Genomic DNA, 144,179 nt, shown 5'->3' with positions numbered 1-144,179 from the left:
ATAAAATATTTGATCTTGGTATGTCAGCCAGTATTCTGGTATTCTGTTTAAGAGCTACAGGACAGAGAACTTTAATACTTTTCTCTAACATCTTAAAAAGAATATGTAAATATCATGTACAGATTTAAAAAATTCTGTGAAGAAAGCCCATGTTTTGTTCCTGCCTGAGATAAGCAACTGTGCCATAGAAGCCGTCAAGAGCCTTTAATATCTCAGAAGCTGGATGACTGGAGTAAAAGAGGCTGGGGAAACTTGTATGAATGATAGCTCTCTCCCAAAAATAAATTTAAAAAATTAACCTAGACTCATGCTTCCTGGTGCCTGTGAAGGAACATGCAAAACATGTTACCCGTCTCTCTTCACCTCATGTTGTCTCTGCATCTCTCTGCCCCAGTCCCTAAATAAGCACATAGTTTCTGTTAGAGGGAGGCAGAAGAGAGTCAGTGCTGAGGGGGAAAGCCTGCAGAGGTGTCCCCAGTGAGAGGTTGGTCCTGGCTGCCCCTGAGGCCCAGCTGGACTCTGGCTGGCATGGAGGGAACAACTGTCCACCACTGATGTCACAGCTCTGTCCCCCAGCAAAGGGAATGTGCTGCCGCTGCTGTACATTCTGGAATGCTGCACATAAACCCCGTAAATGCCAGCTGAAGGATTTCTTCTGCATCATGGATGTGTTCTTGCTGAAGTCATGGCAGTACTCAAATGCTACTCTGCTGATGAAAGCAGTTTCATCAGGATGATTAAGTAGTGAGCTTAACATATTAGGAACATAATTTCACGTGGGATAAAAATATCTTGCATTGCTTAGATAGCATACCTGCAGTTATTTCAATGAAAAATCCAGGTGTTAAAAATTACCAGCTTAGAGAATTTGGCACAGTGAAAGAATGACATTCATTCTTAATTGAACTAATCTTTCTACTGAAGAGCTAATATTGGTCTGTCAGACTACAGATTCAATTTTAATTATAAATTGTAAACTACTAGGCATTGTTTTAATGTAGCAAGTATGAAACAATATCAATAAAAGTCCTAGAAAAGAGAAAGCTTGTGAAAAATAAGAAGTAAAAAAAAGTTAGTCTTGATCTAGATAATATTTTTGAACCGAGACACACACCTCACTGATGCAGGTGACTACACAGGAGGCATGGCACTGGGAATAGAAATGATGCAACAGAATCTCTTGGACCTTGACCTCTGAGTGTAAAATATTATAAATATTTACAATCTGGGAAGCCTAATTTTCAGCTGAGCTACCTGGGCCTCTTCACAGTCTTGCCTGTGTTGGTTTAAAAAAGAGTCTCCTAACCTCCAAAGCAAGAACCAGTGATGTGAGTACACAAATAAGCAAAAACTAAGCAAAACATCTGTGCTTTCATTTTAAATAATGAAAATTACTCAGATATTCATGTAAGAAACTTGTGCTGATGGACAAATTAAATTCAAGTGATTTACCGGAGGACGACTGATTTTTACACTTTTTAAAAACATATTTTTCTTTATGGTTCTGTCTCTGTATGAAAACTGTAGTTCAAATCTAAATTTTTTTTCTTTTGGTCTCAAAATGCTAATTAGACTTTTCCCCATAGGAGCTGGCACAGTGGTAGTAATTGTCCTTTTGTGAAATCTGTATATTGCTCTCTGGTACTTCAGAATTTATTGTAAGATGCACTATTGCTACTCATTCAGTTAAAGCACCCCTTTTATACTATAACATGGTTTTTGCACTTACTGGGGCTACACATGAATCTGTCATGTCACTTCACTCACTTTGAGTTTTTGGTAGAAAATCTGGGTGTTTTCAATGCTTTTTGAACAGCTGAAATGAATAGCTTTCAACAAATTCCTGTAATTCAGTCTGTAAATTAGTCTTAGTTACAATTTACTATAAGTAATGACCAAGAGGGGAATTAACTGAATTTGTCAGTTTCAGTGAATTTAGGTAGTTATGAAATACAGTTATCAAAATATAAACTGTACAAATCCAAAAAAAGCTGTCATAAAAGCTTATTATGATAGAACAGCAACTGGTAAGATCATAATAAATTTATTTACAATTGTGAGTGTATTAAAAACCAAATTTCTCCAGGTATTAGTGCCACCTGATTTAAAACAGTATAAACATTCTTATTTGCTTCAAAATCGACAATATAATATGTTTCATGGAAATGTGTAAAGAGGCACTGCTCCATATCATAATCAGTTATTCCAACCCAATTTCCCAGGCAGAGTAGAGGTCTAGAGCCATATAATTAGCAAAGTTTTCCTACTATCTAATATGACTCTTTCCAGCCTAACAGGAACTTTTCTAGACTTCTGCTACTGGAATCAATAGGTATGACAATGAAAAGCTATTTTTTTCCCTTTCTTTTATATAAATAATTTATCAGTTTCTTCTCTGAACTATCCCTAATGTTTAAGTGGTTTTCCTTAGAGTCCAGTTTTCAAAGTTGAGCACAGTATCAGGGCAAAATATTTGCCAGTATGATGCAGAGAGTAAGGAGTGTTTCTTGTGTCTTGCAGGGTATATTCTTATACACATACACAAATTTTTAACAATTAAGATGGTCATAACTGATTTCCAGTTGTGATGTCCCTAGAGTTTCTAGGAAAATATTTCTAATGAATTGTTTCCCTAGACACTTGTAAAATTAAATATCCTGAGATAAATACATAATACTTATTCCTGTTGAAATTTGTCCTTGTTTTACAGAGCCCTCCACAAGAGTTCATTTTGTATTGCGATTCTCTTTCCAAAGCAGTTCTTTTTTCTGAGCATCTTGTTACCTGCAAATTTAATAGCACATACTTTCTGTTCAGTCTTCCAGGTGGTACTTGAGGTAATTGAAGAGTACTGAATCCAGGGCATGCCATAGAGTCTCAGAATGGTTTGGGCTGGAATGGACCTTAAAGGTCATCCAGCTCCAACCCTCCTACCATGGGCAGGGACACCTTCCATGAGATCAGGCTGCTCAAAGCCCCAACTTAACCTGGCCTTGAATACTTTAGGGGATGGAGCACCCACAGCTTCTCTGGGCAACCTGTGCCAGTGCCTCACACCTCTCAAAAGAAAGAATTCCTTCCTGTTACCTAAAGCTAGCCTCTCCTTGTTTATAGACATTACCCCTTGTGCTATCACTACATCCCTACTGAATAGTGCAACCTTCCATTTTGATAATCAACAAAAGATTACTATCTGCATGAGGTTTTCTAACATGCTATATCCAGCCTGTGATAGCTGTATCATGTTTTAGAAAAGTGAAGCCTAATCCATTGTTTTGACTATCAAATTCTATGCAATACTTGACAAGCACACAAATGGCTTGTGCCAAAACAAGGTCTTCCGCCTGTCATGCAGTCAAGGAAAAAGCCATGCTGGATTGAGAGTATTTGTTCATAACAAGTTTGTTTTAGTATGTCTTCATTTGAGACCTTAGTTATTCATTTAGTTATTTATTTTTAGCAGAATTTCTATGGTAAGTGGATTAATTTGTAAATACTTGGCTCTTTTTTAAAAGGAAAGATGTCGTGTTTGCCTTCTTTTTCTATTCTCCACAGCTTCTCAAATAGGACAGGCACTCCTCTGATGCTGCTTTAGCCAGTTCTAAGTATCTTAAGATGACATTTATCAGGCATGCTCCCTTTTTCCTCTGTCCATTTTAAGCTGTAGTTTTAGAATGAAAAATGAATATGTGAAAACATTACTTGCATTTTACCATATCCTGTCTGTCTGTAGCTTCTCTCAGGACACGGAGCACGTGCAGCAATTGTGATGGCTGGCAGTGTTCAGTTACTTTTTCTGCCATGTTCTGTGGATTTAGACATGCATTAGGAAGTACTGCTCTAGCATCTAACTTTCTTCCAAACTCCATTATTCTTAAAAAAAACCAAAACAAAACAAATCCCAACAATTACAAAAAACCCAAACAACTAAACTAAAAAACCCCACCAAAACAAAAGAACAGAAAGAAAAAAAAAACAAAACAAAACAAAAAAACACTAAAGGAAAGCAGGAGAATGTTGCATTTTGGACTGCAAGGGCAATATTCCTTTTCAAGTACCAGCTGGAATCCTTTCTGAATTAGGGAGTCTTTAATGTAATTGCCTGAAACACCCTAATCTAACTGCAAATTCCTTACTGAGATTGTAAGAAGGTAATTAGAAAGTAGTTTGATTTTATTTATTTAATGTGCTAAAGTCATTATTCCCTGTTCCAATAAGATTATGTCCAATTAAAATGCAATTACTTCTATATTTCCTCAAACAAATGACTGCACAAGGGAGACTTTTTCAGGTTTGGGGAATCCTTTCTCCATTCACCCTCTTCTATCAGAGTGTGGTGGAATTTTGTTGGTTTTTTGTGAGCTTTGTTTGTTTCTGTTTTATTTTGGGTGGCTGGTTTGTTATATTTTTTGGGGGGGGGGGTGTTGTTTTGTTTTGTGTTTTTTTTTTAAACTGGAGGTTTGTCTGATTGGTGGTTTGTAGTGAAGATAAATCAGTGAGTGACATCAGCTGGCAGAAATTAATGTGGACATTACCAAACAGATCTTTAAACATTTAGAGGATTTTCTGCAGAAATAAGTAGATGTTCTTTTCCCTCTTGCCATCTCTGTCTTCAGGCTTCCTTCTGTTCACCTTCTCGATTTCAGCATCCTTTTACAGTCCTCTAGAGTTCTTTTTATAAAATTTACACCACAGCAAGCTTTTATTCCTGTTGCTGTAAGATATGATCACAAAGCTGAGGTCACGAATAATAAATTAAAAGCTATGGCAATTCAAATCAGTAAAAGCCATCAGCCAAGTCATGAAGATCTGTCAACTTTGTAGAGAGAATTGTAGAGCTTTTCCTCTCACCAGGCTGTGCATCTCTTCTTCTGGAAATCCTTCAATTAAAGAACTATATGTTTGTGATAGCTCTGTAAAATATGTGGTGACCAAATTTCATTGTTAATTTGGGACATTAGGTTCATCTTGCAAACAATACTTTTACGGACTTTTTTTATTATATACCGTATTTTCCATTTTCAACATTCGCAAAATTATAAAGTGATCCTTAGGAAGAAGAATGTGTTCTCCAGAAACAACAGGAGTCATATGCAGATTTGGACTATCTCTGGAAAAACAAAAGGAAAAAATCTGGAGAGGAATTACTTAAATATTGGAACAAAGGATGTACTAACTGTAGCCAGGTGACCTTTAGCAGGATGATGGGTTTTTAGTAGGTTTGAAAACCAGGAGGGAGTGTAGCAGCTGTTCCAAAGCCAAGGTTCAAATACATGAAACAATATGTTCACTGAATATGGGCACTGACTGTCTTTTTCTTCTACATCACTGGCCTTATGTACAGCAAGCATGAGGTTCTCTGGCAATAAAAAATATTTCTGACCTTGGAAGATGTGTCATCAAAGGCCCATAATAGCCAAAACAGGCTGGCCTTCCTCTAGAAGACACCTAAATAAGAGTGATTTGGAATGCCAAACATCAGAATCTATCTAAGTGTAGAACAGTCTATACTGTGGATTTTTTTAAATTTCCTTCCAATAAGTTATATTCAAAACATAACCATGTAAATTCACCATGTTTCATATTTTTTTTTGTGAAAAGACTTGACAAAGGGAAAAACAGATATCCTGATGAGACCAGTCTTCATGTGGGTGTGCACGTGAACAGTCAGTTTGTGTTGGATGTGTATGAGTGTGTGTGGTGGACACTACCAGCATTTGTAAAATTAATTTGTGGGAAAGCTTAGAAGATTTTGCATTCTCTTTCCCATGCTCTTGCAAAACTCTGTGTGAAGCTTCCAGTGCATCTATAACCAGCTCATGAAACACTAGACATACATCAGTTAATATTGGCATATTTCCATTTATTAAAGGAAACATCAAAGCAGCATTAATGAGTTTTAAATGCTTTCACTTCTAATAGCATGGGGAGTGCCCCTGAAAAGTTGTAGTTTCATTTAAGTACAGCCAAAAATGATCTGTTTCTTTGCTTTTAGAGGAAAGGTTTATTTTGAAGAAAGTACAATTTCTTGTTGCATGGGAATGGAATGGACTTCCTGTGAAGTTGAAGACCTAAAGAAACAGTTTCACAACATCTTAAATGTCAAGTTGGAGAAACATGTTCTTCTCTTGGGCTCTATTCTCTCCCTTTCCATTACTGATCAATGAACCTAAACAGGTAAAAATCCCAGGGAGCACTTCAGAGGCCCAAACATCTGTGACAAATGCAATATGAGAGGATGTTTTATTGAGCTTCCCATTGCCATTTGTAGATAAGGCATGGTTTGTTACCAAATACATCTTGCTCATACTGGTGTCTCAGGTATATTAGTTTATTGCCTGAAGTGTCTCAATTATCTCAGTTATCAGTACTTCTGTTTCTCTAAGAAAACACTTTGACTGCTACAGTCCAGAACTGTATTTTTTCTGTCATGATTATAAAGACCAGTGACTCACCTTCCACCCTTATTTAATTTAGACTATTAGCTCTCTCTCCTAACTGTCAAGTTTCATTTCAGTTCCTCTGGTTCAGTAAAGATCACATTTATTAATTGTTCTATTCATTATTTGGATGCTATAGAGCAATACTTGTTCCAAGACAATAATTAAGAAATTATTATAGATGTTGAAATATTAGTGCTGCATGATTTTAATAATTTACACACATAAAAAGTAGTAAGTGTTTTCAAAGTAAGGAAAGAAGAAATATTGAGAAACATATATAACAGTTCCTGTATTTTTGGTACATTTCAATGGATATCATCTAAACCTACATCCTTTGAAAAGGACACCAATGTAACTTGAATCCTTGCAAGTGCTGTATTTTTCTTTCTCTTGCAATTTTTGTGATGGAGATGATTACTATAACATCTCATAAGAAGTTTAATAACTGAGCTTCCTATAAAACTATAACAACTTTTAGGCTATGTAAGGTTAATCTTCTTGAAGTAAGTTAATAAAAAATACCCTAGTGAAAAGAACTTTAATAGAAAACCAAAGCAGAGAAGTAGTCAGTAGCCTTTACCAATAAATAGAACCAAGAAATGAATTTGCTCAAAATATATAATTCAGATCCATAGACAATGCATAAACTATATGTGAAAGTTTAGAATATGTTTTAATTTATGCATGCTTGAGGTCTGAGACTAAATTATCCAGAAAAGATGTCTCTCAGGTTATCCTGTTAATGCAGGTAGCCCTGTTAATACTCCAAAAGGAGAATTATTTCATCTGATAACATTTAAAAACTTTTAAAAGATAAAGTGGCTGCCTCTCTTGTTATTAGCTTGTAGCCTAAAAGAACATTCATAACCCAAAAGATTATAGTAATAACCACTTTCAAGTACTGTAAGTTAATGAATAACTCAAACATAAATGTGCTATGATGAAAACAATTGAGGTTGCTAAGAGACAAAAATACCATGAAAAGTAAATCACTACTTTTAACATCAGTTTATTCAAGCAATGAAGTCGTATGCTTTCTTGTATCACTATCTCACATTTGCATACCCAAATCTGAGATTACACACTGAGAATTTACAATTCAAGTGCATATATTCATAATAACAGTGTTCTTTCACAAAAGCATTTCACAGTTTGAGAAAAGGCCAGGGTTTCAGTAATAGGAATTCATGTTCTCCATAGATCCCCAGTATATATCTCTGATTATGGATCAAAATGGTGGACACTTTTACTCCAATGAAAAAGTTAATAGGTCCCTGTGCCTTATGCCTGAGAAGTAATTGTCAGTTTCATAACAGTATTTTTTCCCAAACAAGGAAACATTTGCTTTCACTTTGCAACACTTCTATGACACAGAACCATGTTTGGAAGGCTGTAAATGAAACTAAGACCTAGTGAAAAACAACTGATGAACTAAAACAGAAAATCATACATTTTTTTGGGTAACATGTACATATATTGAAAAACATTAAACATATATGAGAAGAAAATTGCCAGGGTATTCTCTGTTCATTTAACTTTAATGTGAATTCCAGGGTGCTAAGCAATGACACAGAAAGTCACTTCTACGGGAACTTCTGGCAGAGGCCAGTTCAGATGCTCCTAAGTCACAGGGTCTTCCACTGAGCATATCTTTGTGCCCTTCCACAGCCCCTAATCATTATGGTTTCTGAGCATCTCAGTGTTTAATGCACTGTCCCTCACAGGTGTTTTCCTTGATGAGATGGAGAAATAGTAGGGCATTTAATTTTTCTGGTGCTGGTACAATCAGATGTTCAGGTACCTCACTGCTGCACTGAAATGCCCCGTCCCTGACTCTATGCTTGATGTCTTCACCAAGTGCCTGGGAAGGAAGAGTGATGTCCCAAAGCAGGGAGTGCCCAAACATAAGAGCAGCTAAAGCAGAGCACTGGCTGGAAAGCCAGCCAAGGTCAGGCTGTGGAGAAACACTGAAACCAGGATAGATGATAAAGGCCATTTCTCTCTAGGGCTGAGATGCTTCCTGCAGGGTGGCAGATAAGTGTTTCTCTCCACTTGAGACTCTCACCTCTGAACCCTACAGTAGGGATAGCACTTCTTTTCTTTATAAAGCAGAAGCAGGAACAATTTCTTCTTTTAAAACTGAATCTTTAGTCTTATGCTGCTGTTTTTGAGCAGTATTTCGCACTTGCTCAGAATGTGGCATCCTCACATTTAATTCCCTCTTGCACCCAAGTGAATTCAGGCCTCTTTTTCCCCTGGAAACATCCTAGCTTGAAGTTACTCTTAGGTTATGATATTTTCCACCTCTCTGGGTTTTGTACTTGCTGAGCAGCAATTCCCAATGGGAGACAGAATAAGTTTCAGTTTCTGCCCTGCTCAGTGGGGTGTGAGGAGTGGAGCTGCAACTGCTCCATGGCTCAGAGCCTACAGACCTAAATGGCAGAAAGAGCAGGCCCTATAATTCTATAAACTGCAATTCACCTACACAATCTTTCAGCTTTGGTTTATCGCTAATTACAATCCTCCACAAACTGAATTATACGTCATTAGAGGTCATTATATTTTACCAAGGCAGCAGAATTTTCCGTGAGTGACAGTTTTGAACACCTTTGTGTGGTGCAGTTCTAATCACAGCGTCCCACACAGCCTGGCCATGTGAAGTGCAGGAAAATTGGCTATAACAAAGCCAGGAGATAATTTTAGACCTCTGACTTGTGTGCATGGGCTGGGACCTCAGAGCCCCTTTGCAGTGAAGGCAGGCTTTGGAGAGTAATTGAGAACAGCCGTGCTGGGAGCCTCCTCCACTCCCATGTGGGCTCCCACCTTAGCACAAAGTTGAATGCCTGAAGTAAGGAGGATGAATGTTGCCATTTTCATTAAACCCATTAGAAATGACAAAAAGGCCAAATCATCGTGTGCTGATGCCCTAGCAACCTTTTAATGTAGTGCCCTTGCTGTAACAACAGAGAATTTAATCCCGTAAGATTCCTCCAACTGTTTGATGAGAGAAAGGTTAGGAATAGATGAGAACAAATACCTGAGATAACAAAATCTTTAGGATTTTGCAATGGATTCTTCCTCAAATAGTGAAAAGCTACCTGGAAAGCCTGAAGTTAAATATTTCAAATCTCCATTCTGATGGTGGAAATTAACCCCTTCATGAAAAGCACAACCCGGGATTCCCTTTGGCTCCTCAATGTGTGTCTCAGCCACAGGACTCATCACTCCAGCAGCAGCTTCGCTGCTTTTTGAGACACAAGGTGTGTTGAGGAAGCGTTGAGTGGCTGCTGATGCCACTCATGGTCACAGGTTTACTAATTCCTCTCAGTAACTCACTCAGGAGTTGGAGTGTTTCAACTACCTTCACTTGAAATGACTGTGGGCAAAGGAGAACACAAACCACTTTTTAATACTACAGTTTTGTTTTAATACAACTGAATGCAAAAATATGTAGATCTTTACTGAGGCTTTAGAATGAGGCTTTTGAAACTTTGTGTAGCAATGTTACAAGGCAGTTTGAGCTAACATTAAGTGGGAAGCTGGAAGCTGTGTGCCCATCCTGGCAGGGTCTCCTCGGACCCTGAACTAATTCAATTTGGCTCAGCTGATGAGTAGCTGATTTTCCTATGGAAAGTCCAAATGGGATTTGAGATCCTCATTCATATTTTTCTCCTAAAAGAGCTTTTAATTTATGGGATATTTATGCTATGCAGTTTCTAGGTGCTATAAATTATATTCTCTCATCAAGATTTCTGGTTGTTCTTCAGTCAACTTTTTGAAATAGAGCTGTGAAAATGCAGAATATCTAATCTGAGATACTGTAACACTTCTTTAGTTTATAGCAGCAATTTTAGTAAATATTCTTGTTTTGAGGAGAGCAAGGCTACAGCAAATATGCAACCAGTATAGGAAAAGTGTGTATAGGTAAGAAATAAAAAATAAACACTTCTCATCTATTGTTAAAATGGATTAAAAAAATGTAACTTTTTTCTCACATGGAATTAAAAGACATTAAATTAAGGAATGCACAAGGAAGAATGATTACCATTGTAATGTATCCAGAATTGCTTTGGCAAAACATTTGCATGACTTGCAGTTTCATTTGACTTTAAAATATTACAGTTGTCTCATGCTCACAATTGGATTTATGCCTTTGGTTGTTCACATTTGAACAAGAAAATCCAGACATGTTTTGAAACTGCTGTAAATGTTCAGTGGTGTCCAGTGACCTGTCAGATCCTGTGAAGCAGACTTGTGGCTCAGCTCTGAACAATTGCAGGCAGAAATGACAATAATTTAATTTGATTTTGCTAACAATCAGGAAAGCATTAATTATTAAATTCTGAATAGTCATCTAGTCTTGTTGGCATATTATCCTGTTTCAGGCCTGAATATTTTTTTGTCTGTGTAACTGCTTCCTTAGGTCTTTGCCAGAATGTTTGAAGGAAGTATCCCTGCCAGAGGCACAAGGTGGGCATTCCCAGCTCTGTCAGCTCTGGTACATGGGGCTTGCCATACTCTGTAGAACAGGGCAACTTCTTCAAATAAATGGAATACAAATCACATGTTCTTGCAAGAGAGAAACATTTGTGTTTAACCTGATATTAAGTTTCCCTGAGTTTTAAAATAGTGTCAAAATATTCCCACTTCATTCCAACTTTATTTCAGCTGTTGGGTTTTTTCAGTTTCTCTCCTCTTCATTTGAACATGAACTAGAGAGGCATTATTCATACAGCTGTATATTTTAAGTGGCTTGTACATTTTACAGTGCACATAGCAACACTGAGGATAAAAACTTCTGTCTCTAATCCTTTCTAAACATTATATCATACTCTGTTTATAAAATCCAGTCAAGGAAAATAATACAGAATTTCCAGAATATTGAATTTTCAGAATAAATGATTACAAATATTTCTGGGTTTGCAGGTGCATTTCCTGAAATCCCTGGAAATTAAGACACTCACTCTGGGCCACAGAAATAGCCCAGATGGGATTCTGCATTATTTTTCTGGGGATTGGCATAGCACAGAGTCATTTGTGTTACTTTGCTGTAGGAACTCTAATTACAGAAATTTATGCAGATAAAACTCCAAGTGCAGTTTATCAAATTTGTTTTTCTAAGGTATGGCTCTGGGAAATCAGCCAAAAACAAACAGAAAACAGCAATTGATTTACACCTAATTTTTAATAATGTCCTCCATATTACATTATAAATCTTCCTTATTTTATGGTACTCTGCAATGTATGATTTAAATTGCAGCAAATGCCTAATTAGTTTGGCTCGTAAAGTGCCCAACACAGCAGCCTTTCGTCTTACTTTACAAAAATATGGTTTATTATCCAGGTTTTCAAGCAAACAGAGGCTGGTAATGCATAGAAGCAACCTCATACATTTCTCTATTCTTGTTAGTTTTATCTTTCGCTGTAGAATTTCCATGATCAACAATTTGATTATATATCTCAGTTTCTGTTCTTTTCCTTTACACGCAAATACTATGTTTAAAGTCTCTGTTCACTTCAGGTGTATTATGGCCTGCACAATTCTATCTGTGGAATATGTTTTAAATTGTCAGATGAAAAAAACATTTTACAAAGTTCTAGAAAATAAAATTCAAGCATAGTTAAACCTTTGTCAGCTTGTGAAACTTCTCATTTGGGTGAGGTTTTTATTAAAAAAATATCACATTCAGACTTTCAAAAAAAGAATATCACATTCAGATTTTCAAAAATACCACATGATTAACTGAAATGTAAGCATAGCCTGTTACTCCTCCAAGGCACCATGAAACCAGAAGGATGAGGTGTAGGTCTTCCAGAGACAATCCTACTTAATCATGGGTAAGTAATAGCACTTTGCTCTTTCTCCATTCTTGGTTATAGACAGTAGATAATCTGGACCTCCTAAATATTTGACATTTAGTAATATTTTCTTGTAATCCTTTATTAGAAGTGTATATTGAGTAGAACACAGATCAGATCAGATGAATTTTTCACACTAAATTTTCTTTTAAAAAATTAATTATTTTTCAAATTTCATTATTTTTTCTTAGGAATAACTGCAATGTTGTAGATACAAGTTTTTCTATGACCTTACCTGAAATGTTTTCTCCCCTAAATGCCAAAGACAAGCCAAAATCAGATTTACATAGATTGCATATTTTACATCTCTGAATTGACATCATGATCTGCAAGTCTCACCTTATATTGAAGGATGGTTTGCTTGTGCAAACATTAAAATTTGTAACCAATTAAGAGAAATCTCTGATTTTTTTTCTCAATAAAAGGTTTTCAGAACATCAAAAGTGCTCACCAACGTCGCAGAACTATAAACATTAGAAATGTAGCAGATCTGCAAAAACTTGCAGAGCATGAAAGAGTTTCAAGAAATCAGCTAAAAAGTGTTCTAAGGCACTGAATGCTTCATCAATTGGACAAATGAGGAACGATAACGAATAGTTAGTTAAATCAGACTTTTGTACAATCTTGTCATCAGAAAGCTGAATTGTTGCATAAAATCAGTTGCAGCAAATGTGTTCTTATCATTCAGTGCTTGAATTGATGGAGTCATGTTGGTGCATCTTTCACAAGTCTGTGTGCTGAAAACCAGGGCAGAGCTGCTGCCTCAGCCAAGTAAGGGAGTTCTCTGATTCTGCTCCTGCAATGACCCTGTGCAGCCCTTCTTGCCAGAGGCTGGTGTGGGGAAGATGGTAAGGAAGCATTAATATTTATACCATTAGAAGACAAATTAATCCTTCTTTAATTCCCCTTTTAAAAGGTAGTTTTAAACCCAACAGTGGATATCCAGGCAGGGAAAGATTGTTATTATCTATCTTTTGTCAGGATTCACTTCATCCAGCTTCAACCATCTGATTTGTGCAAGTTGCCAGGTGTCAACAACAAAATCAAGGCAGGAGAGGAAAAGACCCATGAAAAAGGACTGGAACAGAGCAGTCGTAACCACTGACTGCTGCTCCTAGAACATCCAAAGGAGAAGGCATAAACACTTTAATGACATTTTAATATGCACTATTGGGGGGTTCTTTCTGAGTAAAATGAGCATTTAAAATTCCTTTAATAAAACATAAACAAATGTACAGTGTCTTACTAAGCACCAAGCAATTTGGTAATGGTTAGCTAAGTCTGCAAATGCCCACGTGCTTGTGCGCACGGACACTCAAATAAACACATGGGCAAAGCTCAGAGGCTCCCTTCAGTCTCTTCACACTCAGAACTGAGAAATCTCTGAAGTATCTTGTGTTTGAAGACCTGTTTTCAGTGCTGTTAAGTGTACAGAGCACCCAGAGCACGGCATTCACATTGCCTTCTGTGTGACAGGGAAAGGACATTGCTGTACAGAAGAACTTTCTCAACATGCTTGTTGCTTGAAAAAAGCCAATGATCTAGAAGTATTTTAGAGATGGCAATATTATGTGTGCACATGGAATAGGAGAGTCCTTGTCAAGAAAACCATCTCATCTAGTGAGCAAAGGCAATATGGACTTGAGAAACTGTAATGAGATCAGATTTCTGCTCTTGAGCTTGAATTTATTTTTAATGACATTTACTGCTCTTTTGAAGACTACAAAAGGATAAAAAATGTGTCATTCAGACTAAGGTGGTCACCTCTCCTGAAATGGATATTGCTGTAGATTTTATTGAAGAAGCTCTAACACTAAGATTTTGGAAAGATATTTACTTTGCAACTAAGTCCCACTGCGCACTGTTTTGTGCAAAGTGCTCATTGCTTCATCTGTTCTAGTAGAGACTCCTACAGCCTTCCGAAAAATGCAGGATGAGGGAGAAGGATGTGTGCAGACCATGCATAATTACTTCAAAAATACAGGATATTTGCAATCTGTAGCTTCCTAGTTTACTGACTACAAGTCAGTTGTCCCACTTTACACAAGATAATTGTCATATTTGCTTTTCTTTTGGAAGGTTATGGAATACTTCTTGAGAAAATGCACCAATCTTTGCTCCTATTATGACTGATATAATGAACTATGTGTTATTAGTTTCCATATTGCTCTGGTCTTATTTAATCTTTATGCATGGTTTTATATTTTTCAAACCCTGTTCACATAAACTCACACCTTCTGATTACATAGATAAGATGGGTTGACGTTTTGAAAGATCATTATATTTCTATTATTTCTTTCCTATCTTTTATCTTCAGAAATCAGTTTCTTCTGTCTGCAGCATTGTGAGATTCTGATAATGTACTAGTGTGTGGTGGACTCACTCTGGCCGCAGCTAAGCCCTACCCAGCTGCTCAGAGTCTTCACCTTTAACTGAAGAGGAGAGAGAGTAGGAAGAGCAAAAGCAAAACATCTCATGGGTCAAGAAAATGACAGTTTATTGAGTGATGGAAAGATGAAAAGGCAGAAAAACAAAATCTGAGTGATGAAGGCGTCAAGATGACCAGTAGCAGAGCAATGACCCATGAGTCTCCAAGCAATGGATACCTCCCACAAAACCCCCTTCCCTCAAGTTTATTGCTGAACATGTTACATAGCCTGGAAAATCCCTTTGGGCAGCTGCACTCCATTGTCCCAGCTGTCTCCCTTTCCAGCTTCTCACTCACCTCCAGCCTACTAGCTGTTGCAGCAGAATGGGGAAAAAAAGGAAGTCTTGATGCTGTGCAAGCACTACTCAGCAACAGCCAAAACACTGGTGTGCTATCAACAGTGTTTTAATCACAAATCCAAAACACAGCATAATTCAGGCTGATAGGAAAGAAATTAAGTCCACATTAACAGCCAAAACCAGTAGACACTGTTAGTATTATCCAATTATAGTATAAATACTTGAAATAAAACAACAAGAACATACACTGTGAGGTATTTCAGCACCACCCCCCACCATATGTGAGGGAAACAAAAAAAAGTAGTGCATGCAGTGTTAAACCTCAAATAAGATTATTTTGTATCCAAAACATTGAAGTTAACTGCTGTTTTATTCTTCTTTCACCAGCTAGTTTAGCTAATTTATTTATCTTAAAGATGGATGCCGTGAATCAGAATTGTTCAGTTAATGTGAGAATCTAGTCCACATTGAAATTGCTTACTATCCTGCTTGGGATGGACTGTGGAGAAATTTGAATTTCTAGATTTGAGACTTGAATCAATCTCAAGTCAACCTCTGTACAGGCATCTGAAACAGTACACACAAAATTTTTTGGTGACATCTATGTTCTGAACAGCAAATGTCTTAGGCATGCTCAGCAGCACCCTGCACATATGGACCTTTAAAGTCTATTACTTTCTATTACTTGTAGGAGACTGACCTAGGACTTTTAAAACCATTCCAGCCCCCTCAAAACAGCATCCAATAGTGCTTCTCATTGTGCTGCATTTAAACATAATCCAGTTTCACAAAAGCCAGCTGTACCCTGGTATGCATCCAAAGCAGCGAGGGCAGCAGGGCCAGGGAGGGGATTCTGCCCCTCTGCTCTGCTCAGCCCCACCTGCAGGGCTGCATCAGCCCTGGGGTCCCAGCACAGGGAGGACAGAGACCTGTTGGAGTGAGTACAGAGGAAGGATACAAAAATTATCAGAGGGGTGGAACACCTCTGCTATGAGGAAAGGCTGAGAGAGATGCGGTAGCTCAGTTTGGAGAAAAGAAGGTTCCATAGAGATCCTAAACTATTCTATGATTTTTGTTAACATATTATACTCAGGGTTGAGGGTTAGTAGTAGCAAGACTTCATAATCCCAAGGAAAAATCTGAAAGAGTCCATGTGCCTTTAGAAACAACCTTTAGAAAGATAAGATTTTAGAATTCTAATTACACAGTAATATTGTGAAATGCTATGGGAATTTTATAAACCATTCATTCACCTTGCAATATCAAACAGCCCAACTGAAAACGTTATCTTTTCTCTAAATCAGATGTTTGGTCAGTGCAAATCACACTCAAAATATCAGATGAGCCTTGTTTCTGTTTTAAAAAAGCTGGCTACTGAATACACTGATACCTATCAATGAGAAAATTTTGTAAGTGTACTAATCTAAGTATCATGTGTTTCTGCTATTCATTCCTAGGTAGGAACACAGAAGAGGAACAAATGAAATATACAATTTTGTTGAGATGAATTTCCTACGGGTTTTCCCTCCATCTCTAGGCTAAGATGGAGGGAAAGTAGTAGCTCAACTTTTCTGAGCTTTTTGGCTGTGATTCTGTGAGCAAGAATGAGGAATCGTCTCCAACTTATCTGTAGATTAATAACTTCAAAATACTCAGAGCCCTGGATTCATGGGTGTGCCCACAGGTGTATGTAGATGTCAAAATTAAGCAAAGATAAAAATTTTGGCTTGTTATTCCTTCTTTCTTTCAGACCTTATTCATATAGGGGATTCCTGCTGCACAGTGATCTGATAGTGAAATAAAGAGGAATATGAACCACAGAATCAGATTCAGTATTTCACCATTTTATCTGTATGGGTCTAATATGCTTAGAGTCTCATTTCTCAAAGCCAAATTTGTGCTATTCTTCAACACTAAGAATATGAAAGAGATGCTGATGAGTTGATTGGTAAATGAGTTAATTTTGAATGGCTTTGGCCTGATTATTTAGTTTTGTTTTAAGAGCATTTGATTTTAGTTGGAAAACACACAGAAATTAATTGCTAACAAGACTAGGTCTCCTGAATTTTGCTGTTTTAATTCTAAGCAAGCAGTTTTATTCAGATATTTTAATTGTTTGCTTAAATAAGGACTTAAATGCACACATATGGACTGGACTGCATGGCACCAATAAAGTGCTTGTGTGTCAAAGTCTGAATGGCTTTGAAGGGGTAATTCAATGCAATTTTCAGGCAGAGTCACAACCTCCTTTGAGCATCAACCTGCTCTGGCATGGCCTCCTTCATGGACTGCAGTCTGCAGTTCGGTTCTTCTGCTTCTCACCTGTATTGAAATTCAGCAAATCAAAATCTCCCGTGTCTTCATTTACCCATAATTCATTCTTGTCTCTCAAAGTTGCTTTAAAATTTCATTAATTTGCTGAGGTTCAGGTAAAATTCAAACTCCTTAGCTAAAGTAATGTCTAAGTGTTGACATGATGGAAACAATACATATTGAACTCTATAGAAACTATGGAGGGAGTCCAGTGGTAATGCATTTTATCAGATATCAAAATAACAAGTGTAGGGCCATGACTAGTTTTATTATTTATACTGTCTGAGAATAAGACTGTAAAATATGAAAACATGGATATAAAATCAAGTGAGCAATTGTACATGATAAAACTTAAACATAGCAGCACACTGGATTTTACTTTTTTATATACAAGGGATCTCTGAAATGCTAATTCCTCCAAATTAATTATTTAACACAGGTTGAATTATTCAAGTTTAAAAATACAAAGCCATGCACAATAAAATTTGTGTGTTACACAGGAGGTTCTAAATCCTCTGAGACAAACTCAAAGATCTTTGCTCAGCCTTCGTTCTGCCCAGACTATTACAGGAAACTTCTCGCGGAAACTAGTGGAAACTTTGTTGAGTGAGAGTCACGTTGGAACATTCTGTGAAGACTTTGCAGTAGCTGAAGATGGTTTGGGTGAAAAACAACATCTTTTGTTTGGGGCTTGATGATTAAGAGAGGAGAAAAAGTTTTTAGAACTTCCCAGATCTAAGGATGGGAAATGAAATTTTGGCCAGGCCATTCTTCTAATGGTAATTAAGAATTAAAGGTTTAATATGGCAGCTTTAATTTGTGCATGTAAACTGTGATGCAGCACTCAGTCACTGTGAAAAAAAAAACACTGGAACAGACTCATAAAGAATGAGTGCATAATAACTTCTTAATACTGTGTGATATCTTCAGAAACAGATTGCATAGTAATGACTTACTGCTAATGGATAATTAATCAAGTAATTAGATTGCCTTATTTAAATTCAATATATCATGGACTATTGGATGGGTTCTGTCTCTACTATATACCAGTAGTAATATCCAAAAGCCTAGTAAAAACATATTACATCAAAATCTGCAGCATGAAATATAAGTAAGGAGCAGTAGGAGACTAGGAAAGGAACAGTGACTACAGTGGCAGTAGGATTAAGTTTAAAATATAGAGAAAACAAATGAGGGAAAGGTGAATCCACACAACACCTTGCTGAATTATTTACCTCAGTGGAGTTACAGGATCACAGCAACTCTAGGTTTAGATTACAGAATGGTTAAGTTTGGAAAAAACCTTTGAGATCAAGTCCAACCATCAGTTCAGCACCACCACTACATTTCACCATTAAGTCAGGTCCTTTTCTGCCTTAGGCTGGTAGGTTTGGGTTAGCTGTGCAGCATCACAGCTGTGGCACAAGAGCAGTGATGATACCAGCAAGTGTTAATCTAAGAGATTGCTGCGCCCTCAGTTCCCCAGAAAGCAGTTCTGGATTAAGTTATTACAGTTCTGTTTTAATCAGAATGAAGGTCAATAATTTAGGAAAATAAATATTTACTAGTTTTGTTAAAAGTAGATTTTGGAACCTATGAATTGAGGACTACCCAGTTGTCAGAGACATGTATTACATTGTGTAGTATTCTTATATTTCCCTCTTGCATCCTATGCAATGTAGCAGTATCTCTGTGTTTCAAAATTTATACTTCTGTCCTTGAGCAGCTGCTGCCTGTTCTCACCAGGACAGTATTGGATGTTGCTTAAAATGCGATTTTAAACAAAACTGTTTAATTGTGTTTATTATAGATAAACTAATAGATTTTCCAAATCTATTATGACTGATAAATCTGACAAAAGAGCATCTCAGCTCCTCTCAGTTGCAAGAAATGATTTTGAAGACGTATTCTCCTTTTGAACACAACACTTCATAACTGAGTGCAATTTAGTGCTAATTTTAACCTACCTGAAAAAAAAGAGCTTCTTCCACAGTCCTGTTGAAAGGGTTTGGAAATGCCCTTTCATTGCTGCTTCAGTGGATAATAAGAGGATACAGGCACAGGGAACTTCCCAGAAGTACTATGTCTAAGCTGGGGGTCTACTTCTTCCCCCCCCCACCCCCCCCAGTCCCTTTAATTGGAACAAATTCCTATTCTTCTTGAAGTCAAAATTAATTTTAACATTAACGACTGAGAATTATTTTAAGCATTATTCCCAAGAGTAATGTGAAGTGTATTATAATTTCCATTTCTGTTTTTGCAACTCAAAGTACTAGAAGCTTTTTTCACTGAGAACCCTCATGCAAGTAACATGGTCTCAAGAGCTGATAAGTGAAGAAGGCGAGCAGATTCTTTGACTCAAGATTCCAAAGAGCTATTTAAAATATACAACACTTAGAGATGAATAACAGCACTCGTGGAGTTCTGAAAGAGTTCCATGGGAGTTTCATCCAAAAATGTATTAAATAAAACAGTTAAGTCACAACAACTCATTTTCTCCAATAAAAAAACAAACTTCTGAAGTAAGCTGTTGCCTGAAAAATGATCTTTAGAATGCTACTGTGGCCTTGGAAACCTTAATACTTCTTAGAAATACCAGTGTTTAAGAAAAGACACAAGGAAGAGGACAGAAATTGAGGATTCATTTTTGCAGATATCTAACCTCCCGTCTCACAGCTTACATGTTCCTTTCCAGTGGAACAACATTCAGAAAAGGTCCTTGTAGCCACAGTAACTTATTAATATTTGTCCACTGCAGGTACCTTAGCATACTAAAGTGCATGCTAAAGATTATTATGGGATTTGAAGAGCAATTCCGAAAAACTTCAGTCCTGCAAAGATCATGTATTTATCTCCAAAAATGTACATGGTGCAATCACTGAGGATAAGAGTGCCCAATGTCCTGGTTACAGATGGGATGTGGATAATTTTGGCAGCAGGCAGGAGGGGCATGGCCAAGACCCAGAGGTTATGTGATAACAATGTATTTTCCATTTCCATTTTCCAGGCATGAGATAAGGGCTCCCTTATGGATCAGTGTAGGAGGATGGCAGATGGAGCAGCCAGGTACTCTGGGAGTTTTCATATGAATTTTTTCTCTCCCTCTTGTACCCTCTATCATTAGTACTGTTGCTGCTACTGTTGTTTTTCTTATCTCATTGCTGTTTCCAGAAAATTGTTCTTATCTCAGCCCATGATATTTGCCTTTTCTGCCTCCAATTCTCCTCTCCAGCCCACTACAGGGAAGGTGTGGGGTGGGAGGGAGTGAATGAGCAGTGCATGGTTTGGAGTGGTCTGAGTGGGAGCACTAAATTTGAGTTTACCATTCCTAAACCCCAATACCTACAGAGGCCTAAAAAATCCTGCAGGATTTCACAATTTACTGATTATAAAATACCATGGTACAGCAACCCATTAGTTCTGAATTTGGTGACTGGATCTATAACAGATGATTATAAAAGTATTCATCAAACATTCATGACTATTACATTGCAAGCACAGATAACCTAATTCATGCAATGATAATTTTTGAGGTAATTTTCAACAAATCCCTTTAAGCAAGGCCAAAACAATAAAATGGAATCCCACTGGGCTGGCTCTTGGTTCTGGGAGAGTTTTTTGTATTATTATTAAATTAATTATACATATGATTACTACATATTAATGATAATGCTTATCTAGCTCATCCATAGAGCTGGGATTTACTTAAAGCTTGTACCAATCCTGCTAATATGCAGGATAAACTCTTGGTTTTGTTGTAGGCCATTGATGGCATGACTTCCATGGATTCCAGAGGGATCACAATTTCATCTCAATAGCTAGTTTTCTGGTGGAATATGTACTGAGGAGGCTGACACCAATAATTTTTTTTCTTTGTCAGTAACTCAAACAGTTTGTACTAATTGTCAACTGTCTGGGAAGATGAAATTGTTCCAGTGCTTAATTAATGGGGAAAAACGAATTTATTTGGCTTACCTAATCATTTAACTCTGAGAGTGTTTAAAGTAATTCTGGTTTTAGGTTTTCAAATTACTAAAATCAAAATAAAGTAATCACAAATAAAAATATAATCAAGGGGATACATTCTGAAGTGACAAAGAATGACTGTTTATCATTTGGGGATTTAATTTCTTTCCAAGACAAAAAACCCTGTCAAGTAATAACTGATGATTTTGTGGACACTGCATCTGCTGAATATTGCAGAGAAGAGTTTTGTCTGAGAAATGTATCAAATGAGAATATAATTAACATTATGCAGGTTAGCTTGTGTATCTTGGGTAAGATTCAGCATTTACACATTTTTAAATTCTTCAATATCCTTTCTTTTTGACTTTTCCTTTGAATTGATTCCTAACGACACAAATTGCTTCAATAGAATAAAATGAATCTCTTCTTGTATTAATTTATTTTTTAATTAATCAATATTATGAAGTAAAACTAAGGGTATGACCTATGCGACACAATATGGATAGTTTTGTGGATTCTGTGTATTTCGGGTAAGTTTTTGCTCTGTCCTTGTTATACATTTTTTGTCACATAAATGTGATCTTCCAAGAATGTTGGGTAGAATTTGTCGAATTGTAACAAACTCGCTATGTATCAAACTGAGTTGTACATTTTCTGTATCAGTCCTGTTTTCTTTCTCAATAGATATGTATACTTGTGTTATGTATTATATGTATTATAGATTATATCTGCAATTTAGTTCATAGAATTCAACAATTAATGTATATAAACAACTTCATCCAGAAATCTGTTTATGTGTTTTTCCTAAAGTTAATAATTAACCACATTTTATTGTATTATTTTCTCCTTGGTAGACCTTCAAAAAAAAAAAAAAAAAAACCAGGGAAAATAGTAATAATAAGTAAAAGATAGTGACTATCTTACTATCTTATTTTGAAAAATCTTGGTCACATATAGTTGTTGATGTGTGATTACAGAGAGGACTTTTCTCTTAAACAGTTATTCAATAAACCCATACTAGTCTAAAAATATATGAATATATGAATGACAAATGGTGGTAGGCATGAATGTAGAGGAAGCAGAGAATCACTCAGAGGAGAAGGCTGTCATGCACAACATAATGGAGCTGTTTGAGAGGTCACTTGCAACCCTTCATGCAACACAATATTCTTTTCCCAGTTTCCAAGCAAAACAACTCAGGCCTGCAGCAAGAACACAGAGAAGTCAGGGTGGCAGAGCAGCAGAGTTTACCACAGGCCTGCCTGCAGGAGCAGCAGGGAAATCTCTGTGATAGCTGTCAGAGGTATAGCAGCAACAAACAAATAAAAGGACATGTCTGAGTTCAAAGATCAGTATTGATGCCAATCAATATCACAACATATTTTTTCTGTAAGATTGATGCTTTGATGCTCTCAGACCTTAGAATTACAAGGGGGAAGAAAAAATCAGTGTCTTATGCTTTAAAAGGAGGGAACCCTTCAAGATATTAATGCTGAGAAGCATTAAAGCTCTCTACTACTGAAGTCACTGAATTAGATGGTACAGCATATACACGTAGCAAAATAAATATAATATAAATCCAGACAAGATTATTTTATTACTTAGAGCTTTGTTAAAAAGAAACTTAGGGTAGAAACTGATCTACTATAAAGGAATAGGATGCACATATGTAATTCAGAGCAAACATAAGATATAATTTGTGCATAACTTAGAATAAAAGGTATCTTTGACAGATAAACTGTTGTTATTAATCATTTTAAATACAGAAGGATGAAATCAGTGACATATCAATAATTATAAATTTCACCTTGGAGGCAGAATGGTGGCACTAATATCCATCATGTCAGGATCCCTAAATGACAAAGCTGACATAGCAGTGAGATGTTCAGGATGTATTCACTGCAGTTACTCTGCTTTCAATTTAACAGATCTGTTGGTCTCCTTTCAACATATTTTTCACAATTTTTGTGGTTTTGTATGTTTCTTAAAGGAGGTAGAAAATTCCTAGTGTTATGCTGGGCAGATAACTGATAAATTTATACAAGTATCAATAAGCATAACTAATTTGAGAACTAAAGTAACCACTGATATCATCTTTTAATGTGACACAGTAACAAACCTTATTGACAATGCTAGCTTGAGATTTCCAGTATGCACCAGAAAAAGAAACAAACAAAAAAATTATTATCTTCTCATTAGTAGAAGCTTCACACCCTCAACTTGTAAAGAACTTAAAATAAAAAGCAAATAGAAATTTTTTCAAATTATTTAACTACACCATTGCTGTGCCTGTATATGATCACATAAAGCTAAACAACTTGTTATTCAAATATACTTTGCAGGCAAAAGTTAAATACCAGGAACAGTTGTTTGAATGTTTAACAACTTATTTTTGTTGGAGCTGTGATATATTTGTCACTTTTTATGATACTTGTTTACTCTTTACACATTTGCAGGTCTAAATATTAAATCTCCAAGATAAGAACCACATGATTCTGTAAAGTATGTACACAGAAAGCTTCAATGTATCACATTCTTGCTGTTGTGACAAATTTAGGTGACAAGTAGAGATGCTTTAAACCACTCAGGCTGGACACAAAAGTCAATAGAGTGCCTTGCATGAACATAGAATGGATAATGAAAAGCTCTTAGGTTAGTTATTAAAATGACAAATTGAAAATATTTTATTTCTTTCTGTCATGAAAGAAGGTAGAAAAGGGAAAAAAATGTAATCTTGATCTCACTTATCCTGTAAGTCTATTGATTTCTGTCAAATTAGTCTTTCATTTCAAGACACATGATCTCGGGTCCAATATCTCTTTCCATGTACACCTTGATTCGAAGTTTAAAACTTTTCCATTTAGTTGGAAAATAAAAATACATTTTCTAGTTAATTCTATCTAGTTTTGACTTCAAATATCCTCCTACTCACTTAAAATAGAGAAGGAGTATCATATTATCTGTAATGGGCACGGGGGCTCAATGACTAGTAGAGTATCTCTGAGCAATAGAGAACAAGTAGAGTTCTTTATCTCTGCCTTAGACTACAGAGGCAGAGTACTGAGGAAGCAGTGTTTATTCAAAACCCACAAAATTATATGCAAAAAAACTGTAGTGGGTTTAGTATTTCAATAGTGGGACAGTATTTCAATTGGACTGGCTTTCACAGTGTAGATATAGTACAAGTGGGTGTTTGTTAGTACATTTCAAAATTTTAAAATTATTTGACAACAATTAATTGCACCACATAAACCAAGGCAAATGTAGCCTGACAGATCTTGTGTGAAGGCACATAGAGAAGAACTCTATGTTTCTGAAAAAGATAAAGGCTAAGTGGGATCTTGTAAGGGAGAGGCAGTGTGTGTGTACACATGTTTAAGTGATGGAAGTAGGATCATCCCTAGCAGCCCAGCAATAATGAGGATCCCAGAAATCTCTGTGTCCCCACAAACTTGAGTCCTGCATATAAATGTCCAGGTAGGAACGCATCCTTAAATTAATTCTTTCTCATTGCAGACCCTACTTCTCTCCCCATTCTCTTGCAATTCAAAAATCCTTCAGTATCTCTGGCCCATAAACACCCAAGAGTGTTCTTAGCCAAGAAATTTTGAACAGCTTTTGAATGTGTTTCTGTGATCCAGTCCTACTGGTCTCATCTAGCTCACTAGCAATCTAAGCCTAACTTCTCATCAAACTCTCCTTTGAAGAGAAAAGGTTCCTCTGTAATTTCTGACTGAGTGATTAAAATGTGCACTTCAGTTTCAAACCTACATCCATGCAGCATTCTGTGTGAACAAAAGGGATGAGAGCCAAGCCACAGAATCATAAAACAGTTTGGATTGGAAGGGACCTTAAAGATCATGTTGTTCCAATCCCCCTGCATGGGCAGGGAAACCTTGCACTAGACCAGGTTGCTCAAAGTCAGATCCTATCTGGCCTTGAACACCTCCAGGGTTAAGGGCACCCACAGCTTCTCTGGGCAACCTATTCCAGGGCCTCACCCTCCTTGTAGTGAAGAATTTCTTTCTAACTAATCTGAATTTGAAACAGGAGGTTGGATTGTAGCCAGAAGAGACTATACAAAGGAAGAATTTTAGAAATGGGAAAGTTTCTGGTTGGCACAACATGATTCTGCCCTCATTCACATTTAAACAAAGGCAGAAGGCAGCTGGAATTAGAATAAGTAATGGGCAATGGTTATTCCATTTATGTTATGCAAAGAACTAACAAAATTACTAAGTAGTAATGGTTCCATTTTCAAGCTTTCTAAAAGCAAGTCCTGAGTTCTGCACTATAGAGCAGAAAAGAATTCCATCAGGCAGGTTACACATCCTTCACACCTCCAGGCTGTATAGCATTCCTCTGTTTTTTCCAAGTGATACTCACACCCACAGCAGTGACACTGCTTAGCCATTGCATAGTTAAACTGACTTGCACATTTCCTGGTTTATTCAACTGTGGTTTTGAGAGTATTCCCATGAAAGCCAGGAAACTGATTGTGGCATGTGCTGGAGTAGCCTTGTTAGTGCATTCCAGATAGCTTACACAATAAGATTTTGGTTAAATGTGAGCAATTAAACATCATTGTATGAATCCTTGAAAATTTCCTTGGAAGTACAGGTTGATATTGTCACTTTCTCTTGTTCCTGAAGAGGTCTAGATTAGTCTACAAGTTAGCAACACAATTGCACCGATATACATTCCACTAGATAACCTTTTTGTAAGTTATGCAGTGAGGCTGAATCACGGTACTGTGCTGATCTCCATGGCATCTTTTGCAGCTTTCATTGCCATGGCACCCAAGTGACTTCTAAGTGCATTAAGCAATGTGCCTGTCACTCATTAGGCAAGCTCACTCCAAGTCTCATGCCTTCCCTTGTACAGGGAACAGGAGCTTTCAGCTTTTGTTTTTCATCTTTGTGAGTGAAATATCTCAGTCACTAGACTTGATTGAGTGAATGATGATGGAATAGTTTGTAACTTGCTGTGTGTAATAAAACCAATTAAACCAACTCTAAGCTACACTTACACTTCACATTAATGCATCAGTTCTTTTCATCTGAGAGGACAGATGTATTTTCTGATTATGTATGAAAAAAGGCACAAAGGGAGATATTAACCATGTAAATGCTGCATTTTTTTTTTGTCAAGGTTAGATATTTTTTTACTTCTAAAGAATGAAAGGTTAATATGTGTACAAGTCAGATAAAATCTCAGGGGTGGTTTAACCCTGGCTGGATGCCCACCAAAGTTGTTCTATCACTCCCTTCCTCAACTGGACACAGAAGGGACAATATAGGGAAAGGCTCAAGAGAGTCAAAGGGTCAAGATAGGAACAAGGAAAGATCACTCATCAATTACTGTCACAGGCAAAACAGTCTCAAATTGGGCAAAATCAATTTAATTTTTTTTTACCAATCAAATAAAAATAGGATAATAAGAAATAAAATATGAATCCTAAAACATCTTTCCCTCAATGGCACAGGGGGACAGGTAATGGAAGTAGCAGTCATGTTGTACTGCTCCTTCCTCCTCAAGGGGAGGACTCCTTACACTCCCTTGCTGCAATGTGGGTCACTTCCAGAGGGTGCAGTCCTTCAGGAGCAGGCTGTTCCAGCACAAGTCCCCAGATACTCATAAGTCCTGCCAGCAAAGCTGCTCCAGGATAGGCTCTTCTCTCCAGGGGCCCACAAGTCCTGCCAACCTGCTCCAGCTTCCCACGGGGTCATGCCCTCCTTTGGGCATTCCCCTGCTCCATGGGCTGCAGGTCTATCTCTGTTCCACCATGAACCTCCATGGGCTGCAAGGGCACAGCTGCCTCACCATGGGCTGCACCAGGGGCTGCAGGGGAATCTCTGCTCTGGCACCTGGAGCACCTCCTGCCCTTCCTTCTGCACCGACTCTGGGGTCTGCAGGGCTGTTTCTCTCACATACTCTCACTCCTTTCTCTGGCTGCAAATGTTCTTGTGCAGACATTTTCCCCCATTCTTAAATCCCTTGTCACAGAGCTGCTCCCACCATTGCTGATGGCTCAGCCTTGGCCAGCAGTGGGTTAATCTTGGAGCTGGCTGGCACTGACACCATCTGACATGGGAGAAGTTTCTGGCATCTTCTCACAGAACTCAGCCCTGTAGGCCCCCCACTACCAAAACCATGCCACAAAAACTGTATAAAGACTCAGGAAAAACAGCTTGTTTTCCTAGTTCAGTATTCACTCTGATTTGACGCATAGATAGACACACATATTTACAGGAAATACTAAAGTGAAGATCTGATAACTTTCTCCAGAGCAGCAATTTCATTGTAATTCAATTTGCAATTTAAATGTCTAATAGAGGACTGCATAAATATCAATAATGGCTAAGTCATTAAAAATAGCATATGTTCATCTTTGCAACAGAAATTCCAAGTCAATAGGAAAGCCAGAACAATATATAAATTTCATTTGGTGTTGGAAAGACTTGCACAAAGCGTAATGAAAAGTTAAAGTTATACTCTCTGCTAAGAATTTCTTTTCTTCTCTCTCACAGAAGGAGAGGACCACACCTTGCTTCTTCATTCCAGCATTTTGGCATCCAAAGTAATTATCTTTAACCTAGCTTTCAGATAGTTACAGAATGGATTATCATCCCTGGCCTAAAAAAAAATGCAAGTCCACTCCCATATCCTTAATCGTTCCAACATAAATTCATCAAAAGGACACACCACCTTTAGGCAGCATTGCCATCATATTGTGACTCTTAGAAAACCCAGAGATTTCAGAACTGTGCTTATCTGACCTCTAGTAGACGTATGACCCACTCCCACAGTGCTGTATGTTTTCACCCAGTAACCAGGCAATGGAGACAAGGCAGTTGCTACAGTATGTTGAATGATGTCTTTTTGAAATATAAATCAGGTTGAAAAGATTCAGAATTTCAACTCAGAATCTTTTTTTCCTTTCAAGGGTATTGAATATTTTTTGCTTCTATAATTTATCTGCCCAATGTTTCTGGAAAAATCACACAGCTGCATCATCACTGTATCATCAATAACACCTACTGAGTGTGGTTCAGGATTTGTGAAAGGTTTGGGATTGGTGAGAAAGTAAGAGTGCCAGAACTTATGAGGCTGAAATAAGAATGAAGACCAAAGAAAGTTTGGCATCTAGGAAGGGCATCAACTGAGAAAATGAGAAATGTCACCTGGAAGCTGAGAGAGATGCACAGGTATCATGTGGAAGATGGGAAATAATCTAGGGGCATTCAATCAGTAAGCACAAGACCGAAGGAAGCAGCAGAATGAAATAGAGAAAGTGGCTCTGCAGGCTCTGAAATCAAAGGATCTGATAGCCCATCAACAAAGCAGGATGGTATTAACTTTAAGAAAGAAGAAAATATACCAGAGGGGAGGGAAAAATAAGAATAGAGGGAAGGAAAGGGAAAAAAAGGTACTTGGAAGAAAACATTTGAAACAACAGCCTAATATCAAATAAACTATTTGAAATAAAAAGTAACTGCAAACATTTGGGAAATATACAAAAAGAACTAAGTGGAGAAATACTGTCTCTTCATAACCGAGTAGAACAAATGAAATTAAATGGTTACGCACAAGAGCAGTGGAACACATCAAAATTCCATCACAAAGAATTCTAGAAAACAATTTTCTTTCAATAAGAATGTGAGATATTATCAACATATTTCTCAAATGCAAAGCCTGCACATAATTTTGTATTGTCTGTTTTTATGGTAATATGAAAGAAGAAGCAGCATGAGAATTATAAAATACATATGGTATCATTGGTACTAAGCTTCCTATTTAAAATAAAATATCCTTTAACAGAAAAAAATGGTTTGCAAAGAGAGGAAGATTTCTAAAACTCATTAGAGTGTAATTTTGACAGCCATAACTAAGAGGACAAAAGAAATTTCAGAAATTTGACTGCAGATATTTCTGCACCTCCTCTAAAGACCACGTAAATGAGCTGCAGGTCTCTTTACACAGCTCTTCCTCTGGCAGTTTCAGTAGGGGAGAGGAGTCCCAGTGGCCCAGGCAGGCACTGAGCCCACGGGCTGGCTGGGGCTGCTGGAGAGCCCGGGCAGCGTCATCCTGCTTTGCAAACGACTGTCCTGGGGCTTGCCTACTTATTTTCTAAGCACATCTCTAAATCAACGGAAGGTGTGCATGCCTAGAGAGTACAGGGTTCTGTGATATTCCAATGCAAACAATATTCAATATGTGAACATGACCAGGAATGAAGGAATGATTTTATTTGGATGCATTAATGTTTTAATTATACATTTACAACATTTAATTCTAAATATCCCCTTATGAAATAGTAGGTACTATGTTTAACTATGAAGTGGAAGATACCTAAAGGTTAGCTATTAATTCTTCAGTGCCATACATTTTTCCTAGAAAAGTTTGTAATTACTTATTTGCAAAGTATCATCAAACAAAATGCCACTAGTGAAACAGAACTGAGAAATACAAGGGGACTGAGTTTTGCTTGAGTGTTATTGCTGCAAAAATATTGTGTCGCTGCTGAGTAAGAAAGTGGCACGGACTCCAAGAAGGCTGGTTTGCCCAACTGCAACTTTAATGTGAAAAACTCTCCTCTTTATAGACTGGCTCGACACATTCTACCTGATTGGCTAATTTACAAAAACATTTTTTTCACAAATAAACCTTGAAAAGAACAGAAAAACAAAGAGTAGAAAAACACCTCCTGCGGGTTGTTTACAATAATAAACTATCACAGTTTCTCTACAACTCCCCAAAATCTCACAAGACCACCATGAGAAAACTTATCTTTTTCTCGCTCCCTGACCAGGCTGTCAAATCCACAATATTGTGCTGTTTTGTTTTGGGTATTTTTTACTATGATATTTGATATTTTGCCTCTTCTCTTAACTGAAGTTATTAGAGGTGATTAAAAACTGGCTCTTCTCTGAAACAGGTGAATAGCGTTTGTAAGAGGATGTTTCAGAGACGAAAGAGGCAAAGAGCCTGAAAAGGAAGTAAAATTTCCAAGGAAATTTTCCACTGCATGGGGGAGACTTAAAGTTGCAGATTTTCTGGGTGTACTGGATTAACATTCATTTTCACTGACGCTCTTCCTCGGCCACTTACACGAGGACACAGGTGCAGCGCAGGCCGTCATACCAAGCCAAAGAGTAAATCCAAGCAAGAGCTCTGTTCCCCAGCCGCGGGCAGCCAGCGCCAGCCGGGCCGCCGGTGCGGCCGGATTCCCACGGGAGCGTTCGGCGGCGTTCCTTAGAGATCGCCGCGGCGCGTGTCCCGGGAGAAGCGGCGGGCGGCGGGCACGGTCCCGGCGGGGCGGTCAGCGGGACATGGCCCCTGCCCGGGGCAGCGCCGCCGGGCCGGTGCCGCGGGCAGCAGCTCCGGGGGCTCGGGGCGCTGCGGGCGCAGGCGGGGGAGGCGCGCAGGGGGCCCCGAAGCCCCGGGGGAGGCGAGCGGAGCCCGCCGCCCTCCCACCTCCCGCCCCTTCCCTCCGGCCGGGGACAGCCGCGCCGGCTGACAGCCGCGCCGCAAACTTTGCTGCCCCCGCTCCGAGCTGCGCCTCGCCCGCGGCGCGGCGGGCGGCGGCTCCGGCTGCCGGGAGCCCCGCGCTGCCGGGGCGCGGAGCGAGCGCGGCCGCGGCGCTGCCGGGGAGAGCCCAGCGCGGCCGCAGCGCCTCCGCCGGCGCGCCCCGAGGGAGCCGCTGCGCCGCCCCGCTCCTCGGCCGCGGGACAGCATGAGCCAGGCGCAGCCCTACGCCCCGCGGAAGGGCAGCTCCCCGGCGCCCGGGGCCCGGCGGAACGACAGCCAGGACTACCTGCTGCTGGACGCGGAGCTGTGCGAGGAGAGCGCCCTGCCGCCCTACGCCTTCTACCCCGTGTGAGTCCCGCCGGTCGCGCCGGGGTCGCTCCGGCGGGCGCGGGGAGGCGGTGGCGGGACAGGGGCGGCGGGCGGGGGTCAGGGCGCGGGGCCGGGACCTGCCAGCTCCCCTCGCCCTCTCCGGGGCAGGAGCGGGGTAGCTGTGCTTGGAAAGGTGGAGGGGCAGCGTTGGCACCGCCGTGCCCCGGTTGGCAGGTCTCCTCTGAGCGCGCCGTGGTGCCTTCCCACTGGCAAGGAAGCGAAGGGTGGCTTGGGCTCAGCTGTGTAGAGCAGGGGAAGAGACGTCGGGTGTACATAGAACTGATGGTGTCTAATGGGTTTAATGTAATTACAGACATTTTAAGCCCTGTGATCGGTTGCCACCGAGAGAGTGCACATTGCAGGTGTGTGCATAAAGCCGTGCTCCTTTCATTATTGTAAAATAATTGCAAAAAACCCATCCTCCTATCATTTTTGTCAAAGTCATGTAGTGTCGTGTAATTTCATTATGTGAGTTTTGGCAGGTACTTATCCTTTAAAGCAGAGTGTAAGAACATATGCAACAAAGCTGAATTATGTAAACATAAATTACAAAGGTTCCAGGAACCACAACTTAACATCCACGTGGATTGGCGTTCAGTGTTGGCAGTGTCCCTTTGGTTCTGTGCTGCCAGCATGACTACTGTAATTACCACTTGTTAATGCTTCTGAGGAGAAGCTACCCAACAGAGGGGGAAAATGGGTATTAAGCAATGCAAGATGAATCCTAAAATCTCAGATGATTGCCAAAAGATGTGTACTTTCCTTTTTCCAAATTATATTGTATTGCTTAAATGGTAAATTACAGTTATCAGGCTCTCCTAATATTTGCTGTTTTATCTGTGAGCCACCTACCAGCCACTTGACAGCTACCTGGATATAGGAAAGGAATAACAACAATGAAACTGGGAACACTTACAGCGTTTGAATATTTATCAACCCAGCTAAGAACAGCCAGAGTTTTCAAAATTTACTGCTGTATTGCTATTCTTCAGTGTCTTTGTGGATCACTAATTCAGTATGCTCATGTAGCTGTAACAGCATATATTACTGCACATTGGACTTAAACCCTGTCTCAAGATACATAAATGCATCTATCTAATGAATCCTTTCAGAGCAAAAAGCCTTGTGATGCTTAGTTCAGATTGGTTCTCACTCGTGGACTAAAGCTTTGAACTAATATGGCAATTCTGTAGTTCTTTTGCCATCCACTCAGAGTGGTTGTGCAGATGTGAGAGGATAGAGCTTGCATGTTTCAAATAATCTCTTGAAACAAAGTCTGCAAGTCTGTGGGGTGCTGATAATTTCCCTTCAAGAATGAAGTGAAAAAAGTGCCTGTGCTAACAGCTGTTGGTCCAGCACTCTCTCAGGGTGGAGACTGCCTCTCATCACCTCAGAGTGGCCATAAGGAAAGCCTGCATCCTAATCTAGTTGCTTTGTAGGACAAGGGTAGCACTAAGCACAGGAAATTATCAAGGGCTTGGTTTTGGCATGCACGTGAGGCATGGAGAAGTTGTTCTTTGGGGTTTCTCTGGATATGGAAAAGAATCACTTCATAGAGATCTGTAGGCAATGCCTACCTGTGGCCACTGCCAGGACTTCTCTGGCTGGCAGGAATGAATGCAGTGAGTGAATAGGCTCCTCCAGGGTACAATGATTACCAAGCAAGTTTTTGAATTTTTCTGCCTAACTTCCAGCTATATCACATTTCTGGTACATTTTGTAGATGTGCCTCTTCAGTCAAAAGTCATTAGTTTTGCTAGAGGCCTTCATATCGCCAAGAATTTAATAAATAATAAGCTGGGCCATGTGTAGTATATGATCTTATACTTTTGCTTTTTTTTTTTTTTTTTTTTTTTAATCCTCAAATTACTGGTATTTCCTGATGTTATTATGGTGATGAATAGACATCAGTAACGCAGACTACAGCTGATGTCCAAAAAAAGCTGAGTTTTTCCTCTTTTTAAACAGTACTGAGAGGGTAACCCTGGTATAATATGGCATGTGACTATTGCTTGAAAAGTAGCTTGATGCTAAGGAATGGTTTTTCTCAAGTGGTGATTTAGTGCTGATGCTGATTTAGTGCATTCATTGTTTGTAGAACATGCTTTTCATGTGTTGTTTTGTAACTGCTGTTAAGTGCTGTAGTTCTAGATCTACAGAGATCTATTTCCTGTATTTTAGCTCCTCTTTCTGGAGAACAGCTTTATTGTATCCCAGGTACCTTTACTGCAAAAAAATTTCAAGAAGGTACCTTGAGCTCATCAGCTGTGCCAAGTAGGGTCGCACAGTCTTTTAGCAGTGGATAGAAGGCTTTTACTTTTAAATTCAAATGGAATTTTGTGCTGAAAAAATCCTGCTTTTCTTTTGAATTCTGGGCAATCTGTAAAATTTGTAAATAAATTATTTCCACGGACTTACTTAATCCAAAGTCTTACTTTTTAGTACTTAAGACTTCTAAGATGTGTTAGAAATTATATGCAAGTAAACATTTTCTTTCTAGTAGTGATCTTCCATCTGGTCATTGCATCCTGCTTTTTATGTATCAAGAAATACACTGCAATATACATATCAGAAGATTGACTCCTGGAATGGAAAAATGTGTATATGTTGGGATTTGTCCCTCCTGTGCAAGTATTTAATTGGCAAATAGCCCAGTTTTGAGGTTTAAAACAGGATGGAAAGTGCATTTTAATGTCTGAGCGCTGATGTACAGTACGATTTGGAAGTGATTGCACTTGTATGTAAACTTCCCTGCTGAAAAAATGTTAGTGAAGGACAGATTGTCAGTGTACTAAACTAATGAGAAGACACTAATTCAGTCAGACATCGGGTTATACTGCTTATTTATGCTTTGCAATATTTTGCATTGTGAAAAATAAATGTTTTCTTATGGATGTGAGGAGGGATAATTGTGTATTAAAATGTCAGTTATAAAGTAAATGAGATACACAAATTATCAGACGAAAACAGGGGGTAAAAAGGGTTCTGATGTGCATAACTGCCTTGAGACATAGAGTATTCCTCAACTTTTGTGGTTTTCCAGCTAAGTGGTCCTCGAAACTACCAAACCCAGTCCATACTTAAAAACCTATTCTTTGTTAAACAACATGTTTAACGATTTCTTTCCTGCCTGCAATATAACGGCTTCTACCATTAACATAATGTAATTTTTATCTCTAGTCTCAATTGTCTTGCTTGAAATGACCTGTAAAATTATTTTTCAGACTCTTCATTAGACATTATCTCTTCAGGGAGTACTGTACAATGTGGCAGCTGTGTTTCAGATTGTCAGCCTCTGTGATGAGATGCTTTGTCTTCTGAAAATATGTTGCAATAGTCTTGTTGAGATCAAAAAGGTAGAAGAGTTGGTATGGACGGGAGTTTATTTTTATAGCCTAGTGTATGGAACAAATGCACAAATTATCTGATATAGGTTTTATGGATCTACTTAATACTGGGCACTGGAAAAAAAATAATGTCTGATTCTCTCATATTCTGGGTGACTAAATGTAGCTCCATAAGGTCTTGAGTAAAAGGACAGCAACATTCTTATCAAGCCCCACAGCTTTTAGTTCACTCTGTATCCTGCAAGTAGGTAGAAGAGAATGCCTCATTTTCAACATCATACATATCCGTATTTATTTCATATTAGGTAGGCTTTTCCCCCTACACGTGTTCATTTTTGGTGAAGGCTTGTGGGATTTCTTGAGTTTAGTTGTTAGGCACTCTTGTGTTTGCTGTGTACACTACCTAATTTAACTGTGAACTTATTGGTCAGCTACAATACCCAGTTTCCTATGCTAATACATCATAATAATTTTTCTTGAGCCATTACAATATATCTGCAAGTTTATTTATACCCTAACTCTCATTTAGTCACCAAAAAAATGAAAATCACCTCCCTGGGGGATGTAATTTTATAAAACTGTAAGATTTCCATGAACATATAAATAATTTGTTAAATTTGCGTGAGGAAGGTGGAGTAGTGATTCAGAAATGTGTGGGTTGTGTATGGCATACTTTTCAATGTAAATGTTAATAACCAGCATGCTGTTTGTCAAACATTCTCCCAGCAGCTTTTGCCACCACAGAAGCTGAAGGTTATAATAACTGGCTACTTGAAGAAGTCCTGCCAGTATTGGTACCCCAAATAATGGTGGTTTGGCGTGGTGGGTCTGCATCATCAGGCTGTGTCAGACTTTCCAGCTCTGAAAACAAGAGCAAAAGCACAGTTAAACTGTGTTCATCAAATTCTTTGTAACTTGGTGTCATACCCCAGGCTGTCGTGCAGTGCGAGGCAATGCCTTAGCAGAAGGTCTTAAACTTGAAGTGGGTACAGTTTTGTGCACTTACTTGTGGGTGTAGCCACTTGCACATTCCTGTTGAATCTATTCAACAGGAGGTTTAAAGATTTGTGTTGATAAGCAGCATTTAAATATAAGTTTTGATAATTAAATATGGACAAAAAGCTTAATGGTAACTAAATGACAGGAAGTGTTCTCTGGAATGGATTAACATTTTTGGCTTGAAGTAGAAAGGTTATTATTTGTTTAGCACTGACATACACAATCAAGTATACTATTTTTAGTGAAATGAAATGTATGGAATATAATGTAAAGTTGACTGCCTAAGGTCTGGGCTTATTTTCTATATCCATTTCTGTCCAACTACACTTTTTCCTACCAATGGTGCATTTGTCAGCACAGCTCTATTGTAACCCCTAGTCTGACATGTTTGAATAAATTTTTGTCAATATTGTAAAAAAGCCCAAAAGGCAAGCTTTGGCATTAAGAATAAAATGTGATGTTTACTACAAGAACCCTGAATAAGTGAAATAATGGCATATCAAGTATTGTCATTTTTGGGTGCTTTCTCAAAGGTGTGTGGGAAATTGATAACTTGTTTTCTGAAGAGTTCAATATAGTTCCCTTTTGTTAAAAAAAATAATCATATGAGTAAAATATCAATATTGTGTTTGTAAGCTTAGATGATGCCAGCTCAGAAGAGCATGACTGGAGTTCATTTTGGTCTTAGAACTTGATTAAACACTGGGTTTGATGTCAGTATTTATCTTAGTGAAGAGAACAAAGAAGTCAGGATATTTTAAAAAATATTTAACATCTGAGGCCTTTCATGCAGGTAGAAAGAAATATCATAAAGCAAAGGAATGTGGTTGATCTGTAGAAAACAGAATACGGTCCGCAAGGCCTGGTGCTGCTGCAGCACTAACAATTTTACAGACTATTCAGACTGGAGAATTTAATAAAGCTTTGTGCTGTGTTACAAAATAAAAGAAGGGTTTGGTACGGGGGAGACCTTACAGATTGTCTAATCTCAACACCGCTGCTATGGGCAGGGATGCCACCCATTAGATCAGCTTGCTCAGAGCTCCATCCAACCTGGCCTTGGACACTTCCAGGGATATGGCATCCACAACCTCTCTGGGAAACCTGTTCCAGTTCTCTCAGTACCGTATGAGTAAAGAATTTCTTCCTCACAGCTAATCAAATCTCTCCTGTTTTAGTTTAAAGCCATTGCTTCTTGTCCTATCCCTATATGCATGTGCACATCAGCTTAACTAGCAGCTAGGTGAGTGCCCAGCAGACTGAAGGGGTGGATTCAGAGCTGGTCTGTTGCCTCCTGTCATCTTCTGTCGGCATTGGTGTTAGACAAACACTTGGCTGTGCTGATTTTTCTCCTGGCCCAGCCTGGGTTTCTCCTATTGTGCACATTGGCTGACTTCGGGACTGATGACTGACTGCTTAGAAGCTTTTCAAAGGAGAATATTCCCTTATCTTTGAGGGGTAATTTGTGTTTTATTTTCCTTCTGTAAGATGTTTGCCTGCCATCAACATATTTCATCTTTTCTAGTCATGATTTTCCCCCTTATTTGGAACAGCTAGCCAGGCCAGACTGATGAACTTTGTTAGTCCTACTCTATGTACATGTCCTAGGCCTGCCAAGTAGTAATAGCCCATAGTAAACTTCTATGAGAATTACTCCTAAGCAACTGTTTTTCATGATAGAATATTATAAACTAATTTTCCTTTCTGCTTTTCAATGTAGTAATTGATTTTCTGTACTAGTTTTAATTCCACTATGTTAATCTTTAGTTATATGCTTTTCTTCCATAAGATAACTTAAAATTACTTTCAATTTTCAAGTCTTATAAAAAAATCTTGATGAAAAAAACATGCAGTAGGAATTTCTAGTTTATTATCTTCATTTGCTTAGGTTGTTGTATTGTCTATGAGTTGAAGTTATGTTTATTTGGATTTTTTTCCATCTGGATTTATTAACTTACAGTTAATTCCAGTGAAACAATGATGATCCAAGTATATTATGTAGAAAAAGCTTTTGAAATGGTAATTGAAAAGTTATAGAGCTTTATTGGGGGATATGTGGGAGAGGAGTTTTTGAAAGCTACGTGTGCTATGCTAGTGGTGCTTATTCAAAGAGAAATCCTGTTCTTTGAGAACTCTCAAGCTTCTCTTAGCCCTGAAGGAGAATTCTGAGTGCTCCAGGATCTGCCTGTGCCATGTCCACTGCTTGTCCTTTGCTTTCCTCTGTCCTGTAGGAGCACATAGAGTAGGATGGTTGCTCACAGGGCTCATTCAGGCTCTGCAAAGGATCACCTTGCTCCACTGCTGAGTGGATTACCTAGTTATCTTGACAAAAAAGATGCAAAAGGCAGGCTCTGGGAAGGCAGCAATGACTCTTCCTTTCTGTAGATTGTATATTCCTCTCTCTTTAAGAACAAGTTTCCTATTAATTACTCGGGAGAATTTTTTGAAGACTGCTGCTCTTGTGAGTCTTAGAGTGAATCTTGTGTGTCTCAAGTGAGTCTTAGAATAGTACTTCTCCCCATACAAGACACAAATTTGTTTTTGTTTTCTCCCTTCTAAGTGTAGAAATCTGAGCTAAAAACTGCAACAACCCTTGATAAAAATACAGTCTAAGTGCAGTAGCACTTACAAAACTTAGCTGATATGACTTAATTTTCAAGTAGTAGGCATGAGATGTGACTTTTCAAGGACGCTGGGTATTTTGTATGACCTATCACTGGGAGATGTTCTCACCTCAGGATCTTAAAAACTAAACCACACAATATCAAAAGCTCTAGAAAACCTGGGCTGTTCAAGTCCCTGGGATGTCAGTGAGGCTGGGAGGCAGTAACGACCTCTTGCTGCCCAGGGAAGACTAAGGAGTTGCAACAACATGGCAGATATGTTGGAGAAAAAATAGCAATATCTTGAACTGACATCTATGCAACAAGTTAAACTACTAAAAATTAGGAGAGAGACTTAAGTTTCTGAAGATACAGTTTAGATTACTTGAAGCATTTTGTAGAGCACTTCTAACACAAAAGTCAGCAATAACAGTATCTCCAGTTCTGTAGAATGAATGCTGAATATGCTACGAAGCTGAAGGAGTTAATTTTCCCTACATCTCTTCAGAAAAGAATTTTAGAGGTTTAAGTCAGAAAGCTATTTAATCATTTAGCAACATCTGATGTGAGCACATTTGTAGGTAAACAGCAAGTGATGTGATAGTGAAATTTCAGAACTTCTTTGTATGATAAAATAATAATGATCTTGCCTAACAAGTTGATATATAAAATATACACTGGGATTTCTTACCCCACAGCCACTTCCGTCCTAGAAACAGAAACAGCATTTAATACATAACAGAAAGAGAAACTTAAAAAAATAACCTAGGCAGGGATTTACAGAGACAGCAAGGCTAATGGCTCTCATTTTACAAAGCTGTCTGAGGATCCTTCATGACTTGAGGTTTCTAGTTTACTGATTTTACATCAAATCTAAAAACCAGCAGAAATTTCCCTAGTTATCAGTGAGAGCATTGAAAATGCCTTAGAGGGAAAAAATATCCTTTGTGGCTTAACTATCTTTGTGCAGGACATGGCTCAGTGAGGAAGGTGCTGGTAGCAGCATTGCTGGGGTTCTGTGTGCCTTTTTCAAATTCCGTCTGACAAGACTTCTGACTGCATACAGGCCTTGATATCTCCAGGGGACCAGAAAAGGCATGGAAGTACACATTGAGGAGGAGGGGAAATAGGCTCTCTGCAGGGGTATGTGGTCCAGTTCCTGTATCTACTTAGAGACCTGAGAAGAGTTTTGGGGAATCAGAATTACATGACAGATTCAACCACAAAAGTGTCTTTTGTTAAGTAAGATGTAATTTCTGAATAATTACTATGTCTGGAATAATTCTGAATCTATCAATATTATATTGGCAGAGGGGGAGTGTTGCCTTAAATATGAATTTCCAACCAGACAGCCCCTCAGCAGTGGCACAGCACAGCTGAGTGCTCTTTATTGTAAGAAGTATGGAACAAGAGTTGTAGCTCTGAATGCCATCTGAAAATGGAAGTGTGCCCATCTGTGCAAGCTCTCATCCAGACTGAGCAGGCTGCTGCTGGTAAGGGCCATGAGGTGTCTCTTTTTGTGTGTGGTGCAGGGTTGGGATCCTGCCTCTGTGCTTGCTGGGGTTGTACTGCTCTCCTGTGATAGCAAGCAGTCAAGATCATTCCATCTGTGTGACCATGTTATACTGCCTGTTTGTTCAGGTAAGCACAGCTTTTTGTTATGCTCCTTGGGCTGGTTCTCATGTTTCTGTAATCATAACATTTGTCCTGAGTGCAGGCAATGGGTGATTAGTGGAATATGTCCAGAAATACTAACAGCTGTCACTGTCTTGGCTGAAGAGTCAGTGATTGATAGGATCACCTCACCTCTCGCTCAGCTTGGTAACCCCTGAGCCCATGACTGAGACAAAAGGCAGAAAAAACCAAGAAAACATCTAGTACTCTTCTATACTCTTGAAAGTACTAGATCTGAGAATATAAGAGGCAGTAAATATGAAGTTATGACTGCTAAATACCTTACAAAAAAAAAAAAAAGGCAAGGTGCTAAAAACTATGTAACTGGAGGGGATGTTTAAAAGGAATTGAAAAAGTTATGGATGTACAAAATAAGACTGCCTTTTTTTCCCCACCTGTCTCCAGTCATCAATTAGCATCTTCGTAAAAAATCAAGGTAATTTCCAGAAAGCAGCAAAGACAGATGAAGCTGCTGCATATTCTCATGCACAGGAATGAGACATTGCAGAGTGGCAGAGAAGGATGGTAAAACTTTTTTCATTACACTTTTCATGTGCAGCATCTAGAGAAATGATATGTCAACTAGACTAACTTTATATCTTAGAAATTATTGCTGCATGAGAGCATAACTCTCTGTTCCTCACACTTTTGCACTTGCTGCTGCACTTACTGCTGCTCTAGAGAGTATGTAGCATAACACTTACAGGAGGATCATGATGAAAAAAATCCAATTTCTAAGTAAATAAAAATTGTAAGTAAAACTCTGAAAGTGTGTCTTTTGTCTGTTGCATTTATTTATTCCCCCTTCCCTTTTTCTGGGATGTCACCTTTTATGCCTGGCAAAAAAAGAACAATTTCATTTTTCCAGTAGAGAATATAGATGAAGGCTTTGTTCCCATTTTCCCAAGTCCTACGTAAAAATGAAAGCTGAGTAAATCTGAAACTGCTGTTCATATGGAATGTTATTGGCTTTGTATCTGTTTTCATGTTTTAAAAAAATCACTTTTATTCTTTTTTTTTCCAAATAAGTCTTGACAGCGCTGTTCTCAGAAGTACTCTCCATTGGCTTTTTGATCAAAAGTGTTCATATATGGCTGAAATAAGAATGTTTGCATTTGATTCGAATCACACATGTGTTGATCCAATATTAACTACTTAACATCCTCTGGGATGGCTGTGGAGGGGACAGTTCCAGCTCTGCTGTACCCTTTCCCTCTCTGAATCCGTGACTTGACTCCCTGGGCAGTATTCAGGGGATATCTGCTTGTCCGTGTTGAGCTCATGATGTTCTCTCAAGAGACACCAGCCCAGGAAAAGCTATTGTGACCAAAACTACAGTTCTGTCTCCCTTCTCTAGGAAAATGTAGCTAATTGTGCTGTGGAACTGATGCAAAGCTGTACATTCCAGATCAGTTACAAAGCAGCCATAAAAATGCTTTCTCTTCCTCTCTAATATAAAAATTTGGATTCAGGTAACATAGCCTCCCCTTCTCCCCTTAATATTAATGTATTTGATTAAAATCTGGTAAGTAAAGTTAGGCAGTTAGACAAGAAAGAATTCCTGATGAATTTTTTTTTTTCAGGACCTGTATACAGCACCAAATAAATAAAAAGGCTACTTTGATTCTTCTTTCTCCTGGTGTACTTTATTTCTCCAGGAAGAGAGTTTCCTTCCATCCCAACAAACTACTAATGTATGGGTCTTAACTCTGCTAGTGCCCATGCAATTTCATGCTAAAAAACGCTGTATATTGTTATTCTGCTTTGAGTCACTGGATTCTCCGGATGTTAGAATCATCATTCTTTATCACTTAACACTATTTAACTACGGAAAGTTTTAATTAAATTACAGTTCTTCTCTGGAGCATGTTACAAATCTGGTATAATTTGATAATAAGTAGGACCGTGTGAGAACTGGTTTTGATTGGTATTTACTATTGCACCTGAAGGTCAGTGCTCCAAATTCTTTCAGTTTGAATCAATGTATCAGTTTGAATAAATACCTCTTAGGAAAATTATTTATATCTATATTTCACTATAGTGAATTATTTAGCAGTACGGTGGGTTTGTGGGGTGTCAAAGACCAAGTTGCAAGACCAGTTTCAACTCAGGAAGAACAGAAATCTCAATCCACAGCAGCTACTTGCCAGAAAAATATTAGCAAGGCAGAACTCTCCTTGTGTCTCTTCCTTATTTTTTTTTCTTTAAGATAAAACTATCAAGGTTTTCTCTGTATATTTTGAAACTTTATCTTCCCCCTGTGAAAGCAAACTTCTTGATTTTAGCTATAATAACTGTCTTTGTCAAGTGATTGTAAAATCCTCCCCATGCTATTTTATTTTTATTACCGAACTGGAGAGCAACAACAGCTAATGACATTGTCATGTGACTAACTAATTCATGGATTTTTTCTGTTCTGTGAGATCAAAGGCAACATGGTGTTCAGAGGAGGCCAGGGCCTTTTAATCTCTTCTGAGTGACAACTTTTGCAAATGTCACATATTCTGCAAAATAGTCAGCAATTATGAAAAAATGATAGCTGATAAAGGTCTCATTCTATGCCTTTGATCTATCAAATCTGATCACAGCTCTTTTGTAACTTGTGCTCTCTGCTGCAATCACCCTTACATCTCAGATCTGAGAAAGCCAAATGATCTTTTCCTGCTGGAATTGTATGTGCGGCTTGCCACCAATTCTGTTTTCTCTAAGTGTCACTGAGGTCATGATACCAAGTTCTTTATTTGTGTCTAGCAGGGAACAATAAATATCATCATTGTTTCTTTATTCTTATAATGTAATTAATTTGCATAACAATAATTACAAATATTAGAAGTAAACCAAACTAATTACTTTTTTTTGCATTGCTTTCCCTTTTATATAAGTACATATTGAAATGCTAAGATTTTCTGCATGAACACTTCTTCATCCTGCAGTTATACTGCTGCAATTTTTATTGTGTGTGTGTTAAAGTAAGTTTAATGATACTGCATGTATTCTTTAATTAGAAGTACATCACTTTTACATGATGAAAATGGCTCATTCCTAACATAGATTCAGGAAGAGCATCAATAGGCACGTTTCATTATTTTCCCATAAACAGAGCTGTTAAAAAAAAATGGTCTCCTGGACATGAGCATCATATAGTTCTACAAAACTTTATTTTATCTAGGTAGGAAAAGTTTGCTTCGATCTAGTGTTTTCTCCAAAGTTGTTAAAGTTAGTGTCAGCCTTTCATCATTGGTTGAGTTACAAATGCAGTTTCTCAGTGAAATTTTAATTCTGTAGAAACATGAGGTCAGACCTAGATTCATATTAGGTGATGGACACATTTTATTGTATACATAATATAATAGAAGAACAAATGGATAAACATATTAAGTTCTTGAAAAAGTCAAATATCAAACTGCTGGAAAAATCCTTATCATTACTTTTTTCTCAGTTGTATTTGCAATATTATTGCATATCTCTCTTATTTGAAACACAATTATCTCTAAGTTAATTACTCTCTTTAATTTAGTTATACTCTCTTCTGGTTTTTTTTACAAAGCAGAGACAACGTACTGATCCTTCTTCCTCAGGTGCCAAGCAGAAAACGTACATGCTGCTTTTCTGCAGAAGGAAGCAGCTCTGCCACTAAACCCCAATGGCTCATCCAATTCCAATAGATCTATTATTGCTCTTTTCTATTCAGGCATTTAAAAGATCTTTAGTACTTTTTTCCTGTACTCTGAGTAATCCTGAGGTTGTTGGTTGTAATTTTCCTAATCAATTGTTTACATGGCTTTCATTTCATATCCAGTCCTTCTTACCCACAATTGCATGCACTTAAAATTCTTCTACTTCTCTTGCAATCATGAGATATATATTCAGCATGGAGAATCCATGATGTTAAAATCCATATTTTTTATTTGATTGGCAGTTTTTCTCAGTTCAGAGCCCTCACCCATGACAGGTCAAGATTTATGAGAGATACACAAAGGAGAATATATTGAAAGAGATTATATTTATAAAAAGGAGTAGCATCTGAAATAAAAAAAAGTATATGCTCTGAATAGTATTTCACAATGAAGAATTCTACATGTGGAGATTCTACTTAGGAATTTCATGAGATCTTAGGGCGGTTATATTAAATATTTGCAGATTTCCTCAGATTTCAGCTACATTTGATATCAATAGTCAGATTTACAAGAAGGAAATACAGTCTGAATAGATCTGAGGATAAAAGAAATACTCATTTTTTGATTGCAACTCAGAAGCTGACTAATCTGATTAAAGCATAATTTATTCCTGTGTTGGAGTGCTGTTTCAGGACTGACTAGAGGGCATGTTGATCTGCCCTGTTACAAACTCACTTTTTTTTGTCATTCACTGTAACTTTATGGTTAAACCATGTAGGTGTGTTTCCCCTCATTCAGTTAACAATTTTTTTTCATTTTATTCCACTCTTTTCTATCTTTACTTGCATTGCATGTGGAAATATTGGACTAATCTTAGTTGCCACATTGTCTCCTGTCTAGGATTTGTACTTCACATCTTGATTTTTGTAAACACTGGGGTACAGAGGATAAGAACAATTCTACTGAGGCTTTTGTGAATATTTTTCTTAAAGGATGCCCAGTAGTCTTGGTTTAGAACAAGCAATAAAAAATGTGACTAGCTAAAATTAATAAATCTTTACAAAAATAAAGTGAAATTGATGTATTTAGACTTGTCTTTAGCAGCATTTCTCTGACCAAGTAGCAGAGGAAGCAGCTACCTGAAGAGTTGTCTTTTTAAGGTATTTTACATTACTTTTATAATTCTTTTTCTAATAATCTCCAGGTAGCCTGTTCAAGATGATTTTTGTTTTTCTCTGACCTTTTTTGCTGATACCATACCCTAGTGCCTGGAACTACAACTGTAAGGTAAACTGTGCTAAAGCTAATGGTGAAAATTTTGTCTGACTCATGTCAGAAGTAATTCATACCTTTAGAAGAGGAGGACGAATAAAACAAGACATTGTGAGTTTGGTTTGAATTCTTTTCAGCGTTTCACCTTGTGCTTGAAACCCCCATACAGTTCCTGGATTGCTGTATTGCAGTTGGATTTAGATACATTCAGTGTCTAGGATGTGCTCTATTATCTTGTACTATGGGGTAAATGTTTTCCTTCCTTTTATAGATATATATATAACATGCACATGATTATATAGGTTCCCCTTTTTCTCCTTTTTGAAAATAGGTGGCATTAAGTGGAATTAAAGGAAATTACCCTCTGTCATTAAATGATCAAAGTAGAGAGAGCTCAGCAGAGCTCTTGACAATGCCAGCTCACGCTTGTGTTTTTATCCTGTCACTATATTGCTGTGTTCATCCTTATCTGCTGAAAGTTCTGTGACTGGATGGTCTCTGGACCTTACAGGGTATGAATTGCATAAAGGCAGTCAGGAGTTCCTTCTCCTTCCCCATCACATGGGATTAAGGCTCCTAAGGGGCCATGCAGCTTCTGAGCTAAGGAAATGCATGTATCCTTCCGTAGGCTTACCCAAAGGTGCAGAGGGGCGGGGAGAAGACAGGATCATGTCTCTGTCCCTCAGGTACATAAAAGAGGTGGCTGAAGTAGCCTGTGGGAAGCAGGCAAGCAGTGTTACAGAAGCTGCTGCTTCTCCTGAGGCTGTGTCTGAGTACAGGGGCTCTGTTCAAGCAGAATAGTCATTAACTTATAACCAGGAATGCATGAAAGAAACATTGTTAGTAGCTTAAAAAGGAGAAGACTACGAGGCATTCGATAGCTATTAGTTTGTTTTGACAAATGAGATTCTCTGTGCTTAAATTGCAGTTCCATAAGCTTCTGAATGAATCTGTACACAAAAGGTATGTGGGGAGCAATGGATGTAATATGAAAATGTAAATTATCTAAGCCTACCCATGTGTATTCAACCTTAAGACCCCTCCAATTCAGAAAGCGCTTTACCCTGTGATTAAACCTTAATGGTTTTAAGGCAACTAAAGTGAAAAGCAACAAGCTACTTTTATGAGCTTAGACTCTAGTTAGATAAAAGGAAGTGGAAAAAACCCATTTTAATATTTTAATATTATTTTACTTCTACAAAACTATTTTTTCTAGCTTCACATATGTAGTATGTTAATTTTACTGACCTTAAAAAAAAAGACTTTTTAATATACTAAACCAATTCATTTAGTTTTCCTAGTGTGCATATTGTATCACACTCCTAAATATGATTCTGGCATTCTGTGCTTCTAAATGCTTTTAATTAATTTTATATTTTATTACATTTGGAATCAATAGATTAAATTTTTTCTAGTATTTAATTGAATATTAATGAGTCATTTAATCGAGTTAATAACATGAGTGAGAAATTTTGAAAGGCATAAAAATTTAGTTCTGGCATTTAACATTAGTTAACAGTGTTTATATGATTTGATAGAAGGATGGCATGGAACTATTATAATTTTATTGAGCTAATCTGTTTCTGTGTGTGGATTTTATAAAGCATGTTATAAAGCATTAATACACTTGTCAGTTTTGCAGATACAAAGGGGTTAAAAACACAAATTGATTTGCATAAATGAAGATTGACAGATGATTTGGCATGGATGAGCAGTAGAACTTTTTATCTCCTAAGAGGTTTTGTTGACTGTAAAGTATTAGAATGAGAATTAATTTAACACTGATGCTTTCTTCTTGCTGCCTGACATAATTTAAACATGTCAGCACTGAGTAGTGGTGTTAACTTGCAGTGGAGTCAGTGCATAGAATCACAATGTTTTGTGTCTGGTTGAAGAGCAAGAAATTGAGAATAAGGCCTGCTGACTACAGGGAAAAAAAATCAGCCACTGAATTAATTTTGAAGAGCAAATTGCAGTACTTATACACTAAAACCTAGATATATCTGAGAAAGTCTTTAAAAAGATAGAGTGTATCTTGGCTTCAGACAAATAGTTGAAGTCTCTACTGACAGAACTTCAGATATTCTTACAGATGACAGCATGGGAGAACAAGGGCTGTTGTTGTATAGTTCTGCAGTAGCCTTGAAACTTGTAAGTTTCAGCTTAGTTTATCCATATCACATCTCTGCAGTTTGTTTATTGAAGGTGAACTGTATTTGACTGAGTATTGCTGGATTTATTTAATCCTGTCATTTCTAGTTATAAAAATTGTTCTCTGTTTCCTGCACTTCTCCAGATATTTACTGGCTGGCTTTTCCTTCTGCAGGCTTGAAGGGCTGTGTGGATTCTCAATTACCTGGATGACTTACATTCTTACTGATTAAACAGCCTTTTGTGTGTGTCTTGTCAGGGGTGTCGTGTTTGGATTTGAGAACCTTAAAAATTTGCATTTTTAGTAGTTAAGTGGATGACTGGATGATTTCTAATTTGCAAATCTACAAAAAAAGTTTACTGTCATCAACTTTCTTTAATGACAGTTCAGGCCTCTTTATGTTTATCTTTGGAATTCCTATCATTTACAAAAACAATTCTTTGGAATCATGGCACAGATGATGTCATAAACACAATTGCGATACAGACAAATAAAATGGGAATAATGGGCATTCATGCATGTCAACATAACTGGGAAAAGAGGAGTGGATTTGAAACTGCTTGTACCATCTTGAGATCACCCTTATTTATGGCATTGACTGTGGGAAGGGAGCAGTTTGTGCAAAGTTTATATAGATGGACAACACTGAGATGTATTTTATTTGAAGACTAACTTATGATAGCTTTTAAAAGCCATTTTTTAATACATGCAAAGCCATCCAAATAGTAAATTTATTTTAAGATTATGAAGATTATTTTTTCTGATTATGGATGTTCATATTGTAACACTGCTTACAGAAGGAGGAACTTACTGCATGGACAACTATAATTACTGTGAAAATAAATGTCTGATTATTTTTATCTGACACTGGATTTAAAAGTTCTCTGATTTTGTGACTTTCAAACTAATTTCCTAATATGAGCTTCAAGGTTTGATAAAGTTGCCTGTGTATGACTGTGGCAGAATTTTTTCATGTGCGTTCTTTCAAACTTAATCCTGCTGAAAAAAGTACTAGTCTGTCAGCAGCTCAGTACTTATTTAGCTGCATTTTTCAAGTTACAAGTGTAATAACTTCAAGGAAAGTTAATGGTGGCCTTCAAGCCCGAAAAACCCTGAAACATTCTCAATTTTAAAGTTACATCTCAAGATATAGAGTACACTTTCAGGCTAAGAGCTTTCATTAGGGACTTCTATACTGTGAGTTGATCAAATTATGATTTTGGGACTTTCTGAACCAGATAGAGAACATGATTTGTTTTTCTGCAATAGGTGTAGGTTTCCAACTCAGGGCAAATGGATATTGTGACTTCCATATCCTAGGGCAAGTTTAGTGAAGCAGATTATTATCTATGCTTTCTTTACTCTAAAATGTACATTTCAATTCCCGTTTAGAGCCTGAAGGCATCACTGCACTTGACAGAATAATTCACAATAGAAAGGCTCTGTAGTATATTCTCATGTGGGTATTGAAATGTCAAAGGCTTGTGTAGATCACCAGCTGGAGTCCTTAAAATTTAGAAGCCCTTTCACCTTCAAACAAGCTTAAGCATCCTAAATATGGCCAGTAACTAGAAATTTATGAAATATTATTGGTAAAAAATAAGATATATTTCAGTCAGATGCTCAGAGAAAGAATTAGAAGTCTGTCTCTTAAAATGAAATTTCATGTTTGTAGAGTTGATTCAAAATGTGTTATAAAAGGAATATAGAAAATATTAAAATATTTTTTTTCTAAGCTTATCAGAAGCTTTCCATTCCAAAGACAAGCAATCTTTTCTTTGCCATTTCAGTTTTTAATAGCTTTATCAGATAGGGGTGATATTTTGTGACTAATGAATGGTATATATACCAGCCCCATTTCAAGAACAGAATACAAAGTTTTAGGCAGAAAATTTAAGAAAATAATAATAAGACAAAATGTAATAAAAAAAATTAATAAGACAAAGTAGCCCACTAGCAGCTACTGCAAGATAAATTGTATATTAATAAGAAGGACAATAAGTATTAATGTACCAGGGCTCAATAATGCATTTGATATAATGTCATATAGGAATTTATTTAAATTAGGAAATATTGTTGTAATCGAAGAAATTGCTTTGGTGGAAGGAAATAAGGGGTTGAATTCGGGTTTCCAAATGTTTAACTTCTACAGTTTTTTGTGATATAACTCCTTGTCTAGTTCAAGAAAATAGTTTTTCTTTTGTCTTTGAAGCATTTTGTATGTGGAAATTTTTTGTATAGTAGAGGTCCTCCTAGATCAAGAAGAAGCAATCCAGTTCCTTCCATTTTTTTTCAAGAGCTCTTTTCTTTACTTTTAATAATTTATTACCCCACATCACACCTTGCTGGTAATGATCTGATCCATATTCAGTCAGTTGCAACATTGCCTCTCAGAAATACTTCCTGTTTCTTATGTTTCTCTGCTTCCAAAATATACTTATTTATTCATTTTCTGTGTGGAAAGGGAGACTACCTTTATAATGGTGGATGCTGGAATGCAGTTTTCTATGGTGTTAAATTGATCACAGAGTCACCAAATCATAGTGTGGGCTGAAAAGAAGGTGTTAAGGTCATTTTGACTAAACCCCTGCTCAGAGAAGGGCCAGCTAGTTCATAGTGCACATGGTATTGTTCAGCTGAGTTTGAACAATTTCAGTCTCCAGCAGTGAAGTCCATAAATTATTTTGTCATTTTGTGCCACAGGGGAGCATTTTTTCTTTAAACCAAATCTGAATTTCCTGTGTTGCAACTTCTGCTTATTGCGTCTTTTCCTTTCACTGAGATGAGTCTGGCTCAGTTATCTTTATATCCTTCCAGCAGGTCTTTATAGAAAGTAGTGAGATCTTTACATCAGCTTTCTTTCCTCCAAGACACAGAACAAATGCTAGAGAAGTTTAAGTGTATGTCTGTATGTGTTCCCCCAATCACTCAGCCAGTCTTGACCTAGGAAAATTTTAAGTGGAGTTCACTGATAGTAAGAGACAAGTAGTCTCTTAAGACACCCCCCCCTATGTCCCCACCTGCTATATTGGTTTTCCTTGCTCTAAAAGCCCACATCCTGCTGATTCTAGAAGGAAAGCTTGAAGAAGTAGCTGATGCTCTTTGATTAAACCTGTCCGTGCACACTTCCAAAGCCCTGCACCCGACACATACCCTGGAAGCTTCCAGGATCACAGTGTCCTTTCCCCATTTCCATCTTCTCCGTGGCCCAGCCTGTCTCCATTTAGCCTTATACTAAATAACCTCTCATATGCAGATTGAGAGGGAGCCATATAATTCTGAAGTTTTTTCAAAGCAGAGCTTGGACTTCATCCTAATAAATAAATCTTTAATGATAGTTTAATCTAGCTGCATATTTTAGCCACAATGTAACCATTGAAAAGACTCTTCTCTGACAATACACTGGAAGGCAATATATTTAGTTATAAATTAGAGGTGTAAATGTGTTCTCAAATATTTTGATTGAAATAAAAATGTGTCATATTAGCAAAAAGGAGAAATTGGCTAGAGCAACATTTATGAATTTATTGTATGATAGTATTTAATTGAAAAGTTACTCACAGTGTATGGGGTTTTAAAATATTTTTTAAATTTTTTTTTTTTTACTGTTTCCAATGTTTCTACTGGATGTTTTACTCCCATGAAGTCCTCTAGATGGTACTTATAAATTTATTGAAACTAATTATGAAGGCTTTGCATTTGTAGTGGCAAAATTTAAATCTGTGTATTGTTGTAATTCTGCAGTGATGGGCATCTGCTTCTGGATGGAGATGTCATGATTTGTACTGAACTGGAGCTCTTCAGCCAGGAGAGGTCAAATGTGGCTCCTGCAGAATCCCCATCTCATCATCAGTCAACACTGCTAGAGACACATAGTACCTGGGTACTGTGGGTTGTGTCTGTGCTGGCTCACGTTTAGTCCAGTGCTGAAGTCATTTGTTTCTCATAATCCCAGAGTGATGGACACTGCAGGAGTCCTACAGACTCAATAGCTTCAGTTTCTTTCCAGCACGGTAGCTGTAGGCTGTTTTGTGCACTTGTAAGTTCACAGAATCACAGAATATGCTGAGTTGCAAGGAGCCCACATGAACCATTGAGTCCAACTCCTGGCCCTGCACAGCACCATCCCTAAGAGTGACACCAGGTACCTGAGAGCATTGTCCAAACACTTTCTGAGCTCTGCCAGGCTGGTGCTGTGCCCCTTCCCTGGGGAGCCTGTTCCGGTGCCCAGCCACCCTCTAAGTGAAGAACCTTTCCCTAATATTCAGTGTAAACCTCCCCTGACACAGATTCAGGCCATTGCCTTGGGCCCTGTCACTGGCCACCAGAGAGCAGAGATTCAGTGTCTGTCCCTCCTCTTCCCCTCACAAGGAAGTTTAACAGCAATGAGGTCTTGCCTCAGTCTCCTCCAGGCTGAGCAGACCTCAGCAGCTCCTCATACGGCTTCACCACCAGCCCCTTCACCATCCTCATGGCCCTCCTTTTGTTACTCTCTAGCAGCTCTGTCTCTGCAGAACACTCCCACTGTGTATGTTGTCCCAGCTTCTTCATTATCTTTGTAATCCCAGAGTGCTGATACACTGCTAATGAGAGTTTGGGTGCACTAACTATATTGGTAGGAATATTGGCTTGTGAAAAATAAAAATGCTTATATGCCAGTAATCACAGAATGAGATTTCCTGAAGATTTCAGTAGGAACCTGTTCATGACTGAAAGAGGTATCAGCCACAGGTCAAGATCCATATAAGTTTGATAAATGCTTCTTTGTGCTATGCAAAATTTCTTACAGGATTTTTGTTGTTAAACACCGATTGTTTTCTTACTGTTGTGTTTGATATGTGCTTTCCCCATATTAAAAACAGGTGCAGAAAGGACATTGTAAAAGTCTGCAAACAGTTACAGCAAAAAGACTCATCAGCCTAAAGTTTAATTCATCCTGAAGAGTAGAAAAACTCACTAGATGAATAATGGTTTCTTTAAAAGCTCCTCACATTTTATCAATATTGCCTCCAGAGAAGTCACATAAATTCCTCTTTCATACCCTGTAGAAGAGATTTTCAAATATTTTATGAAATACTTTGATTCAATTTTTGAAGAGTTTTCTTTAGCTCCAACCACAGATTTCAAATATAGTTTGTTTTAGTTTACAGTTTTCATAGGTATTTGTGATTGACTATCTTAGAACTCTGATTTCAGCAGATAAGTATAAAGAATTTCCAACAGAAAGCTGTTTGAGATTTCTCTTTTCATATAAATAATTTCTGTTTCATGAGGCTGTATTTGAGTAAATATGTCCGATTGTTTCTTGGTAACCTAAGAACAAGCAGCATTCCAATAAATTGTGAAAACGGGGCAATGAGAAAATTAGGAATCTTTTACTCCTTCAAAAAAATCACATCTGAAAAGTGAAGATAGGTTTCTTGAGCAATTCTCAAAATCATTCCCTGGATTGCATAACACCAATGAGATTCCGTGGTAACAAGATACAAGGATTTATACTTCAGTATAAAAGATTTAAATCCACTTTGTGCTGTTATAACTGGAGAAAAGATTCCTGCCTAACTAAAAATGTCATACTTAGTTGAACTTCAAGAATCTAACTTCAAAATTATTAGTAGCCTCTTGCTCTGTGTTCATAGGAAATTACTTGGCATGCTCATTTGAATTCCACATACACTATCAGCATATATGCACCTAATGTTTCTGGCTGTCCAAAAAATCAGGCATTCCATTTGGATTATATAAATAGCTTGCTGTTCCCACAGGGAACCTCTACATGGATATGTATTCACAGTCCTGCACCGGGGGATGCCAGCTTGGCCTGAACTTGCTCTTAGCTCGTAAATGCCATTGGTATGGTGCAGCATTTGGGTTATGCACACAGTGGGAAGGCAGATGGCTCAGGCTGAACTTGTGGTTTAGCTGTGATTACTCAGCTTTGCACTTGGTGGAGGTTCACATCAGGCCAGCTTAGGAAGTCAGGAGAATGAACCCTTGCCTGCAGGCAGGGATTATACAGATGTCAGAGTATAATTTTTATGTCCATTAGTGTATTTGCCCAGGAACTTCCATTTGACTTTTCTGCTGCATGAGGGAAAAGGAAAATCTTGCAGTGATTACAAATGTATGAGCTATTCTATTTCTACCATTGCCTTAAGTGTAATTAAGATACTATGCTGTTGCTTATCAATAACATATTGATTACAATCTTTTGCTTCCACTAAAATATCTATTTCATTTTTAGTTTGATTTCATATTTCAGAACACTTTGAAAGTAATTGTTTCTTCCCACTGCTCTGTTTGTCCACTTAGCTCAGCATTTAGCTTCACAAACAGGTGAAAGATTGGAAATTATCTACATAGAAGGATTCAAAAGACCCAGAGGAACTGATATGACCATTAATTATAATGAAATTGCTATTCTGTCCACTTTGAATTGCTTTTCCTCACTTCGTTTCATTTTCTAAAAAGTATCTTGATGTAGCATAAAACAATTGTTGACCTAGAGATACCATGGGCTGAAATGTCAGTTTCTTTCAATTGTTTTAGTTTTACATTCTTCAAACTCCCTCCTGTTTCAGATTCACATAAGAATTAGTGCAGATCCATCCCAAATATCTTCTAATTGTACAATAATATTTACATTTTTACATTGCAGACAGCATGTCCAGAGAAAAGAGATGATTCGTTTTTTTCTAATAGACCTAAGTCTGAAGTGATTAAAAAAAGGAGTTAAGGAAAACGGAAAGAGAAGCTGCTGCTTCTTGTACAAAGGGCTTTTTAGGTTTTAAGAGTGCCATACATTTGTAATGGATGCAAGACCTCAGGCTTTTTTGCCTGCCTCTCCTCTTAAATTTCTCAATAACTACACTATATTCCTTTCTTCTCTTTGTTTTGTTACAACCCCTGTCCTTGGAAATTGATGGGGGAAGGGAAATCTTGTCATTCAGCTAGCCATGTTTCCTGGGATATTCAAGGTTTATTATTTGTTTTGGAAACACAGGAGATTTATTAGGGTTATTCTTGGGCATCTGCTCTCTACGCATTTTTCTTTCAGGACCCAATGTGCCTTTTCCAACTTTTTGAACATGCCCAGTGATTTTACGCAACACCTGTAAATGGAATCAGTAACTACTAGGAACTGAATTGAAAACTTGCAATTTTGTCACTTGTAAACCTATTGGTCACAAAAGTACTTTCTTATGTGTCTGGACAGCATCTCACACAACAGGTTTCTGCTCAATTTCTAGTCCCTAGGTGATATCTGTACTAGTAAATGAGTAAGTGCCAGGGAATGTTCTTGGGCAGCAGGTCGCACTCTGTATCGCTAAATTATTAGAATGGTTCCTGGTATGTTTTCAGGATAAGCCAACTATCATTCCCAAATATTCCCACACACCTCTCAGGAGTTAACCCAGGCCATGGAAAATTTCCATTAGCTAGTCTGAATGCTGCCACCGTGTTTTTTTGGTAAATAATAGGGTTTAATAAAGGGTCAAGGGCCGTTCAGCACCAGTTCACTTTTTGGTGCAGATACACTAGTTTGCATATGTGTGTTCCACATATACTCTAGCTCATAGTTTTCTTCAGCTTCCCTTCTCATGTCTTGAGCCTTCCAAAGAAAGAAAATTAATTTACTGTCTGAAAGGCAATCATAACATGCTCCGGACAAGTCCTTAGTATGGACTGGGACAGGACCAGGACAATGGAGCAAGCAGCAGAAAGCATCTGCAACTCTCTTTCTCTATAACCATACATAATGTGTCCTGTTCTGAGCATAGAACAATTATTTTGACTAGTTTCCTGCATTAAAGGAAGGAGTCTATATTTTCTTGGGAAATTATTTCTATTGCAGGAACTTCAAACTCTCGAGGACCCAATGTTGCCAGAGGGAGCTTGCTAGCCTTTTCTGTGATCCAACAGCTTATGGCACTTAGCATATGGGATCAAGAAGAGTGAATGAACAAAACAGAGTGGTGTGCTGAAAGCCAGGGAAATTAATGAGCTTCATCCTCTCTATCTGGGATTCCACATGTGAAAATTTATATCTTAATTACAGGGTTCAACTCAAGTACAGACAGAAAATATGTTATGCAAAATTAGTCTGTATTTACATAGGTTGACTAATATTTTGCATACTACAGCAAAGCAGAATACATTTTTTAAGAGTTTTAATTTTGATATACATGACATACAGTCAACTCATACAGTAAAATCCCAGTGTCATTAAAGAGAGCACAGAGATTTATATTGTCTTTGATCAAGAGTTTTATCCCTGTACATTTTTCATAGATGTTTGTTCACTTGTTTCATTTTTCAAAGACTGATGTTCTCATACATTGTGCTAACTAAAGTAAGATGGTGGCATATTTTAATAATCATTAATCTCTTACAAACAGATAGCATTATTTAATCTCATTACAGGACTTTTCTGATCCTTTTTGAACATTAAAGGTCCAGACCAGTTCCCACACAAGTCAGTAACATTTGGATCAGATTCAAGGAGATGTTTGGCTTTATCTAGCTTATGCTGCCATGGTGAAAATGCAACTGCCTGGGGAATTTTCACAGCATTATTTGACCTTTTGCAAGAGCTTAGACTGAATATCAGGAAAGTGTGTTTTTAAGAGGGCATTGGTTCTTACATAAATCTCTCAGATCTATGCTTTAAATTTAATTTCTGGTAGAACTTCTAGCTAAATTCCCTGCATTCTGCTTTACAAAGTGGCAGAGTTTGAAAAAAATGGCATGCTATAATTTACAGACAATGATTTAAGGATGTTGGCAAGACAAAGTTTGGGGATGAAGGCAATACCTTTTTTGGACCAGTTTGTGTAGACATAATTCAGAGCATGAATCTTAATTGTCCCAGATAATTTTAGTGATGTATATGTAGGTATCCACATCTCAACTAGCCATGCTTAGCTCTTTTACAAAAACTGGAGATAAACAGGCAGTTCAAATGTGCAGTTCAGTTTAGACATTTACTTGGGGCAGTGAGTCATGCTATGGAAAGGCTTATTTCTGTCCATCAGCAGTGTGGAGGGTTCGGGATGCCGAGTTCAGTTGCAGATGTCTGCATTGTGTGCATCTATATTTAGTCAAATCAATCGTGTCTGATTGTGGCACACATAATGGATATGATTAGATATTATCTCATTTCCCAAGTCAGTTCTGGTGTCAACATGAGTATACCCCATTAAAAGCATCAGATTATTTTCTGCTCTGCTGAGTGACTCATGTTTAAATTTTTTAAAAGAAAAATAGACAATTCTGATATACATTGTGTTTCTTACTGGTTGGTTACTTGTATGGCTAAAGTCAGAAACATCTTGTGTAGTAGGGTAAACTGTGCACAGCAGAAGAGAGACTGCTTGACAGAAGAGTTCCTCCAGACCTCATTAGCAGTAGACATGTGAGTGAGTCAGTGTTACGAGTCATATTTAGGGAGTATTTAGCAATGCCTGGGGTATTCTGCTCAGGTGTGTTGAAATCTTCTGTGCAACAGTATGAGAATCAGTCTGATTTGGTGCTTCTTGGCAGAGTTGCTGGCATTCAAGCAGTCCTGCAAAAAATTCTGCAGCCATTTAAAGGAAAGTGTTTAGCTTACTAACTCTGTCAAAGAAGCATTTAGGAATAAAAGTCGAAATAAGAGGTGGTAAGGAACTTCTTGTTCTCAGAGTTGTGATTAAAAACAAAACATAGAAGCATTGATTTAGAAATTAAACTTATAAAGTTATAGACTTAATCATACAAGTTCTGTTAAATCTGTGTCTTGAATTTGATGGCATATTTTAATATTTCTTGCAAGTTACTGTCCAGTGTCTGGACTTCAGCACTCGGAACAATTACAGTACTTGTTCCTTAAACACGAGTTTTTATATCCTGATTCCTTCAAACCCTATTATCCACAAATGCATACCCATCCCTTCCTTGCTCATTTAACCTATCTAAAAGTGTCCCTTTATGAGCTAAGCCACAAACTGGCTTGTTACTTTGAAAATTGAGATGACAAAACATTGTTATGAGAGAATGTTCTCTGAAACCTCTCCAAATGAAACCTGCAGAGGAGCAAGGTCATTAATGACCATATGAACCCTGCATTTTCATACATATTTAGCCTTGCCATAAAATTGATTGAGGTGACAGGGCATGTATAGGGAACCCACAGACAGCTGTGATAGTTAATTACTGTGCTTGATTGTCAGTTTATCATCTTTGAAAAAATGTTATTATGACAGATGGTCCTCATAAAGGTAGAGCTCAAGATTCCTCTAAGTTCTTCTGAGGCTTCCTGGGTGTCTGTGGAGTAGCCAGAAAAATAAGGATTAGAAGAATTAGGAGTTACATCAGTAAACAATCATGAGGGCAAAACCTTTCTCATGAGATGAGTGCTATTTATTTGGTTTTGCCTAGTATTTTCAAATAACTCCTGTCATGTCATTGAATTCTGGACACATGAAATGGATGTGAAGTTTTATTCTGGCATATTCTCAAAGGCTGTTTTGATGTACACAGTCATAACCAGATATGGGTAACTCATGCAAAGAGCTGTGGCTCCTTGTCACAAAAGCAATTTCAAAAGCTCAGGAAATAGAACACAAAAAATAATGTTTCACAAAATACAGAACATTTGTTAGTTCTTTACCAAGAACAGCATTTAGGACATACTTTTTTAATCCTAGCAAAACAGGTTATTTGGAAGCATTATTTAGTTTCTGACAGTATTCAACACAAAAACACCCTAGACATACCAATGGCTACCGTAAAAGGTGGTGTTTTATTCCAGATCTATTTTATGATACTTATTATTCAGTTTTTAGTAGTTTTGGTTTTGCAAAAAGCCTTAGTGCTTAGGGATCTGGTGACACAATTATATTCTTTCCAGAAGCATAAGCAGACAGAAATTAATGATTACGTCTCAGGGCCACTGACACCAAGCATAAGACATAAGCCGTTGTTTTTTCCTTTAAAGGCACAAAAACTACAATTTAGCAATTAGCTTGTGACCTTGAAGATCAAGATTAAAATGTGTCCTTTTGACACTAAGCAAAGCACTTCAGACCTATTTTAAACTTTGCACTGCAGAGAAGGCCAACTTAATATTTGGGGTTTGCTCCATGTCTGAAGTCACTAAAACCTTTCATTTCCTCACTAATGAATTTCAGAAAAACCAAAACCATGTTTCACTAGAAAATAAGCTTCTTCATCCTTTGGTCTTATTCCAAATGAATTAACATCTAGGGGATTGTTTTCCTTTGTTGTCATCAGGTTTTGGATTTCAGTTTCTGCTGTTTTGAGGGAGGAGGACTTGGCTTGAATTGTTACCTTTTTTAGGGAAACAGAATCAGCCAGCAGATATAAAGCCAAGTATGTTATGGATGTTCAGTGCTCCACGTAGTGACATCTGCAAGTTTCTTACTTGGAATTTACTTTCTTTGTACTTCCCCTGAAACATTAACTCAGCTGGGAGGTCTACTTGCAGGTTTTCAGTATTTCTGTGGAATTTATTATAAGAAACCTTTCCTGGGTACTAGGTAACATTGAATTTTGGCAATGTAAGACATCAACATGTTCAGATTGTTTCCTTAATACATTATTGATGCTGTCCATAATTTCATGTGAAAATAGTAATCAAAATGCTTCACCAGGTGCCATTTCACTGCTTTTGGGTTTGGGTTTGTTTTTCTGATTTTTTGTTGTTTCTTTTTTTTTTTTTTTTTCCCTGCCACACAGACCCTGAATAATAGCAGTACAGCTGGGAGTAGAACTGATGTGATCCTGTTATGCCAGACTAAAGCCTCAACCAGGATCTGCTGATTTTACGATGCAGAAGGAGAGGCAACCTGCAGCAGAAAGGGGTGGGCAGCACATTTTTCTGGAGTGCCTATGATCCAAATTCAGGCTACCTCTGACACCCATGGGTTTTAGTATTGCAGAGAAATGTCCAAGATAGCATAAAAGAAACAGAGTTTGTGTTCTTGAGTAATTTCCTGACCTGAATTCCTGATTGTTAACTTTTTCTTCCGTTTTCTCATGTTGTTTCCTATTTAAAGAGCATTTTTTCCCTTTTGGATCAACTGACTGCCATATTTTCAGTTTATAAAGTGCCTTAAATAATCCAGGTGCCAACATGAGAAGTAGGTTTATGAGCCAGGTTTGTTGCATTATATTCTTTCTTGTTGTCATCAGGGCTTCCTGATAGAGCTGTGTTATGATAACACAACCCTTTTAGGTCATTCAGCCATTTTTTTATGAGCCAGTTCAGCTAATCCTATTCAGAAGATTCTCACACTACATTCAGGTTTTCTTTTCGAAAAAATTGTACCATTGCGATTAATATTGTTGATGATGTTTCAGTGCTACTGTTTGATATTTGATAACATTTGTTTGGATTGCCTGTTTCTGATTTTAACAAATCTAAAAATATTTTAATGTTTGCTTATCTTCTTTTATTAATGGAAATTAGTCAAAAACTTGAGAAATTATGCCCCAGAGTCAGCAAAAGTTAAAGGAAATATGTGTTCTCTTTATGGCCTTGTTTTTCTTCTCTAATAAATTTGCAATAAATGTATCATCCTTTCAACAAGTTCGTTATTGCTCAGTATTGATCAGTTCAGTATTTTGAATCTGTTGTGGTTGCTCTAGAAATTGCATTATATATGAAAAGTTATGCAAAGGAGCACTGAAGAGCTAGACCCTGACTGTTACATCTGATGATGCAGATAAAGGGAGAGCAAGTCCTTAGGTTTTGCATTTGTGTGTAATTCTGGGGCACTGTCATATATACAAAATGCTTTAATCAGGATATAGGTAAAATTGAGTGATTTTTATAAGGAACATTGAATAGTCAGCTCCTTACATCTGTTTCCACTATTTCTACTTTATTTCATCTTTTCCTTTTATTCAGTTTTGAAGCTATTTTTAATTTGCTCTGATTTCTTTAACTGTTGGTTTAAATTTTCTTGTAATGGGTAAGAGAAGTCTGTTCTCTCCTACATAATTCTTCTCAGACTTCCATAATGCCTGTCCCTTTCTCCCAGTAGCATTTTTCATGATGAAGAAACAGAAAACACAATATCCAAACTGCAGATCTCAAAAAGAAAGACTGAGATAATCCACTATATTTTCATAGAATTTTTACCATCTGCTGGTGCCAGGCATTTAAGGAGGCACAAAAGGTGCTTCAGTAAGAATTTAATCCATTCTGAAACTAGAGGTAGCATTAAATGAATATGTTCACTTTTTTGGATAGCTGACCTAATTTTTCTACAGTGAACTTGGCCCAGATGCTTCATATTACTATTACTTATTTATAGGTAAAATGCAAAGTATTTTTAGAAAAAAAGAAGTAAAAGCTCATTTTTTACTTACAAGAATTTTTTATTTAGGTCACTCAGAAAAAAGACAGTGAGAAATTTTATATAATATAAATGAAATGTGAAGGAGGAAATCTAGTTTTGTCTGTTTCCAACCAAAGCTACCACTGTAGAATTGAGTAGCAATGAGACTTGTGGCAAACTAAGGCAAAGGTAACAGTTACACTGGACATGAACTTTGAGCTAAATTTTGCACAGCTTTAGTTGATCAGAATTATTTCTGCTTCTGCAAATTAGGTAATTTGATTATTGTTTTGCCTTTAGTGCTAAGCACTGGAATGCTCTCGCTTTGGTTTTCAGAGTAGAGATAATTTCCTGTTGCTAGTCCTATATACGGAGATACCAGGTGTCTCTGTACAAAGGTTTCCTTTGGACAGTGTGCAGGTTGTCTGTGAGGAGATCTTGATTATTTCCATAATGAACCGAGGACTAGACTTTGGGATACATCACTTTCTCTGCTCACTGGCAGAAAAAGCAGTTCAGGGTGACCCTGGATTATTTACCAGCTTGATTAATGTTGAAAAAGCAGTGAATAGGTTGATTGGATACCTTCTAAAACAGGCCAATAAATTTGCTTAATATTCTTTATCAGAGTGAATTAAAGCATTGCACAAACTCCTCTCCTTAACGAGTTACTAAATGTTTGAAACCCTCTTTGGATGACAGCTTGTGTGAACACAATTATCTTACTTCATCCCAGTCTGGTACATTTTTTTCTGAAGTTGAGAATTTATTTTCATCAGAACTGGTCACAGCATAAGTTCACTGTTTTTATTTATTCCTGAAAGATCAAGATTTACATAGATTTTTGAGTAGAGTCATTATTTACATTGAGAGACTTTTTTTTTTTTTTTTTTTGTGAGATGCAAGACAAATCTCCTAAGAACAGAGCTGGAGATAGACAACCATTGTTATCAAGTACAGTTGAAGCTTGCACAGCCTGAAATACTTCAGCACACCTTTTCCTTCCAGAGGCAATTTCAATCTCATTTCCTTCAGTTTCAATATATCTGCTTCATCTCTACATCAATAACAGTTGCGTGTTCGTGAAGTACATTCGGGATAAAATCAGGAATTTGCATCAGGAAAGCCCAACTAGGGACCTGTCAAGTTCTGATTCCTCTGCATCCTCAGTGATCTCTGAAAGCTCAGTCAAAAAAAAAAAAAAAGAAAAAAAAGAAGAGCCCTAGAAGAGTGCCTGCTCTTTGTACAGATTTAGCACTGTTTGCTGTAAAATGTGTGAATGGAAATTCAGCATTCTTGCAAGTGGAAAGTGAATCCAAGCTGTGTATGACAGGACACATAGCTGTGTTATTTCCTGTGTTTTTTCCAATTCTTGTATTTCAGTGACTGTCTTCCATTCTATTTCTGTGTTCTAAAATGGTTTGTGGAAAAGCAGGTATCTATACTATGTTTAATAATAATATTTTAATTTAATGAATTGTTTGTTATATAATCCCTCTGAAGTTTCTATGGTTCAAGGAGTTGGAGAATCCCTGAAAATAAATTATTTATCCATCAATAGCAGGAAGATTTGAAAACAAGGGAGCATGCCTTGTTAATTTTCCAAAATCCTTTCTAAGTGCCATGAAAATGTTGCATGAGATATGTGATATGCTGTATTTTTTCTAAAATCACTTGACAAGATTCCTTGCTGGAGATTATGAGCTGTGGTAAAACGGTGTTGAGTGAAAGATGAAATAGGATATTGGCCAATTTCCAGTAACCAAGAAACAGCCATACATGGATCTTTTCCTAATGGAAGGGAGCTAAGGTTGGAGTAATCCAGCAGCCTGTTTCTGTCACAAGGGAGATTTTATTATACTGCTGGGCTTCTTTATGTCTCAGAGGTGAAAGAAAGTTGTAGTGGTAATAGCACGGACAGGAGAGACAAATGCGGTTCTCCCTCCTGAAAAACAAATGTACCATGTTTTCTGGGAAAGTAAACATACTCTCTGAATTTTAAAGAATCAGAAATAGAAATGGTAGATGAGCGTTTGATTTTTTGGAAAATTTAATCTGTTTTGGATTGTTGTATTTTAGGATTAAGACCTCTACATTTATTCTTACAATTATAAGGCAAGGGATTTTGAGCTCTGATTACCTGACTAGGTAATTATCTGTCTGCTGGAATCTGGTGTATCTCCCTGCAATGTTTGTGCAACATTTTTCACTGTATGTATTCCCTGAAGAATTTCCAAGTAGGATGCCTTTTCTGCCTGATCTGGTTCAGATGATTGTTATTAACAACTATTTTCTAGGTTCAAACCATGTGATGTGAAGCCCATCAGTGCCTTAAATACCCTTAATTTTACACATGAAACTAGAACCCAAAGTATTGAGAAGAATGTTGTGGTGTTTTTCAGGTTTTTTTATAGTATATTAATTTCATAGTATATTATTATTTACAAGAAGTTTATTAATATCCTCTGGCAGGTTTTGAATATGGATAAAGTAGATGACAATATTGTCTCTAATAAGTGTTGGTGTAAAAATAAATGAAGGAGTTAAAGTGCTTGGGGAGAAGCGTATCACAAATGAGGTTAATTAACACATATGTCAGTAAGCAGCATTCAGTTTATACAAAAAAAAAAAACCCAGCAGAATGGAAATGGCTGTGGTAAAAGGGCACAGTTAAAATAAACTGAAGAATAGCAATGCTAGCAAGTGTGTGGAGTTTCTCTGCTTTTGAAATATCTTCCTGAATGTGACAACATTATGAGCTGAAGTGAAATTAATTTTTAAACATCTGCTAGCAACTCCACTGCTATCAGAAGGCTAATGCCTCAGGACTGTAATAGGACATTGCTTCATATCTGAGACATGACTTAAATATACCCTTCCCCAGCATTGCTTGAGTTTTCTTTCTTTTTTCCATTTTTTTTTTGGTCAGCAAAATTCAACCAGAATCTTTCTTGTACCTCCATCTCTACAGATCTGCCCATTCTAGCAAGCAGAACAGAATAAAGGCTGCTAGGTTAGGTTTACTCCTTGTTTCACAGATTTAGGCAGCCTTTCACATGCTGCACTTACCCACAGTGTTCAGCTGTGGCCATCACATCCCCTGCAGTTCCACAGCTGGGATTTTGCTGGAGCTCATACATATGTAACTGTACTTGAGGGCCCTACCTCTCCAGCCATTACTCTTTACTTTGGGAATATGAAATAGTGACTGTGGATAGTGTCACTTCCCTGTCTGCAGACAGCCCGAAGCCATAGTTTCATGAAGTATGAACTGCCTACTTCTCCTAAATTAGGTATCTGAGGTTTCCTGCCTTTATTTCAAAATCACCTGGTCCCCTCAGTATTAAGCTTTACAAGTAGTGAAGCACTATTAAATGAATTAAATCCTATTAAACTGAAACCCCATGTACTTGCATCTACTGTTTTTTCCCCTCTAAAGGTCAAGAGAAGCTATGCAAAGTATGTTTCACACATTATGGTGTGAACTATTCAGATGAGGGGAGCTATTAGGAAAAGGTTCTGACTGTGCTGTCAGGTGCCTTAAAGAACTTGAGGTTCAAACTAGGTTGGGAGAGCACAGGGGGAAGTTTTTCTCAGCTGTGTTTTTCACAGCTAATTACTCATGCAGGAAGAAGCTGATCATCAGAACCATGAGGCTTACCTGGGTGTTGTTCTCTAGCTGTGAGCCACAGTTGTATACAGTTTTGCAAAGGCAAGAGGAGTGAGATTTACAGGATGGTATATGGCACCAGTAGAACACCCACCAGTGTTGATGGAGAGTTTTTAGGCTCTTGCAGCAGCATTGAGATCTTGTGCCATTGAACTTTCACATTTCAGCCCTGGAATGGCTGAGAAGAATGGGCTGCTACAGAGCTAATCAGTTAGAGGTTGATTCCCTCATCTTTCACTGTACACAGATGTTAGTGTCTTTTAAAGTTGTTGTTTAATTTCAGACATTGATATTTATTATAAATCAAGATCAGCTGTCTGAATGCTTGAGTTCTTCAAATTCTCAGGAAAGACTACAGCTCAGGACAGTTTCTATTCCTTAAATTTATTTACATTAACCTCTTGAGTCTATTTTTTTGTCTTAGGCGTGAAGTGATTTTTATAAACATGAATCCATTAACTCTAAATTACCACTGTACTAAATCAGATTCTATGTCTCTCTGATAAATTGTGGCTTTACTCAGAGGAGCAACACAAATGTAATTTGGTCTCTAGTATATAGATATACCTTCCTGTTGCCTGATTTAATAAACTTTAACCATACTGGAGTTTACATAGCAAAATGTCCATAAATTTTTTTTTTTATTCAGCTAAATGTTTACAATGCCTATGTGATACAAATATTAAAACTATTGAGACTGGAATAGATCATAGCAGAAGCTTTTGGAATGTGCTCTAGGCTATGCAAACACCTACAGACATGGGAATGGTTCAAGAAAACTTTCTCATGTAGGCAACTATATGCAATTATATAAAATATTTGGTATACACATGATCTGTGTCTAAATATAAATATATAGAAAAGAGGCAATTCAATCCCAGCAGTGGATTTTTGTTGGCTGAATTTGTCTAGCTGCCCCTTGAGTCTGTTGTTAGTTTTTAATCACCTGTAGCATTGCGTGACATGTTGCACATATTAACTGCACAGTATGACAGAACACCTTCTTTGCCTTGCTTTGGATCAGTAATCTGTCCATTTACTTCCTGCTCCCTTTTCTTCAGTTTCTTTTGTAGGAATAAGTTACAGGCCCTGCTTGTACTTGTTTCTGAAAAAAAATAAATACAAAAGAAAGGAGGACAGGCAGAATAAACTATCATCTCTCCTTCCAAGTGCTACTTAAAAACACGCCTATTTGTGGTCAAAATTGAAGAAGACATGGCAGAAGGAAAATGCACATGATAAAAGGGTGATGTGTCTCCAGAGAGGTTTGAAAGTATTGTTCTGTCAATGCATTGGCATATATTCTCTAGATAGAGGGTGTGTGTATGTAAATGGGTTTCTGATTTTCATCAGCTCCCGCCAGTCTCTGGGATCCTCTGTAGCTCTTCATTAATGGACTTGTGAGGACTCAGAATTGTAGGCAAGAGAGCTGTGCATGAGCAGTCCTTGGGGCAGGGAATCAGAGCAGGATGCCAGCTGCAGGCATCCTATTTGTGAATTGTAGACAGTGAGTGGACAGGAGTATTAAATGCTGAGAAGATAACCTGGCCCTTCCAGACTTATTGGTTTCAACCTGTTTTCTGTTTAGAATTCACCAAAACTAGCAATGCAAGTCTTTCAGCTTTGCATTTTCCAGTTTTTTTCAGCTGAAGGACCACTATTACTGGTCTAAATATGATTAATATGCCCAGGTTCTGTTTATGTGATTGTGAAATGGGAAAGCACAACCCAGAGCTTGATAGAGAAAATCCACATAAAAATGTCTATTCTGCTTTTTCCCTGTCTTCTAAAACATCTGTCATCATCATAGATAGATCACTTAATGAGTGAATACAAAATGCTGGTTTAAAAAAATCTCCTTTATTTTGCATTGTAGCCTATTTTGAGTAAGAGCACACAGTAAATGTTTCAACAAAAGGAAAATACAAAGGAAAGTACAGAGTTGTGTCTAAGTGATTACTGTTGACAGTAGTCTTTGTGGTACAAACTGGTATTAGAATCAAAACTCCTCTGCTCACTTCCTGCCACTGATTCCCGTCCTCACACTGCCTCCCACCGGGAGACAGCACAAGGGTCTGCATCTGTGTGATAACCTGGGTTGGAGATCTGGGCATAGAGTAAGCATTTTTCTGGAGGGGTGTGGGGAAAAGAGGAGTTTACTTATTTCAGGAATGTTAATTTTCATTTAGATAGCTCCTTGCTTGGGATCAGCCTGGAGATATCCTGGCACATCTGTCAGGACACAGAATGACATGGGACAACAGTAGCCATGAGCAGCCAAAGCAGAGCAGAAGGTTTGGAGTGTTTCTAAAAGAATCTCATGAAACAGCATCCTGACCTATTCTATGAAGCAGTTAGCAAAAGTGATGCACTGTATAAAATATGACAGTACAGGAATTGACCTGTTTAGTTGAATAGAACTAAGGCTTTATCCTTTTGAAATTTAAAAAAAAAATTAAATTTGTCCCTGTATCTCTATGGGATCAACATTTTATGCAACAAGATTTGGAGAAAAAAAACACTGAACCATGTCTTTAGTTTATTGTTTAAAATATATTTTCTCTTTAAGAATCTTAGCATTTCCAACAGTTGAGAGCTAACATCAAGTGGTTTGTATATCATAGAAATCTGCTGTTTGTATCCAGTTTTAGCATTGGTACAAGTATCCACACTTTATTTAAAGTGCTTTTATTTATAACCAGTGGGACACAGCACTAAAGCACGTACTACATGGTAGCACAATGTTCCATGAGATATAAGAGAATTGTATCTTGCTTTTATTTGATTTCTTGTCACTTCATTCCTAAGGAACTCTGTGAAAGTAACAAGGACTATGGTGTTGATGTCTGCTATTTCACTGCTAATGTAATAATGTTCTGTTTATAGAGGCATGTTTGTCATAGGCAGACAGCTGTATTTGTGTTACAGCCACTATATTGATTGTGATCCTTCTAACTGAATAAAGTTTTAGCCTCGTTTTACAAAACCATGACTTGTTAGCTTCAGTGATTTAGTCTACAAATAATTGAGAGTAGTCTTATGATACTAATAATGAGAAGAGAGTTATGGAAACTTCAGTGGTGACTCTGATATGAACTGGATGTACTTTTTCAGGAGGCTCCTATCTAGGTAAACAAATGGTTCTTAAATTTCTATCTCAGATAAAGTCAAGCCTGGAATTCTTAAATTGCTTAAGTGGCTTACTAAGACAGAAAGGCCAGTGATACTTAGTGGAGAGGAGAAGCTTGCTTGAGGCAAGCAGGCACCTGGCAATTGTTGTCTACAATGGTCTTCCTGACAGTGAGTAATGAAAGCCATAACTCACCAGAGCTGCTGGGCACAGCAGCCTGCTGGCAGGGAGCTGCACTGTACAGCTCTGATAGCCCTGCAAAAGGCGTGGCTTGAAATGGGCAGAAAGCACTTGACCAGAAAATGGAGTTTCTGAAAGGGGAGGTGGTTTCAGGGCTAACAGAAGGAGCCTCAACGAGGAGCATCAGCAGCAGTGACAGTTAGGCATTGCCAGGTTACTGGGGGGTGAACAAGGGACAAGACATTACATTTAACAAAACATGCCAGCTCAGATAGACCTATATGAATTGTTTAAACCCCAAATACAAAACCATATAGAAACCTTCAGAAATTAATTATTTACTTCATCTCACAATGGTGATGTGTAAGACTGTAGGAATACAGAATTTAACATATCCCTTGGCATAAGCAAGTGGAATACCTCTATAAACACGTGACAGTGAAGACTGTGATGTTCTCCAGGTATTCATATAAAACCCACAAATTAGCAAAGTAGCCAGCTGATAAAACTATGCTAAAGTCATACTTTATATTTCATGTCTTCTAATTTTCCTTTTTATCCCCAGTCCAGAAGATAGAATACTAGCTTTAATTTGAATTATTAATACTCTTTGATGTTTGTTTTACTATTCTTAAACTAGTGAACTTTTTAAGGTCTGTCTCCAGAAGGGCAGAGGCTGCAACTAAGTTATACAGTAGGCACCAAGAAGAACTTCCTGAAAAACATGTAAGGAGTGTGGAATCCTGTATTTTTTTTATTAGATGCTGGGTATAGAGGAGAACAGTGGTGTTATCAAGTGCCAAGCTTAATAAAGTGTTCCATCTGGTGGGCACACACCAGTATTTTCTGCAAGAAACAGTACAGAAAAATAAATATTTTCTATCTTTAAACAACCTCATAGTTGAGGTTGAACATTGATCAAATAAGCTGTGAAAATAGGCAATTACACTTTAATTAAACTGTATTTTAAAGGGTGAATTAATGCATTCAACATTTTTTTACAGTTGAGAAAAATGTTTGAGCAGGTTTTACATAGAGAGGAACTAGTTTTGCAGACATAGCTAGACACCATTCTGAGCAAGATCAGCTGCTGGAAAGCTGGAATTCAATTTTTCAGTAATGACACTAAAATTAGGCTTTAAAATTTTTATATAAAGTTTATTGTCAAATGTTTTCAGCAGCCAGAATGAAATTATGAATGTGGTCAGTTACATCTCAATCTTCAGACCTACAAAATCCAGATCCATAGAAGTCTTTTAAAGCTTAAAATTATATTAGTCCTGAAAGAAAAGGATGCTATCTTTTGACACTCCATTCTAAGCAGCCTCAACCCATTTCTTCATGTCATCTGCCTTGCCTTACCATCCTAGGCTGACCCTGAGGTTAGCTCAGTTGGGGGATCAGAGCATGGTGCTAGTAACACCAAGGCTGTGGGTTTATTGCTCATTTGGGCTGTTTACATCAGAGCTGGACTCAAGAATTCTCATGGGTCCCTTCCAATTCAGAATATTCAGTAAATCAATTTGCTTTGCTTTGCAATTGTGATGTATAAAAGCCTCTGGGCTGGTAAAGCACTCTCTTCTTTTTTTATTGGGAAAGAATTTAAGTCTCACATCCCTCTTTAAAAGCTTCAAGAAGTCTCAGTGCTATAACCTTTTGTGTTGTTCCTGAAAAATCTGCAAGCTGACTCAGTTACAGTTTGCCAGGTTACTTTTTCTCCTTAGGCCATTTTTATCCAGACACTATTCTCCCAGTCATTTCCCTAAATGCTTCTATTTATTTGTCATTCCCATTTCAGTGGTTGGAAACTATTTCATCAATAATAAGCCACTGGTTTTTTTACTCAGCTAAGGGTGAAAATTAGGGTTAATGAATGACAAATGAAATAAGGAGCCTGGGAAATGTTTGTTTGCCTTATTTTGGGTGCTTTCTCTCCATCATCCATTAGATAGCCACTAAACTACTTTTCAGGAGAGAGAGAGAAAAACCTTTTTTTATTTCCTGAAGAAAGTGTTTGTCAGACTATTACCCTTCCAGGTTCACAAACTGTGACTGATGACACACGCTCTAAAACATAATTGTGTTTAACTGCTTCTGTGCAAAAGCATTTGCACAATGTAATCAATCAGCTTGGAGAAAACACTTCTCAGCACTCTATAAAGAAAACTTTGACAGTCCAGGTTTCAGAAAGACCTCCAGGACAGTTGCAGAATCAATCTGCACCAAAATTTCAAATAAAAGTCTTGAAGATTATATATTTCATACTGTGTGTTAGATGTACATCTTCTAATAAAAACCCCACAAGAGCGAAAATGCTCTTACTTTTACCTTTCATCTGCTACAAAATTAAATACTTAGAAGTTGTTAATTATGGTGTTTTCTTGCTTGTAAGACAGTCACTGTCAGTGACTATTTGCAATCTTTATTGTACATGTCCACAGATGGTTTTGGCTTGTTATGCACAGTGGTTTTCAGCCCCAGCTCACTTATAATTCACCACCAACTTCTAAGGGTTATGGAGGAACCTTGGATCCTCATGTCAAAGGATGAAAAACCCAAGGTTTTTCAGATACTTGTTTCAAGATATTTACTATCTTTACATTTAGAATTTCAATTTAATCTTACTTTCTAAAGCCTGTCATTTTCTGTCTCCTAGCATGGTATAATATAGAGGTTCACACCATGTGTCTGTCTAGGCTCCCATCCTATCTCTAGATAGATGGAGTTTATATTATTTAATATATATATTATTTAATATAGTAATTTATTTTAATGTATTATTTAATATATTAATTTAATATATATATTATTTAATATATTATTTAATATAATATATGCTGATATTATTTTATGTATATTATATATAATTTAATAAAATGGCAGATTATAGATAATATTATGTTATATGCTTCATATATATTTTTTATTTCTTATATAGAAGTATCATCAAGGGCAGTAGAAGAACAGAACATCCAAATCCAAATAATTAGATAGTTTCAAGCTAATTTATTATTGGGTGTTTGGTGCTAATGATCTTGTTTGATATTTCTTCCTATCTGATCTCCTAGCTAATTGCTAATTAGTGAGAGTTTACTAATAGCATAAGAGAATTAAATCTGAAAATTATTGATTTAGTTTAGCTTTTTTCTTCTGTTTGTAAAAATAAGCTCATGGCCTTCAAAGTTTTCTGGAAGTTTCCCCGCAGAGTTGGTTCAGAAGTGATTACTAATGGTTTCAGCCTTGTTTCAGCTGTGTACTTGACTTTGAACAAACAGTGGATATGGTTGTCACAGTGATTGGACAATTTTCAAAATTCTTGAGCTTCACAAGATTGATGAGTTTGTGATTAAAGCAGAGTGTCAACACAACTTTCTCCACTTAGTTTGCTCTGAGAGCATTTGTGTCTATGACTTTTTTTTTCTTTAGGATGCTGCAAATAGTGTCATCCTCCTTTCTTCCTTGCCATGTTTCCAGCCTGTAGTTTTGCATTGCTGGCAGTGTACATATGTACACATTTATTTTCTTTTAATGAGAACAGCAGGCTTTTTGTCTGGTTTTATATTCATATATGCAAGTCAGGGACTTCAGTGTGGTCTCTTACTAAAGCATGGTCCTGAAGATAGTAGCAAAGTTGGATATTTTGAGTTTATATATTCTTGAGATGTCAGTCTTCTTCTAAAGGTTAAAAACTTTTGAAGGAAAGCCAAACCTCAAGTTTAAATGCATTAACAGATTACTCTTATAAGATAATTTTAAAGTATTATAAGCTCTTTTAAGTGAGTAAAGGAAGATGAGAACTTTAACCTGTCACTATATCAGCTTGTTCAACTTCTAGCAGATATTGCAGAATATCTTACAAAACATTTTACTTTGGATTCTAATGCTGCAGATACTCACAGTTGTTTCCCATGCCCAAACTTTCCCAGCTTCACAACTCTTTGTAATGACAGTTCATATCCTCAAAGGGAGTTGAGGGTCAAAATCAGATCTTTCAGCACAGTTCTTTCAGTTCATAAATCTGAGACTCATTGTCTGAAACCTGATTAAGGAAAGTCAGCAAAGGCAGAATTCTGCCTCACAGGAGAATTCATAGTGCCTAAGTGATTTCTTGGATGTAAATGCATCTGAGAGATAGCCAAAGATGTGCTGCACCAAAAAAAATGGTATCTAATAATTTTACAACAAACACTGACCCAAGGGATTACTGTATTTTAAGTTTAGGAAGCTGTACTCAATAAGGGTTTTGTTCTGTGGCAGATTTAACTCATGGATGTAGCAGGAAATGAGATTAATTTCACTCAGCAAGATGAAGGCTGAGAGGAGATACAATTGCTATGAGTTTGTGCTTTGCAGGTAACTGCTGTCAGAGGAAAGTGCTACTTAGTTTGAGTAAAATAGATCTCAATTGGTGATTTTCAAATTTAGACTGAAAATCAGGTTAATGTTTCTGAGTACTAGAACAATCAAATTCAAGATTAGTGTTTCTGTCGGATTAGTGACAGACAAGAAAATTTCAGCAAGACAGCAAGAAAGACTCTTGAAAAAAGAAAAAGAAAAAAAAAAAGAAAAATATCAGACTCTTCAAGAAAGAGTCTGATATTTTAATGGGAATTGTTTGAGGTGATATCTGTACTTGTAAGGGACTTTACTCCATCTCCATCTGAGTCTATATTCCTGTGAAATTCTATGCATTAAAGGAGGCCTCTCACCTGATCTGCTGGGATTCTCTTTGAAACAATGGAAAAACATAGGTTCTCTACTTATAAAGTAGGTAGGAGAAATGTCTCTCCTTTATCTACAGAGAAGATATAAATGACTAATTTATACTAGACTTCTACTGATCCTAGGGTGGAAGTGAGATGAGTGGAGTACCATCCTGTATAATTCACAAACTCAATCTTACCATGCTTCTAGTGGAAGATATGGTAGAGACTGTGTGACCTTTGTTGCTCTCTTGCATTTAATTTCTAATTTTGTAGAACTCCTTGTGTAATATGATATCCAAAATGATTACAATATTCCAGCCTTGATCATACTGGCTCTTCAGTACTAAGGAGTAATGAGTATGGTACTTTAGACTGCATTTCCCCAAAGTACATTGACAGTGTCTTGCAACCTACAGTTATAGTCTGAGAAGGATGAGGTTTCAAGTGGCCTTAAGATTTATGTGGCCAGTATTGTGACATGGGCATCTATTAAAAAACTGAATTGGAAGGACCTTAGTGAGTGTAAAATAAATGTAAGAGCATCACAATAAAACAAGACTGAACATATTCTTCTGGATCATCAAATTCCTTTCCCTGAGCTTGGAGGCAATCAAGTCTCTTACACTTTTCTAAACAAACTCCTGAAGTAATGTTTGCTTCTCTATCTAGTTAAGCAGAAATAATAAAACAGAAAATTCAGCTTTCTGAGTTGCAATTAAACATACTTGTAGCCTTGTGCTGCAAGAACCAGTTTTAATGACAGATCCTTAAATTTAATTAACTGTAGTTGCAAATGGACAAGCCAGGACATTAATTTCATACATACGAAATGCATTTGATGTAGAAAATAATGATTACATTGAGATTATAGAGGTCTGCATCAGACATGTGATACAGGCCAGCAAACAATAAAAATATATTCCTTTTCATTCTATAATATGTTCTAATTCAGTTGATGAGCTACTGTATGAGGAATGTATGTATTTAATATCCCATTTAAGCAATGATTTTCTTCTAAATGCAGGCAAGGAAAGAGGAAGTGGTACTAGACAAAGACACTAATTCAAAGTATTCTTCACTGCAATGATTACTCTTTGCTTTGATAAACCATACTGAATATATTGTTAGAATAGAAATAGAATCTCTTTCCCTTATTTGAAAAATGAAAGAGGAAGTGTTTAATGAACAGCAGCTTTTGGCTGTGGGCTGTGTCAGTTCACCACCTCAGACTGATTAGGCTGGTGGACCCAGTGACAAAGGACCCAAGTGAAGCTGAGGTACTCAGTGCTTCCTTTGCCTCAGTTTTAATCAGTAAGATCTGTCCCCATTAGCATTATACTGGGTCAGTTAATCACCCCAGACTGCTGAAGCTGATGTATCTTAGCAAAAAGTGATGACCAGGATTCTGTTGAAGGATTTGTCTCCTTGTTCAAGGATCAAATGCTAGCAAAATAATTTTATACTAGTTTAGTTTTGCAGGACACATAAAGATGCATATTTTATATCAATGATGTTGTTATTGATAATTTAACTAAGATTTGAGTCTACACTGAACACATCTTTATTATTTGGAAGAAGTTTAAAAAATATGTTCCTATTTGTTGTGAGTTGAATTTATTATCTGTTTATAATCTGTTCAGAGGAGGCTCAAGTTGGACATCAGGAAGAATTTCTTCATGGAAAGGCTTGTTAAGCATCGGAAAGGACTGCACAGGGAGATGGTGCAGCCACTTGGTGCTTGATACTTAATGCTTTAAGGCTGACAAGGTAGTGATCAGTCAGAGGTTGGACTTGATGATCTAGGAGGTCTATTCCAACCTAAATTATTCTGTCCTGTGAAATAACTTCAGTATAAATTATTTAAATTACATTTAACAGTAGTTGGTTGCTGCACAGAAGAAATAAGCAGTTCAAGATAGCTAGGGAATTATATAGATAGGGAGCTACTGCAGTTAAATAATCATTTTACTCAAATCTGAGAAGCCAGTGTGGAGCTAAGAAAGTTGGAAAACCTGGTGCACTTAAAAGATGGTAGAGAGCAACCTTGCCATGATTTCTCCCTCTGCACCCTTGGATGCCAGGTCTCAGGACTCTGTGTCTGGTTGGTTAAATTAAAGCCCAAGTCAGTCTACCTTAAATGTAGGTAACACCTCACACTGCTAAGGACCTTCTCTGGTACAAAAGAACAAATCAATAAAAAATGTGTATAAAATTTTGCACTGCTTTTTTGATGTTGCACAAATGTGATGTCACTGAATTGTGAAAATACAGCAAGGTTATAGAATTGAACACATACACAGGAAAACTAGGATAAATGTAAAAAAACACCTCATATAGTTTTTTTCAGAGCTACATTTCACAGTTCATAGGATTCTCATTTATCAGTAGGGAAAAAGGTTTGCTTTCAAAATAAATTTAAACATAAAATTAAACATTTCTTTGCTTGATTTAAATATTTAGTGCTTCCCTACTAGCAATTCTGAAAAATTATTTATTAAAAATATCAAATAATGAAACTAATAATTGTAATTAATAGTTAGTGTTGTCAGTTGTGATATATTCCTCATTCCATATCTATTATTATCTTGCAGAAAAATGATCCTTTTATATTTAAGACTTTGGCAATTTCAGGTATTTCCAAAGCTGCAGAGACAGTTTCTTTAGAACAGAGAAGGCAAGATGTAGAAAGAAAATTTATATTAGAGCTAAATCTAAACTACTTAGAACAAATAATACTTTCTAATGTTACTTTTTGTGAAGAAATTTTGAATTACAAAGGACTAATTTTTTTTACTGACATTTAAATTAATATTCATTAGTATTTAATGAATAAAATAATGCTCATGGTTATTTTTTGTGGGAAATACTGACTGTAGTGAAGTGTATTTGAGCATATGTATGTAAAGAATAATTCAGATACTGTTCAGTAAAGAAAAAGATGAAGTTTTGAGGAATATTAAGTAGTTTAGCAGAGTAATTCTAGAAGAGAAAATTATTTGCAATTTAATTTCTACTGAAGATTGGGATCTTAATTGGCTGAAATAAGGTTGAATTAGTGAATTAGACTTTCTTATTTTTAAAGAGAATATAGCACATTTTGTAACATTTCTCAGAAAACTTAAGTTTGATATGTTCACTTTCTAATAATGATTAAATAATAATTAATAAGGTATTTAATAATTATGGTTGGAAATAGCTGAGGATTTCAGTAGTAGCAGACTGGACAACATTTCAGAGCTATCATGAATCAAGAATTAGCAGGATTTGTTGGCAAGCCCCTGAGTGAAGGAATAAATAGCATATCAAGATTATGAACTGCAATAATGAAAAGAATGGTGGAGATGGGATGTAAGAGATGTCATACAATGTATTTGATGTGCTTTTGTCTTGTCCAGATTCAGTTAGTGCCTGAACATTCCATTATAGACGTCAGAAAAATATCAGCAGGGTGAAGAGGAGAAACCAGAGCCAAAATATAAGTTAGATGGTGGCTGAAGTAGAGAGAATAAGAGCAGGTGAAGTCAACCTGACTGCTTTTGTGAAGCAGAAGGAAGTTCAGAGAGTTTCCATCTTTGTGTGCCCTGCTGTCCTGAGCAATCTCTCATTTCTCATCCCATAACTGCTGACTCCTTTCACACTGTGGCTTATTCTCACTCTGAGCTGGGAGGACAAAATGAGGAAAAAAAGTGTAGTTTTAAAGGATGATTGATGACACCATTTTCTTCTTGTTGAAATAAAATGTAGCTGGCTACAGATTGTCGGGTTCTATAGTTAACCGTGGTTATCAGATGCATCGAGAGCAGGGTTTCTGGTGTCCCTGCTGCATTCAAAATACACAGCAGATAAAGAAGTAGGATATTTTTATTAATTATTATTCAAAGTGGAAATGCCCTTGCATACAGAACAACTAATGATTTCTCTGTGTGCACACAGCCGGGGCAGCGAGAGCAGACTGGCGCTGCGGCGACAGACCATCCTGCGGGAGAAGGGCAGGAGGCAGGCCAGCCGGGGGCCTGCCTACATGTTCAATGACCACTCCACCAGCCTGTCCCTGGAGGAGGAGCGCTTCCTGGATGCCGCCGAGTACGGAAATATTCCGGTGGTTCGCAAAATGCTGGAAGAATGTCCCTCTCTCAATGTCAACTGCGTGGACTACATGGGACAGAACGCCTTGCAGCTGGCGGTGGCCAACGAGCACCTGGAGATCACAGAGCTGCTGCTGAAGAAGGAGAATCTGGCCCGGGTGGGGGACGCCTTGCTTTTGGCCATTAGCAAGGGCTACGTTCGGATAGTGGAAGCCATCCTGAACCACCCCGCGTTTGCCGAAGGCAAGAGGCTGGCTCTGAGTCCCAGCCAGTCGGAGCTGCAGCACGATGACTTCTACGCGTACGACGAGGACGGCACGCGGTTCTCCCACGACGTCACGCCCATCATTCTGGCCGCTCACTGCCATGAGTACGAGATCGTGCACACCCTGCTGCGGAAAGGAGCTCGCATCGACAGGCCACACGACTACTTCTGCAAGTGCAGTGAGTGCAATCAGAAACAAAAGCATGACTCTTTCAGCCATTCTAGATCCAGGATCAATGCCTACAAAGGTCTGGCCAGCCCTGCTTACCTGTCTTTGTCCAGTGAAGACCCTGTCATGACTGCCTTAGAGCTCAGCAATGAGCTGGCTGTGCTTGCCAACATTGAAAAAGAGTTCAAGGTGAGTAGAGGGACGCTGATTATGGCAGACACAGAACTGCAAACTTTATCCTTCATAAATCAGCAAAATAATGTGGGAAAAGACACAGTTTTTAATGAATGGAAGATTTAAATCTTTGTGCATATCCCATTGCCATGTGCCAATTGTAATTCATGCTGCTTATGTAGAATGTGCCAATGAACTAATTTTCTACTTCCTGTCAGGCGGGAGAATGAAGGAGGCCCTTCAAACCCATGGCTGAAGCTGGTTTAGGGCAGGGGAAAGAGGAGACTAAAGTGGTACATTTTAGTCACTTATGGCAGACAAGTTGCATGATTTATTAAACGCTCACGCATTCACTTTAGTTTCTTGTATTTGGACTTGAAGCTTTCATACTTACAGTGTATTGCATTCCTTCACAGGGAGGATTCTAAAGAAATGTCCTCCTTTCTAATGTGCTATTCTGATATTTCTGTTCACTTCTTCCTTTTTCTTACTTATTTGTGCTTGGTTATATTTGAACTCTGTAGAATTCAAAGGCAGTTTCAGTGTTAGAAATTTTAGTATTTCATAAATGCATGTTTTTGAAAAAAAATATTAATAGTTGAGACCCAGGCTCCACAGTCTCTTGAAGCATGAGTTAAGGCAGTAAGAATGCAAGGTGTTATCTGTCAGTAAAGGCAAAGTCAGACCTTGTGCAAACATTGCCAATGTTATTTATGACCTGGGTTAGCTAAAATCACTTAGCGTGGGTTTGCCTCATGGGACCCTGTTGAAAGCAGGTGCTCCTGTGACAGGGCAATATATATAGACTTCGCTAGCAGGAGATCAACATCCTTCCAAAGCTATAACAGAATAATTTACAATATTGTGTTAGCAAGTGTTTGAAGTTATCATGATCAATATTTAACAATAATCTTAGCAGTGCTACAGTTCACAAAACTGTGAACCTGTCTCTTCTCAGCCAACCTGAGCTGAGGTGCTGCAGTTCTGAATTAATTCCCCTGGACTTGTGTTCATAGGTGGCACCAGAAGCTGGAGTATTTATTGGAGAGGGAAAATAAGGAACAGAAATGTACAAGGTGATCTTAAAAACAGCAGCTGAACTGCTGAAATTGGAAGGAAGTAAAAAAAAACCCAAAATGCTGAGAGGGCCATTTGAGATTATTGCAGAAAATTAATGTCTGCCCCATGAAGTCCCTGGCAGAAACGTTTAGGACCTCAGTGGACTGAGACTTCATCCACTGATTTCATGTATAGTTCAATGAAGATTATTGAAACCACATAGTTCTTTCTCTTTAGCAGCTGCTGATGGCAACAAAAGGACTTGATGAACTTAAAACAGAGTAAATTTAGAACAGAGCTAAAGACCATTTTTCATAAACCATAAGTGCAGCCTGTTAAGTTCACAGCTATATTGAGATAAATGGCATGTCTGATTTGTAGGAACTGTATAGATCCCTTTACCACAGTTGGAGTGGCACAAGCTAAGATTATTATAAAGATAAATAAACTCATCATCTGGAGCAGCCAGAGGTGCCCTTCAAATGTATGCACAATCAGTGAGATGAATGGGAGCACAGTACCTGTCCGTGGCACCACCAGGGAGGGAATGGAGTAGACAGGTGAGAACCTAAGTAGGCTGGGTCACAGAACAAGCTTCTGTAGCCAGCTCTGAAGTGCCATGAGGAGGTCCTTCTTTGGTGACTTTTGCTTTTCCAGTTCCTCTTTTGTCTTAGTTGCTCTCTGTAAAATGAGAGCTTCACTTCTAGCTTAGTGTTGTACAGAGAATTTTAACAGATTTTGGATACTGTCCCTCAGCAGAAACAGGAGATGAGAGACAAAGCAGCTCCATACTGCTGGGCATTTATCATCCAGGCTCTGCTGGGAATATGCATACTCTTTGGAGAGAGTGGAGTGGAATATGAGCCCTGAGGAGCACAAGCACAAGGCAAAATTTAACTCTCCAAAAATTTGGAGAGCAGGAAACTGGCAACATAATGTCTTTTGGGAATGTTTTTTAGATATTAAAACCATGTGTTGGTTCTGGATAAATACTAAAGACTGTGGAGTACATTTATAACTGAATTTATGAGAGCTGACATTTACACTATTGATAAGCAGTGATATTTACAATATCTAGACAGGCCAGAGACTTGACTGCAAAAGACCTGCCTTAGGTTCAGTGGAGGGAGTACAAGTGTGTAAAAGTTACAAGAAATGGAGACTGTCAGCTTTACTGAGTCTGGGCTTGTTTGCACTTCTGTAAGCTTATATCCCTGCTTGCAGCAATTAATCTAAAAAATTGTTACCCTTGCTTTATTTCAGGAGTTTGTTACAATTATTTGGAGAATGTGGTCACTGCATAAAAGTGTGGGTTTGGTAAAAATGCTTTACATGTGTCAGTGTAACCAAAACAAGTATATTTTTAGAGCATAGGTTAAGTGGACATGGCAAATCTTTAGCTCCACCTAGGGTTAGCCTGAGCCATTTAAAGTATTTCAAATCTTACCTAAATTAAAACTGAGGTTTCTGGCAACACACCATTTTAGGTTACCTATTTTATAGTGCTTCTTTATTGTAGCAGGGAAACTTTCAAGTGGTTGCCTATGGCAGCAGTGACACAGGTAATTTCCAGGTCTTCCTCAGAGGCAAAGGAAGGATCAGTGCTAAACTGTGATGCTGGTTGTTTTGTGACTGTCCTATAAGTTGTTTCTCTCTTCCAATATTAGAGAGAACACTGGCCCTGAAACTGTGTCATACAAAATAGGAAATACCATAGTCAGGGGAAACTATTATTCTCTGGAATAAATCCCTTCCTTTCTACAAACCCATGCAGTACTGTCATCCAGAATTACACGCCTTTTGCATTTTGTTGCAGGTATTAAAAGTGTTGCAGTATTCAAGAGTGTTTTGGAGAAAAAATACTTTATTAGGAGTAAAATCAGAATAAAGTAGATTACTTCTGAAGGAAGAATAGCTGGACTGGTGTGTAAAGCACAGCATAAAAATATTTCTGTACCAAACAAATAGCTAATTCAAGGTTCTTAAGTAATTCTGAGATCTTCAGGATTTTCTGAAGATTATTTAATTTAGTTTTGTGTCATAGAACCAGCAAATGGTTTGGGCTGTAAGTGACCTTAAAGACCCTTTATTTCCGGCCCCACTGCCAGGGCAGGGAACCTTCCATTGGCCAAGTTACTCAGACCCCTATCTAACATGGTCTTGAACATCTCCAGGGATGGAAAATCCTCTAAGGACAACCTATTCCAGTGCCCTACCACTCTTAAAGTAAAGAATATTTTCCTAATATATAGTCTAAACCTATGCTCCTTCAGCTTAAGGACATTGGCTCTGGTCCTGTCCCACCAGGCCTTTTTCTGAAGTCACTCTCCAGCTCTCTTGGAGCCCCTTTAGGCACTGGAAGGTTCTATGAGGTCTCTCTGGAGCCTCATCTTCTCCAGGCTGAACGGCCCCATCTCTCTAAGCCTGTCTGCATGGGAGAGGTGCTCCAGCCCTCTGATGGTCTCTGTTGGCCTCCTTTGGACTTGCTCCAACAAGTGAATCTCTTTCTTATGTTGGGGACTCCAGAGCTGGACAAGCCCTGCAGGTGGGGTCTGAGCACAGCAGAGCAGAGGGGCAGAATCCCCTCCCTGCCCCTGCTGCCCACACTGCTTTGGATGCAGCTCAGGACACAGCTGACTCTAGGCTGCAGTCTCACATTGCTGGCTCACGTTAAGTTTTTCATCCACAACACACCCAGTCCTACTTCCTGTGGTTTTTCTTGATCCTTTCTTTGCCCAGCCCGTGCTTGCACTAGGGATTGCCTCAACGCAAGTGCAGGACATGACTTAGTGTTCAGCTTTACAAAGTTTGATATCATATAGAATATTTTTTTTTTTGGAGATGGTCTTCATGTTTTCTGTCATCTCAATGGTTTGCCCACCTAAAAGCTAATACCTTTACTATATACATAAAGATGTAGATGATACATGACAAATATTGTCCTGCAGAGATGTGACCTGAAGTTTTGAGAGAGACAGTTGTGGCCCAGTTCTGTATTATCAAAATGGATAAGATTAGCATTTATTATAAAGTCCACTGCAACTATAATGGCAACTGACTGGTTTGTTGTTTAAAGGGATGAAATGGAAAATGTGTTTTCGAGTTAAACATAGATATATTACTCAATTTGCTTTTCTGATGAGAAGCAAAATTCAATTTACCATCTCAAAATCTAACTTTCTGGGGTTTTTTGTTTGTTTGTTTTTAATTTATACAACTGCCATTACAGAAATGGAACTCCTGTCTTCACTACAGCTGTTGTCAGCTTTCCTGAAGAAAAAGAACATCACATGTTAGAGAAGGAGTGAAGCACAGAAAGTGTAAGGGCCACCTTTGAAAGGGAAATAATGTATTTAGCTACCTACTGTGACACCTAAATTCAACATTACATCCCACTTTGAAATCCTAAGTTTTAGTAGAGCAGTATCCATATTTCTGATCTTGACCTCTACAGATCACTGAGCAGAGCCAGGACATGGTCTGGAGCACTGCTCCGTCTCATCCATGGGGTTCAGTGTCATCCTGCATCCTGAGAGCTTTCTCATCCGAGGCACAATCTGCAGGGCAGCAGGGGCCTGTGACTGGTCACAGGGGACTGTGTGATAAGAGTCTTTCCTTTGGGAGATACAGCTGTAGTGATGCTCTCCTGGTCTCCTGGCTGTGGTCTCATATGCATGTCAGAGGTAAAGCAGGGCATGGTCAATTGAGGTTTTCAGAGTGACAAGAGTCTGCTTGCTCCCTTACTTGGCACCCCAAGACAGTCTGCCACTTTAAGGACAGGTGACTCCTCTCAGCAGTGTCACTCTCACCCCTCCGCCACCAGCATTGTTCCCCTAGTTCCTTCTCCCCACAGTGCTCACCCCAAATCATCACCTCCCTTCTGCAGGTGGGAGCAGCTAGTACTGCTCCCTCATCTTTGGTGGTGTGAAATTTGGCACAATTTGTTTTTTTCCTAAACTGCTGAGGAGCCCTGAGCCAATGTTGTTACAAGCCTCCAACTGTAATTTAATTTCTAACTGCACTCTAAAGATTCTCAGGAATGTCTGTTTTTTAAATCACTAAGTTTACAACATGCAGTAAAGGAGAGCTCATTATCCATGCCTTTGTCCATTTTTGAAAATAAGTTAAGCCAAACAAATTGCCCGGTTCCCTTGGCTCACATAAATTGTAGGAGACACTTGAGACCCAGGGAGGGGGAGCTTTATTTGTGTGTGTGACAGAGAGACACTGAAGAGTGTATCAGTCATATTTGCTGTCATTTCATTTTTGTTCTGCCTTCAGCTGACTTTACCTGTGCCATGGCTGAGGTGGAGCAAGTGATGGGAACTGCTCAGTTTCCCAAAGCTCATTTGCCATAACCCGACTGTCTACCACCACTGGTCACAGCTGTGGCAGTTTTTCATGGAAGGGGGAAATGTTTTATTGTATTTGCAAATGAGAAAATAAACTGATGCATTTTATGGACGAATTTAAGGGGTGCTAATATATACTGTGGTACTGTGTACAAACCTAAATTCAGAAGGGATAATTCTCCTGTAAAATAATGATCTCCTCATATCATGTTTTGCAAGTCCTATTCAGTTGTTGGTCACTTGAGCTGAAAATACAGATGAAGAGTGTGGATGTGTGTGTGGATGTATGTACCTATCTTCTACCAAAAAAAATACACACACTAATAAGGCTTCATAAGTTCTTATGAAGGCCAGATGATATTGTTCTTATGTTTATTGAAAGTTATTTGGTTTCTTATATTAGTATTCAAGGGTCAAATATAAGTTTGGAAAAGTGAGTAGTTAACCGTGCAAGGGTGGGTAGTTGCTTCTATGTTTCTCCCTTATCTATGAATTTAAAATGGCTAATTTTCCTTTCATTTGGAAGAGAAAATTCATGTGTTAAAAATACTGAATAGTGAAACTTAGCTTCTGCACAAAAATGAAAGCCAAACAGAAGGTGAAATATTACTCTCAAAAAATGTCTTTCTTTTCTGTCTTTTGTAGTGCCAGAAGTCAGCATATTGGTTAACCTCTCCTGTTATTCATCTGAATGCAGAGAAAACAAATAATGCAATAATAAATTATTCAGAAGGACAAGAAATTATTAGTTTTAGTATTTAGCTTCTGTTGTCTTTGTAGATAAATGACGTTGAAGTGCCTTTTACTCTTATGAGAGATCTGAGTTACCTTGTTTATATTATATTATTAAAAAAATAAATCACTAGCAGTTTTATGTAGATGTCTGTAAATATTTGTCTGTGAATGCTTGCATCCATCTAAGCAAAGTGAAGTGTAAAACTCGCATGCAATCCTTTAATCTATCCAAGTAATAAACTGTTATTGTAGTGTTGTGGGTAATAAAGCACAAAGGTGCATGAAGTACACCCTCAGCAAAGAAATTAGGGTATCTTGTATGCTCATTCTCTTCTAGGATGAAGTATTGGATGCATTAAATGGCAGTTAGTATGAAGGAAGTACTTAAAGAGAAGGGGCTAACTCGATACTAAGAGTGGAAGAAAGGGAAATACCCTGAAGAACACACTGGAAGAGGGGAAAATCTGTCTGTGTAATAAAATCATTTGTAGAAAATTACTTTGAACATGCCACAGAGACTACATGAGCAGTCCTGTGTGCAGTGAGGTGATGGGAGGTTTCTTCCATTCTTTTGTTTAGGAAAAATTCTACAGTAATTTTATCTTTTTAAGACATTAAAATGAGCAGAAATCACAAAAAATAGCAGAAGTTGTTGACACGTGTGTGACTAAATCTCTTGTGAAGTTTTTTATTTAGCTTTAAATACACATCTATATCCAATTCCCAGCTATATCCAACTTTTATGACCCAAACACAACTGCATGTAAGTAGTGGTTAATGAACTGCAGATTGCAATGATCAAAATACCGTTTTCTGTTTTGCCTTTTGTCTTTTGGAAAAGAGTGCCCAAGGAGAGCACTTGTAAGTTAAAGCTATAAGCAACTGAAGGTGCACTTGCAGAACAATATTTTGGCGCATGTGCTGAAGTCTCTTGAGAGGTCCTTGAGCTAGAGCAGAGTTGCAGTCAGAGAGGTGGTATCACCACACAGACTGTACCACTGCCCGCAGTGTTGCTGGAGAACAGCAATCAAACCTTGTGTTTGCAAGCTAGACTAGATGTTGGAAAAGGGGAAAGACAAAGTTTACAAGAATAATTCTAGGCCTTAGAAATTTCAGTATATTTCTGCAATTATGATGAAGGTTGGGAATTTCTTTAGATGTATTCTGCATAGGATGCACATCTTAAACAATTGAAATCTCTACAGTGCAATTTTCTATGTCTTTTCTAGACTTCTACAGCAGTGAATAGAAAAATTTCACCTGTGCTATACATCTCAACTTGGTCTGGTCATTAAAATGTGGCATACGATGTTTCTGAAAGTGTTTTGGTTTTGTTTTTTAATCTTAAATTTCCTCTAAAGCACATCTAGAGGAGTGGCTCAGGTGTGAAAATTGATAATGTAGATGTGCAAGATGACCAAGGTGAGATGAATCCCATTCCTTGAATATTTGGGGGAAAAGCATGAACAAAGCATAAAAAAACCATAACAAGATGCAAAGAAGCTGTTCACATTCACAGAGCTGTAGGTGGAATGTAGAATTGCTTCTCTCGTGTTGGATCTAAACACCAAGACATTTTCTTTCTGATTCTGTTTTCTAGAATGATTACAAGAAACTGTCTATGCAATGCAAAGATTTTGTAGTCGGACTGCTTGATTTGTGCAGAAATACAGAAGAAGTGGAAGCTATTCTGAATGGTGATGTAGAGATGAGCCATAATAATGGAGAGCATGGTCGACCCAGCCTCAGCCGCTTAAAACTCGCCATCAAGTATGAAGTTAAAAAAGTAAGCATTTCTGTTGATCAAGCACACATGTTTGATCACAATGGTGGTATAAAATTATGCTATTGTTAAATTTTATGTTTTGGTGGCCTACAACACTGGAATGAACGTTTGGGCCCTTTGGGCGCAGTGGTTTTCCAATCTAAAGAATCCTCACTTGCAACATAAACAAGAATCTGATATTTAAGGTGAATATTGGTCATAGTGAGCATGAGAGGAAGTGACTCTAAAACAATGTGTAGCAATGTGCAAAAGATTTTGATACATATTTTTATTTTAAATCTTTATTTAAAAAAAAAAAAAAGGAAAAGTTTTGCACTACTTCTGAAACCTGGAAAAATGTAAGATTTAATAAAAGCTAGAAAATAGTACATCAGTCCCAGTGCACTACATAATAAATATTGATACAGATTTTTGTCAAGCTGTTGTGTCTTGCTCAGGAATTTGAAAAAACTTGGAGAAATGTCATGTCTCAGAGAAACTGTGTTTGTGTCTATACAGAAGGATCGGAGGCACAACCTAGGAATATCAGTACTGTGGTTCTTAGCTCAGGAGAAAGCAGTCTTTAGGCAGTGCCAACTACAGGAATTATTGGCCCTTTGGCTTGCTTTCATTTCTACTGACAGTTTAATACTCTGGTCTCCTTCTGAACAGTGCTCAGTGAAACCAGCTGAGTTTATACCTGCATAAACACTGGAATTTCCCAGGAAACTTGTCTTGAATAATATAGGTTGTAAAATTCTAGGTGACTTGTGTCAACCAGGGACAAATCATTTGTGTAGTGAAGTTTGTATGACCAAAAATGAAGGAGATACAGATAAAAAGTGTATTTCAAAAGCATATGACCCTAAATTTTTACAGAAATTGAATTCGCATCCCTGGAAAGCATTTCTATATGAGGTGTATCTATGCTTTCATGAAGGGAAGAAAAGGAAAAAAACCATTTTGTCTGAACCAGTATATGAACACAAACCTGCAAAACACTTGCCAAGCTACAGTCACTAAATAGAGCTGAAACAGCTGTTGAAGAGAACAGATTGCATTGAGCTTGGGTCCTTCTTACCTTCGTCCTTGTTTGAGTCTTAGTGCTTCTGCAAATCTGAACTTTCTTGCAACACTTTCTCTTATCTCAATAAAGACATTTCTTATTCCTTCAGCCAGTCATCTTTTAAGTATAGAGAAAGGATCTAGAAAAGAATACTACGTTCAAATAAATTTTTATTTTATTTGTAGATTTGGATTTAAAACGTACAGTTCTCAACAACCTACTATTTTTTAACATCTATCTTTGTAAGATGCTTCTTATACTGTCCAGAAGACACAAAGAGCCTTATAGGACAGACTTCTCAGTTTTGCAGTTTGTCCAAATGGTTCCAGAACCAAGTTATAAATAATACTCATCTGATTTCCTGCAAATGTGACAGCTGTTTTCTCATGCCAGCTGAAAAAAATGGTATTTTTCTGTGTTAACATGTGCAAATAGGATATATTCTATCTTTCCTAAATGAAGATTATGAAGCATTTTTTGCAGAACAAAAGACACGAAATATTGGAATTTCTGAAGCAGTAAAATTAAAATTATAAATGTCAGAAACACGTAGAGTTTGCCCAGATAAATTTGCCTTAGATTAAATTAATAGCTTGTTATGAAACATAGTGTTAATAAATAAGTTTTTAAGTTGAAGTGTTTATTGCTGATGGCAACATGCCTGTTTACTGGGAGACTTGGCTTATCAAAATAGTTTTCTTATGCCCCTGTTAATGCTTCTTTGAATTTAAGCTGCATTTTCACTATTCCAGCATTCTAATTATGTATTCCAGCCCTTCCTATAGCTGTATTTTAACAGAAGTTATTCTGATAGCAGTATCGCTTACTTGCTCTTTTTTTTTTATTAGTTTGTAGCACATCCAAACTGCCAGCAGCAACTCCTCTCTATCTGGTATGAGAATTTGTCGGGTTTGCGGCAGCAGACGATGGCAGTGAAGTTTCTGGTTGTCCTCGCGGTGGCCGTCGGACTGCCCTTCCTCTCCATGGCCTATTGGATTGCTCCTTGCAGTAAGGTCAGCCTGGGAAGCCTTGCCAGGGCCTCCTAATAAATCCTCCAGCACATAAATTCTTGTATGACAAAAACACACATAATACTTCAGAAACATGTTTTTCTTAGAGCCAAGTTAGAATGGAATGGCTGAAGGTTGCATGTTCAGGCAATTGTAATTAAGACAAGTAAATTTGTTCTGTTAATTGCAATAGGAAGTAAACTAAGTTACAAAGGTTGACCAAGTGTTGTCTTGAGGAAATTCTGCTTTATAAACTAGTCAAACAGTTTTTCATTTAGTTGTTGCCTTAGCAGAGGATACTCATTTTCCATTGATTCAGATGTAAACTAAGCTCAAGCTGTGGGTTGATTCCAATTGCCTCAAAGGAAATTTTCTTTTTCATTATCAAAAATAACTCTATAAAAGTCAAGACAGTGACTCATATTCAGTTCATCATATTTTGTGAGGTGTTCAAAGCAGTAACACAACCTGCCCTGCATTCACTTCCAATGCTCTGTCTGGGATTAGGTGCTACCAATATATCTAATTTGGCTTATCTGTAATATGGAAAACCTTTCCAATAAAGATGGGTTGCAATTTCTGACCTCACTGGGTTTTGTGTTGAATCCCTGTTTCATTTGGCCAGTATCCCTTTTGAGTGAACACTAATGGAAAATTTCCCTTGAAAGTATATTAGAGGGACAAATGGCCTCCTACAAGAATTGTTCGACATGTTGCAGTATGAGATCCACAATTCTAGCAGGTTGAACTCTGTAGCCTTTTATGTTTTGCCATAATTTTTCATGTCTTTCAATCTAGACAATAAAAATAGTTGCATTATTTTAACTTTTTGGTGTTATGACTAGGGGGTTATGATTAGTTTTCTCTTAAAACACCTTGAGAAACAACACATATTAGTAATTGTAGTAATGACTTACCTACTTGTTATTTTCTTTTCAATGATTTATTTGTCATATACAAATGCAGTCAGTCTAAAATTAAAAAGTACTTTTCTGCAGCTGCCAACTAAGTGGACAAGCTAAGACATTTAATATTAATACAGGCACGCTCAAAAATAAAGAATTGCTAAAAGTTCAACTTCATATGAGTTTGTATAGAATTTTCAGGTTTTAAAGCACTGCACTAAACCATTTTTTAAGTTGTTCATAGTCATTACAAAGCTGAGAACTTTTTTTTGTACAAATCAGGAGGAAATGAAGACTCTATGGAATTACAAATATACCCTTTTGAGATGTCACGAATTTTTTAAAAAAAGAAAATAAGTTGGGAAAACTGCACAATAACTGTGCTAAATTGAGTATCACATCAGTCAGGAAAGGAGATTCTTTTCTTAATAATTCGCTCATAGTGATAATGCTTTTAGTAAGTGTGTCAAAATCTTATTTTCTGCCTTGCCTCACAGTGAAGCTGGCTAGTATTAAGAAATTCAACAATTTTAATATATTTTTCTCTTGATTATCTAGAATAGACATGGATGACAAAAATAATTAAAGTATTATTTTAAATCACTGAGTTAAAATGTATATTTTATATTTTTTCATTTCAGTTTCACTGTTACTCTATTGCTAACATCATAACAGTGAAACTGAAGGATAATTCCTCTGAAAATAGTAAATTATGAGTATTATTTATAACTTGGTTCTGGAACCATTTGGACAAACTGCAAAACTGAGAAGTCTGTCCTATAAGGCTCTTTGGACAGTATAAGAAGCATCTTACAAAGATAGATGTTACTTCTGAAGATTACTATGAACAGGGCATCATGGTATACAAACGTTTTCAAATATTTGTTTCTTTGTATTATTGAAATATATGGTTATCTGTGTTACTGCTCTTTTTGGATACATTTTATTTTGAATCAGTCAGTGCAATATCCTTGTGTTTGTTAATCTTCGTTGCAGCTGGGGAGGATAATGCGTGGACCATTTATGAAGTTTGTAGCCCATGCAGCCTCTTTCACCATTTTTCTTGGCCTGCTTGTCATGAATGCAGCTGACAGGTTTGATGGCACCAAACTCCGACCTAATGAAACAACAGACAACGTAAAACAGCTTTTTAGGATGAAAACATCCTGTTTCTCATGGATGGAGATGCTTATTATTTCTTGGGTAGTAGGTAAAAATTTTTGCTTAAATTTGTCTTGCTATGATTACAAGTGAAGCTGAACCCAACTGAATACTTTCCTTTTAATGTTTTGTGTAAAAATTGCAATGAAGGGAGTTTATTCAGCTGTCTGCATTCCCACATGGGTCTTGTGTTTTTTATTGGATGGCAGCAGGATTCATGTGTCTAGTTGAACATAAACTTGCAGACTTAGTATTTAGGTGAAATCTATATTATCTTAATATTAATTAATTCAGTTTTATGAATATTAAAGTTTTTGGGGTAGTTGCGTCCCAGTGTGAGCTTCCAAGAGGAAAGATTTTTACATGATGAGCCAATATGTTTTGTCCAGTTATCTCTTATTCTCTTATTTTGCAAGCATGCCTGCAGAACTAACAATGTTTAGCTGAATATATTAGTGACAAAAGAGAAGAATATAGGTCCCTGAAGATTTGGTGGTAGATTTTTTCCCTCCCAAAACAGGAATGAAATGAGTGCTATGAGCAGTACTCTGAGCTGACCCATTCAGTTTGGTAATGTTGAACTCTTCAGCATCAGAACTTGAGCACAAACCTTCCAAAATATTTTAGCGGTCAGATTCTTACTTACAAGCTACTTCCTCTTAGTCCAGTAGGGTTTAGATGCCCAAATATTTTAAGGATCTGGGTTCTGGTTGTTAGTTTAGTTAGTAAAAAGTGAGAGCAAAATTCAAGCTATCCATTCAAGACCTTATGTGCTTAAAGTAGTTTGCTTTTATGATCTGACTGTGATTGAAATTTGTATACCAACTGATTCTTTTAGCTTTAAAAAACTTCGGCAGTGTTTATTTATTCAATTGTAAAGCTATTTATAAATTATTATAATTTTGTATTTTAGCAATAATATAGCACTTAGATTTCCAAAGTCTATAAACATCAGTATTTTCATCTAGTAATAAAGAAGTAAATAATAAATTCTCAATTTGAAGTTCTACTTTGCTAATTAAATCTATTTTTGTCAGTGTCATGCATAAGACAGTTTATGAAAAATTGATTCATGCATACAGATGTGACATTGAATTTAGCAACTGTAATTGACATTATTATTGTCCTTACCTGAAAATGATGAAAAGTGCTTTCAATTTGATAAGTGTAAAAATTAGTGACATTATTCCATTTAGTTATTAACTCTTTAGAATTGTACTTGATAGTACATCATTTTTACCTTGAAAAGAAAGAAGGATTTTCACAAAAAAAACCAAAACTGTCATAAGCTGATAATGTACTTTTTTTTTATTACTAAGGGACAGTAGTTAGGAATCAAACAGATACCTTTGTCCTATTGAAGAAGGATTAGGTCTTTCATGATTACTTTAATGATCATTTGTCACATATATAAGAGAGACTGGCAAAGAAGAAATTCTGAGTTACAGTTTAGCTCTACCACCACTATGTGTTCATGCCAGAGCATTTCTGCTCATCTCGTCTTGTGTCTTTAAGAGATGGTAATACATTCCATTCCTCTCTTGGAAAGCTTTTGTAGTTTTATAGGAAAAAGCAGTCTGAAAGATTGTTATTATTACTCAGATGAGAAAGATGTCTCAGAATGTATATGAATTTGCAGGTCCAAGGATTTCATTTTGTGTTTAAACTCCCACTGATAAAAATAGTTTTGAGTTTGACTGCAACCAAGAGCATGTCCTATATATAATAAAAATATAAAATAAGCACAAAGAATAAAGAACACACCGTTTTCTCTGTTCTGTCTTACACAGGTATGATATGGTCTGAATGTAAAGAAATTTGGTCTCAAGGTCCAAAGGAATACCTGTTTGAGTTATGGAATATGCTTGATTTTGGAATGTTAGCAATTTTTGCAGCATCCTTTATAGCAAGGTTTATGGCATTTTGGCATGCATCCAGAGCTCAGAACATCGTTGATGCAAATATGAAAGATCTGACAAGTCCAACACTGGAGCCCAACATAAAATATTACACTTTGGGTGAGTTGATTGCACACTTATCGGGCCAAAACAAACAGATTTTCTTTTAATAAGTCTCCAATACCATAATTTCACAAAGTAGTACTGAAGAAATTCCCACTGCTTCTCTTTCTTATCCTTATAGCAAGCTGAACGTGAGCCAGCAGTGCCCTGGCAGCCAGGAGGGCCAGCCCTGTCCTGGGGGGCATCAGGCACGGCCTGGCCAGCCGGGCAAGGGAGGGGATTGTCCTGCTCTGCTCTGCTCTGGGGCAGCCTCACCTCCAGTGCTGGGGGCAGTTCTGGATGCCACCATATAAAAAAGACATTAAAGTATTAGAGAGTGTCCAAAGGAGGCCAATGAAGATGGTGAAGGGCCTTGAGGGGAAGTCATATGAGAAGCAACTGAGTCACTTGGTTGTTCAGCCTGGAGGAGACTGAGGGGAGAGCTCACTACAGTCTGAAGCTTCCTTGTGAGGGGAAGAGAAGGGGCAGGGACTGATCTCTGCTCTGTGGTGACCAGTCACAGGACCCAAGGGAATGGCCTGAAGCTGAGTCAGGGGAGGTTTAGGCTGGATATCAGGAAAAGGTTCTTCATCCTTGGTTGGGCACTGGAAGAGGCTCCCCAGGGAAGTAAATGCTCTCAGGTGTGAGTGTGGTGCGACTCCTGGGGACAGTGCTGTGCAGGACCAGGAACTGGACTCAATGATCCTCATAGGTCCCTTCTGACTCAGCAGATTCTATAATTCCACTATTGGATCATAGTTCCCCTGGCTGTGTTTGTACATCTTTTTCTAGACTGTTCTAGACAGCACTGAAATTAACTAATATCAAAATTACTTCACTGTCACCCACCCTTTTTCTAGATAATTTTAGTCTGTTCAATTACACAATACTGTCCTGCAAACCAGTCTGTGGTGGTGCAGCTTTGAATGGAATGTACTGTAATGCAGGGACAGAATTGAGCAATGAGATTGCAGGAAGTTCTTAAACCTACTTTGCTAGCAAAGCCATGTATCCTTTATATATTATTTGCTCAGAGACTCTATTATACTTCTCTAATATTTCCCAATCCATTTTCTTTACCACTAAGAGATAAAAATGATAAACTTGCTAGTCATATTTGGGAAGTCCCAGAAGATATTTTGCCCAAATGAAAAAAAAAAAAAAAAAAAAAAAAGCACTGTTGATTTGTGTTCACTCAACACCACCACATCTCTCTTACCATTATTAGATATTTTTCTCTAGATACTGAATTACATCAGTTTCTATCTCTATTCTGTGCTTCAGATACTATTTCTGATAAGGTTGCATTTCTGTATTATCTGAATTGCAGAAAAGCATAGCAATTAAGTGTATATATTCTGAAACACATTAAATTGTGGTCTTATAAATTTTCCTGGGAAATTATGAATTTCACATGAGTCCTAAAAGCAACTAGTTAAGGCATTTTTTTCATGTATGTATGTACATTGAAGTCTGCTTGAAAAGCATCTGTGTATGGGTGATATTAATAGTGAGTATTTAGTGCCAGGTTTTTTCATAGGGTAGCAAACATAACCTGATGGAGACCAGGTTGAACATGAGCCAGCAATGGGCTTGTGCAGCAAAGAGGACCAGTGGTATCCTGGGCTACATGAGGCAGAGCCCTGGCAGCAGGTGGTCCATAAAGGCCTCCTATAGATAAGCACATGTTATACTGACAGAAATTCTCCTCTTTTGTTTCCAGCCAGAATAAACTGGGATCCGTCTGATCCTCAGATAATTTCTGAAGGGCTGTATGCAATTGCAGTGGTGTTAAGTTTCTCACGGATAGCCTACATCTTACCAGCTAATGAAAGCTTTGGGCCACTGCAGATATCACTTGGGAGAACCGTGAAAGACATCTTCAAGTTTATGGTGATATTTATCATGGTGTTTGTGGCTTTCATGATAGGCATGTTTAATCTCTATTCCTACTATCTGGGGGCAAAACAAAATGAAGCATTCACAACGTAAGTACAACTGATTAAATTTTAACTTTTGTTTTCTTAACAATAACTCAGTAAAATACTAAATGTTCTTTACAATGCTACTATATTTTTGGATGTGGTGAACTAAGCTCTCTTTATCAAAGCAAGAGAACATAGGTCTTCAAACAGATGGAGATAAATAGGAAAAAGTACCTCAGAGGTTTGGGCTTATGTTTATTTATAAACTGATCAGGGGAAAATACATGCATTTAAATTAACCTGAAAAAAAAAAAATCACTATTTCTACGCCATGACTTTACCTGGAATTGTGGAATAGTAAAAACTCAGCTGGAAGATTATGGTCCATAAGACTAATTGTTTTGGAAGTTGATTATTTGCCATCAGATAGCCTGTCTTCTTCATTGTTTTGGAATATTTGTCATATTAATGGTGAAATAATTCCCACTAAGTGAACTAATGGTGCAATATAAACAAAGTAATTACAGGTTAATTATTTTTAAAATTTATTTTCATATTAACAGCAAGCTTGTAGCATGTCAGTTAAAGTATTTAAGATGTGAATCATTGTATTATTCTTTTGAGGATGGATATATGATTCCTAAAGCCATCTGATCTGAATCAGATGATTTTATTGTTAGTCCTAAGTGTTAGGAATCTTGTGTTATGAAACAGCATGTACCCATGAAATCAGACAGTCTGCTTTTATGCACTGAGGTGGAGTTCAACATTATGATAATGGAAAAAATTGTATACTATATAAAAATGGTAACTGGCAATTTCTACAATAAGAATATAAGCTTTTCTTCAATAACATATGTATGTGTCCAATTTCTCCTTTTAGTGTTGAAGAAAGTTTCAAAACATTGTTCTGGGCTATATTTGGACTCTCAGAAGTTAAATCAGTTGTTATCAATTATAAACACAAATTTATTGAAAATATTGGTTATGTTCTTTATGGAGTCTATAATGTGACCATGGTCATCGTCTTATTGAACATGCTAATCGCAATGATCAACAGTTCATTCCAGGAAATTGAGGTAAAAAGTCCATTTATGATGCAATATCACTCTATTTACTGTTTCAATTAATTGTCTCAGGCTCCTGGAAAATTTTCTTGTTGACACCTAATTTAAGACACGTACCGCATAAGCTTTTGGAATATTTTAGAAGAAAATATTAATTCCACTGTTCATTTCTATTATAAAATACCTGACAATTGCTTGTCTGCATGTGCTTGCCATAGTAAGAACCAAACTGGGACAAGAAACTACTGGTGAACTGTGTTATGTTCCTGAAGAGCATGGGCTCCATGGTGTGACTTTGTGAACCTTTCATTTGCCTCATTTGTAATTACTTGAGAAGTGTCCTTCTTGCTGCAAGGATGTTCTCTTTTCTGTGCCTTGACCTTGCAGGCAGGTCTCCAGCATCCTGTGTTCTTCTTTCATTGAAGCAAGTGTTGCTCTAGACCTCTGCAGTGAACATAACTTTACCTGGCAAAGTAATCAGCAGGGGTACTGAAATCCAGCATGAGCTTTGGCATTCCATGGAAAACAGAAGGCTAAATCATTATCACTGTTTAGGAAAAAAGTAAGCAGATCTCCAGGAGCTGGGCCATCCCAGACTTTCCTAGGGGATGCTTTGCCAAAGCATCAAACTCAGATTTGACTCCACTTTGGTCCCGCATTCTGGGTTCTGACTGGGGCATTGTCAAGCTAGAGCAAGAGCAACACATTCTCTAGGAATGCTCACATTCTTCTGGAACAGGAGACCACAGAGAAAATCTATCAGATTTGGAGCATTAAAAATACAGTGACTGGACCAAACAGCTTTTAAAAAGAGGTACAGCAATATTGAGTCATGACCTTGAGCTGATCAGTCAGTCCTTTCTGCAAAAAACCCCCATAAACTTTACAGGGGGAAATAAAGTGAGTGTTTTAGTGATCATAAATGATAAACATAAACCATGGTGATGGAAGTATATCTGCTTTAATCATATATTCCAGAAAATTGAAGCAATTATGTAAGAATCCCCTCATCTTTTTTAACTCCATGTTTAAAGTAATAGAGTCTATAGGCTACTAATAGAGTCTGTCATTGTGATCCTGTATTGCAGACTATCAGCCCTCACTCTGGAATAAACAGTATTTAAATTAAATCCATTCTGTTCTTCTGCAATTGCATTATTTTAAATGGATTCATAAGAGCAGTTCCATTCATTGAAATTTTGGTTTTCATAAATCTTGATCTGTTTGAAGTTTGCTTCATCCAATTACACTTAAAACACGGATAAAGTTTAGCTAGAGCATCTTCAGTAGTCAAAGTGGTATTAACAGTGTCTTAACTGCTGTGTTTCTGTTTTATAGGATGATGCTGATGTAGAATGGAAATTTGCAAGGGCTAAACTTTGGTTTTCTTACTTTGAAGAAGGGAGAACTCTTCCAGTACCCTTCAACTTAGTACCAAGCCCAAAATCTTTGCTGTATCTCCTAATCAGAATCAAAAAATGTATTTCTAAACCATTTTTGTGCCAAAAGAAAAGCTTTCAGGAAGATGCAGAGATGAACAAGGTAATTTTTCCTTTTATATACTGACTGATAATTTTATAAGATAAAGCCAATTTTAACTTCATTTTTATTATTGCCCTGCTTTATGCATGAATTTTCCAACATGCTTAATTCATACTGAAGTCAGTCACTAATGTGGGAGAATGGAATGGAATGGAATGGAATGGAATGGAATGGAATGGAATGGAATGGAATAGAATAGAATAGAATAGAATAGAATAGAATAGAATAGAATAGAATAGAATAGTTAAAATCCCTGGTGAAATTCAGGTCCAATGGCATCTCCTGCTTTTCCCTTATCTGCAAGTCATTTTATCTCAGAATGACATCTAGATGGTCAGACAGATTTGACTTTTCATAAATACAAACCTGCTTTTTCCAGTCACCATCTGTTCTTGCATGTGCTCCAAGAAGTTTCATTTTTCATTCCATTATTTTGCCAGTTACTGAAGGGAGGTTGAGTGGCCCAGGGTTGCTCAGATCATAATTTTGACCTTTTTTGAAGATGGATCTGACATTTGCCTTTCTCCAGCTTTTGGGGGCTCTCCCAATACCTGTGGTCTTTCAGAGATAATAGCATATTTACAAGAGGTGCATCTGCTCTCTCAGATGTACTCTGGACTTGCCTGGGTCAAGTTCTTCTTGTCTCCTCAAATTACTTCACTAAGCACATATGGTTGATGAAGCCTGAGGCTAAAAAAGTATTAAGTCCCTCATTCTTTCCTTCATCCAACTGTCACTTAAATCCCTTTCCCCGCTGAACAATTTTGCTTGTTCTGCTTTACATTGGTGTTGTAGCAATTCCTCTTACTGCCCTTGCAAATGTCATTTTAAGTCAAGCTTTGTCTTTCCTAACAACATACTCACATGGCTGGGTAGTTTACAAGGTCCCCCCTTGGTAGCCTGTCTCTCTTTCCACTGAAAATGCCTCTTGCTTTTATTGTAAAATATTTTGTTACCTGCTTTACTTACACAGCTTTAGTAAAAGGCACTTGAGTTGATTCATTGGACTTGCTTAGTTTGTAGTCAGTATATTTTTCCTGCATTATCTTGGTATAGATCATTTAAATTGCTTTAGAAAAACATGGAATATTAGGTGGTGTTGGAAATGTAAAAACTGGCACTATTGTAGCATGTTACAGCAGAAACGTTGTGCAAGGCAGCTGATCAGATGTAGTGAGTAGACTGATGACCATATGCTAACACACACACACACACACACACACACACAAAAAAAAAAAAGGATTGTCATGGTAGATAATTTTTTTTTTTCAATGGAAATTTAAGTGTGGAAGGATCTTTGTTAATATGGGCTGTGGTCTGAGCAGAGGCCTGTTCAAGGTTAAGAGTTCTTGAATTTGTAGTCAAAAGCCATTAGTCATTAGTCATTAGACCAGTAAAGAATTTACATGCATCTGTCAGTTCTCTGTCACCAATGTGACCAATGTGACCAATGTGATATTTTTCACACTTAATAGTTGAAGAGTAAAATAAAAACATGCTCACAATCCTAGAAGGAAAAAATGGACTTTTAGGGAAAAATCCTTTGCCTCTGGGTAAGTCTATATGGTCTATGAAAATAAATATAGGTATTAAAAACATTGTCATCAAAGTCAAAATTGTTATCAAGTTCAAGTGTCTCATCTCTATTACCAGTAATTTTTCTAGTGTTTCACAGATCTCACTTCATTTTTTTGGAAAATCGAATCCTAAAATGTTTAGGATCTAACAGAAATGACACATGTATTTCCTCAGGTTTTTAATGAATCTGACATTTGCAAAACTTTTCTTCAAGCTGCCTGATGCAACCTGATTTTAAAACCTCTGTGAGTGATAAAGCCATCACTAAAATATTGTATATTTGAGGAGATGCATATAAACATAAAATTGAGTGGTGGTGGAAAACAACAAATGGTTCTTTTCCTAATTCACTTACTCTGTGAATTTGAAAAACTCATAACTAGGTTACAAGCTTGTGTTAATGACTTTTTAGCATGAAATTTATGTTCCCATAAAACAGATACTCTTGTAAGTCCCATTTATACAGACTTAAGGAAAGAAGATGTATTTTTATCATTCCATTCAAATTTAGCAACTCCTGTTTTCTAGTTTGTTTCTAGAAAGGTGCAAAGTGTAATAATTACCATTTCTACATAAAACAGTAGCAGGTTTGTCAGCTTTTACAACAGTCCCTCTGAAAGAGAGCTGTAGGAATGCAAACATTGTTTTGTTTATCAGTTTTTCTTAACCCTGAATTAATTTTAAGTCTTTAAATATTAATGCTTTACACTAAGTGCAGTTTTTAGTATAATTAATCCTAAATGAAATGTGATTACTCCCCAGCCGAAGCAGCTATAAAACTGTTAATCAAATTAAGAATAAAAAGCTTTTACATTGAAAAACATAAAGCATCTGAGTCATATTTATTAATTCCTCAGGTTTTGCAGCAGATACTGGCAGATGATTCCATTTTTACTTACCTTTTGTGCTGCTACATGCTGAATTTATCTGAATCTGTGAGATACTGCCATCCTGTTCACTTCCAAGAAGTAGCTAAAGTGGTTTTGTGTTACCTTTTGGTCCACTATTGATGATTCATTATTGTTGATGCTGTCATGGCATCTTCTCAAAGGCACTCTCAGGTTTTTGGGGTTTTGACTTTTGATTCACTTAGTGCTGAGCAAGTTGATGCTGCTAAGACTGCTGAGCAAGGAGCTACCTGTGCAGGGAGCTACTATAAATAAAATGGGCTGTGGAAAGATAAGGAAAGATTTGGCAAGACAGCCAAGACTTGATGGCTGTGTTTATGCTAGTATAACATGGGTAGCTCATCTGAGTATTGAGGCCAATTCAGGAATGGCTTGCCCCTGTTCAGGTAGTTTTCCTCACAAAGTAGAAAACCTCTTGTCTCCAAACCATTCCAGTTGCCAAACTGTGCCTAGAAAGATAGAAGATTGTTCTGGTGTGAGTCCTACCTGGCAGGACAGTAGAAGTTCAGTGATGGAGGACATTGCATTGCAGTGCCCAATAGTGTTAGCACACACTAGAGTTTACAGATTCAGACCCAGCCTGTGGGCTGTTCTGCTGCAGAAACTGCATCTTCTCAGTGCAAAAGCAGCAGCTGCTTCAGAGTCTGTGGGAAGACAAGCATTAAGGTGGGAAGGAAGGAAATGTTAATCCTAGATCCAGCTCTGCTCTGATTATTGCTAGAAGAAAACGAAGCCAGATGCTGTCAGTGCTAAACAGCAAATAATTTACATGGCTGTGTTCAAAGTATAGTACACCAGAAATTAATTTCCTGAGACATATCTAAATACAATACTAAAGACTGTGAAGATGTTTTATTTCAAGCTGCTTATTAAAATCCATAGATTTCTTGTTTCAGACTAGAATTGGCATTTAAACATCAAATGAGTAAGAAACTCAAACCAATGAAAAGGAATAAAGAAATGAAGGAAAAGGAGAGTTTTTAAAGAAACCTACTTTGACTACTGTTATAAATTATAAAATTGCCTTGGGATTGAGAAAATTTATTGTTCAAGTGTCACAGAACTTGTTCATCTTTCTGAGCTAAAATTCAGCAGTGCGAGATAATATATTTAAATTTTGTTCATTATACATGGCCCTTCAGAAAAGAAGTAAGGGACAACTATTTATTGAAGTAGCTTTAAGCCCTCACTTCATCAAGATAAATATGTTAACTTCAACTTTCCTATTGTAAAACAGTATTTCTGAAATTTTCACAAATGACATCTGGTGGTAGGAGCACAAACTGAGTCACTTTCTGGAAACCCTCCTTTTTGATCCAAGTACAATTTTTTGGAATTACAAGTTGACAGCAGCTTCTGATTTAAGACATCAATAAAGGGCTAAAGAAAACAGCTAAAATAATTTCATTACTATTCTGATTGCATTGAATTTTAAGTAATATAAGAGAATAATGAAATGAGAGGCAAGTTGAAAGATGAATGTGTTTTTAAAGAGCAGTGATCCATATATCCTGCATTTCTTATTTCACCCCACACTCTAGAAGAAGAGTTATTTTGATTGGGATTTATATAATTGTTTTATTTAACTAACATCATTTCCCCTCTGGTTACTCATATTCAATAAATATTAACTTAAAAATATGGATTCTAGGTCAGTCACCAATGTGACAGGCTGAGTGTACTCTATTACTAATTTTGGAGAAAGAAAAAAGCCATAGGCAGGAAGCTTAAAGAGAATTTAAAGAGAGCTTAAAGAGAATTTAAAAATTTTATTAGATATTATAATGAAATCTTGGCAGTCTCTGCCACCAAGTGGTCATTTAGCAATTTACAGTGGATCTTGTGTCCTTACTAAGAACTAGAACTAATAAAATTACAAGACTAATGAAACAAGAACTAATGAAGTTACACACTTATGATTTACCTGCCAGCTTTCAAGGTTCACTCTGTAGCTAACTAAAAGTACATTATTGTCTTAAAAAATGTGCTGGAGGGTGAAGATTAAGATAAAGGCATTACAGTGAGCCTGGTTTTACAAGTTTGCAGTGTCATAAGTAATCTCAGCATATATCAACAATTTCACTATTTCAAGTGAAAATCAAACTAATTGAGCAGTGGATTAACTTTTGAGGTGAAACAATGTAAAGTTTGAAACTGGTAATAAGCTTGACACATGGTTTTAAAAATATGTAATTAAATACATAGTAAACACCCAGGGCAACTTCCCTCTGCTGCTGCAGAGGAAGTGTGGTCTTACTCTTATTCTACTATATTATTTCCAAAAATGGTGCATGGGAAATCCAAGAGCTGAAATAGCAAGAAGATTGTTTTCCTCTTTTAACCCACTATTATAGATGAGGCCCAAGTTAATTAGTTCCAAAATCCTGGAAAACATAGTGATTACATAGTGATTGTGTAAACTCACTAGCCATTATTTTTTATTATAAATCAGATACCTACTTTAAGTTAAAATATTTTGATAATATTATATTTCCTAATATATATTCAAACTAACTGAAGTAGCTTTATTCAAGCACAAAAAAATAGTGACTTGCTCTTTTTATACGGCATTAATTTCCCTCCACATGTAGATTAATATATGAGGAATATTAATTGTTTTATATGTGTTATGCTATTCATCTTTCATCATTACTTTTGCTTAGTCAAATAAACATAGTCTGAATAGACAATTTTTTTAAAGTATGGGCAAATAGATTTGTGAATCTTTCTAAAGAACAAAAAAAAAAAAATTCCCAAATTCAGTGTACACTTTATATTCATTGCTAATGAATATATTTCACCGATGGATATAATAAATTTTTGTATCACAATACAAGCCTGATCTAATAGAAGGTGTCCCTTCCAATGGCAGGGGCATTGCACTACCTGTTTTCAGATGTCCCTTCCAACACAAAGCATTCTGTGATTCTATGGAATCCTAAACAAAATCTAATAGTATTTAAATTAGTCCCAGTGTACAGCTGTGTAAGCATGGAATCCTGCCCCTTTTTTGCCCCCAACAAATGATATCCCAGCATATCCCACAGAGTATTTAACAGGCTTCAAAGTGCCCCAGTCTGCTTATCAGTAGATGCTCAACATATTAGGACACAACATAGAGAGTGTCAATGGAAGTACAGAACAATAACACAGGATGTGAGACACTTCACTGATAGTTCTGTTCTTTGAAACAGTAAAAATTTTGTTAGACCAGGTATAATTTCAGAGAACTGAATTTTTAGTGATAGTTGCACTTATTCCTCATTCAGATGCATCATGATTTATATTTCTTGCACTGCTACTTGTTGAACTGGCCCTGCTCTTTATCTAAAGCAATTCCATTTGTTTTTGCAGTTTCTGTTCACTCTTATTGCAGCCCAGCCATTCAGCTCAAGTCCCAGTTCACCGTTTTGTGCTGAAAACCTTAGGTTTTCTGTCATAGGGTATATAGATGAGATATACATATTGATCTTCTATTTATTTTGTACTATAAATAATGTTTTCATTTCAGCTTGGTCAGAGGAAGCAATCAAGTATAAGAAGCTCAGATGAAATCCACTTAAACAGTTTAAACAATCCTCCAAGACAATATCAGGTAAAAACCAGTTTATTTTTAAATAAAATCAAGAAGTAGTAGAACTGGCAGACTGATGGCATGAGGATAGTTTTGGATTTATGCTAAGTGACATAAGTCAAGAATAAATCCACAGACCTTGTATATATGAGAAATAAATGAAATTGTTTAGGCATTTGCACTACAATTTTGAGGGTTTTTTCTCTTCTCTTTGTTTCTTGAATGGTACCCTTATAGTGAAATGTATTTATGTGCTTTAAAAAAATGTTTTTAATTTTAGAATTGTGTCCATAACTGCACAATGTGAATTGAGAAATCCAAAAATAAACCCAAAATCTTCCCCATTCCATTTGCTGAAGCAGATCAGCTTATTGTGGCACACCTCTACATACAAATGCCTCAAGCACTGCAAGTATCTGTCAGCCTTTATCAATGAAGTCTGTTGTTCTTTTGCCTCCTAAACAACTGCAATGAGCATTTGTGCAGTTAAGTATAAAGAGACCCAGCACACTCCACATAAATCTCAGCTATTCTGGTCCAGAGACTTCTTCTTTCCTTCTTGTAATACTACAAAGTGGGTAGAAAGGAAGAAGCAAGATCTGCCTGGGCAATATAAAAAGATAAATTAAATGAAAAAGAGTACAGAAAATGAGTATACTTTATTGACCACAAGACAGAAATAGAGATTTTCCCTTGGGCAGGCTAGCTCTGCTCCACTTTTATGTTATGCAGTATCAACAGGAGTCTGTTCCAAAAACTCCCTCACATTTTCACAGCCAATTTCATTATGATGCAGGGATAGGTACTAAGATTAAAAATCTACCCCATAAACATGTAGTGTGGCTTTGTATTTGAAACATTCTTGGATTATTATAATAAACAGTACAGCTGCTGACCTTGCAAGCGTGACTGTAGTGATGGCCTGGGACCACCAATCTGGGATGACTCACCTCAAAATCAGCTCTGGTCAGCTCTATTATTGTGGAGACAAAAGCAGACATCTAAATCTACGAATTTTTTATATCTTAAAATGGAAAAGAAGAAGTTTTGTGTTGTTATGAACTACACCCTATAAAATTAAACCCAAAGCAGAAATACAAATCCTAATACTTGGATACCTTGTTCTTTTTTAAATAATTTGAACTGTTGGGAGAATCAGGGCCAGAATCCATTTTTTCCCGGAAAGGTAAAATTTACAATAAACTTGCTGAACTAGATACCCATTATTAGCAGAGAGGTTGGTCATTCTCATGGTATGAGCTGTTGATCAGTTTTAGTTGTCTCAGATGCACTGTGCTCTCAGGATTGCTCATTTTATCCATAGAAGGAAATAAAGATGACAGATATGTATATTTACCTTAGAAAGTATATGTCTTTGGTTAGATGAGTCCCAGCTGAGACTCATCATTGGATCCCATTTTCTCTAAGAAAGCCCTACACTGGGAAAACATAACAAATATATCAAAATAGATTCAAATAAATTAACAACAAAAGGGTTTAGCAGCTAGTACTGCAGGATCATTATCATCTTTGGATGGCAATAAAGGCCAGATGGCTTCATCTACTTGGAGGTCAAAGATGCAACTGCATTAATAGTTCTTACAGGCTCCAGTAGTAGGTTAAGGCTTATGAATTATCCCATTCATAAGATTGTCTTTAGTTCTCTAACTTTAAAGTATGTGCAGAATCATAAAGATTAAATGTCATCTGTAGATGAAAGCAGAGATTTTTACATTCAATTTATTTTATCTATCAAGTTCTACACTGAATTATCTGAATGCAACAGAAGGCAAAAGAAGTGTCATAATTTAACCCCGTCTGCAACTAAGTACCACACAGTTCTTACTCACTGCCCCCACACTGCCCCTTCCTCTGAGGAGGAGAATCATAGAAGGTAAAACTTGTGAGTTGAGATAATAATACTTCACTAATTTAAATAAAGCAAAAAAAAAAAATAGTAGTGGTAGTAGCAGTAGTAATGAAAAGGAGAGATAGAGGAGCAGTGATCACCCCTCAAGGCCAAGCCTCCCCCAGTTTCTATACTGAGCATGATCGTCTATGGTATGAAATATTCCTCTGGCCAGCTTGGTTCAGCTGTCCCAACCATTCTCCCCCCCAGCTTCCCGTGCACCTGCTCAGCAGCAGAGGCATTGAAAAATCCTTGCCTTTGGCTAATCACTGCTCAGCAACAACTAAAACACCAGTGTGTTATCAAAACTATTCTCATACTAAACCCAAAACTCACACTGTACCAGCTACAAAGAGGAAAATGAACTCTGTCCCGGCTGAAATCAGGAAAAGAGCTCTTACTTTGAAATGTCATAACAATACTAGTCCAACTAAGAAAACTACTTTTTCCTTTCTTTTTTCTCTGCAGAAAATAATGAAGCGTCTTATTAAAAGATATGTGTTGAAAGCTCAGATAGATAAGGAAAGTGATGAAGTCAATGAAGGTGAGTATGTTGATGAATTGTATGTTTCATCAAAGAATAAAAACAGAGTGATTATCTAATTCCAAAATACTTAATCCACTTCACATGTTTACAAGTGCAAGAGGTAAAATTAACATGCTATTGAAGAGAAGATGGGATTTCTGTCTCTTCTCTCCCATTAGAAACTATCACTGATCTGACAAGCATTAAAATGTGTTGCTACATCTAGTAATAATAGAATCAGAGAATAATTTTGTTTGGAAAGGCCCTTAAAGATCATCTAGTTCCTTAAAGATCTGGTGGGCTGGGCAGTGCTTGATGAATGATTGGATTCAGTGATCTTAGAGGTCTTTTCCAACCAAAATGATTCTGTGGCTACAATTCTGTGATCTCTCTTGCAGCAGAACAGCCTCTTCCATCAAATAGATTGTGTGAGTTTTGTGAACTCTGGTCTCTCACACTTTTGCCTTCAGATTTGTTTGATTCCTGAACTGCATCTTCAAATTCCTATCCCCAAGACTCCATTCCACTGAGGTTAGCTCAGCTGGTGCATGATGCTAATAACATCAAGATTTTGGATTTAATCCTTGTGTGGACCATTCACTTAAAGCTGGACTCAATGGTCATTGTGGGTCCCTTCCAGCTCAGACTATCCTATGATTCATTAGTGGGCAGCACAATATCTACTTCTTCTGTTTCGACAAAGAAATACAGAAAAACATAATTCTGAGATATTTGGATATGCTGTTTTTCTTTTGCTTCTTAATACTGTGATATTTAAAATCTTTTACAGGTGAATTGAAGGAAATCAAACAGGACATCTCAAGTCTCCGGTATGAACTCCTTGAGGAAAAGTCTCAGAATTCTGAAGATCTGGCAGAACTTATAAGGAAACTTGGGGAAAAACTGTCACTTGACTCTAAGGAAGAAGAAAGCAAGAGATAACCACAATACGATACGCAACAGAATGCTAACAATTCACTTAAAGCCATATTTCTGTTTTCCTCAAGTCCAGTTCACATTTCTTCAAAAGATTCAGAAATTAAATCATTCCAATTCTTTGTTGAAAAACACAGTGGCAAATCCTCTAGGTCTACAGTAGAGAGGCCATACTACTTCAGTAAAGATACTTATTCTTTACCTGCTGGAGAATAGTTGATCTAACTTAAATACTCAATTTACTGTCTAGAATTCCAGTGGAATCTTGATAAGCTCAGTCACAAAAGATTGAAAGCATAGATCTAAACTTTCCTATGTTAACTGTTTATTTTTTGCAAATTTCCTTTTGTAAGCATTCTTACATATATTTTAGTGAAGCACAAGAGAAAAATCCAGGCTTTTATATACATACATATATCAAAAGCTATTTAATTTTTCCAGTATTCCCAACTAGCAAAATAAAAAAGAAAATAAAGCTAATTGCCTTTCTTAAGAATGTGTAGGATATTAAAATAAACTTATGAACATTTTCATGCAGTGGTAGATACCAGGACACTCAGAGCACTGTGCTGTACTTTCCTGTACTGATCCCTGTGAGCACTAGACTATCCTGCAAGATACTAGGTTCCTATGGGAGTCAGTGCATTAAGAAGGAAATATTTTTCACCAAGTTTACTAAAAAGCTATTTCTGAGGCTGGAAGAAATCCTTCTTTAATTTTTTTATTATTTTCTTTAGTCCAAAATAATTAAACCTTGCCTTGATGTTCCAGTCTTTTTCAGGATTCCCAAGTTCTCCAAGTTCAGTTTTCATGCCTTGAACTGAACCTCTCAAACTGCAGATCAGGGGTTTGAATGCAACATTTTTATTTGAGGTGGAAGATACTAAAATGTGGTGCAAAACTCCCTTTGAATTCTGGGAATGTCATACATGGGGGACCATGTTTCTCCATGTCAAGCCTGTTTAGATGATTAAATTTTCTTCAGACATATGGATAGTGAACAAAACAATCTGGGTGCAAAAAATCATGAAATCTCATCTTCTGTGCATTTGCATCCCTCGTCCTTTTTTCCACCGGTCACAGCTCAGCTCTTGTGCTGTATTCTTTAGGACTCTTAATGAAGAATCTTCATTCCATGTGGTAAGGAAAGCTCCAACACTTTCACCCTGCCCACTGCAATAGTTAAAAGTCTCTTTCTGTTAAACTGCAGACGAGCTATCCCATGCTCCGTCTGGCTGTTTGTTGTGTAACAATGTCCATGCAGGACAGTCAGCTGGTTTCTGTCTTTCCAGATAGAAACAGGATAAATTCCATGTAATTTTTCCCTGCTTAATACAGTAATTTGTGTTTCTTTGGATAGCCACTAATTCTGGAAGTGTTATAAACACACATTACATTGGTCATCTCTGCTTCTCTTTCAGCTTTTTTTGAGATTAGTGAAAGGGCTGTGAAAAATTATAACATGGCATCAAGGTGTATGACACACCTGTAAAAGACTTGTATGAAACCAGACTTAAAAAGGCCTGTCAGTGATTGCTCTACAATTAGCTTTGTGAAACTTATTTACTGTGGAATGTATTAGAATATTTCTGCCTTTCCCTTTTAGGCTGGCAATTATTTTATTTGGTCTAGATTAGTTTCCAGATGGATTTGTTGATAGTTCTTTTTTTAAAAATGTTGATGGAATCACTGTGTATTTTCAGGGAAAAAACGCCTATATATTAAAATGGGTTTTGAAATCACTTGGAGACGGGTGGAGGTAGGGGACTGAGGTTGGCTTGCCCCGAGAGTGTTTGTCATGCTTTGGAGGAAGTGCTCCCACAGAAGTTTAAACTGCAAATGGAGTATGGGGAACAATGTGTGTCCTGTGGGCCTCAGGTTTAATGAACTCAGGGTTTAGAAACTTCTAAGGCTTCTTCCTCTGAGGGAGAAGGAGGAAAGTGAGGATTCAAAGGTAGTAGAGCACAGGCAACTGGTGTGACCTTAGGCTGGAAGGTAGTGTGAGGTAACTTCACTGCATTGTGGCTCCTGGATGGTTCCTGGCCACCTCACTTGGCCAGGACTGACCTCTAAATTGAAGTTTCACCTGTGTATTTTGGACCTGGTTTTCTGAAACAGTGGGCAGTTCATTCAGCTCCACTGAAGGGCTGTGTTAGAGGCCATGTGCTCAAAGCACAGCTTCCATCTGAGAGAAGCTCTTCAGAGAATCTGTTGATCAGGATCAGAGGTAACATGGACAGTGTTCACTTTCAGTAATCTGAAGTCTTAATTTTTGGTCATTGGAATACACAATGTGGATCTGCTGTAGTGCTCGATGGTAAACCCTCACTCCATAAACCCAGAGGGAGGAAATACATATACACAGTTTGAGATCCAGGCACTTTTAAAGTGAAGATTTTTATTACAGAGGTAAAATGTACACTGTGAATTTGTTTAAACCCAAAATTTGATGTACCTTAAAACTATAAGATCGTAATGTATATATTGTATTTCATTAAGAAAATACATACAGATTTTTTTAATCATTGAAGCTATTTTATATGTACTTACTACTCATGGAACAATTTGCTAAATACATTTGAAGAGGTCTATTGCCAAATGTAGTGTGACAAGCAATGTAGTATTTAAAATGAGCACAATACCAAATATATTATCCTCATTAAAAAAAATTTAAATGTACCAGACTAAAAATGCCTTTGTGATCCATTATATGAACATTTTGGTATTTCACTGGAAACCTTTGCTGCTCCTGCTTGGAAGACTGATATGGTAAAAAACTTTCATTTCCTAACAACACTAATATTAAAAAAAAACCATCTCAAATAAGTCTTTTCATACTTAATTAGACTCAAGGCCAAATATTTTGTCTCCTCTGGCTGTGTCTGATGCTAGATGTTTCAGAACATCTGTAGTAACAGATATTTTTCACCCTACATAGTTCTCCTTTTGGTTTCTAATAAAAAATAATTTGATGAGGAAGCATTTCCAGATTTTTTTTTGTGTGTGAATTATTAGGATAACAAGATAGTCTTGCTATGTACTTAATTTTTTCTTTAAACCTTGTTAATTACTTGAGCTCAGCAATTCTGTTTCTGTAGCAGCAGCTGCCACATCTAAACCAGACTTACTATGAAGTATTGCCTTTATATATGTTTTTTCCCCTGAGTATTTCTTAAACTTGAATTATGAAATGTTGTCAGTAGTTTTAATCATCACTTGGAGAATCTCCTTTCTGTTCACCCAAATATATTTCACTAAAATTAAATATGGAAGGACTTGAGAACTTCTGAAGACAAGACAATGAAGTAAGAAAATCCCCAAATCAATGTCTGTCCAAGGTTTTCTCACACTGTTCTGGATGAAACAGATTTGCATCTAAATATTGAGAAAAAGCTTTATACATCATGGAGGACTGGAAATTTTATTAGAGACCGATCATGCAATGCAAGCCTAAGGTATCCGAGATTTACAGTGACAGATGCTGAGAACAAGCTACAGGATTTCCAGTGAAATTTCTGACATTCCAGGTAAAAATCTGCTGCATTATACCATATTTTAGAGCACTGACAGGCCAAGCCAATGAATGCTACTGATTTTAGAAGTGGCATCTACAGATTTATTTGATTTTAGATGACAGCCATGAAGAGTTATGCAACTGAGCTTGTCTAGTCTTTCTTTGTATTCAGTGACTAGAAATTATCAAAGGCATGATTTTGTGTCATCTTAAAGTAGTCTAGTATCCCAGATGAGTCATATAGTAGAAGTGAACATTTATCTCCTGTTACTCTGAAGAAACCACTGTAGCTGTTAGTAACATTTCTATTGAAATGTGAGAAGTCTCAGCTTGGCAGAAAGCAGCACTGCAGCTCATGAACACTGCAGGGCTATAAACCATCACAAATGCAATGAGATCAAATTATCTCATTGGAAGGGCTTGAATGGATGAGGACAATTGCTGAGAGGGGCAGGATCTAACTTGCCTTCCCAAGAATCTAGCCCATCCCCCAGGGATGATGGATGAGTAGGGTTCTTCTTTACTCTGCACCAATATTTCATTTTTCTTTCTTCATTAGTGTAGCTGTGGGTCAGCATAAACAAGACCACACATTAACCAAATCTATCTAACATGAGAAAAACTCTGTTGCAGAGCACATGGCAACTAAATTCTGATTGACAAACCAGGACATTTATCATAAAGAGAAGTTTATATTTCATGCTTTAGTACATTGGGATGAGCATATATTTTCAATAATATGTTTTCAAAGCTTAAAATACATAGCTTGATCCTGGCAGTACTTCAGCTATAGCAGCTGTATCCTGTAATTTACTAAGAACATGTTCTCATGACTTCTGTGTCCCAAAATGCAGTTTAGTTCAACAAAATCTGGCATTTGCTTCTTAGAGATTTCCCTCAGGCTTGAATTTTCTATCTGAACATTATAATTAATACATTATAAACCACATAATCTGAAACTATACTCATTTGCAGAACAGAAGAAATTGTTCTTATAGTGTAAATTGCTAGTTTTTCATGTAAATATTTAACGCTTTTTAAAATTTGTTAGAAACTGCCTGGTATGAATAATCTAAGTACTTATGCTCCTGCTTAAATTTTAATTTGGCTTATGGAAAATAGAATTCACAAAGTTTATGATTGGAAAACTACTTGTGCTTCAGAAGCTCATATCAAAAGAGAAGTTAATCAAGTCTGAGGTGTGTACCTTTAGCTCCATGCTCTTAGAAGGCCAGGGAATCCCATGCACTGTTCTTCCCTGGTGTATGAGTAACCTCAAAATATTTCATCACCATATGATAGTGCAGTAGGGATGAAAAAGTACAAATTTTCAGTGCTTTCTCTGTCCAAGGAGAAAATACTACTATTTTAGTAGTATTTGGTTTTGTTTTAAGCTTTTGAATATTCTGTGATTTAGCTCCTTGACATTTACGCTTTGCTCCTTTAATCAATGGAACTCCAGTCAAGGTAATTAAAGAAAATCAGTTCCTATTGTATGCAAAGTAAAATGCATCAGATAAATCATTGTCAATGTTAATTACAATATTTTTATGCCCTTTTATATATGAACACTTTTATACCATTCTGATATTTCATTGTGCTTTATAAACAAGCATATTCTAGTAAGTCTGCAAGGGGAAAAGGGCATAAATAAAGTGAAAAACAGTCTAAAAATTTTTTTATAGTAGGCAAAACCTACTCACTCTCAAATACAAATAAATGTATTTTCCTATGACCCTTGTTAAACCAGCTCAAGTCTCTGTTCTTCAGCTTCTTCATTTATGCCAGGAGAAAATTATACTAATTGATGTCAACATGCTCAAATAAGTAATTTGATGAATTAATGAAGAGAAAATTTCAGTTCTTTCTCAAAGAGAGTATTTTATTGTTTCCAATGAAGATTTTATGTAACTTTACCTGAACTCAAATGATGTAGTCAACTTCAATAGAAAAAACCCATGGGATTTCATGAGTTAATGTCTTCACTGCAAAAGGCACTGCTATGGGTTTGTTCTTTAGAACTGCTGTTCTAAAAGTTCCAGTTGAGACACTCACTGACTCTGTCCTGTCTGTAGCCCAATTTATTCAGTCCCCCATCTCCTAATGGTAAACTGAGGCTCTGCAGCTGGGTCACAACATCCTCACTTTTGAATGGAGAAATACCAGTGACACAGTGAATTTTTTAAAATACATAGAGCATGAGCAAATCTTTCTGGTGAACTGAAGATAAGGTGCAATATCAGGTTGCTATCGAATCATGTTGGCAGTAAAAGATTCAAGACTACTTTATGTGGCTGTGCTAGAGCACATAAGGTCTCTCCTGACATGTTGATGCTGTTTCTCAAAAGAAAATGTTTCTTCTAGAAATGACTTCGTCTGTCAGCATAATTTTAGAATTCTGTGAGTTACTTCCTTCTGAAGTGGACATCACACTTTATTTGAGGAAACTAAACTGCCTGCTACAATAATGTCAGTGCTGTAATCCTTCAGCAGAGGCTTCTGTCTTACCCTACAGGAGGCCACTGACCTAGTACCATCAAGAGTGTTAAAAACAGCCCTGGCTATACCAAGAAATATTTCTCAGTATCAGTCTGGAAATAAATAAAGATAAAATCATTCCCAAAGTGCCTATGGGTCTTATAATGTTGCAAGTTAGCCTGTATTCAATTATGAATGTTCCATGTGTCTGCAAATATTGTCCCTTCTGATTAAATATCCACAGCACACATTACCGTAAGCCATGTATGATCCCCTCCTAGTCTCTGAAAACTCTGAATGTTATTTCAGAGGTATATATTTGCTTTAAATGGAACTAGAACCTTAGCCCAAACTACTGTAGTATAAGATCTTGAGAAAGTTTAAATCCCTTATTGGGTCAGCGATGAGGTCTCCACGGAGTGTTGAGCTAACAAGAATTGCTAGCAATTGCACATAAAAATATGCCAAGTGCTCTTCTCTGCAGAAGTTTTCACAGCATCAAACAGAATACTTTTATGAGACTCCGATTTTTGATAATTGTGAATATTACAAATTAACCCCCATAACACTTGTCTTTAGACAATCCAGTAGTTCCAGTAGATTTAACAGCTTGCAGAACCTCAAATTCATTGTTGCAGTAGGCAAACACTGAGATATTTTTATTTAATATAGGTGAATTTTCTGATCACCAGCCAAAATTTAATATGAAGGAGATTGTTTTGGGAACAGGATCCTTGTTGATGATCCCAGTGAGGTATCCTCACCTTCCTCCTACAAAATCATCTCATAGGATGGTGGCATGAAATAGTCCTTAGGGGTTACTTTAGGAACTTGATAGGCCAATAAAATTACACATAATTGAAAAGAATGGAAATTTGTTCTAACAGATGCTCCTGTTGTCAGGCTTGCTTAAAATTACTTCAAATGCATGTGTTTCGTTTGGTCGATTTTATGCAGAGATGACTACCTGAGCTGCAGAACCGCAGTCATTGTACTGCAGTGGCTCTGGTACGAATAATTCTAGTTCTTCTGGAAAAAAAACAAACCTTGAAAACTTTGGAAGCAGTCTTAGGAACTCCAAAGTCTATATACATGCCTCCCAATGAACTGTTTCTGCTTACTTATCCCTTCCTTTCATTTAACACTTCTTTTGAAAAATAAATTATTGAGGTTACCCATAATTTTTAGGTTTATTGGTTTACATAGTTGGTTTAGGCAGGAGTTCAGCTTTAACTAAAATAATTATATTTCAAATAATCATTTTCAATATCTATAAATTTTATGGTGGTGTTATAGCATAGCCAACAGCTCCTAGCCAAGACTTTGTCTTCCTGGGATTCCTCTATGCACGATGAATACCATCAGTTGATACAGCCAAAGGTAAAGCTGTCTGTGTACCTGCAGACACCAGGATACAGACCAGAAGATGACAGAGGGTATTAGATATCCAACTTTTTTAACAGACTATAGCAAAAAGAACCTGGAATTTCTGACAGGTAAATTGTGTTTGTATTCACAGGATACATTGTAGAAGACCTGTTACTCCAGATATTGCAGACTCAAATTAATCCATTTCAGTGACTTAGAGTGAATTTTCCTTCCTGTACACCTAAAAAATTTTAATTAACTTTATAATGAGACTGAAAAATATCTGTATGCACCCTTTTCTGTGTGATAAAGACCTGTAGTTACTTGTCTAAAGTAAATTCTGTCTAATAGCAAGGGTGAAAACAGCCTGGATAAGTTAATCTTCAAATGAAACCTCAGGTGTTTTGTAGTTCAGGTGACTTGATGGGAAAGGGGGAACAAGAGGGAGCTGTAACAATGGGGATTAAGTTACAATGAAGCCCCTGCAGGACTGTGAGTAGGCTCCCAGAGCCCATCAAGAACCAGCCTGGAATCTCTAATGAGAAAGTTCAGTGACTTTTGATAGTTTCTAGGCCCACAAATTTGAAGCCAAAATATAAGAATAGTTCCAATAGAACTGAAGTAGCAGTGACTGTCTGTAAAACAGCTTATAGCAACTCCTGAGGTTTATGGTCTGTGAGACATGTCAGGAGAGTTAAACACATAATTACTTCCTTGACAAAAAGCTGCCCACTGGAAGGGGGTGTCTCCCTGTGGACAACAGTAAAAGCAAACACTGGCAACTTTCAACTTAGCTGAGTTGAAAGAATGAAAAAATGCCTTTTTTTGCCTTTTTTTTTTTTTTAAGTACTATACAAAATAAACAGAAATACTGTGTAGATCAAAGAGAGATTTGCTATAGCCCAGAAATAGATCAACCACATTTTCTTCAGTTTGTGAGAAATATTTTCCCTCCTGCTGCAACACTCACTGTCTGCAGTAGTCCCATTGAACTCTACTTGCTGCTAAGTCCACCCCTGTAATTGTCTTAACTGGCTATGTAAATACATGAAGTATCATCCTCTTTCCAATAAAGCAAATATTTTAACAACGTTTTATTTTCCAACTGTATTTCCACATCCCTTCTACCCTTTTTCTTAATGACACTTCCAAGTAAGCTTGAAAATTATACTGTCCCAGAGCAGTGCCTTGGCAACCACAAACTCTATACTCTAGGTAGAGGTTTGAATTAATAATTAGGAATTAGATTAATTGATTCAGTAATGATTATAATATAAACTACCTATGTTTGTGCAGTACATTTATTAAGGTATGATTAATTGAATTTACTGCATCAGGTTTTCAGAAATCTTTCTACAAAACCAGGAGGAAACACAAGAGAAATGCACTTGTCTGAGCAAACCAAATTCTGGAAGTTAGAACCACTGTCCTCACTCTTACTTCTTGTTTACATTATAAAAGTATTTGAGTATTACAAACAAACTTTAAAAGCCCAGTTTCTGCTGGGAGAAGTTATCTTCAGCACTACAAATGGCGGTAAAAAACTCTAATATAGATAAATCCTCTTCAGCAGGTTGCAGTCCTATAAAAATGCAAGTCCTATATCCCAGTTCATATTTTACCTGTACCCTCAGGCTGTAATAGCAGTTGAATGCAATGGATGTTCTGGCTGGGCATCACAATAAATAAAACTCACGAGTCCCTGGTGGCTCTCTCTACCTCTGCAGTGATGAGCTCCATCTCCCTGGCATTGTGCCTGTGACCTGCCTGGCAAACATGAACACCAGACCTTAATGCCAGCTGAAACCCGCCTCCCACTGAGATGGGATGGATGAAAGTGTTAAGAAAAAGCCAGACATGGAGACTGACTGAGCCCATACCTTCAAAGTTGGTTCAAGATTATTCCTAGCTGAAGTGCATATGGATCTGACCTAGGAATACGATGTTCTCCTGGCCTGAGGTCACTGCTGCAGTGCCCACAGTGCTGTCATTTGACTTCATATGGCTCTCTCAGGACAGTTAGATTGCTCTGAAAGCCTATAAATAAGATACAGTAAGGCCTTATCAGCTATACAGGTGCAAGAACTGCAGCAATCTCAGGGCAGCAACGACGGCCAGAGCCTCTCAGTGCACTTGCTTTGGGTTATATGGGAAAATGCATTGTGAGTGCAGCCAATGCCTCCACGAGTCTCTCCAGGCATGAGCCAGCTGGCTGACCAAACCAAAGGAAATCATAAGGAATGCACCACTTCCAACAAATGTTCTAAACAATCTGTGTTGAAGTGATTATATTAATTCGCAGTGCATTTTTTCTGTGTATGATTTCTTAAATAAAAAGCACATTATGTCTCTTTTGGAGCTGCCTAGTCTAATAGCACCCCTATTGTTTGAGGTTCAGGGAAACTGAAATGAAAATTTAAAGAAACCCTGTTTGAATTTGTAACAATGTGGTAAATCTTTAAGGATCAAAGTGAGAAAAAAATTCAGTGAATTCTAGACCTGCAATTTTCAAGGCACTTGCAAGAGCACGATCCACCACGCTGGGGCAGTAATGCCCTGGGTTTGCTTAAAAAGCAGGTGATGGAGTGGCTGTGCACAGTCCTGCCAAACCTGTGCTCACATCTCACTGAGCAGTGCTAGCTAAAGGCTCACACAGGCTTTGCACTGTCCTTATACACCTGTGTTCATGTAAATGTACAACCATCACATACATATTCATGTCCATGCTTGTATACTACATGTCCCTATGTATTACACATGCACAAATATTATATATATATATATATATATATATATATATATATATATAGTATAACATATATGCCCATATTATTAGACATACAGACACCAAACTTATCTGATTTACAGTGCATTGGGCATTCCCATACAATTTTTCCTGTAAAAGAGATGGTCAAGGGAAACTATGATGACAGTAAAATTACTCAAAGGCTATGGAAATCATTTCAGATTTACAGTTATGAATCTTGATCACACGACAAGAATAAGGGGACATTGACACAAGGTACAAGGCAGCTAAGCTGGGTCAGATATTAGGAAAAGTATTTTCCCACTGGAGACATTCAAACACTGGCACAGGCTGCTCACAGATGCTGTGTAGTCTTAACATTTTCAGATTTTAAAAAACTGAGTGGACAAGGTTTTGAGCCACCTTAACAGGGTTTAGATCAATTTTGACCAGATGATCTGTTGCACTTCTTTCAAAACTAAGATATTCCATAATTCCATAAGTCTTTGATTATTATGGATAGCTTTAAACACATTTACAAGCCTCAGTAATTGAATGTGTTACTTATATTTAACCAAAGCAACTATTTGACATCATGGGCTGACCATGTTTACAAAGCCTCTGGCTTGTGTTCCAGAATGGATGCAAGAAATCTTCTCAGGTTTCACCCTTTCACTTCTCCCTCGGTGAATTTGTGAAATGTATTCTTTTTTTATGCATGTCTTCTATGTCTATGATTAACCTCTTCCCTCTCTTCTAAACACAGCAGACTTACAGTATTTGTTTGTTTTATTTTCCTAGCCAGGGAAAACAACCAAGTAACAATCAGCCAAGCAAAAACCACAAAAAGACAAACCAATATATGCAAACAAAGAGGGTCTATCCCTACTTAGAAAGTCTTGCAGATTATAAAATTTGTATGTAGCTGAAAAATTTTATTATGCTAATCTGATGCAGCAGTGTCAGAGAGCTGCCTTGAAAATTGTCTTAACAATTCCTTAAAAAGATATCATCAAAATGAAGGTCTGTAAAAAGTCACACCTCAGGTAGAACTTATGAATACTTTAAATACCTGAAGATAGGAACTTTCAAGTCTTAAAAGATATCTGCTGTCACTTCTCAGGCTAAGATTCCAAGCATGAAACTACTTCACCTATTTTCACATTATCCTCTTTCTAGAAAAACAACTCCAAATTATTTTGTCTCATTTTCTACCTAGCACCATTTTTTCCAAATAAATCCTTGGTCATCAATGTTTGATATTAATTTTGGAATAGCTGCTAGAATGTGAGAGTTTGAGAAAGGAGGGCTGAGAGAGAAGCAAAGAACCTGCTCTGGATTTACAGCAGAAGGTCAAATGATTTGGATTTTTTTGTATCTTAAATGCCATGGATCAACTTTATTAGGTTATAGGTAAATATGAAATGTATTTTGATTGCTTCTTCATTCCTGGATTTATATTAGATTTATTATTTTTTTAAAAAAAGAAGATGCTTTACTATGATATCTGTTTTCATTCATTATATTTTCATTAATGCAAATATTTCCCAAATCCAATAGCCAGTCACTTTAGTAGCTTTGTACAGGGCTTGTGCTGTACTTTCCCCACTCAGGATGGAGCCAGAAGTTTCTTAGAGAAACCCATGAGTAAATAGCCTCTTTGGGCATATATAATGTTTGGAAATAGAACAGAGAATTTGACCCAGCAGTTCCAGAGCTCAAACACAACTCAGGGACCAGGCAGGGCCCTGGCCTCTAACCCCTGCAGGCAGTAAATCTGTGCTGGCCCAACGGGAGAAGGCATGAGGACCAGGAGCAGTGCACCTTTCAGCTCTGCACCTGCCCCATGGCTGCTGCTCCTCACCCCAGTTCTCATCTCTGTGGCTTTACTGAGATGTTTACTGGCTCACAGATGGCTCTCATTGCAGAAAAGCCTAGAGGCTGTCTTCATATTCTCACAGAAAATAAAACATTCCAGCTGCCCATCCCACTGTCTTGAGGCATCACAGAAATTCAAAGCAGTGGCACAGTTTGAACATGTTGCATGGTTTTGGACTGCATGTATTTCCTGAGGTTGTGCTGCAATAGTGGACACTGAAAACTGCAGTTTTGTCAGGCTGTGTTTTTGTATTTCTCATCCTCACCTGCATCCCACACCTGCTAATTGACTGGCTGCTGCCTCATTTATACATATGAAATCTCATTTTAATGGTCACTGTCCTTGTGACTTACATTTATTTGTCTTATATCTAATTTCTTCTCTTGGGACTGGCACATCTCCAATCCTAGCAAGGTCATGAGGGTTGAATTACTCCAGTGCCTGGATTTTATTCTGCAGAAAAGTGATGATTACGTGACATGGCCTTGTGTCTATTCATTTTCTTTCCCTTGTTCTTAATCCTTGGCAGGCAGAGAAGTGATGTGAGTAAATTGACCATAGGTTTTCTATGCCTGCTAGAAGATGAGCTCAAACTGCTAGTTACCTGGAAAAACCACAGACATTTATTGCTGTATATAGTTCTAGTTTTATAAGTAATTTTTACTAAAGGAGTACTGCAATCTGCACACTGTGGCTCAGAAAACAACAAGCAAATTTTGTGACTTTTCTTAGCAGTTCTGTATCTAAGTACAGATAAGAAGGTTTGGGAAATTATATGGAATATAAGGAGGGATATAAGAAGAGAGTAAATGCATTTCACTATTTATGGTTGGGGAATAAAAGTTCTTGTTTTTAGAAGGTTTTTGGGAGGACACATAGACAATAAGGTCTGTACAGCTGCTTTCCAAGTCCTAAGTGATGGAAGTTCTATGGAACATGTATATGACAAAGGACTTGTCCTCCCACTGGAAAACAATGGCCAAATCAGTTTGCCTGGTGAAATTTTGGAAAAAAAAATTCCTTTCAGGGAAATCAAGGCATGAATGTCTCATTGCTGTATTTTCTGCATGACACCACTGCTAAGTAAGGAAACACTAAATCACTCCCCACAGCTATAAACAGCAAGACTCTTCTCCAAGAGATAGAGCTGACTTGTGTGTATTTGGTGCTAATGCTTTGTTATAAGCAAAACAAAGAGCATTAGAAGCCTTTCACTGCTGGGGAAGAAAGATATCTTCCTACTTTTAAAGACAATAGTAAGCTCTGTTTACATGGAGTGTAGCCTAAGGTATGGTGCTGCCGCCAGCTTCTATACCATTACTACTTTCATGGCTGTTGGATTTCTAACATTGAAGAACCCCTGTGGAATTAGGAGTGCATTGGGAAGGGATCTGTGTGTCCTTACTGCCCAACAGGATCTCCCCAGAGCAGTCTTTGCCTGCAGGAATCCACCCAGGACTGCGAAGAGCTCCAGTTGCTGTGGGCTTCCTCTATGGGCTGCTCCCAAGCAGTCTAAATGTCTACACCAAACTTTCATGTTCTGGATCTATTTACTGGGTATAAGAACCAAACAAGCTATATTTTAATGAAAAAAAAAAAAAATATTATTGCTCACTGCACTTTTAAAAAAAAATCCTGGAGTGTGACCTCAGAAAGCACCAAAAGGACTGTCTGGAGCACCTGCCAGTGCCCTAGAAGCCCTGAGCATGTTTTTTTTCCCTGAAAATGGATAGTATAGGCATAAATGGGAGAGTGAAGGTTTATTATCACTCTTTATGTCAGTAGAAAACTTTCTTTTTCTCCTCTTGACTAATTATATTTCCGACTGCTTCTGTACAGCAAGGGTCAGAAACTTTATGTTATGTTAAATTCCTGACTGGGAAAAGTTTACTTTTTTCCAAACCTCCTTTTTAACCTCCTCCTCATATTCTTACATCATTTGTATATTTAGGAATTTGCATTTGCAAGAAATATACGATATATTGAATATGTAACACATATATTCTCTGTATGTATCTATACAATGTAATTTGTTTATGTGTATCTGCATATGTATTTGTATAAGGACAATGTCACATACAAGTCTAGATAAGTATACACGCTTGCACACACGCATGTACAAATACATCCTTTGAGTGTAATCAACTGTCTACTGATCTCAAGGTATTAGGGCATGATACTCTGACTAAAAATCACTGGACTTACCTCAATGGTTTTCAATGCTAAAATGGCAGAATTTTCACTTTGTGGTTAATCCAGACCAGGAAAAGGAGGCATTTGGCCTTTATAAATGAACTAAGTTAACTATGAATTTAGTCTTCTGTGAGGAAAGGGTTTGGCAAAATATATGTCTTCTAGACTTGAAATGATTATGTGCTTTTAATATAGGTTACATCTCAGAAACAGAATCCAAACTTTCTTTTTTTTTTTTTTTTCCACTATAAATCAGATATGAAGGGCCAAATTCCAGGAGCAAAATAAATCTACTGTTAAATCCTCTTTTAGTTTGTTTGTTTGTTTGTTTGTTTGTTTGTTTGTTTTGGTGATTAGAGATTTATTAAAACCAACTGGAATATAAAATTACACATTTCACAGGATATAAAATGATTTGTATGGTCAGAAAAAGTGTTGTTAACTACTCAAAAACAGACACAGACTCTGTATTTTGGGCACTGAATAGGTTACACTTTGAGCTCACTCTAAAAGAGCTGCTAGATATGTTGCAACTGAAAATTCAAGTGGGAGCACATTTCTTCTCATTTGGTGTTCAAATCTTGTAATTTCTTAGAATATCTAAAATATGTTAAAAATAAAGATATTTGCTTGGACTCGGATGAGGGAATTGCTGGTACCTACACTAGAAATCCTCTCAAGACCTGGTTAGAGAAGTCATAAGCCAGAAAGAAGGAGGTATATTTCCTCTGTCTAATTTCTTTTCTGTTCACATATTTCTTTTGGCCTTTATTAGAAAAGATGTGAATGTAGGAATTTAAAGTAAAATGTTGATTTCCAATTTCCAGATCTTCTCTAGAATCCTTACCAACTCTTGTTTATCTCTGGGTGAATATAGGCATTATCTTTTTCTCTGAAATCTGTAAGGACAGTCACAAGTTTCTGAAGAGTTCAGTGGGAATATGACTGGAAAAAGTCTTTGATATCTACTAAAAGTCTGCTCCAGTGGGGTCAGACTCCCACACATTTGTTATGTGCTGTGCTGCTCATCAGCTTTGCCTTAAAAACTGCGTATTTGGGAAGACAAAACTTGAAAGTATTTTTAAAATATTGCCAGCATTGATGGGTCAACAAAAGCAGTCAGAGTTCAGCCTAGTCTTTTAAAAACCCATAGACTGGAAGTCTGTAAAGGTATCTGAAATTTTCTTGCCACATTGTCAGGCCATACTGTCCCAGCACAGATCAGAGCACATTATTCCCTTCCTCTTTGCTGCACTCTCAATGCATTTGAGGAAAACTGACATTTCAGTCTATTCTTTCAAGCTGAACCACATTTATTTTCCTCAAAAGTTATCCTTTTTAGACACTTTTCATTTAAGATAATTCTTTCTGAATTGCTTTGTTTCTCATACTAGTTGTGGCTGTACAGCTAAGGCCCTCCCAACGCAAAACAGAGCTGTAATATGACTTTGTCTTGCCAGCTCACCTTCAGATTGTGCTAGTCTTTTTCTTGTGAGCATGTCAGAAGTGGCAGTCATTTAATTCCTGATCTACTTTAATCCTTGGATATAATTTTTTTGGGCAGAATCCCTATCTATTCAGTTGCTTCCAGAAGGATTCTGCAGACAAAAGTAGATTTCTGTTCACAATGTAATTGAATTATATTCTCTTTGGAGTTCTCCCCAGACAACTCTTCTAATTTGTACATATATGATTCTGTATTTAGCTTGCCTTCCAGGGGCTTTGCTGTGTCTGCCAAAGGACTATCCTGAAATGAATACTCTGCTCTTTTTCGGAATTGATGCCTGAGGACATTCCTGAGTCCAAGCAAATCTATTCCCTGGTATAAGACCATAAACTTCAGCTGGGGCCTGCTGTTCCTCACATTGTCAGGCTTGGAGCTTGCTGCACATAAATCAGGTTTTGTGAGAGATCTGATGACGCTGCTGCCCAGCTTGCCCAAGGAACTCCTCTCTTCCCTTAAAAGGCAGCAGTGATCTAACACTGTTCTGGCTGCCTGAAGGAGGATCTGCTGCTGGCCATGCTCCTGTTCCAGCATCTGAAATGTCCAAAGTTTTGAGCAAAGTTAAAGGGATGGCAGCTGTTTGCACACATTTACATACTGGTTTTGCATGGTGGTGAACACTGGCACCTGCTGCATGGGGCTCACAATTTCTGCCTGCCTTCAAAGGGAATGTACTCCTGCCTTTGTCTCTGTGTTGGAAATGCTCAACAGTTCCTGGGAAACCAAGAGAAGACATGGGCAGGATTGTGGACCACTTATATCACTGAGGTGTAGTTATCTACATATGGAATGACTTAACTAAAATCAAAGTGGATTTTTTTTTATCTGCATCATTGCAGGAATGCATCATGAATTTTGAGATCTTCCAAGGCTTCTCTTTAAAAAACAGTTTGAATTCACCTTTCCAGAAGCACAGTAAAAATGGAGGGGTAAACTTACTTTTATGATTAGATACAAAAACTTGTATCTACATAAATATCATACTACAAAAACTCTCCAAGTGATCTTTTCTCAGTTGTAAAATTGATCTAGCTCCATTGCCTTCCTGAAAGAATTTGCTGATCTACAAGTCTCATTCTCAGACAACTCAAACTTTTTTTATAAATCTTTGCTCAGCTAATGCCTGAGATCTCCAGGTGCCTAAAATTACCAGATCAATTTTGCTTTTCTGTCAGCAGCTGAGAATACATGTGAAATTTGCGCTCGACAGTAACAGCAGTGAAGCATTTCATGGAGTTCCCTGTTTAGATTGGAGTATTTTCTGCCCAGGTAAAGAGAAAAAAGACTGTCTCCACTCCAACTTTAGTGGTGAAGTGCAGACAATCTTCTGCGTTTGTCCTCTGCTTTGGGTGATGAGGAAGGTGAGGATGCAGCAACAGTGTGGGAGCCAAAGCAGCTGCCACTGAGCCTCCTCCCAGGCACTGTTGGTGGCCACGAGAAGGATTGCTGGAGGTTTCCCTAGCACTGACGTCACCAGTTAACTTCATGTGTTGTCTTTTCAATATCCCTACAGGTACTGGTACAAATTATTTCCTTCAAATACATTTTGTCATCTCCTGCAGTGTGGCCTAGCCTCTCTGTGAAGCTATATTTAGAGTCATTATTCCATTGTGTTCTACACTTTTTCCCTATGCTCTGCATTCAACTTGACCTGAAAGGAACCAGCATAAGACACTTGTCTCTACCAATACTTTTCAATACCTTTGCCCTTCTGTGCATGCCGAATTGAGGCCAATAGCCCTATTAAGTTGATACAGCTCTAGCCTAGTTAGCTTTTTACAAATCCAGATAATTTCCTGGCAGAACAGACTATAGAAGTAAGGCCACAGAAAATAACATGTAATTTAATGCATGAGATCACTCAAGAAGAGCTAAATATAGCACAGTCTTGAGAAAAAAAATCTTTGCGGCAAATTCAGTGATTTTACCCCAACAACCCAGCACCGAGGATTCTAAATTTGGTAGCAGATTGTGGTCTATTGTCTTTTTGTCTTTCTCTAATCATCATGCACTGATTTCTTGCTGAATTTTTAAATAATTTTTCTGAGGCCTTGGGGAAGTGTTTTTCTTCTAATCCCTCATATTTTGTGTGGAAAACAAAAGGAGCAAAACTAGTTCCATAGCTCACAGTTTCCCTTATCTGGTTGTATAGATATTCTGTGATAGATTCATGATGTTTTATTAGTTATCTTTATCCAAGTGAAACATAGAGCAGTGTCTCAGAAATATTTCAGGACTTTGATCTTTTGTTGTTTTGGGAGCTGACCATGTTATTGGTGTGGATACCATGTGATCTCTGTGGCCTTCTGCTTTAGTTGGTTGATTTAGCTGGGTCTCTCACAAGATCTATGTGTTGTTTTTGGGGTAGGTTTTGCATGGTGTTATCTGCTAGTTAGATGTGAACTCTGCATATTCTACAGGTTTTCTCCACGTAACTTTATGAATGAGAACTAATTGAACTTCAGCTGACTCCCTGTTTTCAAAGCCTTTGATAAATGTACATGTTGCAAGCTTATTTCTAAATTTTCCATGACTCTTAACAGGGTATAGCATGTCCTAACTGTTAATAAATTATTTGTTTAAGGGGGTTGATTCCTCCAACAAATCATGATATTGCTCTTTGAGTTTTAGGGTTAATTTAATTTTCTTATAAAAAAAGAAAAGAGAGTGAAAATGTGGCTGACATCAGGTAAAACTATAGAGAGAGAAGTATAATTTTGGAGTTGTCTTGATATGTGAAGGGTGATACTCTCATGGTTTTCTCTTCAGCCACATACCTGAGAGCTATCAAGTGAAATGTCATGCGCACAGATGTAAATGTCTATTCTCATGTAAGAGTTTTATTACTTAAAGAAGAGGAAATCTGACATAACTGGCTATGTTTCTACATGTTTATACCTTGTCTGACTTCAAAGAAACTAGAAAAAAGCTAGTTGGACAAGTGCAGTGAAAGAAAACATAATTCTGCTCTTGGAATGTTGATTGTGATATCAAGTACCTCCTAGAAATCATGTACCTATGAACTGGAAACTGACTGGTGGAAAAGGACCTGTGCTGACTGACAGCAGCTGAACGTGCCCCAGGGTGTGCCCAGGTGTCCAAGGAGGCCGATGGCACCCTGGCCTGATCAGCACTGCTGTGCCAGCAGGAGCAGGGCAGTGACCGTCCCCCTGCACTCAGCACTGCTGAGGCCACACCTCCAACCCTGGGCTCAGTTCTGGGCCCCTCACTGCAAGAAAGACATTGAGGGGCTGGAGCGTGTCCAGAGAGGGGCAGCGGGGCTGGGGAAGGGGCTGGAGCACAAGGGCTGTGAGGAGCAGCTGAGGGAGCTGGGGGGGTCAGCCTGGAGAACAGGAGGCTCGGGGGGAGCTCACTGCTCTCTGCTGCTGCCTGACAGGAGGATGCAGCCAGGTGGGGGTTCGTGTCTTCTTGCAGGTAACAAGTGACAGGAAAAGAGATAATGGCCTCAAGTTGTGTCAGAGGAGCTTTAGGTAGGGCATTAGGAAAAAAATTTGTAGGAAAGAGGTGTGAAGCACTGGAACAAATTGCCCAAGGAAGTGGCTGAGTCACCATCCCTGAAAGTATTTAAAAGATGTATAGTCAAGTTGCTGGGGCACAAGGTTTAGTAGTAGACTTGGCAGTTCTGAGTTGATGTTTGGATAACATTATTTTAAAAGCCTTTTCCTACCTAAATTATTTATATGAATATATGTTTCCGTGGAAGTGAATCAGCTTGGCCATCTTAGGGAGAAATACTAAGTCCTACCATCACTCTGTCTGCTTAAGGTCTCTGAGCCCAGGTTTAGCAGTGTCTCCTAGTACACAATGGATTTCTCTAAGGCAGAATGATAGCAAGAGATTAGAAATCTATGGGATTCCATTAGGTTGCAAAGGCCTGCAACCTCAGTCCTTCCAGCTGTTGTTCCTTGTGGACAGTTGGATACTAGATTGCACACAGTTCTACTCCAGATTATCTACTCCAGATTTCTTAGCATCAACAGATTCCCACCAATACAGCAATCTAGAGATACTTTAACCAGGAAGAGCAAACTGAAAATGTCTCTCTCCAGTTCTGTTTTCTCAGGCATGTGACACGGTAAGGATGCTATGTTCAGAAGTGTTTAGTAAGGCAAAGACAGCTATGGAAGCCATCCTTTAATTATCTGACTTGGGTAGCATAGAACAAATAAATTTCATGAATACTGAAAACCTGTAAATATGTCACCAGAAGCCTTGTGAATAACTTGCAGGTAATTCACAATATCAAAGATATTGGTGAAAATGAATGGTTATTTTTTAAAAACTAGGTCTCTAAAGTCATCTTCTTTCATTATTAGGACAAAGTATTTTTGGCTTAAGGCCATGAAGCACATAGAAACATATGGCTTCTACAGAGGTATCAATACTATTCTCAGATTTCTGTCACATGCTTTAATGAAGAAAGACCTATCTGGAGAGCATGGGTCCACCAGTTCACACCAATAAATACTGAGAAAGATAGTCACAAGTTCAATCAAAATGGTATTCTCCTTCTCATGACCTCTACTGGTGCAGTTAATGTGAGGTAAATGCTCAGGAATAAGGTCAAAGAATAATGTGACACTAAGACCTTGTGCCTGTAGACAAGGGACATTTTTCTCTTTTTATGCAACAGTCCAGTTAGGAGCCATGATCTTAGTTAGATGATCTGAGGAAGAACTGGTTAGTGCCCAAACCCCTGAAGGATCCGAGCATCCCATGTCTAAGATTCTACAAAGCTAACTATGCTAGGAGCAGTGATGCAATCCTACAGCCCATGAGCTGCTATGGGCTTTCAGAAACACGTAACCAGAAATCACATGAAGTAGAACTAGCAGACAATCACAGGGGAGAACAAGGGCCTTCTTGCAGCTAGGGTAGATCTGTGTGTGGTATGTAAGAAACCTGGTTTTGATCCCTCTTTTGTCTAATTGAGTGCTTTCAATCCAGGTTTCCCCGTCCTGTGCTGTAAGTGTAGAATAACTTTTTTTTTTTTTTAAAGTGTTTGAGATAAATGCAGTCCAATAACTTATTTTCATCATATCAAGCATTGGTACTCACCAGAGCAGAAACCTGCAGGAGAATTTAAATTGCATCTTCTCCATCTGAAATCAAGTCTTTGATGGCTTCAGGGATTTTTCAGGCTCAATTGCATGAGTGTCTAACTCCTCAGGTCTGACTGACCTGGAGATGAGAATACCCCAGTCTCAGTCTCCCTCTAAATGTTGTTCATCTCAGTGTTGCAAGCCTCAAGGACCTTTAAGGCTTAGCCCTTAATTTGTCTTCACCTTTCATTCCCCACAGACATGATGGATTTCCTACTTCAAAGCCCCAGGGTGTTCTGAGGAACAATGGATTCTCTCCTATGCTTGTGAAGAGCTCAGCTATTGTAATAACAGAGATAATAACAGTGCACAGACCAGCAGATATTGCATAACCATTTACTCCAATGGCACAGGTCACTGTGGACATGTTAAAAACCACTTTCATTTATCTGAGGACAAAAAAGGCTGAAACCATACCTACTAAAAATTCTCACACACTTCCCTAACTATTCCAGAGCATCCAGTTTCATATCTGATCAGGTTAGCTTGACATGCCTTCTAGAAACCAGAAAAAAATATATACTGAACAGCTACAATAAAAGTTACTTAAGAGGCTCTTAGAGGAAAGTTAGACTGACAAAAGCATCAGATGTGGACTGTGAAGCATTACTCCTGTCATGACTGCAAACTTCAGTTAGGAATTTGCAATGCTTAAAATAATGCTAAGGAAAAAATTGGAAGGTTTTGTGATTTTAATGAATACAAAAGTGTCAAAAGTGTGATGTTGGCATGGATCAGCCTCAGAAAAAACATAACTTTTTCTGAGTGTCTGAATAGAGGTACAGGATTCAAAAATTTAAGCTGCAGGCTATCCCTGTCTTTAGGTAAAGGTAAGTGTGACATAACTTGTGCATAACAGAGCTGAATCCAAGAGTAATTTCATTCTTGACATTAGAGCAATAGACAACCAAACAACAGCAATTAACCAGCTTTATATGACTTATTTTGATATCAGTGGCTGGGACTGATTAAAAAATTCCCTGGAAATTGGAATGGTTCTGTTTTCATTCCTCATGTCATTACAGGGCCATGGCGAAATGCAGAAGAGCAAATCTGCTCCACAGACTAACTTGGGCCCAGGCATGACACTATAATCCCTCCCAACCATAAATATTCCTCACAGATGAGACTGGCCAGGAGACTTGCCTTCTAGAAAAGATGCCTCCTGTTTTCACATCTCCATGCACGTGGGTGAAGGGTCCAGATTGTAAGCCTTAAATTTACAGTGGGAGATAAGACTCCAGCAGGTTAATGAAGCCCTTCTTCCACCTGAGAATTTGTTATTTATTTCCCACTATCAAGGAAGACCACAAAAAGTAACAGCTGGGGCTCGTGGGTCCCAGTGGGTGTCTTGATCACTGAGAAGCCAAAGAACAAAACATATGTTTAGCCACCTAAGACAGAGTTTCATCTAAACCTGAAGTTAAACCTAATTGTTAAAGATCTAGAGTCTTATGAAACAATCAAATTTAGGAATGTGAAAAACATTTTTGTAAACATTTTTATAATTTATATAAAACATTTATATAAACAGTTTTATAATTTCCATGCAGGAAACAAGCAGGAAAAAGCAAAAAAGTGCACAGATGAGTAAATTATATGTACTTCAATGTGATAAACTGTGATAAACCATGTTTTCCTGGCTTTCATTGAACAATATCTGCCTCCATCACTTCAGAAGGATGAAGTTGAGTATAAATAAGGATAATTTAGGTACCTCACAGCTTTCATAGCAGCATTTTTAGGATTTAATAAACCTGCACCAGCTCAAGAAGACAAACATAATTAAGGGTAAATGCTTGCTGTCCAAGTGAATAACTGACCACAGAATACAAATGGAAAATGAAAAACTAGCTTATAAGAAAGTCATTTATTGCTTCTTAGCTTTTCTTTTAGTAATATCAATTTTTGCTGGGCAATCATCTCTGAACTTATTGCCAAGTGATCAAAGACAGTGCCCAGTGGATACTTCAGAAAGCTCATTCTCTGGCTGACACTGATGCACAGAGTCACAGTCAGGCAGAAGATTCAGAATGAGAGGAACATGTGCATTTTAAAGGCAGTGGCATTTAATGAGCCATAAATCTAGTTTGATTTCCACATTCTCCTTCTTATGTCTCATAACGTTTTCGAGCATTTTTTCTTAACCTTCAAAAAATGCTTCCTCTGGAGGAGAAACAAAGAGAATGTCTCTGACAAACTGAAATTCACTGGAAAGTTTGTTATCACAGCATCCTGGCTTTGTCCCTGTGTGCAGGTGGCCATGGCCGTACCTGCTGAAATTACAAGAGGTGCCCTTATGAGCACAGCTGCCAGTGTGTGCAGGCCAGTACCAGCTTGAGCAATTCTTGGTTAAGGATAGCCTGCTGGCCTCCAGAAACTGCTGGAATTGCTTTGGTTATTAACTGCTTCTTACAACATATCTTCCGGGAATCCTACCTCAGTGGCATAGTCCTAATAAATTTTTTATTTTATTGCCTAATAAAAGGGACTTTAAAGACCATGTGGATCTGTAATTGAAGATTCTAGACTTAAAGAGAGAATAATTTTATAGGAGCACAAAGGGACATTGTGTTTTGTTGTGAGAGCAGAGCCTACCCACATCATAATTTCTGCACAGCAGATGTGGAACAAACAGATACAGAGGAATGGCTGGAGACAGACCCCAGCTAGCCCTGCATCATGCTGAAGAAGTAGGAGCAAAAGCAAATGAAAGGAGCCTTTTCCAAGTTTTGCCCTGTGTGAGGCCAGCTTCCCTCCAGCCCCCACTGACCAGGGTCACCCTGACTTGCCGAGCCCTGTCCCGCAGCCTGAACCTGGCTGTTTTGGGGCAGCACAGGCACCTACAGACCAACAATGGCCACAGATGGCTCTTTCCAGCATCATCTCTGGCAAACAGAGCTGAGCAGTAGCTTAAACCTGGGCCCTTCTCCATGTTCACATGTACACCTTCACTCTGACTCCCATGCAGAGAAGGGTGGGATTCCCCACATATCCTGCTGCTGGGCAGGGGCTTTGTTCTGACCTTGGCCTGCCCGAGACAAATGCTTAAAAAGGAACAATTTCATCGTGGGTTGAAAGTCTGTGGACTTCAGAGTTCGTGTGATAAGTTATTTTAAAAAATGCATCAAAGTCAGCCCCTCTTGGTTCTCTTAATTTGTAGGCTTTCATATTTAAAAGTTCTACAAACCAGTTGAAACTGGTTGTCTCTGAAGTTTAGTCAACTGATAAAGTGTTCCTCAAGTAATCTTCTGTCACTGAATAAAGTATACTGCACATGTCTATGACTACTCTAAGGAGGTGAGATAGTGCTGTTTCAAAAAATGGTTTCATTTATAATTTTTTAAAAAATAACTTCACACTGAGTCATCTTATGTTTAGTTAAACAAATATGGACATATGAGCATCAGAGAGAGGGTAAATTTATGACCATGACCATGTATATGCAATACATTTCTTATCAAATCATGCTTTATTTGTTTGTATTTATCCAAAATTTCCTGATCCCATTCTGTTCTGGAGGAATTCTGACTGATTTACTCTCATGGCCTAAAAGAGCACAAGTTAGTGTTTTATGGTGACTTAAATAAAATAAATTTGCAACTAGATGTCTCCTTAAGTATTTTTTTTTTATTTTTGCCATCAGTGAAAAGGAAATGCAGGAATGGAGAAGAATGTTGCAATCTCCTCTTCATCAAAATCTCCTAGCCTGCTGATTTTATCAAGATGATAAAGACAGACTACTCTGAAAAAGATATAGATCACTGTCTATAAAATGATCAAGAACTAACTGAAGTGGAGATTTTGTGGACTGGTTATCACAGTTTGATTGCAAGATTAGAAGGGCCTAAAGGTTAAATCCATGAAGGAGTTATTTTAGAATATTTTTTATCAAAAGCCTGAATTATTTTTTAATATATAGGAAGAAAAATATATGAAGGACCAGAAGGAATTCTCTGAGAAGGAAGAAGACTTATCGGAAGAAAAATATAAACTTGAAAAGGTCAAGCACACAAAAATTTGATGAAAATTGGGAATATGTTGAGTAAAACAGAAGGGAATTTAGAATATTACACATATTCATTTTACTGAAACATTAGTGTGCTTTGTTGACATAGAAATCAAAAGGTATTCTTGCACATATGAAGAATTGAAATTGTCAATGTCTTTTAAAATGTGTGTGCCAGTCTAAAAGTCATAGCTGAGGAAAATTGAATCTTTATTGACTGGAAAAAAACACAAAGTTGATTTGGACAATGGAAAGTCTTTCACAGATGAGGAACTAGAAGGGATTAATTTATTAATGCAATTATATAAGGACTGAGGGAACACATTGTGTTTTACAAATATAGTTTGGAAACAAACAAAGCTAAATGGCAATATTGACACAAGAATATATAGGTATGACCACAAAAAAAAAAAAGGTTTCAAATTAAAAGAAGGTTTCTGATCATGAGACTAGTGTGAATCTGGAATAACCTGCCATTTGGAGTAGTGGAGACAACAAAATATGCACACCTAACCATCTGAATGCTATTTTTATAGACATTGTCTGGTATCACCTTCATTATGTGAAAGTACCTTTTCATCTAGAACAGCATACAGCTGCTTCTTCCTAGGACCACAGCAAGATTAATCACCGAGTGTTTCCTCTTTTTGGCATTATTCATTATTCATTACTGCCTTTTTCTGGCAAGTGTTCGCTTTATAATTTCTTCTGTACCTCACACATTTTAAAAAAAGTCTTAAGTTGTACTCAAGCCTGCCAGCATATTTTTCTACCTGATGTCTTGTTCCCCTTCATAATTCCTCATTTAGAACAATTATGACATTTTTATTGTGTCCTTATATTTTATGAACTGGGTTCTCCTTTTCCTTTGTACTTGGTTTAAGGAGGGATCCCCAAACCTGTTTTGTAAATAAATTTACTTCCTAAAAAAATATAGATCAGCAAAACAATAAAAGTAGGGTCAGAAGGAGGAGCAAGCATCCACAGACTGAAGCTCCTGTTAATAACATCGCTTTGCATGTGGTGTATTGTAAAACTATTTATGGATATTGGTTGCTTTCACCATGATTTTTCTCTCCTGTGCCATGGAGATGAATAAAGCAAATTTCTCCCATTTGCCTGCCACTTCACAGCAAATCACGATGTCTGCCCGAGCTCTCAGGAAATTACCATAACTCATCTCAAGTCAGAATAACTTTTCCAAACTGTGCTGGTGTCAAAGTCTCTGCTTCTGTTTCAGGCCAGATGGAGTCCTTGAGTGACATCTTCTCTGTATTTCCTGACTGTGAGAATTGCTTATTACAAGTATTACATCTCTCTATAAGCCTGGTCTTCCTTAAAACTGTCCATAAAGCCTTAGGAATGAGAAGACAGCTAAAAGGAGAAGAAATACACTTTTGGGTGACTATGCAAAAAAAACCAGACAGGAATTATCACTGGCTAAAGCAGTTGACTGGATGTCCCACTTACCCCCACCTCCCAAGGCTCTAATGGTATTTAGAATTATTCTGCTATTATTCCTTGCCATTTAGAGTAATGTGTCCACCTTCCTCCCTTCAAATGAGAGCAACCCAAGCTACAAAAACAGTTTTGGGCTCAAACATGGTGCATAGGTGAGACCCACAGTGAGTTGTAATAAAATGTCTTTTTTGAAGAACCAGAAGAATAGTACCACACTGGAGTCACTTGTGCCTTCTCAATTGTGCTATGCTTCATGCCTCTAGGAGCTGTTGTTAAACAAGTTTGCTCAGTCTCACACATAAAATGCCAACTCAAACATCTCCTGCATCTCCTGGGGATTATAACTTTAAAAAGACTCAAATTGCTCAGCTTGACATGGTTAGAGTTTAGAGTTTACTTATGAAATTATTCTTCTGAACATGAAATAGAAAAGGCCTGAAGAATTCCTGTTCAAGGAATCAAGCAGAACAGGATGCCATATCCAGGTGCTGTAAAATGACTTGCCCTCAGAAAAATAAATAATCCAGTGTTGCCTTCATGACTGATTTTCCAGCAAGACTTCATTATTGTCCCTGCCTAGTGAGCCATGTGACATCAATATGGTGAGTCAAATGTGAGGGACCCTGCAAAAAATGTAATCCCTTCAATTGAATGGAACTCCTTCAAGCCATGAAACTTGCCATTTGTTCATCTATAATTTCTGTCACATGCTGTAGCTATCCCTCAAAGCAAATGATCTATTTGAAGTTTTACATTGTACATCCAGGTGATCTGCCATAATCCCAACTGACTGAAGTGCAGTACATTTCACAAGGAAAATATGGAACACAGTGACCTGTAAAGCTTTGTGTTGGTAGCCAGTAGATCCTCATGTCAAAACATTAGACAGAGTGGGTGTTGTTTTTTACCTCTGCACTGACAGTATTTTATTACCTCTTGCAGTTCTTTCCCAAGCAATAGCAGAGAGACAAAAATTACAAGTCTCAGCAATTTTGAAGTGGCACCCAGTTGCTGTTTCTGTTACAACAGTTTTTATTAATCCTTTTTTTCTTTTTTTTTTTTTTCTTGTTAAAAGTTGTTTTCAAGTCAGATGCATGTGTTTGTTCTGGATGTGGGGCAAGCACTGCACAACTGTCTGTGCATAACTGTGCAACCCTTCAAGGGCACTGCCCTCCCTTTCCTCCCTGTCCTCGCCCCCAAACATGCCCTGGGGAGGAAAGCAGCAGTGTTGTTCAGTGCACCCACTGGTTAAGCCATGATACTTCAGGGACCAAATGGAAATCAGCTGCCATCCCCTTTCCCTTACCATCAAGTCCATCAGGAAGAATATAATGTGGATCTAGTTGCTAATTTTTTGGTAGAGCATGTGGTGAGAATTTTCTCATCCTCTTGGTCTCTGGTACAGCTGTGCTGTGTACATCATGCTTTAACCCTGAAGGATTAATCTCCTGCTTTACAGAGGATATTCAGGAAGTAAAGTTGGCAAAGAGCAAATGTCAAATGAATTTATCTTACCTACTTACCGAAGCAAGGTCAGAGAAGGATGAGAAAGTGATTAACTTATATGGTCTCTGAAAACAGAGCTGCCACTGTAATTCATTGGTTTAATGTGTTATTTTTAATTATACAGCCATAACCACCTATACTGTGAAAGTAGAAGTGGTTGCAAATGCAAAGTCAAGGTGCCCAAGGAGTCAAGTACCTCAATGTATTACAAGCAAAGTGCAATGCCTGCATTTTGACAGAAGTTTGTCAGTTTGCACAGAGAACTAAGTCCCATTTTTGATCTCCTTTCCTACTGCCTTTCCAACCATATGATCTAGGAAAATCACATCATTTTGAAAACTTTTCATCTGAGTGCTGATATACTTTAAATGGATATTACTTACATACTGCTATTACAGGCTTTTTTTTTTCCCTCAGTAAAACCTTAATGTCAGCCTTGACTCATCAGCTTCTGGGTTACTGACACGTACTTGTGTCTTCACTACCTTTCATATAGCTATCAGATTTGCTAGGCTAATGACCTTTAGGGGATCTAAATCTAATTTCTAAATGACTGCTCATTAGATGCTACTGCATGGATAGTTAACTGTATCAGCAGCACAGGATTCATAGGGATTTCTTTTCTAGGAAGAATACTTAACCTCCAATTTTATATTAAGTTTTTAGTGCTTTTGAGCAATTACAAACTTTGTAAAAAATGAAAAAAACCCAAATTCATAAAGATTTCGAAGGAGAAACTTAGTTTTCTGATTCTTTAGATTTTTTTTTTCTATTTCTAGATTAGTTTCAGAATAGATAAATAGCCCAATTTTATTTTTATTAAAAATAAAACAACCTCCAACAGAGGAAAAATATTAATTTGTCATTTTTTAAATACTTTTAATTTTCTCTTGCAGATGCTTGAAAAATCTTTGAGATACAAAAACTGAGTTTAAGCACAAACATCCTGTTTGTGTTCACTCTACACAGTGAAGATCTCTAAAATCACTTTGTCCTTAGTTGCTGCTTGTATTTATTTTGATGTCTCAGCAATTGGAAAACCAGTGAGTCACTTTTCCACAAATAAAGCAACTTTGTATACACCACCATAATCTGAGACAATACAGGTCTCTTATCTCTTACTGGGGAAATTGGGAAGTTAAGGAGGGATATCACAGCTACATTTAAGAAGACAGTGCTTTAATGTAATTTAGATTTGTAGACTGTTGTACCTAAGAAGTGAATAAACTTTTTTCTTGACTTCTACCACTCTTAACTCAAGGCTTTGTATTTTGTAACCACTTGGGCTATTCTCTTTCCCTATGGTCATCCTTTGCTGGCTTCTGAACTCATCAGAATCCAAGACTTAGGACACATCTCAAGAGAGATCAACTTTAGAGATTCATGAAGGAGTCCTTTATGTGAAAAAGGATAAGATTTACCACCTCCAAAAATTCATTACACATATGTACAAGTCATGCACAACAACAGCCACACATATTGATACATCCAAATGTTGAAAGGAGAAAGTACACAGGAAATAGATAATTTTATTATTGTATTAGGTATCTGCTCAGCAGCTGTCAGAATTGTTGATAGCCTAGGAATGACTACAGAAGGGAGATGATAACATTATTATGCCACTGTCTGCAGTTTACAATGCAAAAAATTGCATTTCAGTGTGAGAGGTCAGATAAAATGTCTGCAGAAAACCACATATATCTCCAAGATTTAAAAGAATTGGTTTTGGAAGGCAGAAATTTTGGGGAAAGCTGTATGTAGGGTTAGGGAAACCATCACTAGATGATGTTGCAATCAAACTAGAAGGTCTCATGGTAGGGCTTCATGCTAAAGTCTGACTCTTCTCAAAACACACAGCTGATAGCTGCCATGCATAATGTGATGTATGCATGTCTTGCTATAATTAATCTAGTTTAGTCAGTAAGAAGAGGAAGGTTTCTAAAGTCCACTTTTTATTTTTTACACTTGGTGAATTAGGGAGAGAAATAATATAAGCCACCTTGTCTTATCTTCCCAATCAAAGCAATACACATTTCACATTAAAAAAAAAAAAGAAAATAGAAAACTTGTATTTTTCTAGTATTGCTTTATTTTGAATGCAAGAAACAGCACAAATGGTATCAGAATATTTGAAAATACTCTTTAAAGTGTCAGACCAAACTCAGTACATGTAGAAACTCCATTCTCTAGTTGTACATATAAGGTGTATAGATTATCTGTAACCCATGATTTGTTTTCACCAAATTAGGTTTGAAAATAAATTCTTATCTTTTTAACTTTACAGTAGGTGCAGGAAAGCTTTTCAAACTGAGGAAGATTGTATCAACAATGTCCACATGCTTTAGAGACTTCAGTGGAAGGCCATAAAACCAGGGTAGGGACTGAAAAATATAATACTATATGAATTATTGAGAAGAAGTTCAAGAAATAGTTTGGACCCTAATCTATTATTATTTTTCCAGTGTCTGCACAGACTACCTGAGGTACCATGAAGACTATTAAACTCTGTTAAAAACATGTTTTTAAGCTTTGGTCACCAATGTGACACTTAAATTAGTTCTTAGGTTTGACAGGTGGGAAAATTTCTTCCTCTGAGATCTATTGAGACGCTTTTGTTTTCCTCTGTTACTCATCTGCAAGGGACAGTTTATCTAGTGTCCCCAGATCACCCTATGCCAGTAGCACACAGTTCTTCATCCTAGTGACTGCAATTTTACCCTGTGCAAGACTTTGCAAAAGAATATTTGTACAAAAAATAATGACTTGCAATGGTACATGTCAAAGTAGAAGAAACAGTACTCCCTCATAGATGTAAACTGTGCACAGTGAAACATCTCTGTGTGCTGTACTGAACAAGTAGCTTGAAGATTTGAGTAAGAATGTTAAGAAATGGCTTATGGCATACGTTTAAGGGGCAGCATGACATTTGTAACTAATGAAAGCCAGAAAAAATATTTTTTAATTTGATGTACATTCAGAGAAAATACAAAAATAGATGAGGGTGTCCTGACCCCACCACATACTGCTATTTTCATTGAATGGGCTGCCTTGAAAAAGAACAGGAAGATTTATGAAACCAGCAATACACATACACAAGATACATCTTAAAATAAGTAGGTATAAATAACCAGTGACCACTTCTTATCCTCAAGGTATAGTATTTGTAATTGTGCCCTGGCTCTAGTAAAGCACATTTAGGCATCATCTACTCCTAGCACATTATTATTTTCCTAAACATCTATGCTATCTTGTCTAATCACTAATCAAGAGTCCTTGCTCTCAGTACAAAGGAATGAACTAGAAATAATAGGACAGATGAGAAAATTTTTGAAATCTTTTCTTATTCTAAAGGATTAGATTGTTTAAAGCACTTTTAAAACAGGCAAACCATTTGTGTATGGCTGAAAAAAGCATTCAGCATTTGACTTGTAGAGTTTCGTATTAACACAGGAAAAAAATCCTTGTCTAGAATAATCTAAGCATTGAATCTGCTGAGCCCATCTGGCAGAAAAGCACGTTATGTTGTAAACACCAAAGATCTGAGAAGCAATGTAACACCAGCAGACCTGGGGATGGTGCTGTAACTGAAACCACTGCTCAAAATGAGGCTGACAGAACCCACTCGGGCGATTACATGCTTGACATAATCCCTGTTGAAAAAAAAATAAAAGAACAGGAAAGATCCTGTCATGATCCTATTCAGACTTAGCATTACCTAGGGATGATACCTAACTAATGGATTAACTTTCTGCTCATTTTTTCTTCTGAGAGAACAGGAGTTATCTGCCCAGACTAAACGTCTGGAACACCCAATGAACAAGTTCTTTTGGCAAACTGATTTTCATCCATGCTGCACTGACTTTTTGACTCTATCTCCACCTTTTTGTGGAGCTTAGCCACCTAATTCATCTGTAGCCACCTACCTGCATACACCCACACTGTGATATTTTGAGAGTGGAATGAACCTCAGCCAAGCAGTTCAGTTAAAGCAGAAACAGTCTTCCTGTAACATGAAAAGGCACCAAAACAGATTTGGATAAATAGACAAGACAGAAGTTGTCTATCACCACTAGGTTTCTGAAGGGTGAAAGAGGATGCACAGGGTGTGACTCAGGCAAGGACAGGGAAGAATTAACAAGTTGGTGAATGTATTAAACTGTCAGGCTCCAATAATTCAAAGGAAACATAAGCAGTTACCATTGTCCTGCAGCTGTTTGGAATTCATTGAACTGGGAGTAGACTATTCATCTGGAGGAAGAGAAATGAAATTCTAACTTCAGCAGTACCAGCAGTTTGAGTTGGGCCCTGCACAGAGCTGACAGTGTCAGGCTGCTCTGTGAACTGCTCAGCTTCTTTAATAACAAGCCTGACAAATAAACCTCCTGCTGATTTTAATACCATAGTAATAATAATGTAGGGACATTTTAATTAAGAAGCCACTTAGCTTTCCACATTAGTCTCAACATTTCACAAGTCCATAATTTCTGTTTTCTTTCACCACCTTGACACCAGGGGGAGGATTACATCACCATTTGGGTTATCCTCATCATAGTAATTTAGAAATCTCATTAGCACAGGGACAAGAACTGTTTTTTTCCCCTTTTTTTCCCCTCTACTACACTATCCCAGATTATTCAGTACAGTCTCCAGTACAGCTCATCTGGACAACATAGCTCTGTGTTTATAGGAATTTGTCTTTTGACCATTGGTTCCACCCTGTGTTTGACTCTTGATACAGCTTGATAAATTACCAGCTTTGCTCACATGTTCAGTCGCTTGCCAAGCTCCCCTTCTTCTGTTTAGCTCCCACACTGAGAAAAGCTGTCAGTGATAATTCACGATACATTTTCCTAGTGATTGTTCAATGCTAACTACAAACACAAGGCACTTTGCCCAGCATTTAAAATATTTTGCAGCTGAGCCACAGTCCACCAAGGGATCTTTGCCCTGCTCCTCAGACAAAGCAGATAGGAAGACACAAAATTAATGGCCTGAACATGGGATCAGCAGGACAGCTTTGTCTTGTGAGTTGCAGAAAAGTTGTCCCTAAACTCCAGGCAGCATCTCCCCAGCTGATGTGAACCTCACTGGGCAGAAGTTGCAGGCAACCCCAGCAGTTGCCTGGCTGCTTCTCCCCCAGCACCAACATCCCACCTGTGGGTGAGCTGTGCTACATCACTTCTGTCTGTGCAGTAACTCTCAGTCCCTGAAGGTGGGCTGCTGTCCTGCCTGTCCTGTGTGAAAGGCACGGCTTCTGTAACCTGCTGAGCACCTGAGTGCTCCTCACCTTTCCCTTTCTCCTGCTGTCTATGAGTGAATGTATTCTCTCATTAACACAAAGCAACGTGGCTTTTTATAAGTTGGTTCACCCACCTTGAGCTGAAATATGACAAAAGGTTTTCCTGGTTTTCTTCTTCAATTTAATGAAACATTTTTCAGTTTTTGGAGGACTTCTGTTAAAAACACTTCACAGGATGCTTTTGTGCTGAAAATCCAACAAAGAATGACTGTATATCAAGCTGAAACAATCAAATTCACTGTTATGTAATGTTGGTTTCACATGGCTGCAATTAAACTGCAATCTTTGTTCACTTGTACTGTTTAACATTGATCCTAATCTGCCTGTCTTGTCATTTTTATAATTACTGATTTTAGGAAGAACTGGAGAGAATAGCTTGTCCAACTGGTCTAATGAATTAGTAATACTAAGACTGAATATAAATGAGTCAATCAACAATTTTAATTTTATCAAGGCTGTGATCAATTGGACTTACAAGCTTACATTTTTCACACTCAGAAGAATGGTGCTTTTTGCAGAGCTACAACAATGTGAGTCAACAGAGTGAGATGACTTTAATGTAGTTTTAATGAGCTCTTATTTATAATTCACTCATTTATTTCATCCTGTTTGAAAACTTCTTAGATGCTATGCAGGTTTTCTTATCTTTGTGTCTAAAATATTGAGCAGGTTTTGAAGCCATACACACATCTTATTCTGGGCATCTTCCAGTATTGCTTACACATTGTCTTTTTGGTAATGGCTCTATGTCCAGCCATCAGCATCAGACTCAAGAGTTTCAGAGGCTCAAGTCCTAATGCTCTTTTGGGTTACAATTTAGCAAGGCTGCAAATAATTTTTTTTTTCTAAAGAAAAATCTTAAAACTATATCAGGATAGTGTAATGCCAAGTACTTTTGTGATTTGAAAGAAAAAAAGTTAATTAAAGCTGCTGAAAATTTTCCAATACTATGATTATGCTGGAATCCTGGATGCTGAGAATTTTAAACTTTCTGTGCTGAAAGGCACAGACCCACAAGAGAACACTGTATTTTACCTGAGGCTGTGGAGAAGACTTCCAAAATTTGTTAATAGCACTGGGATTAGGGGTATGTAGTTTGTTAGAAGTGTGTAATATCACAGGGTGGAAAAATTAGAGTTGATGTTTTTAGAATATAGTAATGGATATGAATCAAGATGGAGGTTTTAGGGTGGAGGAAAGTTGTTTTTCACCTTCTTCTTCCTTCTTCTTCATGTCCAATCTTGCAATTGGACAGAAAATTCCACATTGCAGGCATGTTGGGGTTAAAAGGAAAAATAATCTAGGTGTCATTTCTTAATTGAGTATTTTAGTTTTAGTTCAGCCTTAAAAGACTTTGAAACTGTACATCTGGGGCCATTTTTGTGCTGTTTTTCCTGCACACAGAGTCTGGTGCAGATGGTGTGCTGAAGTTTTGGTAAGATAATAATAAAGAGAAGCTGAAGACCGAAAAAGTCCAAGGCGTGTCTTATTCCTGACAGATAACTGCTCCAGGAAGGCTTCCCCCATCAGGGGAGCCCCCAGGGAATAGCCCAGAGTGGGGCCAGTGAAGCCATGTGATTGCAAAACACAACCCTGTAGAGAGATCCTGAGTATGGTGGAGATACACAAATCACTTTGAAGAACAGTAGATGATTCTTCATGCTTTTTCAGACCGGTGATCAAATCTATTCTGTGTAGGCTCAACCCATACTCTTACTCCCATTAAGGCCAATGGATGTCACCTCTGAAAAGTCTGAATATGACTTACTGGTAACAAAATATGCTGTTCAGCTACACTCTTAAACCCACACATTTCTCATGTAAGTCAACATAAATAAAGGCTTAGCTAAATGGGAGCTTACATATCTGATTCTCCAATTCTCATTCTTCAGAGTAATACTTACAGGGTCAGACCAACCAGAATTATGTCAGCTCATCCTTAACTGAGTACAATTCAGGAGCAGATGTATGGGCTTGGTAAGATCTGAATCCTTGCTTGTGAGCTTCACATCTCCCAGAAAGCTGGCTGGGGTGAAAGATGGATCGAGTATTGAACTTCCCAGAATACTTACAGCATTTCCTGAGAACTAAAGATCCACATGTTTTTACCAAGTGGACATTTGCAAAGCCCAGGGGTCACAGGTAGATTTAGCACTGCTGTCTCCTCTGCTGTAGAAGAAACTGTTAGTGTAAAGACCAATTTTGCTCTCCACTGAAACATTATATGCTTCTCCACACAAAACTGCTTTAAGAATTGGATTAATGTAGATGGTAGAGTGAACTGACAGCAGATATTTAAAGCTAATTTCTGAACGAGGCAAAGCAAATTGCAAGGTTATTAAGTAAAGATTTTCCCCCTGGAACTGTGTTTTCTACTTCTGAGATAGCATAGACCATTGTCAAGAGACAGAATAGAGGGCTGGATGTATCTTTGACTCAGTACAATTGTTTTTGTGTCCTCATGACATCCTTTGACTGCAGACAGAACTGAGCAGGTACACACCAACAGTCCCCAAATAAATGGAGGCTCCTCAACCATCTGTTGCTGGAACAATTTCCACTGTTTCCACAGGACTGATGCCAACATTTGCAGCTGCTTTATAATTTTCAGTAAACTTTTTGTTGCAGTTTCATGACCCATGTCAAGTTCTCCTCAACTTCACATATTAAAAGCCAAATTTGGAAATGTCCAGAAACAATAACTCAAGCACTTATCCAAACCTCAAAGCACAGAGCACAAGTTGAAGTTGAACTAATTCACTTCCTGACATTTGTTCTTTAACTTTCATTCATAAATCATATACAGAAAATAGAAGAGATTAATTCAAACCCCATCCCTGCTAGGACTGTTCCCAGGCTTTTAATGCCCACAGTGTCACATAATCAGGAAGTTACACCTATTCCCTGTTTCCTTTTCTTTTCCTCTACCACATGAAATCAGGAAAGTGCTGATCCTGTAGGTCACAGGGCAGAGCAGAGGTGTGTGAGGTAGTTCTGAATAAACCAGCTGATGTACTGGAAGCATTCTTGCTACAGCAGCACTGAACTGTGCACAGTTTGATTTAGCTTTCTAGTTCTCCGTGGAAAGCCTGACAGAATTGTCCCCAACAGCCAATAGAAAACAATTCACTGCTTCTTGAAAATGTCAAGCCATGTACAAGTATTTGGAACAAAGATTGCACACACTTTGAAGACTCTGTTTTGCAGAATTTGATGAGCAGAGCTAGCATTGGGGGTATAGCTCACAACAAAATTTCTACAGTCGCACAGGAACTTAAGATCCTCCATTGGACTTGAAATATGTATTGCGTTTTGTTGCTGCTTGAGCTTGACTTGATGGAAAGACATAAGAGAGAATATTGATCATCAAAATAGAAAATATTCTAACTACAGGAATTCAATTTCATTAAAATAATAATTCTATAAAAGGAAGAATTCATAAGCTCAATATAATAATAATTTGGTTTGAGACATGATAAGTATTATTATGTGTTTACTGTCTGTCTATAAAATTATTTTGTTATGCAGTAACCTAAATAAAACACAGATTAGTGTACAAGTATTTGCTCCAATTTAAATTAGTTTTACACAGGGAAGTGCCACAGCATTGCACACAATATTATTACAAACAGAAAAATAATAAAATTGATGTTTCTAAATTTATTGACTACAGTTAGCAGCTTCAATAAATGACAAGATGTTCAGAACTATTAGTGCTTTTTGTATTTCAGTGACTTAAATCTGCATAGTCTGGGCACAAGTACTTAAAAATGGCAGCCTCTGATCTAAACAGGGGCAACACTAATTTCTCAGGAAAGGCCTTTGAAATGGAAAGTTTTTCTTTTTTTTTTTTATTCTATCTATCATTCTAAATGGAAGAGGAAGTCAATGTTTGTGCAGAATTTCCTTGTTTCATGAATCACTTTCCAGAAATAAAATGTAGATTCATTATGTAGTATCTAGTATATGCCAGTATGAACTTTTGGGCATTAAAATCCTTTACATAAACAATAGACTGCTTTAAGCATTGATTCTTGAGAGTCCATGCAGTTCTCTTATAATTTCACTACAAATATAAAAAAATCTAGCATAAGGACTTCCGCATAAGAACTGTTTCTCAGCTGTGCATAAAAGCTAAACTAAGACCAGTTCTTTTGGAAATATGTCAAAGACGATGAAGCAAATGTCCAAGTCAAGGGAAATTGTGTTTGGTAATATAATAACCAACCCACCTTCTCTCTCTGATCTCTTTTTCCACTTAAATAATTTCTTCCTGGCAATGTCATCACCATTCCTATCCCTGTTTCTTCTATTTCTTAATAATTGCTTAGTCCTGTGTGGTTAGATTATTCTGTCACTTGCCTACTGCCTTGCTACCCACTCCTTTACTACCCAGTCCCTCTCTGTATTCCACCTATGACTTTTCACATTGTTCTTTCCCCCTCTTCTTTTTTTTTTTTTTTTTTTTTTTTTCCAAAGAATGAACCCATTTGTTTTAGTTCATTGACCACTTTGCTTTTCTGTCTCACTATTATTTTTTCTTTTTCCTGCCTTGGCTCATATACTCTTTAAATTCAGCAGACTTGTTTACATATTGACTATTCTTCTTCAAGATATTGGCACTTTTTCTGAAACATATGGCAGAGTAAGGCATTACCCTCAGAAGTGTGAGCAGGAGCACACTGCCCCCATAAGCGATCATTTGTTTTCAAGGCAAAGCAAACTACTGAACCATGCAGACATAGAGAAATATTTCATTGTCCATTTGAAGAAATCAGAAAGCAAACAAAAAAGAATGAAAAAAAGAAATTTAACTGAATTATTAAGAATGTTATATACTAGTCAAGAAATATCTAATATGACTTCTCAATGAAATAGTTCAGAGTCCATGACACTCACAGATCTCTCCCATGCAAACTCTCAAGCTCCTTTCATCCAAGAATTCCCCTTCCCCTTCCAACTACTTCTCATCTTCCTAGACATGGTCCAGCTGATGCAACCACTGTATGCTCTGTCTGCCACCACAGATTCATGCAGATTCAGTGTCCAGAGCAGCAGCAGCACCTTGAAGAGAGCACTGGCATACAAGAGGGATGGCTGAGTTATGCCCACATTCTTCAAAATAAGCACACAGGTGGTGAAAGTGTTGGTAAGATTAAACATTTAAATGTATGTCATTAAGGAAAATAAGCACAAGAGAATTACGTTGATTTACCTTTATGGGGCTCTGTGAAGCTGCTAGCTGCCATGGAAAGGCTTTGTATTTTATATCTACATTAGACAAAAATTCACCAAAAACTACATCCTAACACCACTGGAATGCAAGGGTCACAAACGTGTTCAGACACACTTCATTTGTGCTCCCCATGGTGAGACACACACCATGAAATTACCATGAATACCCTGAATGCAGTCTTCAGAAAATGGAAATACTGCTCAGCATTGCAGTATCCTCCAAAACTTTCTTAAGCAGTGCCATGGCTGGGCATCTTTGGGCTAGGCTCAACCAAGGATGAGTTCAGCTTACAGCTAATGAGAGACACAGCCTGAGGCTTCTGTGGGGGTAAGGCCGACAAAGGCAGGGGAGGGGAATAATTTCTAGGAACTTTTTCAAGATCAGTTTAGAATGAGTTATGGAGAAGTGCACAGTTGAGATGTTGAGACCAGAGGCCTCTTGGTGCTAGCTGTATCTTTAACTCAAGGTGGTCAAGGGTTGAACAAGAGGTCAGTGTTTAACCTACCCCTTTCTCTGGCAAGCCTGCTGCAGTCCTGCACCAGCAAGAGTTGTGGGCTCTGTCTCTGTACTAAACATAACCTTAACCTAAATCCTATGCCTATCCTAACCCTAAGTCCTAAACAAATGAGCCCAAGGGTTTGAGTTTCTCCCAACTCCAACACTAAATATAACCCTTAATCAAACTTGGATTGGGCTGAGATTTAGCACAAGACCCCTTGAATTTGTTGATTTAACAAAGTTCTAAAGGGACCTATTTTGTTGTTTTTTTTCCACTTTCCTTTTGCAGCCCAGCATCTCTTTTGCACTGACACTCCTGGAGCCTGACATATGTCTTCTCTCACAAACCTGACAATAAATATCACCCTAGGTCTTGGACTTGGCTGATCCCTAGTCATAACCCTCTGGACTGAGGTCTCAAGGGAGATTTTCTGAGACCTTGCTGTAGACTCCTCCTTCCTTTTCAGCCACTTTGAATCTTCTGTTGCTGAACCTTGTTTGTAAACCTAACTTTTGACAACAGCAGTCTTAGCACCAATCCTCCAGCCAAAGCCCTCATTAACTAGCTCTTATGGGAGGGACTTTTCACAGTCCACCTTCTTCTTGTGCAGTTTTGTGCACTTACGTTCGGGTTAGAATCAGATTTGGATGAGTGTTAGGGTCATAGTTGTCACTGACAAATCCTAGGGCTCCAGTTGAAGTGAGATTGAAAACGGGATGACCAAGGGTTGAATTACAAGATGAAATCTTCCC

At 37.5% G+C, this 144,179-nt stretch overlaps 1 protein-coding gene across 1 annotated transcript; it reads left to right on the top strand.

Moving 5' to 3' along the window:
• The first annotated feature begins 31,044 nt into the window (after positions 1-31,044).
• TRPC6 (transient receptor potential cation channel subfamily C member 6) lies at positions 31,045-107,591 on the top strand. Its single transcript, XM_021529330.3, has 12 exons — positions 31,045-31,187; positions 75,835-76,609; positions 84,341-84,526; positions 86,420-86,584; positions 88,483-88,696; positions 90,438-90,665; positions 92,371-92,635; positions 93,456-93,651; positions 94,978-95,181; positions 101,179-101,262; positions 103,619-103,694; positions 104,467-107,591. Exons 1-12 carry the CDS (start codon positions 31,045-31,047, stop codon positions 104,616-104,618), a joined length of 2,688 nt encoding a protein of 895 aa, XP_021385005.1. The 3' UTR covers positions 104,619-107,591.
• Positions 107,592-144,179: the final 36,588 nt, after the last annotated feature.

Source organism: Lonchura striata, chromosome 2, assembly GCF_046129695.1.
Source record: "Lonchura striata isolate bLonStr1 chromosome 2, bLonStr1.mat, whole genome shotgun sequence".
Taxonomy (NCBI): Eukaryota; Metazoa; Chordata; class Aves; order Passeriformes; family Estrildidae; genus Lonchura; species Lonchura striata.
The sequence above is the reverse complement of the archived record's forward strand: the minus strand, read 5'-3'. Positions and strand labels throughout refer to the sequence as shown.

Excerpts from the sequence above, each read along its gene's own strand:
- TRPC6 (XM_021529330.3), top strand. The coding sequence starts at position 31,045 with ATGAGCCAGGCGCAGCCCTACGCCCCGCGGAAGGGCAGCTCCCCGGCG. Across the intron at positions 31,188-75,834 it reads CCCTACGCCTTCTACCCCGT|CCGGGGCAGCGAGAGCAGAC; the intron begins GTGAGTCCCGCC and ends GTGTGCACACAG. Across the intron at positions 103,695-104,466 it reads AAGTGATGAAGTCAATGAAG|GTGAATTGAAGGAAATCAAA; the intron begins GTGAGTATGTTG and ends AATCTTTTACAG.